Source organism: Biomphalaria glabrata, chromosome 8, assembly GCF_947242115.1.
Source record: "Biomphalaria glabrata chromosome 8, xgBioGlab47.1, whole genome shotgun sequence".
Lineage (NCBI taxonomy): Eukaryota > Metazoa > Mollusca > Gastropoda > Planorbidae > Biomphalaria > Biomphalaria glabrata.
The window spans coordinates 34,528,518-34,646,462 of record NC_074718.1 but is presented as its reverse complement, the minus strand read 5'-3'; the positions used below and the strand labels follow the sequence as shown (position 1 = coordinate 34,646,462).

Genomic DNA, 117,945 nt, shown 5'->3' with positions numbered 1-117,945 from the left:
AGTTGCCTTGATTTTTGTTCTTCTGCCAGTGATGTTCTCTTGTCCTCTGCAATTATTTTTGCCCGTTTTTAAAGCGTGATGCCATGATGCTCTATCATGTGCTTAAGTCTCCCAGGAAGCAGAGTCAGTGTATAAGGCTTTAAGGGTATCCTTGAAGCTTTTTCTTTGTCCACCTTGTGATCGATACCCTTTCTTTAATTGACCATAATGGAGTCTTTTATGGATACAGGAGTCTTCCATCCTGCAGACGTAGCCTGTCCATAGCAATAGGGACTGCATCGGGATATATGGAACTATGGTTGTTAAACTGAGGACAAACTATGAGTTGGTATGAGACGCATACGGGGTAACTTACTAGTAGACCGCCAGTCTTGAATCTTATCGGACAATTGTTACACTTATTGGCCTCTTGACCTCTGAAGCAAACCGTTGTAATGACTTTTAAAGAAAAAATAAGCTAATCAAGGAGCGTGTTTGATCTAAGTTTAGCCCTTTTTTTTTCTATCTAGATCTAGTAGACAATGTAATCTAGTGTCGATCTTGATATGCATTTATTAATCTATCCCGCAGCTTAAATATTTATATAGCCTATATTATAGGCCTAGATAATTATTTTGTTTGTGTATCACTAGACTATATAGAGTATAGAGTCAATTATAGACTAATAAATATATATAGATCAGTGAAACGTCATAGAGACAGTTTCACACAGTTGTAGCATTATGAACCAAAAAGTTGAGCTCTGAAAGTAGTGAAAGGGTACGAAGTTCACGTTATGAATCTATTATAGCTAGATCTATGACTAGGATCTATCTAGATCTAGTGTGTGAGTACCAGTGGTGGTACTAGTAGTACTTCTCTACTACCGTGTGACGTGTCTAGATCTAGATATCAAGTCATAGTCATAGACTATACTCTATAGACGTGAAACTCTTCTCTAACTCTTATCACTTTATCAGTCTAGTCTATCAAGTATCATTCTAGACCTCTATGTCATATGTCCTATGTATGAGTACTATGACGATCTATCTAGTCTTCAAAGTCTTGGTCTTGGTCTTAGACTTTAGACTAGATCAATGGCTCGGTTAATTAAAGTAAAAGTTAACATGATGTCATGATTACCCGCAATCCTGCATTGGCCATTTACTTTACCATTTTAATTATTCAAATTTTTTATTTTAACTACTAAATTAGTAAATAAGCCTACGTGTACAAGACTAAGACATTAATAAGACTAGATATCCAGAGCTAGATCTATCTATACCGTACTACTATAGATGTAATGTCAATGTAATGAACATGGGCATATCCTTTCTCCCACTTTGGAAATATTTTACACTTTAAAACCCGGACATTATATTAACACTGATCTTTTCTTCCTTTAGAGTTAAAATGATAGGGCTTCATTAATATTTTTTTATATCTACTTCTAGAAAAACTAAAGCAAACTCCAGCCACCAAAGATGACAAAGGGGTTTGAGCATATTATAACCAATGAAAAACTAAAGCAAAAAAATATAGTCACCAAATAACATATGAGTGTAGCCTGGGTGGGGTGGGGATATATAAGTTCAACTCAACTTGGTTTGAATCTCAGTGAAGACTGGGATTTTGATTTTCAGGATTTTTACACCAGAGTCCACCCAACTGTAATAGGTACCTGGCTTTAATTGAGGAAAGTAAAGGTAGTTTGTTGTTATGCTGGCTACATTACACCCTCAGTAACTGTCAGCCACAGAAACAGATGACCTTTAATTTTATACACCATGCCAGGTCTGAGAGGGAAACTTTACTTTTTACTACCAAAAGAAGTGGCTTGGCTCATTAATAAAGTTGATCTATGAGAGTTCAAACAACTGCTTGATAAAAAATTAAAGTATACTTCAGTCACGAAATTCCAGGTTTGTTTGGCATTGATGTTTGAACCTCTGTTCCAATGAAAAAAAAAAGTTAAAAATAAAGTTACCAAATTACATAAATGTTGTAATGGGGAGTGGGTGATATACAGACCAATTCCTCCTATTAAAAAAAAAGTAAAGCAATGCTACAGTTATAAAATTACAAGAGCAAGGGGGTTTAAGTTTAAACATACATTTGTTTTCCAGTAGCTGGGATTCATCAATGAAGTAAAGTAAGCTTCCCCTTTACAACAACCAACTTTGCTTTCATGATAACAATATAAATTTAGAGAAATCTAGATTTATTTAGAAATTTAAGGTTAATATAGAATCTTATATACAATGGCACTCAAACTGAATTGTTTAAACAATGTACCTTTGTTAATTAAAAATTAAAAAAAAATACATTAAAAGACAATTTCTATTTTGTTGATGTCATCTAGATAAACCTAAATCTCAAATTACTTAAAATATTACACTTCTAAGAAATTTAAAATTTTAGTGAGAAATATTAAGACACAAGACTCTCCAAAAATAAGTAAACACTGTCAGATTCTATTTTATAAATATTTGAATATTCTTATCAAGAATGTTATCATAATATTGGAAACTTTCTTCATATCCATGTTCTCCAGCTTCCTATTTTCTAAAATCCTTTCCACTCAATACTCTCATACACACCATTTGTCATTCACACCATGCTGCACTACGACCCTTACAGAAATATTAGTGGACCAAATGGCTATAATTACAGAAGTAGATTCAAGCTAATATAGATAGAACCTAGATACCGTAAATGACTTATGGAATTTGAGAACTTAACATTATCTCTAAATTTTTTTTTTCAGCTTTATATTCGGACCAACAGTAGACAACTTTTATGTTATCTAAAGATATAATATAGATCTAGAGTAAATACATATTTGCTTCAAATCTAGAGCTTTGGCCTATATTTGTTATTAAACAAACATAGACCTTGCTATTTATGCTCAAAATCATTTTTATTTGTTTTAACGTTTTCAGAGCTGAAACAAAATGTCTACTAGTGATGACTTGGTTTTGTCCCTGTGTGATGAGGTTTGGAAATGGAGGCTAAAAGAAAGCCCTGAGTTGGCTTCTTTTTGTGGGATACATGAGTATGATGATTTGTGGGATGATATCAGTGCAGAGGCATACACAAGAAGGGAGGTAATATTAAACTATTTAAGAAGACCTATTGAAACATACAAATTTAATAGTTTGGTTCATACCACAAATCTAGTCTCCTTTCCTTGAAGATTTTAAAAATTTTATGTCAAAAGATGTTCTCTGTACTGGACAAAGCTGCTGACTACCTGGTCAGAATGAATACTTTATGTTGATATGTTTCTGACCTAGAAATTATCCTTGAGCTATATTTTTAGGCAAGGCAAAGGCTAATTAAAATTAAGCTAAATATATCAATGCCATTATCCAGTTTGTAATTATTATTACTTTTTTGTACATTTCATGTTATTAAAATTTTAACTAGAGTTGAATAAAATAAATATTTTGAAATTTAATTTTTTTTTATTTTTATATGTTTTATTTTTTAATGTCCCCTCTATAGAAATGTGTTCAAGATTTCTTAGCCAAGGCTGTAACTATTGACATCAGTTCCTGTGCAGACAAAGTGGCATTAAGTTTGACTCTTCTCATTGCTGATCTTCAGTCTTATTTAAAAGGAGCAACGTTTAAAAGGCAATAATTTTATTTGAATAAATTATTATAAGAATACACAGTTTTGATTAAGTCCTTGACTGTTTCTTGAAGAAAGTTGTGTTTAAGTTCTGGTAGAGGCATTTTGATTTTGATCCTGGATATCTGAAATCAGCATGTTTCTGAGTTTATCCAGATTTGATATTGTTATCTGACCTTGCCTGGAAAAGTTCTTAATCATATTACTGACAAAATTGATGCTCTAATTAATGATTGACCACAGAAATAGGTGAGCTTAACATCAAATGATTAGGTTGCTAACTTAATAATATAGTGGGTACTGAGTCACATAGGTATGACTGGCAACACCATTGCAGACTTCTTGGCTCACTAGGGAGGGTTAACACCACCCAATGAGCAGGCTGTGAGTTTTCATCATGCTTAGGCTATAACCCAAAAATAGAAATGGAAAAGTGTTTTGATTGCTGGGACAAGTCACAAAAAGCCTGTGAAGTCTGGGAGCGCATGAGACGCCCTGACCACACTTTCCCGTGGTGGAGGCTGTCCAGGCCTGAGCAAGCTATTATAGCACAGTGCAGGACAGGCCACTGTCCTGTTGGCTCATACTTCTCACGTCTATGGACAAATTTCGATTCACGGTGTCCCCGCAGCAGTGAAGAAGAGGAAACCGTGCCTCATATTCTGTTTGACTGCCCCAGGCTTGCTGATCTTCGTCTCGACAGGTCTGGGAGACCAAAATTTCTCAGCCTGTATGGTGACATGTATGCACTACACAATTAGCAGGGTTTCTGTCCAAGGCTATTACAAGAGAGGATTTGAGCCTCTCAAGCCCTCATTCAAATAGAGTTAATAATGATGATAAACTCTTCAAGGAGAAGTATTTAAAATAACGCATGTTTTCTTATTTTTTAGCACCCAGCATCATTTAGCTTAATTTGATCTTTTCAAAAGTTGTCTGCATAGATTCCAGTTCTTGAACCCTTTTAATTAATCCATTTGATAAGAATTCTTTAAGGAGCTCAAATTTTTAAAAAGATAGTATTGGCCTAACTATCTTCATCTTGGGAATCATATGGTATTTATTTAAAAAAAAAGTACAGAATTATTATGGCTTGAAAATATTTTATTTTTTATATATGATTCATTTGGAACATTTAAAAAAATGGCTTTTCAGCAAAAAGTTTTTTTTTACTATTGACATTATTTATTTATATCCCAAGTGTTGATGAGCCTCACACTTATTATATTATAGCTTAACTATAATAGATATAAAACTACTCAAAGAGAATGTCAACACCACGTTTTCTTCATTTTATAGTTACCTAATGCCTATCAACTATCTGGAGGGTATCCACAATGACTGCAATCATATCATAGCTTCCTACATGAACTTTAAAACAAAAGAAGATTTCCAGAAATACATTAGAAGGCTTGAAAATCTACCACAGAGAGTATGTTCTATGTGTTTATGTTTACTTGTTATTATCTGTGCTTAGGGCAACTATGGGTTACATTTGATAATTCTTAAAAACAATACATTACAAAAATAAATTTTTAGAATTTTTGTAAGAGTTAAATTATCTAGATTTTAACCAAAGTGTAGTGATGTTTTATTTTTTTCATATTATGAACCTGTTTTTTTTAAAAGCTATTATTTTGGACATCTTTTTGTTGCTGTTTATGAAAAAGTTGTATGAATGTAATTGTTTGTAAAATGTTTTACATGTTTCGCCCAAACCGCACGACCAGGCAGCCATTATTAAGGCCCCCTACCTAACATTTTTTTAATTAAATAAATAGGATATATATAATCTTATAAGTTAAATTCTTTAATAAAAAAGAAGGTAATATTAGTACCATATTTTTTTATATAAAAATGTGTAGAAATCTTTTTAATATTTAAATTAACAATTTCAGTGAGTTTATTTTAAGTCTTAGTTTTATAAATCATAAACAAGTTTTAATTTTTTAGCAAATAGTTGACATATTTCTGTAATAATTTTAGATCACTCAAGCAGAGGAGGCACTTAGACAAGGTGTAAGAGAGGGAATAACTCAACATTCTGCTTCTGTGGTAAGTGTTCAGTGTCAGGTTTAGGATGTAGTTGTGTTGTTAACTAGCTGTACACCATTAAGGTCCTGGGGTTCAACCTGACAAGAATACCACTCACACACAGTCGTACATAAAGAAACCAACTAGGTGAATAGTTTAAATAACAACAAAAATAAATGAATTTAATTGTATGAAACTGATATATGTGTATGTACAAAGAGGATGATAAATAGACAATATATATATATTAGATATATATATCATATGTATATATAAAGATATTATTCCCAAAATTAATTAAAGCACCTTTGCTACTGCTATCAACTTGTCACCCTGGTTTCATAGTCCACCAGACTCTGACCGACCGGCGTCACAAAACTGCCAACCTCAGTAATAGTAAAGTTAGACCTCAGATGATAGCCAATTTGACAATTACACTGAAAACTGTAATATATATTTCTGAGACGGCAAGCGACGCCCACACTAGCATAGACTGGAGCCAGTATATACAACTCCAACACTGGCACCCCTTAACAGGGGTCCAACAATCCTACTGACAATAAGTCCAAGAACACTAGTACAGACTATAGATATAATAACCTTTTACGGACCAACACACCGTCCGTTTTTAACCAACTCAGAGAGTGAACTGCCTCATGACAAAGAATGACCAATAGATGTCACCGGACTTAGTGACGTAGCAAAACAATTCAAAACACAAATAAAAGGCACTCTCGCCCCGTACAAGTAGTACGAGTAGAGGACATAAAAAACAGAGCTAGGATAACTACGCGACATTCAGTGTCAGGAGGGTTTTGTTCCCGGGCTCATCTAGGGTATGATGTACTTCGCCGGGCTCCCCACCTGAACAGTGTTTTTTAACTTTTCTACCGGGGTTGTAATTTAGCCTTGGCTCATCTGCCTGGGCACCCCTAACAGTCTAGCAATCAATTTATGCAATGAATATCCAGGAACGAATAAACCAAATATTAACGTATACTAATGAATAACAATATTGCATATAACAACAAAGGTTTAATGGGTTAATGATATGATGAGGCATACATTACGAATAAATATCAATAGCATTTACAAGGCAATTACAAATTACATTCAAAGGAACTATAGCATAGCTTAATCTCAGTGCCATAGTTGATCCGGGCTCACAACGCCCCACCCCAACGCCACGGGCAATAGTAAAATATCAAGCTTACAACTCAGACTCGACTCCAGCAGTGTCCCAAGCCTGTGTCCCTAGATAAGAAAAATTCACACTCCTTTGAGACCGCCATTCGCACGATTATAAAAGAAACGATTTTAGATCTACGACATTCAGAAGGCAGTAAACTAAACTAACTTACCGAATACTGGGGCAAGAAAACCACACAGAGAACTCCATCTCAAGGCAAAACAAGAGAACATCCATCTCAAGGCAAAAACAAGAGAGCAATGACACCAATATAGCGCATCCTTAGAAACAACAACTAACAAAACCTTATGGTGCTCAAAAGAAAATACCAAGCAAGATGCGCACGACATTCAGTAGGGCCTATTTTATGTTAATCTGTCCTGGACAAAATCAGTTTCTAACTAACACTATATGACAATACTATTCACTTTAAAATATAATCCATACAAACAAAAGTATATTCTACTAGAAAACATCTTTAAATATTTTCCATTCAACTATCAGTATATATAGACTTGAAATTAGTATATTTAGACTACTTTAATTCAATAAACATCTTTTACATGCCTCTTTTAAGTTTATTTTATCATTGAACCAGGTTTCTAAGTGCCATGGTGACCTAGTAAATTAATGCCTGTTTTTAATCAATAGCATCAAATATTATTATTATTTAAAATAAAATATAAGTTAATCTAAATGGAATAAATAAACTCATGATTTTCATTAGGATGGTATTTTAAGATCAAGAAAAAAAAATACATTAATAATAGTTGTGAGATTAAAATAATAATCTACATTTTAATTAATTTATCAAAACTAGGCAAGAGTTCCCAGTCAGATAGATGAATTGATCAGCATACCTTTAGAGAGCCATGAGCTATTAAAACCATTTACACAAGCTCCACAGAGTATTCCGAAAAATGAATTGTGAGTATCTAGTAAAAAATGTAAAAAGAAAATTCAATTTCAGATTTGATTTTTTTTTTAGTAAATATAAATTAAATCTAGTCACAGTAAAGAAAACAAAATATTCTGCTATATTTGAAATTCAAGTATTGTCTGCTAAGCAGTTTCTTGAGATTAAACACATGGAATTTCAATAAAGAGATTTAACCTGAGGTTTATTTATTTTTGGTGTGCTAAAAAAACAATATGAACTTACATATTTTTGTTCACTTTTCCTACAAAGTTCTCATGAATGTCATACATTCAATTGTAAATTAAAATTTCTATTATTTTTATTAAAGTAATCTGTAACACAAAAGTTTATAAATGAATAGCAAACTATCATATATTTCTAAAAAAAAAAGTTATGAAACTTAATATATACATTTTAAGCAATGTAAATTTCTATTTAAAACTTTATGGTCTGTGGGCATGTGTTGTTCATTCAATTCTGAGATGAATATTTGCCTTGGACTAGAATAACATCATTGATAAAATCACTTAACTTAGAAACAACTCAACATGAAAAACAAAAAAATGAAAGAAGCAATAATGCATAAAACTCTGAACCATATGTTACAAATATAAACACAGTCTAATAGAATACTCAGAAAGACATAAGGATGATGAACATTTTTATTTCATATGCTAGGGCAAATTATTTCTCTTTCTATTCTTAGAGCATGCAACAGGTTGCTTGAATCAGCCAGGAAAACCAATGACTTAGCAGAGTTTAAGTTTCTAACATGCAGGGCTAAACAGATTCAAGGATAAGCATAGGGTGTAATTATATTGATCTTTGAAGGGATATCTGTGATTCATATTAAATAATAACACAAGCTTTCAGCACAACCTTACTATTCCAAACTCCCTAACTTAACTGTAGCTTATTACAGCTCATTCTGTAGGGAAAGGATCTTTATATTTTTTGCTACTTAACAATGAATGTTCTCTTTTTCTAAATCAAACAGCAAGACCATGCAGTTATCACACTATTTTATTAGGAAGTCTTCTTTTGTCAACTCTACAACAATAATTTCTATATCTCTAGCAATTCTTTTACTCACTGATTGACAATATAGGCCTCCCCTTACATAACAGAATGTAATTGAAATGTTCTTTGCATATGACATTAGTACAATATGTACATTTTGCTAATGTAGGGCATTTAGATTAAGAAAATAGAAATATATTTTAATATACAGATCAGACATAGTCATTTTACAATTTTATAATGTGAAGATGTTAATTATATTATCAATCTTTCTTTATTTTTAAGAAATATATAACAACTCTTGTGTAAAATAATTTTACACGTAAATATCTTAAGAACAAAAAAATATGATTGTTATAAATAAAGCTCTTCAATAAGCAAGTTATAGTAGTACAATGTGCTTGTTCTTCTTTTCTGTTGAACAACTTTTAATATATTCTTATTGTTTTGTTGTTTTTTTTTATTGTTTCCTGTATTGAATATATCCTTAAAAACAAGATGTAGCCTATCATTCTTGCTGTTTTTAATTTCAGAGATGAGCTCAGATCTAAAGCAGAAGAGTTGCTGACATCACAAGTATTTCCTGCATTTCAAAAATTGAAAAATTATGTTGAAAATGTAAGAAATTATTATTACATACAATTTATTTATTGTTACCTTGTATTTGGAGGTGTGTGGTAGCTGAGTGGTAAAGCACTTGACTTCCAAACCAAGGAGTCATGGATTTGAAATCAGGATTTTGAATTTTGGGAATTTCAGGATGCCCATTAATCTATCTATCTCTAATGGTTACCTGACATTAGTTTGGAAAAAGTAAAAGCAGTTGGTTATTGTGATGGCACCCTTCTTAACTGTTGTACATAGAAATATTACTTTTACTTCTTGAAACTGTCAGGTAGAGTTGAGTCTTCGGCTCTTGGAACTCCAGGCCAGCAAAAGTGAACAAGAGCTCCCTTTCACCGGCCTGAATGGGAACAATGTACACTGTTCTATCTGGCAGAGTGTCAGACTCACGGCCATAGACCGCATGCACAGGTACCCCTGCCATTTTCCTTTTCTATACCAGGCTTACCGTGCTGGACATGCCATTTAGGTAATGGCCCTTTGAGGAACAGCGCCTGTATTGTGACAAGGTTGTGGGAGCTTTTTTACAACTCTGCACAGTGCAATGAGGATGCTCTCACACCCCTTTAGGCACCCCCACAAGAGTCTTGTTTTGCTGACCTTTAGCCTAATCGTTTCCTCCTACGATCGTTTCCACCCGGGGGCCACTATGAGGCAGGGTAGCATGCCCGGGCAACTGCCCCATACATTATAAGATATGCAAAGGGTACCGTCACTGTGTTGTTTTTATGTGTGACATTGCAATTGTTGTGGGTGCATGTGTTTATATCAGAATGTAGGCCTATATCTAGACTTGAATAGAGTAAGTTCAGACAAACAGACAACTTGAAATGACTAAAAGACTTTGATGTATAGCAAACACAAATAAAAAGTTTATTACAATAAATAAATCCACTGAATGAGTCAAACACACTATGCATTCCTTGTACTACAATTCTACATTGTTAAAACTTAACTAAATATCCTACTAACTGAACCTTAGTGTAAGGGTCAGAAAAGTTTTCCTCACCTCATAGCTGATGTCAATACTAATTCACTAAATTCATAATGCTATTTGGGGTTTACTAAATATGTCATAACTATGAGTTGGTAGCAGGTACTTTACTTTTTACTTATTCACTATTGAATGCTTCGCTTCTGAGATGCATCTTTCTTTGATTTTTTTCAAACGCCTGCCTGGCAATGATTATTTCATGTATATTACACCATAATGATTCATGCTTGACAGAGAAGATATAATTTTTTTTAATGCTAGGGAATTGTTAAAAAATGCCCAAAACTTAGAAGCACTTTTGGCAGGCTTGGCTTATGATCGTATTATTTTTTTACTTAATAATTTTTATAAAATATTCAAAAGCAATATGTAGAATAAAGAGATCCCCATTAAATTAACTAATTTTATTGATGTACTGATAGAGCTTTACATGTAATTCTTTTTCTGATAAAAATTAACATTCTGCATTAATAATACATACATTTTTTAACATACATTTTAAATAAAAATTTTTGTTTTAAAACTAAGGCCTCAGAATTTATTACATATAAAATATAATAGACATTTTTTAACCAAACACATAAGATTTTATGTGTAGTATTCTTTTTTTCTGTGTAGGAATATTTCCAGCACTTGCGCCCGAATGAAGGAATTAGTTCCATTAAAGATGGTGACCTCTGGTATCAGCAATGCTTGGACTATCATCTGAGCTGTTCCATGACACCGCAGCAAATTCATGACCTTGGGCTCAAGGAAGTAGCTCGTATTGAAGCACAAATTTTGAAATTGGCAGAGGCTGAAGGTCTTGGTCAAACCTTACCAGATATTTTGTCTGGGATTAAAATGAGACAGAAAAATACTCTAACCACTAAGGTAGCTGCAAAACAATAAGAATTTTTGTATAATGTAAATATTGTTTACTTTAGGGTTACCTGATATCAAAGTTGAAGTTTTGAGGGTTTTTTATCCTCATAACTATAATTTGTTGATACAGTGTCCCAATAATCCAAACTTAGGTAATCCGAAAGTCCACTTAATCCAAAATTAGGATATTTTAAGGAAGTAAAAAACAAGAAAGAATAACAAATAGGTGTATTATGTACTAAAAATTACAGTACATTAATTATCGTTCTTATACTGTACTATACCATATTTTTAGTGTTTTGTGATACATGGTACATGGCATTCTAGTTCTGTACATCCTATAAACTGTACCTTAAGTCAGACAACTAGAATACTGTTTATACATATAAATGCTTGGAAATTCGATTTAAAATTATTCGGTGATGTGTGATAAATTGCACAGCTGCAGTTTTATATGGTACATGTATTTTAAAATCTGATACAGTAATATAGAAAACAACTTTTACTACTGTATTTCTCTGCATTTCCACTTCATACATACCATACACAGAATTGGTTAGTTTCATATAGATGAACTAAAATAAAAAAATTTTATCAGTCAGAGAGTTAAAGCTAAGATTTATACATGTCAAATGTCGTTTGTAAGCTGAAAATGATTTGAATTTACCCGTATTTTAAAACATTTTCTCCTGTATTAACATTGTTGCTCTTCAAAGGAAGCTGTGATGTCACACATCATGTTTATGAGTTTGGTCAAAATTTTTAGATCCCCTGTACATTTAGTCTTGCAATACTTCAGGTTTTTAGAAACTGATTATTTATAGCACGATGTGTTGTGATATCATGGTCAACGGGATAAAAGGTGTGGGTAGATAATTTTTTATTTAGAAAAAAGAGTGAGGGAAAGAGATAACAGAGGTAGAAAGAGCTTTTGTTTGAGAAAAGAGAGTTTTTAGTGATTTGTATGCGAAGTGTGACTTTTTTGTCCCGTTCAAGGATTTTATTGTATTAAATGTAAATAAGTTATGAGTTGATGGTGAAATACAACATATTGACTACAAGTTTGGATTGATTCTTTTTTAAGAGTGTTAGATTGTTATGAGAATAAATTACCTCAACCATAAGAAGATATCTGGTCCGCATTTGGCTGGACTGAGGTTTAATAAGATAAGATAATTTTTATTGATCCAATCAAATGGAAATTCAGTTTGACAACAGTTGACAACCTCAGCGTAACTACTGTAACAATAACATTATAGATGCACACACGAAACACATACTCACTCACAACCAGCGCTTTATGAATTAGACTTCTATGAACTTCTCGATGATGACAGATGGTCTTGTAACACTCTGACCGACAGTGGGATGAAAGAGTTTTAAAATGTTTCTGTTTTAGTTCTAATGGAAAGGAGACGACCACTTCGTTCAGATCTTATGTAATAGTGGTTTAATGGTAATAAAATACCATCAATAAATCCATCAACAGATGCATTTGTACAATCTGCTTTATAGCAACAGTTTGTGATAGTAGCCTATAGTCTTTTGTTATGGGCAGATTTTATTATTTACTTTTATTTACTTACTAATATTATCTGCTTATTACAGTTTAGTAAAACAAACAAAAATCAAACATTGATTTTAATTTATAGGATGCAGTTTTGGAGTTTGTCAGAAACTTGTGCTACAACAAAATAAGGCCTAAAATTTCATTGCTGTTTAGAGATTTACCAGATATGCCAATGAGGTGGGAATGATTAAAACTACTTTTTATTACAAAGCTTATATCAACTCATCTGTCTATCAGTTGTTTAATTATAATAGTAATAAGTATATCTTGCTATTAAAACACTAGCAGTCCATTTATGTCCCTCCAATTAAGAAAGTAACTAAAAGAAATTATCTTCTATGTATTTTTTTGTGGTTTTGTATCCTGTGCACTTTTCAGCATAAAGCCAGCTCCTGATTTTATGAAGAATTCACCTGCTGGTTTCTACTTTAACGGAACACCAGATGGCTCCAGGAGTGGTTGTTACTACATCAACAATCACAATCCAGAGGATTGGTAAGCACATGTTATTTCCCCTACTTGGCTTGTAGTGAGACATTAAAATGTGGTTTGAAAGATTTAAATAAAAAAGGAGGGACTAAAACTCTTCAGAACTGTATTTTAATTTGAGTAATGAAAGTTGTTACATATTTTTATGCACAATTAAGAAAACAAAATCTTCAAAATATTTTACAACTGTTGTCATAGAGTTAATTATTTCTTAAACATTAACAAATACCTGACTAGCATAAATGACTATATTTTTATATTACTGTAGAAGATATGACAAGCTTATGAGAAATTGTCAGTACAGATGTTCTTTCTAAAATGAATTATATTTATACGTTTGCAATAAACTTTAACATTTCCTAGTGAAAAATGAAAGAAGTCCAGATTGCAAACTAAATTAATGCTAAGACTAATTATTCACATTTTGGCATAGTCTCATAATCATTTTTTCTTATTTAAGTACAATCATTGCTTTCTCTATCCTTCAGTTATATCTGATAATGGCTCTATGAATAAAATGACATGTATTTTTTTTAAATGATAATAATTACTTAATCATTTCTGTGAATAATGCTGTAATATAGTAATTATGAAAATCAAAACAAAATTTACATTAGATTATGTCAAAGCTTAACATACTTTTAAATGTCAAAAGGAAAAAAGAAGCTGTATTAGTTTCTGTAATAGATTTTTTTTCGAAAAAGCACATTTTGAATTTCTACATGCATTTAATTCTATTACATGAGTCTGTAACATAAATAGATATGATGATAAAGTCCATACCATAATTTATTCAAAAGCTGAAGAACTAGTCTTATGTCCTATATTTCATGCAATTCTCATTACTTTTAGAAATCATATTTACAAACTTCCATATCAATCTGTGGGTCTTCATGATGATATCAAAACAATAATGTTGAGCAAATAAAAAAAATGTGGATTCATTATCCTGTAATACTTTAGTGAGATAATGTGCTAACATCTTTAATCAGTTTATAAAATAAATATTTTGCTTTTGTTTTCTTTACATTTACCTGTTATTTTTCTTTTTTTTTTTCTTTTTGGTTTTAGTCTACCTTTTGAGTTGCCTGCCTTGAGCTTACATGAAGGGGAACCTGGCCACCATTTACAGGTTGACTAAAACATTTACTGTTTCTGTTTTACATGCTTTAGATTATTACATCCTAGCTTAAACCTCCCACAGGGGGGCAGGTGATGACGACGGAGCAGTTTAAAACCCTGAACCATCAAGACGACAATTTTGAATGCACACACTACATGACCAGTCTAAATGAACTTATAAGAATTCCGTAATTTTTGTTTCCTAAAAGTGGGATTAACTGAGTAAAAGTAAATTTCAACTTTCAGACTTTGTGATCTATGAGGCAGATGATGTTAAGGTCATATGTTTCTATGGCCCACGGTTAACAATGGTGTCATGTGGCCAGCACAATGACCAACCGCCTTTACTTTTCCCTAACTAATGTCAGGTACCCATTAGAGCTGGGTGGACTCAGAGGTGCCCTGAAGATCTCGAAAGTAAAAATCCCAGTCTTCACCAGGATTCAAACCTAGGACTCCTGGTTTAGAAGTCAAGCGCTTTACCACTCAGCCACCATGCTTCGTGGATTAACTGAAGTAACAATTTTTAATCTAGAATAATCAAATTATTCAGTCATCTGCCATGTTGCTAATCATCTGCTAATCAGCTAATTAGTTTCTAAAGCTATGTTTTGTTTAAAAGGCATTTTCGGTGAAAGAGTTTATTGGATAACATGTATGAACAAATAGTTTTAATGAGTTATTGTTTAATAATATTTAATATTTGACTTTTAGGGGATCTATGCACTAGCTGCTACTGACCTCCCAGACTTCCGCAGATATTCTGAGGATAGTAAATACTACTTGCCACCTGGAAAATTTGCATTCCACACTGCTTATACAGAGGTATATCAAGAAATATTCTAGATCATTTTCACTAAGGAATTAAACACAAGCTTTGTGATCCAGATTCATTTTAATAACACTGGACAAAAGGGCTTAAAAATAAACATTTCTGTTTGTGAATGTAGGTGCAGAAAGGGTAGGGTGGAGGTCTAAGAAACAAAATAGTGAAAAGGGTAGAGAAACCTTGGACATTGTTTTATATAACTGTTTTCAAAACCCTGATCTCCCTTCCAAGTGGCCGCCTATATGTGGCATATATCAGCATAAGTAATGTCCTATTATTTTTTATTGTCTTTTAATTTACAAAATTTAGATGTTTAACCACCCAAAACTTCTGGCAGACAGACTTAACACCCTGTCCATAGTCTGTACACAGCTAGCTGAATAAAACAGCACAAGTCTACAACAATAGCAAGGGATCTAAATTATCTTTCCTTTACAAAGTTTCTCCTAATGATACTTCACTAACATAAAACACATTTTATTTCTTCAATAGTATGATCTTGCTGTTGAAAGTTATAAAATGACTATGGCTCATTCTATTGAAGAACATTTTCTTAGGTTAGAATTGAAATGAGAACCTGAGCTAGTCTATGGTTTAAAAATTCGTGTTCATACAACAGTTTTCTCCCTTTCCAAGCAACCTAGATATTCAAAGGAATAATATCACATGATCTGTCAGAATTTAGTTAATGTTTGATCCCTATTTACCAAAGTGTCTCCAGCTTATCTTGCAGACCCCCAAACCCTTTTCCATATTAAAGTTTAGCCAGAAGGTTTATCAGCAACAGTTTAAACTATAAAGTTGTCTTTCTACTAGGTTGGCAGGAGGGCCTATATTTTTTTTTAATAAAAAAATAACCATCAGTTGTGATAATTTTTTTTTTAAATCTGCATTTATTTTTTTTTATCTCTTCATTCATTAATTTTCTTTTTTTATTTCTTTTCTTCTTGAATTCCCTCACAGGGTTGGGGTTTATACTCTGAATTTCTTGGTGAGGAACTAAACATTTATGAAAGCAAACTTGATCAGTAAGTCTGTTGATGTTAACATTTAAATTTAATTAAACTTTTTGGGGCAGAAATTTTGCTTGTACTTGCATTACTCTACAGACACGTTTTTATGTATGTTTGCTCAACAGGATTGGTCGTTATAGTTTTGAGATATTTAGAGCTGCCCGCTTGGTTGTTGATACAGGGATTCATGCCTTTGGGTAAATATGTCAACCTTATCATTGATTTTTTTTTTTAAGTAAGTGAGCTTGAAGTGAAATAAATTTATTACTATGTATTTAATCTGTTATGGTATTTGTAGTTGGTATAATGGGAAAAACCATGTAAGTGCTACAAGTTTCTTTACATTTGTTTATACAAAACTAAAGAAAGTGACAAACACATGTAAAGATAGTTAGGATATTCCAATGTTTACTTAAATTTTGCAAGTTTTCTTTCATGTATTGATTTTGTATGCATCTTGCTTTGTAACACAAAGTATCAATTTTGAAATCACAGTTAGCTAAAGCATTGTAAAATATATATAATTTTAGTATTCTTTCAACATAGAAATGTTAATCTCAATAGATTTTATTATGTATTTTTACTAAGCTTATATTAGCTCACTCTGTTTGTCTGTCTGGCCAAAAGTTTGTACATGTTATTTTTCCAACACCCAATCTCAGATCAAGCTGAAATTTTACACAATTATTTCTTTTACCTTACAACACAAGAATCAATCAAAAAAATTAGCCAATAAGTTAATTAACTATTGGTATTAAATTATTCTGTTTGGTATCTCAAACAAGGGAAAGAAATTTACTTGACTGAAGTGGTGGTATAAGCTGAATTAGTCCCCTTTATAGATTGTCATCCTAGGCTTAGTGAACACAAACATGAAATAAAAACAATCTTCCGTGTTCATAGACTAGAAGAGTGGTTACTGCGTTAGCTTGAGAAGCCAAAGAAGGCTTTAGCTCACAATTTCAAATTCTGGTCATTCGCTTTTGTTTTTAATGCATTTTAAAAGTGATCACCCAGATACGCCGTTCTTTCCCTCCCCCACCCCACCCCCCTTTCCAACTGGTCCAGACTAGTGATAGGATCATAGCGAATTGAGAAAGCTAAAAGCATGAAATTGCACTAAACAAAACAATCGGTAAAAATATTTCTAATCTCACAAATTTTTTATTGTTAGTCTAGATCTATTACAAATTAAATTACATGACTGATCCGAACTTATAGATACACTTATTAATATAATCTTTGTTTTTCAAAAAAAAAAATTTTTTTATTTTGCTTGTTTTTTTATTTCATTCCCGAAGAAAATGAATATGGCCGATCTTCATTTTGAACCAGCCAATTATTTAGATTATAGATAATAGACCACAGATTTTACTTGTACAATTTTACAAAGGTATACTTTGTGTCGAGAAACCATAGCCTCTTTGATTGCTCCTTCCTAATCCACCTTAGGCAGACCCCTCTACTTCTACAGCCCAATATAACCAATATTCTGTACGGCTGTGCTGAACAACTAAAGAGAACAGCACACTGTTTTTCCTTGGCACAGTCTACAAAAGAGCTAACATATCAGCATCAAAAAGCTGGCTAGAAGAAGAAGAAATTCCTGTTCTCTTTGATTTCTTTAGTTTTATTGCTGTATCTCATATACTTTTAAGAATAATATTTATATTTATTGTTAATCTAGTATTGCATTGTAAGTATTAAATACATTAAGGTGATAGTATCACCAAGTAATTTGGGTATATATGTCCTAGATTAATTTCTTAATGTGCTTGGTCCAATCTCTTTGTGGACCAGGAGGGCAAGGAATATCTAGGAGAACATTTCAGTGCTGCCCTTAAGCGCATAACAAACACAACTCAGCTCAAGTTGGGTTTCGAACTCAAGCCCCCGCTAAGCAGTTTATACCTTTCAGCTCACACTGAGCCAATGGAGGACCCTGGCCTGCTCTATCACATTTTTCCATTCTGATCTTTCCTGGGCTTTCCATTCTGATTTATCCTGGGCTTTACGTCTCCATGCCCAGACTCTTAGCTGTTGTAGATCTGCCTCTACATCATCAGGCCACCAAGCTTGTCATCTGTTATTGGGATGCCATGTTTGGTTTTTAGCTGGTGAACAATCTTTACTCCTCTGTTCTCTGACATTCTTTGGAGGAGTCTTCATATAGCATGATACTTACATACTTAAACTAAATTCTCTTCTAGGTGGAGCAAAGAGAAAGCTGTACAGTATATGGAGGCCCACACTTTGATGTCTAAAAATGAAGTGACCAATGAAATTGACAGATATATCACTTGGCCAGGACAGGTATATTACTCCTTGTCTTTTGGAATAATTGTTTGTAACTATTAAGTTAATTTTTTTTTTGGGTGTCAGTGCAAGAAATGTTCTTTGTTTTACAGCACATGGTGCACTGTTAGCTATGAATAATAGTTTTTTGAAATGATGTGTAGATTTAATTGATTTTTTTTTTTATGAATGTGATCATTGTGATCATCTAATATAGATATGTCATATTCATTTTAAGGTATACATTAATTAGTGCAGTGGCTAGGGCAGAAGTAGGGGAGGGGAGATTGACTGAGGCAGTCAAATTTAAAGATAGCACTATGAGGTATAACTTCTAGCTAAAAGCTAGTACTGTTTTAAACATGATTGTGTAGATCAATGGGTTTTCATATATTCTCTATTTTGCAGGTTTTCTGCATTAAATTTTTTTTCTTCAGTCTCGCATGTTTTTTTTTGTTGTTTTTTTTTATGGACAAATAAAAACAAGATAGGAAAGAAAAAGATCAATAGATATAATTATAATTGCTAATGTCAGATGGCTGATACAATTTTTAATAAGGCCAGTAATCCTGGCACATTGTTCTCTAGAAGAAGTGAGGAAACTGTATAAAGTGCGATGCCATAAATGCATCACTTTCTGGCTCCAATTTTTTATTTCTGGAATGTGCTGCTTCATTCATTCAACTGGATATATACGACTGGTTCTAATGGGGCAGCATTTATGTAGTTTAATTTTTGTGGTAGGAATGATTGGTCAGTCCTTCTTTGTTTAATTTTTCATGTCTTTATTGACTTAATAACTTTTTTTAAAAACAATAATTAAATTTGAAACCAACCGTCTGTAGACATCATCAGCATTAATCTGTAAGCCTCTTATTCTGAAATGAGAAAATATTTTCAATCAACCAATTTTAATGATCAGGATTCTTTCCCTTTCAAATATCAATTCAGATTTACAGTTATTTTGTGTAACATTATCTTTAGCAACTTAAAAAAAAAAAGAAACATCATTTCATATTATGGCATACAATCTTACCCCATTGGTTTCAAAAATTTCAAATACTTGTTTGTTGGGCTTTCTATCTTTCAGTCTCTTGCTGGCATAAATCTCTTTAAACTAGATGTACATTTTTTTTTCCAGGCCTGTGCTTATAAAATTGGAGAATTGAAATTCAAGGAACTGAGGCAAAAGGCTCAAGCTGCCTTAGGTTAGTTTAGTAACTGGAATTGCTATTTGTAAAGTTAATATAGTCTCTATACAGCTGTATTTTAAAATATATGTTTCAATTTAAAACTTCATTTTCAATGGTTGCTCAATTGGAATACTGTGACTATCTCTCTATTCAATCTTGATACCACTGAATAAGTGGCAAAAACTTTTATAAATAAATAATTAAATTAAAAAATGTAATTATAGCTTTTATATAGTGCTACTTTAATGCTTATAGCATGCTCAGAGTGCTATGGTTCAATCTCATTTGTGGACCAGTGGGGGGAAGGAGTATCTGGGAGAAGGTTTCAGTGCTGCCTTTAGTCGCTCAATAAACACAACTCTGTTCGAGTCTGGTGTCGAACCTCGAGCTCCCTTCACAGGTAGCCAAGCCAAGTTCAAGCGCACTTAGCCTCTTGAACACGCTTCCCACAATAATGTAATCTGTCTATTCTATCCTTATACCACAGAATAAGAGACAATAACTTTTTCTTTTTCATTCTCACTAAGAATTTTTTTATATTACATTGAAAAGAAAAACAGATTGGAAAGAAGTTAAAATAAAAGGACTAATAGATACAATTATAATTGCTAATGGTCAGATGTTTAATCACCATTTAATATATTTTAATAGCAAGATGGTGGCTCACTACATAAATTGATGCCCATTCCCTCTCTACAAAGTAGAATAATTGTTTTGTAATAAAAATTGGTAGTCATAAAAAAAAATACATTAGAACATTTCAGACTGGTATATATATTATTTTTATATAGACCTAGTAATGATTACAATATTAGCTTATTCAAAGTAGGTTTCAGTAAGTAAAAAGTAACATCCAAACTTAATGTACTATTCTGTATTTATATTGAATTAACTTCATGTTTCATTTTTTTTACACAGGCACCCAATTTGACGTGAAAGAATTCCATCATTGTGTATTGTCCTGTGGAAGTGTTCCTCTTCATGTGTTGGAGTCCATAGTGGACCAGTTTATCAATGACACACAGAAACATTAATGTCAGCCTGTTTCTTAGCAGACAAATAAAAAAATTTAAATATTTTGAGTAAATCATTTTTTTTAATATTCTTATTTCTGTTAATCTGATTGTTGTTTGTTTTACATGTTTCGGATGTTCCTTCAGAGTTGAAGATAATTACTTCCTAGTCCAAACCTACCGCAGGACGACAGGGGATGGGACCGGGCAGGGTTAGAACCCTGGACCATCAATAAATCTGAATGACAGTCCAGCGCGCAAACCGCACGACCAAATGTATTTAGATGTTTCATAGAGTATCACTTTGGATTACTGTTCTGCCAACCAACTTGCTAGTTACAACTTATACAACATTTCTAAAAAAAAAAAATTTATTTTTTCTTATACATTATCTAGATCTTATGATATGCACATTGCATTTCAACATTCTACTGGAATACAGTTTTAAACATCTATATTAAATAAAAGTTTCTATTGAAGTTTGTCCTAATGATTAGATTTTTCTTTTTTTCCTTTTTATTGTATGTATTTTGTTTAAAACATATTTCATATTGTAGATAATTTCGCCATGTTTTTTGTTGGTTATGTTTACATAATCATCTTCTTTTTTGAAGTAACGTCTGTATCATATAAGATAAGATAACATCTTGTCCAGAATTTTTTTATTGTTGAGGTTTTTTTTATTTTTACTTCTTCACTGCAATATAATTATTTTACAAATAAAAATGTGTTTTAATTTATAAAAATTAATTGTGGAGCTTTTATTTAAAGAGTTTATTATATTTTAAATTTAATCAAATACATTTTTTTTAGTTTTTTTAAAAAGGTTACATTTGATATTGCTTAAACGGATGTGGCCATTATCTTCTTCTTATCTTATATAATACATTGGGTTAATTAGTTACTAAACTAACCAAAGTCTGTCTCCATGCTGTCCGGTCTTGGGTTATCTCCTCCCACATACTTTGGTCGATGCCCGTTGCTCTCATGTCTCGCTTGTAGACATCTCTGTAGGTTAGTCTTGGGCGGCCCTTGGGACTGACTCCCTCTACTAGCTCAGCGTATAGGATGTCTTTAGGGATTCTTCCATCTGGCATGCGAGTGACATGACCGAGCCAGCGTAGTCTTCTCTGTTGAAGGAGAGCATATATGCTGTGTATATTGGCCCGTTTCAAAACTTTTTGGTTGGTGACATTATGTTCGCAGGCAGCGTAGGTGGAAACTATATATTTAATCTGTGTTCTTGACGCATGTAAGTTGCCCAGCTCTCACTGCCATAAAGAAATGTAGCCTACTCAGAACGCAGGCATCGTAGACTAGGATTTTTGTTGCCGTAGTCAATTTGGTATTTTCCCACACGCGCTCTATAACGATGTAGGAAAAAAAAAAAATTTTCTTTATTAATGTCATTTGGATTAAGTGTAGTCATTTCCTGAGTCTATGTAGCGCCTTCTTCCATTTCCCATAAAATATTTAGCAAAACATTGTTTTCCAGCCTGTTAGTTGCATTTAGACTTGATTTAGACGATATTTGTTGTGATCTTGGAAAGATTGCCCCAAGTATCTTGACATGGTGAAAACTAATTCAACTTTCCCATGAGGTTCACGTTGGCTTGTTTGCACAAACTGCCGTAACATAGATCTAGATCTGTATAGCAATGTATAGTTTACTATCTCTAGAACTACTATTCATACTCCATCGAGCTTTTCAAATTGTCACTTATAGATATGCTGAACACGCAATAGAAAATTAAATAAATGAAAGGCATACATTTCAATTTCAATTATTTGAAATTTAGTTATCAGTAGATAGATCTATATCTCCTAGACCAAATATAATTTCAAATTGTTTCCTAATTAAACATAAAGCTTTGGCAATGCCTTTTAGATATTTGAATTATGATTACGATCATGTAACATTGGCAAAGACACAGTTACTCAAGCTTATGAAAAACAGTTATATTGTTGGGGTCGCCGCATAGCGGGGACGTAAAAAGGGGTCCCCGAGCTAAAAAGGCTGAGAACCGCTGATGTATCAGGTTACGAGGCAAAAATTATTAATATCGTTAAAGTTTTGTTTTTTTTAAAGCAAAAAAAAAAATCAGAACTTATGCAGACAAAGCAGCAATAGACCAAACCAACCAGTGCCCCTAGTGTGATTGACTAGCAATGCAGGAATTCACTCTACAGCAATTTTCAAAATCATTGTAAACAGGCCTGAGAGGAGATTTTTTTTTCTGCATTTTGATCTTCAGAAGTGCATTTATGATTTTTTTTTAAATGTGTCTACTGCGCAATATCTCTGTAGATCAAATATCAAATCTGCTATTCACTGCACGCACTTTTATTAATGGAGCCCAGAGACTGGTAGGAAAACTGATCAATAGGAAATGTTTTATTGAGTGTGTGTGTAGAAGGGAGGGTTGAACCACAAATCCACCTCGTTTTTTTTTGTTTTTTTTTGGGTGGGGGGGGGGTGACTTTAGTTGTCGTTTTTTGGCTGTTGCCTAAATTTTCGTAGATTTTGATGGAGCCCAGCGATTTATTTATTTTTTTTTGGGGGGGGGGGGGGGAGATCAGGATTTTAAAATTCAACCTTAATTACCCATCCCCCTCTGATGCGCTCATTGACTTATAGTGACTGCAGTTTGACCCCCCCTCCGCTTTTTACGAGCTGAGAGGGGACTTGAGAGGTTCTTGAACCAACTACTCTAATTTTATCTTAAGATATAGATATAGACTAAATGCTAGAGCTTTGGCTTATATTTTTAATCAGGCCGACATAGATCTCGTTATTTAGGCACATCCTCATGTAGCCAAATGTGTTCAGAGCTGAAAGAAAATGTCTACTAGCGATGACTTAGTTTTGTCCCTGTGTGATGAGGTTTGGAAATGGAGGCTTAAAGAAAGCCCTGAGATGGCCTCTTATTGTGGAATTCATGAGTATGATGATTTGTGGGATGACATCAGTGCAGAGGCATACACAAGAAGGGAGGTATTAAAGAGCAGTACATATTTAATGTTATTAATAAAAACAGAGAAATAGATCTATATTCAATAATACATTGACCAATTTTGATTAAGAATTTTTAGATTTAAAGTGTCCCGCCTTCCCCCTTGTGACACTATTGCATGCAGTAAACAAGAAACACAAAAGAGCTATCGAATGGTTTAAAAGGCGAATGTTTCGTTTAGCTTAGCCTTACCCGTATTAGAATCTCAATCTCGAGCTGACTCTGCATGACTATTGATGTCTATTGTCTATTTCAGTGATGCCCAACCTAATTCAATCTGCGGGCCATTTTAATTTCCAACTTTACTATCGCGGGCCACATGATCGAAAAGATACAAAAACTTAATGAAATTGACCTGGAACTATTTTGTATCTTGTACTTACATTAATTATGGGGGCATTTGAATTTTCTTTTTAATTTTTAAGCGTCAGAAAATTAAGTTCTGGTAATGTTTTTTTTTTTTAACCAGCCACACCTTTTATAAAACAAACATTTTGGCTAGCATGTTATTCTGTTCCATAAAAAAAAGTAAAGATCCGTTCACCTTTCCTGGTAGATTCTATATTCTGCCTAGGTAGCAATACAAAATCGAGGGCCATATCTTAGGTAAAGATAGGCCTACATTTTCAACATTTGTAAGGGGGGGGTGGGGTTCTATATTTTGTGCTTACGTTTCGATGGGCCGGATGGAAGCACGTCGCGGGCCGGATCTGGCCCGCGGGCCGTACTTTGGGCATCACTGGTCTATTTAGATCTATCCACTTCCATTATAGTGAATTTTTATAGAAGTTTCAGAATGTTCTCAAGACTTGTTAACACCTTTATCACTTTATGTTGGTAGGCATATGAGAGTATGACATTGGTTTATCATTCATCTTAGTAGATCTGGAAAAATAAAGGCTTATTTAATTAAATTAAAATAATGTAGCTATTCCAAAACACATTTGTTATTATTTTTGATTGCTTTTTATTTATTGCTGTGCATTTTTTAAAATTCATTTTTACTGTCCATTTTTTAGAAATGTGTTCAAGATTTCTTAGCCAAGGCTGTAGCTATTGACATCAGTTCTTGTTCAGACAAAGTTGCATTAAGTTTGACTCTTCTCATTTATGACCTTCAGTCATATTTAAAAGGGTCAAAGTTTAAAAGGTGATAATTTCATTTTAATTCCTAGTGTGAATGCCATTTTGGAAAGAGCGTGTTAGTGTCATTGTGAATGAGCTCACCATTACGCCCTTGTGAACCTGTCCAATATCTAGATCTACATGGGCCAGCATTAATGTGTGTGTGGGTGAAATTGGGATACCAGAGGAAGAGAATGGAGAAGAGAGCCTTGTGGTTAAGAGATTTTTTGAGATTTTGTTTTGAGTTTCATAAAAGGTGATTGATTTTAAACAAAGACTATACAAGTTTGTTATATTATATGCAGTAGATAATGTGGTTAATACAATACAAAAAAAGGATCATAACAAGGTCTTGTGATCAAGTCTTTGATTGCCTCTTGAAAACCATTGGATTTGAAGCTTGCTAGAGAAACATTAATTTTGAGCCTGGATTGCTTAACCACCTTTAAAATAGACTCTAGATACCTTACTTAGTCTGGAAAAACAAAGGTGCTTGGTCATAGTTCTGGCAACATGACACCCTTGTTATCACATATGGTATTCTGAAGGGGAAGTAGAGTTTTAATTTCAAAGAGTTATCAGCTCTACTTGAACTTTCTCATTCTGCACTTGAACCTTTTAATGAATGCATTTGTAAAACAGTCTTGAAGTTCAAATTTGATGAAAATTGTAGTTTTGAGCTTAACTGTTTTCATCTTAGGTAGCATAGGGTATATAACAAAAAAAAGCACAGTATTATGGTTGCAAGAAAGTATGGTATACGTTTTATTTTTCAATCTTTATTATTAACTTGGAAATTTCTCATAGGTGGAAAAAACATGGGTGGAAAGAAAAAAAAATAGATGGATAGAACTACACATTTATGATAACTATAATATATAATAAACAAACAAGCAACTATTATATGTATAAAAATCATTTTTCTGACTATTTACAAAATGTCACCACCATGTTATTATTTCCTCATTTCACAGTTATCTCATGCCCATCAACTACCTGGAGGGTATCCACAATGACTGCAATCATATCATATCCTACATGAACTTTAAAACAAAAGAAGATTTCCAGAAATACATTAGAAGGCTTGAAAATCTACCACAGAGAGTATGCTCTATGTGTTTATGTTTATATATTTTATCTCATTAATGTGCTGGGAAAGCTGTGGATTATACATAAAAAATTACATAGTTCTTTTTCAAATATTAAATTTTTAAAAATATATTTCAGTATAAGTTTTTATTACAAAGGTTTATTCTACACTTTTTTAAATATGCATATTTTTTATTTTTTTTTAATAAGAACCTTTTATTTTTATTTTTTTAAATTTATTTATAAGGTTCTAAAATAATTGCTAAAGGTAAGCTTCTATAATACTTATTTTTTTATTTAAAGTTATAAGTATATATATTAATATATTATATGAAATAAAAAAAGGAAAGTTCCTCTTTCAGACCTTGTGATCTATTGGGCAGATGATGTAAAGGCCATCTGTTTCTGTGGTCCACAATTTAAGAGGGTGTTATGTGGCCAGTACAATGACCAACCGTCTTTACCTTTCCCCTACTAATGTTGGGTACTCAAAGGTCAAAGATCATGAAATAAAAAATCCCAGTCTTTACCAGGATTTGAGCTCTGGACAAACTTTACTTTTCCCCTACTTATGTCAGGTACTTATTAGAGATGGGTGAACTCAGAAGCACCCTAAAGATCCCAAATTTAAAATTCCCACTTTTCACCAGGATTCAAACTCGGACACCTCGGGTTGGAAGCCAAGCACTTTAATCATTATGCAGGTCTATTTTTATGATTACTAAGCAAATATTTTATATATATATATATATATATATTTCTTTGTAACAATTTTAGATTGCTCAAGTAGAGGAGGCTCTGAGACAAGGTGTAAGAGAGGAAATAGTCCAACATTCTGCTTCTGTCGTAGGTCTCCACTTTATCAGTCTGGTCTTAATGTATGTGCTTCAGATTGTCGCCACAATCATCTTGTGGTAAAACCCTACTCACTCACATTCTTCACTATCCTGCAGGCTTTTTGGCCTATGACTTTGTCACAATAATTATGTTTTGATTTGTTTGAGAGTACTTCTACGCACACAATCAATGATACTTTTTGTCTCTCAAAGTATCATAACAACTAAGGGTTTGGAGTCTCTCTATTTGAACACTCTGAAAAAACACAGTGTAGAATATAATATATATAAGTTTAATATCTTCAAACTCAATGCAATAAAACAATTAATCCTGCTATGAACATAGTCATATAAAACAAAAATCATTTGTACAAATTAGGCCTACCAGTAAATAGATAGTAGAATATAGCTTGACTGACAAACAATATTATTGCAAAATAAATCACACTGAATAAAATTCTTATGATTAAAGGCTAATAATTAACGATTGATTACCCCATAAGCTAGGTTTGTTTTCATTTTTCTTTTTTTTTTAAATTAACTGTCCAAACAAATGAAAATTCAGCATAACCACTTTAACAATAATTAGTTAGTTGCAATACAAAATAACCTAATACAATAGAAAGACGCACACTAAACAAATGCTTTATAAATTGGGAACCTAAATAGCATTTCTGGATTGTTACATAATTGGGCATAATTATTTTTTTTTATTTACTTTCCAAACAAATGAAAATTCAGCATAACCACTATAACAAGAACTAGTTAGATGCAATGCAAAATAACATATACATATAACATGTATATAGAAAAAAAACACACACAAAACAAGTGCTTTATAAATTGGGAAGATAAATAGCATTTCTGGATTGTGACATAATTTTTTTTACACTTTCTTGGAACTTAATAACCCAAAAATATATACATTCAAACCAGTTTGAGTCAAACCTTACATGTGAAATGTTCATATCAGAAAGTTGGATTGTATTTGATGATTTGACTGCAGGTGGAACAAAGAAGTTCTTGTTTTTTTCCACTTTTAAATATTATTATTGACATTAAAAGAGATGAATATGTTTAGCATGATTAAAATAAAAATCTATATTTTACTTTATTTACTTAAATCAGGCAAGAGTTCCTGGTCAATTAGATGAATTGATCCACATACCACTAGAGAGTCATGAGCTATTAAAACCATTTACACAAGCCCCAGAGAGTATTTCAAAAAATGATTTGTGAGTATCTATTTATAACCCCTGTGTGCAGCTGAACATTTCGGCATTTAGGTATCACTAGCCACATGAGGAGGCACAAAACCCTCCTCAGCCCCCTGAATGACAAAGTGGTCACCGTCGAACCACAATGGACAAACTATATATAACTTTAATCTAGTCATTGTAAAGGACAAAAAAACACACTTTTTTGGCTTCATAATATTTGAAATCAAAAAATTATCTATAGGCATTGCTGTATGTACTTTTCCTAACATTATTGTTTTCAGTATTCTTCTCGAGATGTAAGCTAAAAACTTCTTGGAACAAAGATTGGTTTAATTTTAGTTGTATTTTTAAAAAACAATGTAAATTCTACTCAAAAATATTTTTTAACAGAATTATTTCAAAGTTGTCAGTGATTTTATACTTTCAAATGTAAAACGTGTTGTTTTTTTCTAGTATTTTGGTTACAAGTCTGCTGTAACTGAATAATAATGTAATATCATTTATTTCAAGAAAGCTTTGTGACTAAATATGAGCCAATTTAAGTTTCTGTTCGAAACGTTATTTTTAGGTGTGCACAAAGCCTGATCTTTCAGAGCAGCCATTGTGGTGCGGAACAGTTTGTCAAAAACATTTTAGCAACATTATATATTGTTGTTGTATATATTTTTATCATGTCTTTAAAAAGAATGATACATATCTTTTTTTTTATGTGTTTGTGTTAAAATGTATTTTTTTATGTAAAGAACAATTGGTCCAATAGATTTGGGATTTAAATTTGTTGAATAATTATTGGTATTATAATATCTGTGTAGGTTTTAGCATTTTCCAAAAACAAAATGAAACCATTTTAGAAAAAAATGGATATAATTTCTAGTGCACACAAAAAGGATTTATAAATTTATAGTACCGTCCACTAAAAAAAAAGACTGAAGAATGTCATTCTGTGCATTTTGCACACCTCACCTATAATTTATGTGGGTGGGGGAAAATATGTCAATATCATGGTCTCAGGTGGGAATCCGACCATTCATAGTTTGTTGTTTAGGATGTTCCCTCAAAATTGAAAATTATTACATCCTAGCCCAAACTTGGGGTGGGTAGGTTTCTATCCCGAGACCATTGAGGGAACATGTCCTAATCACATGACCAGGCAGACATCCATATTTTCTTTAAATTTTAATAACTTTGAATTTTTTATTTTTAATAAACTGTTTCCTTATTAAAGAAATCCTTTAAAAAATGAGTTGAAGCCTTTCTTACTAACATTGTGTTAAATTTCAGAGATAAGTTCAGATCTAAAGCAGAAGAGTTGCTGACATCACAAGTATTTCCTGCATTTCAAAAATTGAAAAATTATGTTGAAAATGTAAGAAATTATTATTACAGACAAATTGCTTCTGAGAGAGATCTTTCTGTAATTTTTTTTTTTAAATGCCTGTCTGGTTAAGAAACTAAAGATATGTGCATGACAGAGATAAATATATTTTTTAAAATTCTCTTGATTAAAAAAAAAATTCCAAAACTTAAGGGCACATTTGTTAAGATCTGCTTTTGGTAGATTTATTTTTTTGGCTGAATATTCATAGAAACTATTCATAAACAATTCATGAACAATTTGTAGAATAATAGAAAGGCATGGTGGCTGACATGGTAAAGCACTTAGCTTCTAAACCAGGGGTCCTGGGTTCAAATCCTAGTGAAGACTGGGATTTTTAATTTTGGGATCTTTAGGGTGCCTCTAAGTTTACCAAGCTCTAATGGGTACCTGACATTAGTTGGTCATTGTGCTGGCCACAGTACACACTTGTCAACCTTGGCCCACAAAAGCAGATGACCTTTACATCTTCTGCTCTATAGATGACAAGGTTTGAAAATAGATCTTATTAGTAAGATCCCCAATTAACAAATACAATTTTATGAAGTTGATGTACTAACAAAAGTTGTGTATATTTCTTACTTTTTAACATACAGCTTAACTTTGTACATAAATAATAAGTCATTTTTTTCAAATCCCATTGAAATGTCTTTTTGGTTTCCTAATTCAAGCTTGAAATACTTTTCTTGCCAACATATTTCATTCTCTAAATTAGTTTATGTACAAAACTCTTTTTTTTTAATTACAAATAAGCAATAACTTAATATGCTTTATGCATTGGACTTTCCTCACAAAAATCTAAAAGGTTGAAACCTAATTGCAGTCATATTACATAAATCACTTAATTTTAAAAGCAAATCATATTTTCTGTTCCATATGCTAGGACAAATGTTCCTTCTTCCCTATTGCTATTAGAGCATGGAATGGGTTGTCTGACCTACCCAGAAAAACCAATGACTTGGCAGAATTTAAGTCATTGGTTAACATACATGACTAGATTGACCTAGGAACATGCGTAGGATGTAATCATCTCCTTTTTTGAAAGAACGTCTGTATTTTATAAGATCTTTTATGTTTGAATTGAAGAATAATCTCTATTCCTTTAAACTTAAAGATAGAAGATTAATTCAACCTTCATCTTGTAAAGTTGTGAGTAAAATGGAGCTCTTTATAGAATAGTCCTTGGCTATTATATTAAGCTTACCAACTATGTGTACTATTAAAAAAAACATGAATAGGCCTCAGTAGATTTAATGTTTTTGTAAACTTTATATATATTCTTTCTCTGTAGGAATATTTCCTGCACTTGCGCCCAAATGAAGGTATTAGTTCCATTAAAGATGGTGACCAGTGGTATCAGCAATGCTTGGACTATCACCTGAGCTGTTCCATGACACCGCAACAAATTCATGATGTTGGTCTTAAGGAGGTAGCTCGTATTGAAGAGCTAATTTTGAAATTGGCAGAGGCTGAAGGCCTTGGTCAAACTTTGCAAGATATTTTGGCGGGTATTAAAATAAGACAGAAAAATATTCTAACCACTAAGGTAACTGCTAAATATTAAAATGTAAATATTGCTCACTTTGTTCAGATTCATTGGTTTTATTTTATTATTATAGCACATCCATCATGCTAAAACATGCTCAATGCACTATGGTCCATGTTACGTGCCCAGCATAGTGTGAATGTGCAATGTTTTTGTTTTGTTTTGGTTTGATTATAATTATCCTTTTAAAATTACACTTGTAAGAAAAATATCAAAATGTTGTGGTAGAAATACCTAAAAGAAAAGTTATTATGAGTGTGGTGAGTTAGTCCTATGCAGGGTCAGGTTGTTGCAGTAAGAAACAATGAAACTAAGACAAAGGTATGTAGAAAAATGATATGTATAGAGCAAGACTTGTTTTGTTAACTATTTGATAGCAGCTGGAATGAAGGTGCTTTGTACAGGCATAAGAAAAGAATGTAGATGTTGTTGGTATAATTAATATGTACTTTGTTAGGCTTCTTGTGTTTCTTAGTAAATGTTATTGAGAAGTTAGAATTTTAAATTGTTAACTATCATGGCTGAAAAATGGGCTTATATACATTCGATATACACCAAACTTGTCCAACAAGGGAGGTGTTACGTGCGCAGCATAGTGTGAATGTGGAATGGTGTGAATGCGTGTTGAAAGGAAAAGATAGAGGGAATTTAAAAATGGAATAATGTAAACGAAGATGTAATTGACATATTATTTGTTGTATCAAGATCAAAGTCCTCAGTATATACTATATATACAAGTCTGGTGTATGATTAAGAGTCTCATCTGCTCGTAACAGTCAAGTCTCTTTTGTAGATCTGTGGGCAGAAGGTTTCTATGCGCCTTAAGACCATTACAAATACAGCTTTGCTCAAGTAGGAATTAGGATTATAAATAGCCAAGCAGTTTCCACGCTGTCTTTATGCACTTAGCAAACACAGCTCTGCTTGAGTAGGATTTCAAACTCCAGCCACTTGAGAGGTAGCCAGAAGTTGATACCACTCTGCATTTACACTTTATTTTTCACTAACTTGACTTCAAAGCTACAAAGTAATTGTATGGTGGAGAGATTCAAATCTTAGATTAGTATGTACATTATGTCATCAGTAAACTGAAAATAATTTTTATTTACTTTGAGACATTTTATCTCTTACTGACATTCTTCATGTTTAAGAAAAGTTGTGTATCATGTAGGCCTATTGGAACCCATTAAAAAAAAACACTTTCTCTGTAAAGCTTTTGCTTCAGGGCAACAGGGTTAGAAATTTGTTAATAATTAATAAATTAAAAGGACACTGCCTTTCATATTCCATTTTTGGTAATTTAAAAATACATTATCTGCATATAACAAACTAGTGATTAAATAAACATGGAATTTAATTTATAGGATGAAGTTTTGGAGTTTGTCAGAAACTTGTGCTACAACAAAATAAGGCCCAAAATTTCATTGCTATTTAAAGATTTACCAGACATTCCAGTAAGGTGGGTCTCTTTACTATGACTACTATTTTAGTGATAATTTTAGTTTCTTAGAAATAAACTATTTACATTAAAAGTAGTTAACTTTATACTTGAAATTGTACTATACTTTCTTTTTTTTCATTTGTAGCCTCTATATTTAGTACAAAAATATAATTCAATTTTTTGTACCCTGACTTAAAAAAGTAGAAATTGTTCTTTATGCTGGTTCTTGTAGTTTTCTGCATCTTGCAGTATAAAACCAGCTCCAGACTTTATGAAGAATGCACCTGCTGGTTTCTACTATAACGGAACACCAGATGGCTCTAGGAGTGGTTGTTACTACATCAACAATCACAATCCAGAGGATTGGTAAGCATATTATTACTTTGTGTATGAGAGCTATTTCCCCTACTCCCTAACAAATTAAAATGTGATTGAAAAGATTTAAATGAAAAATCAGGGGGTAAAAATATTTGCTAATTTCTCTTATGATGTTATTGTACTTAGTAAACAATAACTATTTCCAGTTTCTAAATTAAATTCATGTCTAATACTTAGGCAAATATAGATAACACTTTTTAAAAATAAATACAATTTAAAAAAATGAGTTAATATATTTAAACCTAAAGACACAAAAACAGAACACTATGCTGAGTTTCAAAAAAATATATACTTGAATGCTTTTCAAACCAAACAAAAAGCTACATAATTAATTTTCCCAGTTGAAATTATTCACAGTGCAACTTTTTGCTTAAAGTCTTTTTTTTTTCTAAAAAAAAAAGGGCTATAAAATACCAGTTTTCACAGTCACTTAGCAGAATTTAGTTCATTGGTTAATATGCATGACGAAATGCATAATGCGTAGAAAGTAATTATCTTCTTTTTTTTAATTTAATGTCTGTATTATATAAGATAAGATAAGATAAAAAAAGAGAGTTTGCTAATTTTACCTTCAGTTTTTATGTGCAATGAAGGGCTTTTGTTAAAAGAAGGTGAAAAAACTGCTGGTAACTTCCTATCATATCCTATCAGATTAGTAGTCTACAAGCACAGCATTCTATCGTAATAGTAATGGTTAAATAAAATGTTTATACTTTCTTACTTAGTTTTGTAGCTTGAATAGCTGCATGGAGATATTAAACATGATATTTTTTTCCAAAGCACAAAAGCTAGAAGTGTATGCCCCTATTTCATATAACTCTGCTTAAGTTAAGAGATCAGATATTTGCCAATTTCAATGCCATGGTGTTAACCATGATCAAGTTTGTCATGTTATCAAAATTATGTTGTCAGCAAATAGAAATACATGTATCCATTAGTTTAATATTAATTTACTGAGATGTTGTTAAGTATTTAAAATAAAGAATATTATATTATTTTTCTTTTATTTGTTGTTGTGTTAATTACAAGGTACTTTTCAATTTTATTTTGTTGTAGTTTACCTTTTGTGTTACCTGCTTTAAGCTTACATGAAGGGGAGCCAGGCCACCATTTACAGGTTGACAAAAATCTTTTTCTACTTCTGATTGACCAAATGAAAATTCAGTGCCTCAACATTTTTGTTAATGTAGACATATTAAACTATTTATAGCCAATGTGTAAGACTAATCAACTAATTGGTTTTTACAATTTAGCTTTAATTTATGCTTTGTGATAAAATGTTTGTAGTAGAAGTATGGAATCCATGCAGTACATAGGCAAAATAGTTTCTGTTCATGATTTTCACTTTTTAGGGAGTTTACACACTGGCTGCCAGTGACCTCCCAGACTTCCAGAGATATTCTGAGGATTGTAAATTCTATTTACCACCTGGAAAATTTGCATTTCACACTGCTTTTTCAGAGGTATATAAATTAACAATTTTTCTAGATCAATGTTTCTTACTGTGGAAATATACACAATCCTTTACCCGGTAGGTAACTGACTTTTCTGTAGATAGTTAGTGAGTAAAAATTTCAAACTCTAGTCTTTAAGAAGAAAATTAAAATATACTTTTCTATTTGTGTATACTATTGAAAAGAAAGAATCTTTTGGGAAAAAAAAGTCTGCTTATAGAGAAAAGTTGTGACAAATATTTACATATCTAACGTAAAAGAGCTAGTGTGGTGTCATGAAGCTTATCATATCTTTGTGGGTAGATTAAGTGCTTTTACTCTTTATTACTAAAGACATAAATGAAACTAACCTTCAGCCACCTACTTATTACTTATAGACCTTTTTTGAGCATTGTAATTAACAACAACAAACAATTGCTTTTATATTCACCTACAAAATGAGAGCTTTGGGTTGTCCTAAAATTCAATATAAAAACCCAGCCTTTAATCAAGATTTCAACATGTGACATCCATTTAAGAAAAATGGCTTTTCACCTCACAAGGATGAAAAAGTTACCTTTGTTATTATTTGAGCTTTATTCTTAGTAGTCAAGTCCCTTGAATGATTTTGAAAATCCTGATCCCACCATCACATGCCTGCCTTATTTTTAGCATATCAATATTAGCAATATTATTCATTATCTTATAAATTTAGGAAATTTTATCACTATCATGTAGAGCATTTAAGTTAAAGTTCCCCTTTCAGACCTTGTGGTCTATAGGGCAGATGATGTAAAGGTCATCTGATCCCTACGGTTAACCAGAGTGTCATGTGGCCAGCACAATGATCGACTGCCTTTACTTTTCCTCAACTTATGTCAGGTACCCATTAGAGCTGGGTGGACTTAGAGGTGTACAAGGATCCCGGAATAAAAATCCCAATCTTCACCAGGATTCAAACCCGGGACCCTGGCATTTAAGTTGTTTCTTAATATTTTTTTACTTTTTGAATTTTTGTTACAGGGTTGGGGTTTATACTCTGAATTTCTTGGTGAGGAACTAAAAATCTATGACAACAAATTTGATCAGTAAGTTTGTTGATTTTAACATTGAAATTTTAATTTATACTTTAAAGCCCTTGAATTCTACAGTAATTCTCATCATTGTGTAGAAATTTTTTGTGTGTTTGCCTAACAGGATTGGTCGTTATAGTTTTGAGATCTTCAGAGCTGTGCGCTTAGTTGTTGATACAGGGATTCATGCCTTTGGGTAAGTCAATTAACCATATTGACATTTTTTGTGTCATTTACACAAGTGAATGTTGAATATATTTTTAAATTTAAATTATTTTTTTACAATTATCAGACAATTCAATATTTGAAATTGAAAGAAAGTTCTCTAGTGGTATTTTTATTTGGCATCAAAGGATAAAAAATTAATTGTGGTTGATGCAAGTTTTTTCATAATAATTCATATTCAACTAAAGAAAATGATTTGCACAACTGAAGGTAGACAAAATGTTTTAATGTCCATGTTGACTCGAGATATTTTTAAATTTTCATTAATGAAATGAATATGTTCATATACTATCAATTATCAATATCTTAAGCATATTTGCAGGGGCATGGTGGCCCATTGATAAAGGCTTGACTATCAAACTGAGGCATTTGTAGTTTGAATCCTGATGAAGACTGGGATTTTTAGGAGTCCACACAACTCTTATTATCTGACCTGCATTGTGCTGGCCACATGACACCCTTCTTATCCATCAGCCACAGAAACAGATGTGCTTTACATCATCTGCCCCCATAGATTGAAAGGTCTGAAAAGGATATCTTTACTTTTTTACCTTAAACTTAATTCTCTACTAGGTGGAGCAAAGAGAAAGCTGTACAGTATATGGAGACCCACACATTGAAGTCTAAAAACGAAGTCACCAATGAAATTGACAGATACATTACTTGGCCAGGACAGGTATGTTACTCAAGTCTTTTCTGGTAACATTTTTAAACTATGGGGGGTTTGTTTTTTTTGGTCAGTAAAATAAGTTGCTTTTTTTTCCAGCACACTATTTTGTAATGTTAGCTATAAACAGATGTGGACATTTATTATATAGGATTTCTTTTCAATGAGTGTGTTCAATGGGACATGACTAAGTAAGCTCATGTCTATAGTTTAAAAGAATTTTATATAGATATAAAAAAAAAGTAGCAAGAGCCTGTGGAGAGTGGCGTGTTTTTACAAAGTCCTATGTTCCATGAGGAACTCAGAGGAAAGATGATGATGTAGATATATTGTGTACATTTTAAGGTGCACATTTATTAGTGACGAGCAGAAGTAAAAGAGGGGAGAGAGATTGAGGCAGTCATATTCAGTGATAGCAATATGAGGTATTTCCTCTAGGTAAAACAAGATTGTTTATCTCACTGGGCTTGGGGCTCATGTCTCTCCTTGTGTCTTCTCTATCTTGCAGGTTTAGGTTTCTATTTGATGGGGCCAATAAAATTATCTTATCTTATTTATTTTATTTTATGGAGAATAAAAAAGGAGAAATTAGAGATAAAAAAAAGACCAATAGATACAATTATAATGAACAACTTATCAAGTTTTTGTAACATAATACATCATAATAGTTCCCTTTGGCCTGTAACAAGATGTCAGGTGATGCTTGTACAAGGCACATTTGTTGTACCACTTGCTAGAACAAATTTGTACAAATGCTCCTTCTTCCCTAGTGCTATTAGACCCTGGAATGGGTTGCCTGAGTGAGCCAGCAAAACCAATGACTTAGCAGAATTTAAGTCATTGATTAACATGCATGACTAGATTGGCCTAAGGACACACATACACCTGAATCATCTTCTTTTATTGAAGTATCCTATGTATTTTATAAGATAAAAATTCTTTAGGGCAAGAGAGGAAACTAACTTTTTAAAGTGCATGTTTGAGGGACATCATCTTGTTTATGTTCACTGGAGTCAGGCCATAGATGCATGTGTCTCTGGTTACAATTTTTAGTTACTGAAATGTGTTATTTCACTCAACTGTGGCCTGTCCTTAGTAAAAATAGATTAATTAGAATTTATGTAGCTTGGGAAGATTATCCATTTTTTCTTTGGTTCTTTTTTCATAACTTTTTCAAGTCATTAAAATTTGAAACATCTGTGAACATTGACAGTATACATACTCTGATATTAGAATAAGTGTTTCAATCAACTAATTTATTGTGCCAACATTTTTCCCTTTCAAATAACTGATGAAATTTAAATTAGGCACATTAATTTTTTTTCACATGATTAATATTTTTTTTTACCAATTTTTAACAGGATCTGAAGCATCACTTTGTTTTTAATCATTTCCACATTTTGACACAATAGATGATGCAATCTTCCTTTCCATTTTTATCAACAAGTTTAAGTATTTGTTTGTAGGCTTTATTTTTATCTCTCAGTCTCTTATTTAGATGATTCTCCAATTCTCTCTATAATAGATGTACATTTTTGTTCCCCAGGCCTGTGCTTATAAAATTGGAGAACTGAAAATCAAGGAGCTGAGGGAAAAGGCTCAGGTTGCTTTAGGTTAGTTTACTGACTGGAATATAGTGATGGAGTCTCAACTAAACTGTATTTTCAAATATCCATTTCAATTTAAACCTTCATCTCATCTCAACTCGTTGCACCATCGAAATGATGAGATTATCTGTCTATTCAATCTCAATGCCACTGAATTATATATATATATATATATATATATATATATATATATATATATATATATATATATATAGTTGATTTATTGATTTCAATTTGTACATGTGGGTTTTGCTTTTGAAATTATTTTTATTATTAAATGAAGATTATTACTTCCTAGTGCAAACCTCCTACAAAATGGTAGCAAGCAAAGGGAGCGTTTGAATTGAGAACCATTATGGTGACAGTCTGAAGCCCATACCTCATGGCAAGGCAACCATTATTTCAATAGCTAGATAGATAGTTTATTACTTCAAAGAGAATTTACAAAAAGAGATATTTCTTAGAAAAAAAATTGTTAAGTCTTTCAAAAAGTTCACTTATATTTTATTTCTAATATATATTAGATAGCTAGAGAGAGAGAGAGACTTAGTAATAAATACAAGATTAACTTACTCAAATTTTAATTGAAGTCAAATGTAAATTTGAAGTAGAATGTACCTTTAATATAGATCTATTTAATGTTGAATAATTTGTGGACTACACATATTTACATTTATTTCAACACAGGCACCAAATTTGACATGAAAGAATTCCATCAATGTGTATTGTCCTGTGGAAGTGTTCCTCTTCAAGTCCTTGAGTCCCTAGTGGACAAGTTTATTGATGACATACAGAAACATTAATTTCAACCCGTTTAGCAGTAGATAAGAAAAGAGTTTAAATACTTTGTGAAATCATTTTCTTTATAAAGGCTAATTTTTAATACTGATTAATGTAATTAGATTTTTTATAAAGTATCCCTTTCTATTTCTTTTCAGCTAACTTTATGATAGTTGAGCCTTATTATTTAAATTACAATAAAATAACGTTTTATTTACACATTGTTGATGCCTATATGATTGGTTCATTGTAGTTTAACATTTTAAAGATTTTATCATTTATTTTAATAAAAGTTATACAAATTCCTGTTGAAATGGTTTGTATTTGATCTTGTTAATGTTGAGATTTTTATTCTTCCTGTGTCATATGTATTTTGTTGTTGTTTATTTAAGCATAATAATTTTTATATTGTACATAATATCTGTATTATTTTCCTGTTGTGTACAAAACATTTCAACCAGTATATTCTGAGCATTTTTACTTTGTTGTAGTTGTTATTTATTCTTGGAAAGATACTTAACTTATAAAATAAAAACATGTTTATATTAAAATGTATATTTTTGTTTTCTTAATGTATTTATCAACCATATACGGACATGATCCTATTATTCCTTATAATTAGTACTGAAATGTCTTATCCATTGGACACAAATTTATGACAAACGTACTAACATCATTTGTGTTCATTTCAATTTAATTTTTTTTTTAATTAATTTTAAAAAAGTAAAATTCTTTAAATCTCTTTACACAATAATTAGAAGAGTACAGTCAATTTTGTTTAAAAAAAATAATTCTTAGCCAACTTCAATGTTTAATGACCTTAGTTATACTAAATTTCTCTTTTACATGCAGTGAAAAAAACAACATTCTAATGCTGCAATCAGAATGAAATATGTTTCCTGATAGTGGCACAGAGTTTTAATACATTTGATATTCAACTCATTCATGGTATGCCAATCTTTCTGTTGAGGAAGTTTCTTAAATTTCTAATTAAACTGTAATTGTGGATGTGTATAATCATTAAATGGAATAGATATCTACATTTTTTTGGTAAAATGATGGGGGTAGGGTTACAAATGGTAAATGTGTGCTTCATGAAGACAAAATAAGAAAATAAGTTTTCAAATCATGTTGTTTTTATTTTATTAATTTTGAATACAAGCATTTAAAAATTGCATAAAAAGTAAAAATAGAATATCTAAATAAATAGTTTTTATATATCTAATGAATCTGCAGAAATAACAGTATATAGAAAATAAAATATATTATAGTACAGGATACATTTGAAGTATCTAAATATTGAAAAATTCTCATCCACCAATCAATATAATTATTTTAAATAGTTGCTGTTTTATTTTATTTACAAACTGTTTCCAAATACAATCTATATTATAAGCGCAAAACACCACTGACTTACTGGCTGATTTATGTATATATCAAGAAATTTCATCAACTGCATGCTCTCAAATACACGGTTTCACAGATTCACAGCCTGAACACAGCGATTTGTGAAAAGTAAAAGTGATACTTTAACACACAGCTGACAAGTATAAGTGCATGTCTGTCTCAGAGGGGAGGGGGCATTATAAATTTCCAACCAAGTAAAAAATCTGTATTAGAGAATATAACAATATGTAGAATGAAAAAATAAAAAAAGGAGGTTCCAGAGAGAGAGGGAGAAAAGGAAGGAGAAAGAAAGCGGCATCTCTAATTCTATGTAACAGATACTAGATATCTTGGGCAAAAAAAGTATGTTAGGGGATCATTAAGGTACAGCCCATTTGATGGAATTTCAAAAAAAAAGGAAAGTATGTTCCATCCTAAGAAAATAAAATAAAGCCTGGGAACGAATCAGAAGGCAGAGCTGGTGTGTGATGTTGTATATCATATGGAAATTGATCACAGATCAAATTATTTGATTAAAGAAATTATTTTTATCCTTTTGAACAACAGAAGCATTGTTTAAAATACATTATCTGCACTTTAACTGCTGCCAACATTGTAAGCTTTTTTTTTTTGACTGTCTAAAATTAGATAGCAACATAAGTTTTTACTATCATACTATTAAGATAAAAATATTTTTCTTTTTAAAAAAGTGTTAAAATAAATGAATTTTCAAACAATTTAATTATCCTTGAAAAGTCTATGAAAAGGTTTGCATAGATTGTTGCCTGAAACTAAAGCAAGTTCAATATTTTTACAAACAGAAACCAATACAACTTTCATCCAATATTTTGTAAATGCACTTATAACATTTTTGTTTCACAATATTACCTCATATGTTTACATTTTTAAAAGTTCACTGTGTCCTCTTGCATAAATATATTAAGTGGTTAGTGATACACGCTTCCATGCTATGTCTTATGTAGATAACTATTAATGGAGATAACCTCAAATAAACAAAACAAATAACACAGATGAAAGGTCAACAATACAAAGGTACTAGACGCTGATGTCCATTAACAAGTTTAATAATAATGAAGGAACAGTCCATAAACCTGCTTTTCTCTTAAGCCACAAAAAGAAGTCTGTTTACTTTTCGCTATCCGTCCTAAAATCCTAGTCTTGTTTTTAATGTTCATGTCACAGTCTCTAAGTCAAAACTTTTCCATTTTAGGAAACAAATAACTTTTCACACCAATTTACTAATTGTGCCATAACATTAGAAATTGGAACAAAGACAATGCAGAGATAATATTATTTAAAAGAAAAATGCTTTTTAAAAATATTATGAATTAAAAAACAAAAAGTTTTGATCAAAATAAAAATATTTTTCAAAGTCCAAAAATCATAAATCACAATGGAAAATAAAACGTTTGGGCAAATATTTCTTTTCTTCATAAAAGTCAACAGAAACAAATTGAATGAACTGAAATACTGTTAAAATATCACATTTAATTTTTTTTAAAAAAGCTTTTTTTTTTTTTTTTTTTTTTTTTTTTAAATAGCTACATAACTGACTAAGCTGCAGCACATTTTATATAATGTATGCATAAAACATTGCTAAATTAGCACTTTGAATATAGGTTTAAATATAATGACTTCACCTTGTTTTTTTTTTAGTTCGAACAATGACTAAACAACTGTTAGTTGATACTTTCCTCATACTACTATAAATAAATTTCTTAACTTGTGTACTTTATAAGGTCCTACCTATAGTGCTTTATACTCACAACTGTGTGAAGAAATTTTGAATGAGAAAATAAAGTTTAAAACAACTATTTCCAATGAGCAAATAATGTTTGAAATCACCAATTGATTAACAATAATTAAATAACATTTTTAAAATAGAAAAAAAGGATGCAAATCTATAAGCATTAAAAACTAAAAAAAAAATATACATTACAAGATAAAAAAGCAGTTTTGTTTTGGCTTCATAGAAGTCTAAATGATTTTTAGTAAGTCAACTGAACAATGCTGAACAGAGGTCAGCTTCCTATAAATGCATTATTTTTTAAAAGTTTAATGGGAGTTCAAATATAAAATATATATTATAAAAAAGTGAGCTTATAAACAAAATAATCTGACAAATTAGTTAGATATTTGGACAAAAATTCAAAATGAAAAGCTATAGAAAAAAAAAGTGAAAATTATTCATAAAATTTTAGCTTAGCGGTAATGTACTATTGGAAGATACATAGCCAACAACAAAGCTATGAAAAAAAAGAAGCAAGGTATTGAAGTAAGACTAGAAAACTAGACAGCTGCCTGATCATTGGGCATGAGCTCTAAAATGTCTTGATGGACCGGGTTTGAACCCTGCCTACTGCCCTTCCCTGATACATGTGGGAGGTTCGGGTTAGGATGTAATAATCTCAAGAAACATCCAAAACAAGTAAAACAATCTTAGCATTGATATCTGAGGGTTTCTATACAACAACTATAACAATAGCTTCCGATTGTTGCATATTTAAGAAAATACATATGCAAGAAAGAATAAAGAGAGAGAGAGAGAGAGAGGTGTAATTCAGCAAGCTACAAATAGTTGACAACATGTGAATCCTGAACTTTAAAGGATAAAGTACAATAGCCCTTTCAGAACTTACTATCTATAAGTCAGGTGATGTTAAGTCATCTCTTTCAGTGTCCCATGGTTAAAAAAGGTGTCTTCTATGCCCTCTAATCCTAAGGTTTGACCAAGCGTATGTTGTATATTTTAAGATGAATGACAAGTTTCAACAGTCTCATCAAAGTTAAAAAAGAGCCTGATTCAGAGTCAATAAAAAAAAATTCTTTTCGACATAGATCTATGGTCTCAAGTTATAAAAGTTCACAGTTAATATAACAAACAGTTTACCATTGTTGTTGTAACCTAGTCTTACTAAAATTACATCTTTAACACTGACCCAGAGGTAATGATTATTGTACATCTATAACATATACACTATAATCATTGCAATATTTATGTGTATATAACAATCAGCAACTATGATAAAATTCTTTACATTGCATAAAAAAATATTTTTTTCAAAAAGAAAAAATGAATTTTTTTTTTTTATAAATAGAGGTTTACAGAAAATACTGGTCCATATTACAATGTTGAAACATGACATCAATAAAATGAAAGTTCTATATAAAAAAATCTTTAGTTCAACAAATTTAGGGAAGCATGTATATGTTTTGTCTTTCATAATGTTCCTATAATTAGAAAGTAAACCAAAGTGGAGCAAATGCTTTGGTTTAAGGTAGACAGCCTTTCATTTGAAAGATTTTTTTCTCTACTACTAAAGGCAAAGCATTGACTTGGAGTTGTGTATTGTTCACTTTCACACTAAACTGGGCACGAAATGCAAACAGAATGCTAGAAGGGATTGAGATGTAATGGCTGGTCATTAAATGATCAATAAACTAAGAAGCAAAATAAATTTTATAAGTTTTATAAACAAATCCCAATAGGGACAACTTTTTAAAATAATTAACTTCTCTGACAAGTGGTCAACTTCCAAGTATCTCTGTAATTACAAGAATATTAAAGATTTTTACAAACGTAAATCAAGCTGGATTGCATCATATTACAAGAATATAATATGATAATAAGGTCAATTTAAACATAATCAACTGAGTATTTATCTACTATTTTGCAATTCTCTGATTGTATTAAAAAAAAAGCTACACAAATATAAATTAAGTGGTATATCAAATATATAAATACTAAAACAATATTATACAAGAGATAATCAACAACTATTTTTTCCTTGTATTAAGACTCTTGAAATTCTGCTATATACTTGTCAATTATAGACTCCAATACATGCAATGGTAAACTTCCATTAGCTAAAACTCTGTGATGAAATTCCTTTAGATTGAACTTTGCTCCTGAAAAATAAACAATAGAACACAAACTTGAGTCAATTAAAAAAAAGAAAACAAAACAAACATAAAAAAGAGAACTTCAGTCCCAAACAGAACTAGCAGTAGAGTTAATCTAAAGAAATTTTGGTGCAAATAAAGAGAGACTTAAGGGCCAAGTGGAGGCGGGGTAGCTGAGCGGTAAAGTGCTTGGCTTCTGAACTGGAAGTCCCAGGGTTTGAATCCAGGTCAAGACTGGGAGTTTTAATTTCGGGATCTTTGGGAGCCTCAGAGTCCACCCAGCTCTAATGGGTACCTGACAATAGTAGGGGAAAAGTAAAGGCGGTTGGTCGTTGTGCTGGCAAAATGATACCACGTTTACCATAGGCCACAGAAACAGATGACCTTTACATCATCTGCTCTATAGACCACAAGGTCTGAAAGGGGAACTTTACTTTTTTTTTTTATTTTTTTTTTTTTAGAGCCACGTGATACTTTTTGCTTTTTTACTGCTGAGATGTAAGTTTCTTTGCTCTGTGTGCCATGGAAAAGTGGCATATGCTTAACTTCTCAGCCAATCAGTCTTATGTATACTAAGTTGCTGATGTAATAGGAGGGGAATTAAAATTGGGGCATTCTAAGAGGGTATGATTGACAGTTTTGTAAAGGTGGGGGTGGTGTCTGCAGGGGGGAAGGTGAAAATGTAAAGATGTGGGCTAAGTGATAAAAACCAAAGCTTGTAACAAATATTATGATTCTTTAACCCTTTGTCCACTCAAGACCATTCATTATAGAAGACCTAAACATTGACTTGCAATGTCACAACCTGTGGGAAGTTTAGACGAATAGCTTATTGCCACATCAAAGGTCTGTTCAACATGGCAATGAGCTATTGGTCTAAACTGCCAGAAGTTTGTGACAATGCAGGTCAGTGTTGAGGCCTTCTATAACAAATGGTCTTGGGCCACTGAGCTAGAGCATAAGAAAATATTTTTAAACTTACAGAAAAACTTCTAATGAGAGTTACATGTATGTTGTAGGTTCAGGAAAAACGAAGAAGAAAAGCAATTGTCTGGTGGGTAACAACATTGTTTTTACCTAATTTAGCTTCAGCTTTTCGTCGTAATTCCCATATTTTCAGCTCACCAATCTTGTAAGCACAGGCCTTTAAAGGAAAGAAATGAAAAGCATTTATCCATTACCAATCTAAAAAATAATCAAGTGTAATGAAATAAATGCCATGTGAAATCCTGCACAGCTCTATAATGTTAAAACTTTAAGGTAACTATGATCATTATAGAGCAAAATAGTCATGCATTTGGCTTAAGACCTAACAGTGATGACATCACAAAGTTAAAATATTTAAAGAGATAAACTTGAATGTTAATATTTTTATGATAAGCATGAAAGTTTATATTTTTATTCTAAATGTCATTCATTATTTTTCAAGTATGCACATGAAACTTGACTTACTTGACCAGGCCAGGTAATATATCTTTCAACTTCCTTTTCGGCACCTGCCTCAGAAGCCAAAGTGTTTTGAACCAAATAATTGACAGCTTGTTCCTTACTCCAGCTTAAAAAGATACATCAGAAACATTTTATTTTTACACATTATTTTCCAAGCACTAGACAACAACTTCTCAACTGAAAGAAATGTCTTGTTACTTCAAAAAAGAAGATGACTACATCCTAGGTGTCATGCATTTAGTCATGATTAACCAATGACCTAAATTCTGCCAAGCCACTGGTTTTCTGGCAACCCATTCCATGCTCAAATAGTGCTAGGGAAGAAGGAGTATTTGTACAAATTTGTCCTAGCATATGGAATGAGGAATGTGCTTTATCTTTGTGTCTTTCTAAGTATTTGATTAGATTTTCTTATTGTATTTGAAGATTATGGTTCAGTATTTTATGTATAATTGCTACTTTACTTTTAAGTCTTCTCTCCTGAAGGCTTTCTAAATTTAGTGATTTTACTAAAGGTGTTACTCTAGTCAAATGTGAATATTCGTTTGTTATGAATCTCACTGCTTTATTTTGTGTCTGTTCCAGTTTCTTAATGTTTTCTTGAGTTGAGGGATCCCAGACAGAGGATGCATATTCTATTATTGGCCTAACCAAGGTTAAATAACATTTTAGTTTTATGTTCTTATTTGATTTATAGAAATTTCTTTTAATAAACCCTAATGCTTTGTTTGATTTTTTTATAGTTTCATCAATATGGGGATTCCATGACAGTTTTTCATTTTTCATTAACACCTAGGTATTTTGCGTTTTACTGGTTACTGGTGTTACTGGTTTACCATGAATAAGATAAGTGGAATTAATTTGTTTTTTTTTTTTGTTACTCTTAATAGCTGGCATTTTTCTGGGCGGAAAGACATGCTCCTATTTGATTCCCATTTCTGTAATTTATCTAATTCTCTTTGTAAAATTTCTGTATCTTGTGTTGTTTTTATTGTTCTATATTTATGCGATCATCTGCAAATAATCTGACTTTCGTTCCTGAACTAATGCAATTTGGTAAATCATTTATGTAAATCAAAAATAGTAGTGGACCTTAGACTGTTCCTTGAGGTACACCTGAGTTTACTGTTATTGGTGTTGATTTAGAGCCATTTATTTTAACAGTTTGTTCTCTCCCAATCAGAGAATCTTTAATCCACTGATGTAATGAATTAATAGTATTCTGATATCAAGCATGCTAATAACTTGCATCCTTTGCTATTTATATTATCGGTATAACATTAAATATGACATCAGACTTGGAATCCTTTCACTCCAATTAGTTAGATATACCTACAGTAAACTTTGAGAAGGTCGAAGGTTAATTTTCTTTTTAATTATAACTCTACAAATAGAATCATAATTTCTCTCACTCTTTTTCAGTAAATGGCAATATGTTCATAACAAATTAAATATATCAAAGAGTGTGAAATTGTCTATTCATACACTCACTAAATTGGATACAGACCCCAATGCATGAATTCCAGTATCAACTACCAGCCGAGCAGCTCTGAAAACTTCATAACTGTAACGACCAATCCTGAATTTAAAAAAAAAACACAACGTATAAAACAGCACACACAAAAAAAATCTAAGGATTCGATTGCATTGACAAAAAAAAATTATTATACAGAACTACGTCATTTATCAGAAGGTTATTTACCTGGAACATCAAATATCCAGGCTGCCTTTTTTTTTATCTTTAGAGTACAGTAATTAAGTGGTCTTGCTGATATGCAGCAAAAGATCAGCAATTATTCTCTCAATGATAATAGGCTATTATACTACATATAACACTTAGTTCCTCTGTATATTTTACATAAATTTAATGTTCATGTATGGCACAATACCCCCATATAAATGGACCCTTTATAATATTCAAATTAATAATAATAGATTATTACTAAAATAAAATTAAAAATTTTTAAAGCACAAATAAATTTATTTAAATGAGTATCTATAAAATAAATGTTAAATTAATTCAATAACCAAAAAAAATAGCGACAGAAGCAACTCACAAATCTAGTTTGTTCTTGTACATATTCATTTCATCCCCAAGACCTTCAGCATACAAACCCCAGCCCTAAAACAAAAGGAAGTATATTTCAAATGTGAGCGCTAGGAATTAACCAGATGTTGTCTTGGTAACATAAAAATATCAGTAAAGATGTTAAGTCAAAAACATTTATTACCTCCACATATGCTGTCTTTAATGCAAATTTCCCAGGAGCAAGATAATATTTACTTTCTTCAGCAAATTTCCTCAGTTCTGGCAAAGTAGAGGATCCAAGAATATAAATGCTCTGTTCAAAAATGACAATTTGCTTTTTTTTTAATTCATCTCAAAGATTTAAAACAAAAATACTTTAAAACAGCCTAATAACAACTTCAGTTTTTATCGACCATGCACACAGAGATGAAGTTCTTTTTGTTCAAAAATGAAGGATTAGTCAGGTCAAAAGATTTGTATATTATCCAAACCTTATATAACATTTAAAAAAATGATTTTCAAATGTTCAGAGATAACAATTCAACATTTTATGGGTCTAGTCATCTGAACCCTCCAACATAATAATGAGAATGAAGATGAAGAAGAAGAAAAAGCTTCAATGTGTTAACTGGTAAGTGGGTTTCCTGAGATGATCTTATCACATCCCCCAGCATTCTTCAGTCTGCTCAAAAAGTTGACCAGGAGCAGATGAATGACAGTCACAATTAAGTAGTCAAGAGCAATAATTAATATTTATTTGGGAGATGAACATATTGGGTTTATTTTATAGGACATACAAGCTGTTCTAAAAGATTAATGTATTTGAATAGTAATGTATTGAAACATTTAAATACTCTATAATTAAAGCATATTAAGAATGTTATACATTCTAATGTATAATGTCTACGAATATAACAAATTTTATTTTTGACTGTGAATAAATTCAGTTATTTCAATAAGTATTAAAATTTTAGCAATATAATTCCATGAATATAAAAAAAAATGCACATGGCATCTCTACAAAAGTGAAGCACTGCAATCTATTGTCACTTTAAACACTGGTTGGTGAATAAAAGCAGGGAGCAGTGCTGGTCAAAAATATTTAAACTAGACAATAACAACATTTACTGATATAAAATCCCTTTTTTAGTTACTGGCTCCCTTTAAGTGAAGAGCCCTTAGATAATTCTTTTAAAAGTATCAGATCAATCTACTTGTTAAATCATAGAGGATTTGTTTATTCTGGGTGAATTGATAGGGGAGTCTTAATCTCAAACTGATTCAATATAATCAGAGCCCTTAGATAATTCTTTTAAAAGTATCAGATCAATCTACTTGTTAAATCATAGAGGATTTGTTTATTCTGGGTGAATTGATAGGGGAGTCTTAATCTCAAACTGATTCAATATAATCAGAGCCCTTAGATAATTCTTTTAAAAGTATCAGATCAATCTACTTGTTAAATCATAGAGGATTTGTTTATTCTGGGTGAATTGATAGGGGAGTCTTAATCTCAAACTGATTCAATATAATCAGAGCCCTTAGATAATTCTTTTAAAATTATCAGATCAATCTACTTGTTAAATCATAGAGGATTTGTTTATTCTGGGTGAATTGATAGGGGAGTCTTAATCTCAAACTGATTCAATATAATCGATGGTTCAATTTGTATTTACTGTTTTAGAAAATTTACCTGAAGATGATGTCCTGGCTCTGCCTCATGAAGACTAAGGGCAGGTAACTGGAACGGGAAGCTGTGGAGAGAAATCCATCAATTACTGCATATAAATCATTGATCTAAGAATGTGTGCACATATGGTCTGTTTTAAAAGCATAGCCATTTACAATTAATTAGACAATATTAAATACAATAATACACAAAAAAATATACAAATTTATTTTAAAAAATGTTTTGTAACCATACATGTGGCCAAAGGCAAAACTATGAACAAATCTCCTCAATTTATATATTTATGTGATATAAGTACTAAGAAGTATGAAATACCCCCTAATGTTACACTCTTCGGCTGTTTATCATGCACTCTTTGTTGGGTTTTTTTCCTCATTAATTTTTTGGCCTATACCCAGAGTTGAAGTTAAAAATCAAACAATATTATAAATTAATATTGAGTGAGTTAAGAAAATATGGAATAAGTTTCTTTTATTTATTTTTCTAATACTGAGGAGTATATGCATGTAATTTTAACAATCTTAATAGTTTAAGATGTTCTCTTTGGATGACTAAATTGAAGCAAGTTTTTCACAATCCATTCCAAAAAATTTTTGTTTTAAAGGTAAAATCCTAGTCTGCTTGCAAAACAAAATACTACACCAGAATAGAGAGTTAAATAATAATACTAAAATACTACAAGCAGCATACAACCAAAGTTGAAATGTAAAGAATATTAGTAATTTGATAAAAGACTCATTATTGTAATTGGAAGAACAAAGATAAGCATTCTATCTTTGTCAATGCCATTCAGATAAGTATTGTGTTACTTGAACTAGCCAAGACAGTTTATAAGCAAATCATGATATAGATTTGACATAACTTTTTTTCATGTGTCTGTTAATTTATTATTATTTAATAGCACAAGTGTTCTTTCTTGTATTCTCTTTAAATGTATTATGCAGTAAACTATTTGACAGAGAATTTGTTTTTATGTAGAATTTTGAAAATATTAGAAGACAACAAACTAACAAAATAAAACACTCAGACTTTTGGCTTTATCTTATCTTATATAATACAGACGATTACATCCTAAGCGTCATGTATAATACATGAAGGCTTTACAGAAAGAAAGTAGTCTCCAAACTAAGTGAAATAAATTTATTAAATGGGTCATCTTCTTGAAAAAAAAACAATATTAAAAAGAGTGTTAATCCTATTGAAATCATTCTACTAGCTTAGTAAAAGCTACTAAAAAATATGTTAGTCATTAAATTCATTTCATTAAATTAAAGCAAATCTTATCCTATATATTCTGGAAATTTCCATAAAAAAGTAAGATTATTTGTATGCATTTAAATTGTAGAAAATACGATTTATACAAAATGTATGTTTATATTTTTGGAAAACATGCAAATTAACTGTGAATAAAACAATTCATGCTACAGAACAGCATGCATATATTTACTTTCCCAAAAGAAAAAAAAGTTTCTCTTTGTCTCCAAAACAATGCTAGCAACATCAATATGTCAGTTTTTACTGTTAGAAACATGTTCCCAATGTTGAAGTTTTAAAACCCATTTATTTCATTAATCATTTTCTTTTAGTAAAAAGTATATACATCTTTCAGACCATCTGCTCTATAGGACAGATGATATACGGCCAACACTTAAAAAGGAAGCCATGAGTCCAGCACAACAAACCACTGTCTTAACTCTCCCCAACTAATGTCTAGTACCCTATGAAATCCCAAAATTGAAAATCCCAAGCTTCATTGAGGTTCAAGCCAAGTGTTTTATGACTCAGCCACTTGAAGTTGCTTTAAATTTAATCTACAGCTGTTTTCCTTTGTCACTTTGTGACACATTCATATTTATTTTTTTAATGTGTTTTTACAGGAACTGTGTAGTTTGAGGATTCTAGCCATGGAATTGAGATGCTACAGAAGGATCCTAGGTACCACCTACAAAGACCGCATACAAATAAGGAAATTCAAAACAGGATTACAATGGCAATTGGGCCCAATAATGACCTGCTGACCACAGCCAGAAAAAAAAACTTGAACTGTATGGCCATATCACAAGGACTTCAAAAACCTTCCTGCAGGGAACAGCACCAGGGAAAAGAAGAAAAGGCAGAAAGAGTAATTGAAAGAAAACATCAAAGAATGGATTGGCCTATCACAGAATAAGATTCTAGTCAAGACAAAAAGACAAAGAGGAATGGAAAAATACAGATCATGTGTTCAATGGTCCAACAGGGTATGTGATAAGTAATTTTTTTCCTATGGTCATAAGGTAGTAACAAAGGATACAATGAGCTTCAGTTTTCCATTTTTATGTTTCTTAAAGTGTGATATATTATCTTTTAAACAAATATTAATTGTGATATATTATATAGATTCCATTTGGACAATTGAAAAATTTTTAGATTTGCATCTATATGGCTTGTGTTAGACACTTAGTATTTTTAGTTTATGTAGAGATGCACCATAATGGAGGAATTTTGAACATGACTAGTGATGCTATGACTTAATTGGGTTAGAGGCTTCTTAGTGACAGAAAATCAGTTGGTGATAGGATTTCATAAGGGTAGGACATATTTAATGACAGAGACATCGACTGTGGCCTTTTGTGGATTAAACCTTTATTTAAACTGTTCAATGGTGTTTGGACTAGTCTTTTAACTTGTTAAAACGGATGTGCTTGTTTGCTTGTGAGTTAATCGCATTGAAACACACCCGCACAAGAAACCCAGACATCTGCAGAGTAATCTGTCATAATCAGACAGGCAACAATTAACTACAAGACAGATAGGCAACATTACACTTGCAATAAACATTTTGATTTTTTGATTTTCATAATCCAAGTTTATTTATATATTTATATATATGTATTTACCTTTTAATTCTAAATCAAACTAACACTGTCTGATAACAAAAATTTTATATGTTTAACAATGTATTGCTAATGGTCAAAATTAATAATATTGTCAGTATGTGGAAAAGAATTCTGGAGAGAAATAAATAAAGAAAAAAAAAATGAAAATTGTTATTTAAAAAAATTGCATGCTAAAAATATTTATTTAAAATTTGTACAAGAGGTTTAAAGAATAATTTAAAATATCTAATAGAAACAAAATATCTTACAGTGGAGGACCCATCACATTCTTTCATTAAAAGATGTTGGTAACTGAAGATGTAATGCTATAAGCATAAATATTAGTCTCTACATGTTAGCTTAGTTAAAACCACTCTTAGCCAAATATTTTAGTAGCTTGATTGAAGAAAAATAAAATTCAAGGCATAAGCAACAAAATAAAAATGCATAAAGCATTGAATTTTACAGGCTTACAGAGCTATTACCTTACAAACACTTAGCATGACACTAAATGTTACTAGATTCTAAATCAGATATAAGGCACATGACACATGTCCACCCCTAAGAAATGTGCATAAAGAAAAGAAAATTTGCTCCCCAAATGTGCTAGAAGCTCTAAAGAGATGTGTGCAGATTATAATAAAAAATGTGATCTTCTGCAACAGCACTGCAAGATGATTTGCAAGATAAATCTAGCTAAATAACAAAAAAAGATGCTTAAGAAAAGTATCATAAAAAGAAATGCCCACAAAATTAAAACAATGTTTTTAAGATGTGCACTTTTTTTTAGAATAACATCAATAGTACTAACAGTAGGTTACCAATCGTTATTTCATTTCCACATTTCCAAGTGAGAATTTTTATTAGAGAAATTATGACATTTATAAATTTTGTTGTTTTTTAAAAACAGAAGAAAAAAAATTCAAAAATACAGAAAGTTTAACCTAATACCCAGTAAAAAAAAATCAAATTTCTTATGCTATATGTTTTAAGAGGTGGTATAAAAAAAAATAAGAACTACTAACACATGGTATTCATAATCTTAACTGGCAAGGGGAACTAATAGCTACTTACAATTTAAATCTCTGACACAAAAAGGGTGGACTAAAATTAGATTTCCAAAGTGCGTTGGATGTAATAAAAGTTCTAAGATTAAAAGATAAGATAATAACAATCAACCTGAACTAACCAGGAAGCTGGATTATGAGTGTTGATACAGTAGCTCCCTTCCCTTGAGCCATCTGGCGTACCATTCAGGTAAAACCCAGCAGGTACATTCTTCAAAAATTCTGGAACTGGTTTGATGCTGAGGATAAAAGTAATTGGAAGTCAGGACAAACAGCACACATGAAGAGCTTCAATTTTAATTTTTTTTTTGTTTTTTTTTAGTGTATCTTATATGAAACTGTACTTAGTGTAGCTGTAAATCTATCTGCTTGTTAATTAACTTGAAGTTTTATACCTATATCATACTGGAGTCAGGGCATTTTATACAAAGCTATTTGGTGTTTAAAGAATATCTAGAGGATTGCCTTACAAATAAACACTAATTTGACACCTCTACTAGCACTGTGTCTATTTTAGATCACATAAACTAATTCTCCAGACTACTCCTCTATCAAGCTGGATTATTAAAGTTATTAAGTAAGGGTGTACGGCTTTCAGACCCTTTTGATCTATAGAGGTAGGTGATATAAATTTGATATGTTTCATTGGCTGATGGTTGTATTATGTAGCCAGCACAATGATAATAATATAATAATAATATGTATGTCAGGTACCAATTACAGTTGGGTGGACTCAGGGGCATCCTAAAAAACCTGAAGTTCAAAATCCCAGTCATCACTGAAACTTGAATTTTTTTTAAACTTGACATTAAAAAACAAAGTCCTTCACTATTTTTATAGTCAAAGTACCAGTCATGTCAAAATTGTGACCAAAAAAAATGTGTTTAAACAATGTTGTTTGTTAAATGTTTTACATGTTTCAGATGTTCCTTCAGAGTTGAAGATAGTTTACTTCCTAGTCCAAACCTCCTGCAGGACAACGGGGATGGGAGCAGGCAGGGTTTGAACCCGGGATCATCAATAAATCCAAACGACAGTCCAGCACGCAAACTGCATGACTACGCAACCAATAAAGTACTTTACAATATAATATTACCAATTCTTTCATATGAACAAATAGAAAACATGTCTTTAAATCAATAATTGAGAAAATGTTACTGCTTAAGTTTGTTATAAATTAAAAGCTTTACAAAACTGACTTCTTTATAGAAGATATAAGGGTGCCTTGAAAAAGATTTCATTATGGATACTGCTCATGAAAATAAGTTTAGGAAACACTTCAGGTCTACTTAGAGTGAGATATTTTATACAAGAATGTTCATATAAGCAATTCTGTGACCCATTTTTTAATGACTTCTATTAACATGACTACTTCTAGTGAGTATATTTTTTTATTATTTCTTTTAGTGCGGGGTTACTTTCAGGGAGTAACTTCAAAAGCACTCATAAATGTGGAATTACTCTCAGTGAGTAACTAGGAACATAATATTTATTTCACAATCTTTTTTTTTATTGACGTGAGAGTGATTGTTCAATGTTTTGGCAGTAAATTGGATGAGGGAACAACAGGCTTAAAAAAAATGTATTATTGTTTCCATCTAAAATAAATACAAAAGTTTCTTTAAAAGTTTTCCATTAAACTGTAAAAAAAAAATAATAATAAAACCACAGTTACTTAAAAAGGTAATTAAAATCACTTACATGAGAGGTATATTCGGAAGATCATAAAACATGTCAACTAATTTGGGTTTAATCTGACAAAAACATAGATCCTTTACAAACTCTAAAACCTCATCCTATAAAAAAACAACAAAAAATATTAATGAAGTGTACTTAAGAAATATGATTTATCTTTGAATTACATGCCCTAATTCTTCAACTGTGAGCTCTTTTGCAGACTGTGCCAAGGAAAAATAGTGTGCAGTTTTCTTCAGTTGTTCAGCACTGCCGTACAGGGTGTTAGTTATGTTGGGCTGTAGTGGAAGTAGGGTCTGCCTAAGGTGGATTAGGAAGGGGCATTCAAAGAGGATATGGTTTACGGTTTCATAGAGTCTACAAATGAGGAGTTGTGTGGAATTTATTGCCCTAATTCAAACAATTATTGTAAAGAACCAGTAGAGAAGCAGCATGTGGTTGGCTGATAGATCATTTTCTTTGAAAAGGAAAACATAATTGTAGAATCAAAAGTTAAGGATCAGACCAGGGACCAGAGATTAGTAATGAAATGTAAAAAGCTGATAAAGACCACTTTGACAAACTGAAGAAGTGAAGAGAGACAAGTGCATTATTCTAAATGAAGCTAAAACTGGAGCAATACAAGAACAAATAAGTTTCATGGAACATTTCATAAAGCACAAGGCATGAGGCCTGATATGAAGAAGATAAAGTGCAGAAACTACTTTGTGTTTCTCATACAGTGTTACATATAAATATAAAATATCGTACATATCCGCATCAAATTTAGTACACAGGCTCATTTGAACTCCTGGGTGCTCAATAAAAACGCTTTTTACAGATTCACAGCCTGACCAACACCATTTAAGAACAACTGCAAGCTCTATCAAGCCTTTGTATTTTACTTTTGGTATATATCAGAGAAAAAGAGAGAGAGAGAGAGAGACAGAGAGAGATAGAGAGAGAGATAAGCATTTCAATTATCTAGAAATTCTAGGGTGTATAGCATTAATGTGAGCACTATATAACCACATAAATATTTACACTGGTCTTGAAGTATCCTCCTTGTTTTGTGTGTATGGTATCTCTAATGTCTGCCAATGTTTCACCTAAATTCTCTTCTTTGCCGACTTTCAACACTTTCTCCTGGACACGTGCAATCTCTTTCAGACCAACATCATGCACTTCCTGAGGGGTCATTGAAAGGCTCAGATGAAAGTCCAGACACTGCTGATACCACTTTTCACCATTTTCAAGGCAACATATACCTTCTTTAGGTCGCACATGTTTAAAATACTCCTTTATAAAAGACACAAGAATACCAATTAATACTAATGGGATATATTTGAAACATTTTAAATTTTATATATATAAATTAAATTACTAGATATTGTGTCTTCATTTAGAGATTACCAGGAAACTGGCCTAGAAAAAAGGTGTAGTTGAAAAAGTAACTATGTGAGATTAGTGGGGGGGGGAAAAAAAGTTATGGTATCAATACATGTAAACATTACCTCTGTCAAGTAGGTTTTTAATGCCCTTAGTGCCTCAAACACTTTAGTTGTGACTATATGTTTTGCTTGAACTTGAAAGGCATCTCTGCAAAATAAAACAAATGGATAAAACAAATGGATAAAAAAAATATATGTTATCAAGTATTCAAACGATTGCCTTTTGAGTAGCTTCCCTTATTAAATGTAAAATGAGATTCAAGAATAGTTCAAATACAGACTAATCCTTTTTTAAAAATCCATGTGTGTGTAGAGTCTATTTGTGTATCTTTAAAAAAAGTAAGTAAGTAAAAATGCCCTTTCAGACCTTGCAATTTATGGGTGATGATGTAAAGGTCAACTGTTTATGTGGCCAAGGATTAACAAGCGTGTCATGTGGCCAGCACAATGACCAACAGCTTTTTACTTTTCCACAGATAATGTTAGGTACCCATTAGAGCTGGGTGGACTCAGAGGCACTCTAAAGATCCCAAAATTCACCAAGATTGGAACCCGCCTCAGTCCCCCCCCCCCCCTCCCTGTTTAGAAGCCAAGCACTTTACCACTTAGCCACCACGCCTCTGTGTTAGCTTTTAATTGTACTTTATTTTTTTATCTATTTATAGGTTTTTCTTCAGAAACGGAGATTATTACATCCTACAAACATCAGCAGGATAGTAAGGAATGACAGCAGGCAAGGTTTGAGCTCAGGACCACCGTGAGGTCATTCCAAAGCGCAGACCAGATGACCAGGCTACCATCCTATACAATTATTGCTAGTGTAATTTTAAAAGATTACAAATGAAAAATGTATATAAAATATACCTAAGAATATTCTCAATAAAAATTGTCAACTACAAAACTGTTATATTGAAATTACAATTCTTTTTCAAGCCATGAAAACAAAAGACATTTTAAATGTAACCTACTGCATGGGCAAGGAAGTTTTTGCTCTTCATTCTAAAAATTGCACATTTTTAATATTAATTACATATTATCAACCAAATATTTCAGTAAAGATATTCTTTATCTTATTCTTAATTAAGTTATGATGTTATTTTCTTATCTTACAAATTACAGACATTTCTACAAACAAAAAAACAAGTGTCATTGAAAAAAATAATTTGCAATGAAAACATTTCTACTTATAATAGTGCAAATAAAAATTATTACTTACAACCTTGATGGTGCTATTAATGGGTGCTCAGTGGAAAATGGCTTTAACAGTCCAAGTTTATCAGGTTGGCTATTTAGAATGTCATCTATCAGACTGGGCACTCTGTACTAAGTACAATATAAACATTTGTTATTTTTAGATTTTTTAGACATCAGTAATGTGGATTGCTATAAACTTGATAATACTTTATCACTAATGGCAAACAAAAAAAAAAATTTAACTGATAAATTTTGTGACAAATATGTTTGAGGTGTGTGGATAAGTGGTAAAATCTACTTTTTTAATTAACCAAGAAGGTGAGTTTTTAATCGTCATATGGATTAGGAAATTTATGTTTGAGATTTAACTCAAGCTAAGTTGTGTTTGCTAAGAGCTTAAGGATAGTACAGAAACCTTTTCCCAGATACATGTTCTACGTGTCCATAAAAGAGAATAGAACAGAGCCCAATGATTGGAGCGTGGAAGACGCTCTATGCAAAAGCAATAATAAAAATGTTAAAACTTTAATTAAATTAAACTAAAACAAAATCTTATTACCTTTTTAGTTTCTTAAACCATGTAAGATATATTCTTAATTTTTTCATTGAAAAGCTTTTTATAGCAAAAAAAAAAAAAAAAACTTGTAATAAAATTATAGTTTAATAAATCTATGAGCACAATCTTCTGATAATAAAATTAATTGTAGTTTTTTCTGCATGTACTAAAAAAGCATTTTAATAAAATTTAACAAAAGCCTAAAATTTAATACTATAAACAAAATATGTTACAGGAATAAATTATTTTATTATTTAAATTTTGTGTTCTTTTGTTAACTTTTATAAGTCAAGATGTTGATAGGCAATGTTCAATTTTGATTAAAACAATTGAAAAGACCAGGTGATGTAAACTTATTTTTTTTTGTGACATTTCTTACCACAGAATAATGAGACATCACTACTCCACATTGAACACCACGTTTAAGGGCCTGTGTGACTTGCTCAATCTGAAGTATACAAAATTAGATGCCCACAAAGAAACAAAAAAGCTACTCATTTGTTTTAAATAAATATAATTCTATTAAAATAGTATCTGTTGCACACGTGTAAGCTTTTCTCTAAAAGTAGATTCATGTTATTATGCAATGCTCTATGTCACTGTACAAAGAACACTGTGAATAAAGATATGGCTACAAATAACACAAGACATAAACTAAATAACACATAACCAACCATAAAAATGTTTTGCAAGTAAGAAAAAAAATTTGAAAAAAATCAAGCTGCATGATGTGCTAAGCCTAGAATGACAGTGTTACACAATGTATTGGATAGGGCAGGCAATCAATATGACCTTAACATTAACAACACAAGTGAAAAGTAATTATGTAAGCACACACACACAATTCTTAGGAACACACCAATCATGAAAACACATCAGTAAGCAACAATATTACATTATATGCAATTATAAAGTTAATAAAGACTTTCTTTTAGTTTAGAAATTACAAGTATTATGTTGAGTGCTGAGTTGACTAACAGGCTTATTTATAGAGAATATTCTAGAAATTAAAAAAAAAATATATAGTGCCTCTACAATTATAAAAGCTGCTCATAGTAGTTAACATTTTAATAGGCAATCTACTGCTCTGGCAGCATTGTATAATAATTTATACCTAGTTTAATTACTATGAAGGCATTTTCAAGTTTAAATAAGAGTGTAATAAAATCCATATTTCGTATATATATTAGTAATATTATAGAATTGGTAGATCTAGGTCTAATTTTTGCCTTATAGATTAGTTTTTAGAAATTTAGATCTAGTACTTTTTTTACTAGTAGATCTAAATCAGACTGCTTTTAAGTCTAAGTTAAGGTTTAAGTTAAAGCTATTTGCCTAGTGTTGTACGGGGTTGTGACTCTAGATTCAAACTAAATATAATCGTATACTACAATAACTACATTAAATGAGCTCAACATTCACATTGTAATAATTGTTTTTTTCCCATATTGGGCCTATTTAGGGACGACTATAGGTTAATAATCACTATTAAGTGTATAGATAGAGTATATAATTTTAAACTTTGTTTTTCTAGATCTAGGCCCAGCACCTCGATCGGATCAGTCTAAAATCTAATAGATAGGTCTTATCTCTAAATATCCAATACTACTACTACTAGATCTAGACTTCATCTAATTGGATTTAGATCTAAATTTAGGTCTACTTCGTACATCATTAATGATCTGAGAAAAGAACTCTGCTCTTGATCAAAAGCAGTAGATCTAGAACTAGAATAAGCCTGAAGCAGTAACATAAGCCATAAATTGCGTAACTTGACTAAAACGAAACATGTGAACTGAGGCTCGCGGTACTGCATGGGCTGAAACGCTGTTCGCTTGACTAGATCAAGAATAAGCCGACAAACAGTAGATCTAACATGCAAAGCCATAAATTGCGTGATTTGACCTAATTTCCCCAACTCTAACATCCACTTTTTATAAATTGGCGTGTTTTAGTCGCCTTTGTTTTTAGAAACTAGCATTCCTGTAAAAAGGAATAGGGAAATACGCTAAGCCATAAACTGAAAAATTTGACCTAATTTCCCTTAAACTACGTCATCGACCTTGGTTGTCTGGGAAATACTGATCTCGAATGGCTTCGAGATTGTGAAATTTAATAGTCCCTAAAACTCACATTAAATTGCTTATATCTAAATAATTACAAAGAATATATGTCTAAAATTTCGTATGTATGTTTTTTTAAGCATTATGAATCTAAAAAAAAGTATAACACCGGTTTCCGCGTCTGACCCCAAAACCTCTTCAGTTGGTCTTTAAGGAGTATGCCCACGCATTAATAGCTTTTGGAGCTAAATATGATTATTAAGAATTCACCTCATGAAATGAAATTCCTATTCACTTCGTCTTAGAAAAGAGGAGCACTGGAGCTTCATACAAATAATTTAAAGTTATATTTTGCGTATAGAAAAAGGTAGAAACTTTTGATCTCTAATTAAATGTAGCATATTTTTATGTTACTTCCTGAAGCTTTTATGCATTGTACATTTATTTATTTTTAAGCCATATAGTTAGGATCAAAATATCAAAAAATATCAAAATCAAAGACCACGAATTTGAAAACGTCCAAACTTTCAAATATCTAGGAAGTACTATTAATTTCAAAAATGACCTAGTAACAGAAATAAAGGAAAGAATAGCAGCAGGCAACAGGGCATTTTATAGCACCCACCATCTACTTAAGAGCAAAATGATTTCAAGTAAAACCAAGAAAATAATATACAAAACTATAATAAGACCAGCAGCAATGTATGGAAGTGAGACCTGGACACTGACAAAGACATCTGAAAATTTACTTAACACTTGGGAAAGAAAAATCCTTAGGAAAATCTATGGTGCCATACAGGATGAAACAGGGTGGAGGACACGCACTAACCATGAGTTATATCAATTATATGAAGACCCACCAATAGTGAACGAAATAAAAAAGAACAGACTACGTTGGGCAGGTCACCTTGAAAGAATGTCAGACAACAGAGGGGCGAAAATCGTATACAGGCAAAAACCAAAAGGCAGGCGACTCAAAGGCAGACCCCGAATGCGATGGATAGATGACGTGGAAGCAGATCTGAAGCAGCTTGGGGTTAGGGCGTGGAGACGAAAGGCCCAGGAGAGATCTGAATGGAAGGATGTGTTAATGCAGGCCAGAGCCCTCCATGGGCTGTAGCGCCACTGGGATGGATGGATGGATAGTTAGGATCTTACTCTCTGAGGTAGCTTCTCCAGTCTAGAGATATAAGTGTTAAAATTCTCTTCCGTATTAAACTTCATGTATGAAATAGTCAGGTTACAGTCATTGTGAATGCCTTCTATAAAGTTGATGGGCATTAAGTAACTGAAATAAAAAATGTATGTTTAGATTTCTCAAATTAAATTTTTAAAATCTTATATTATAAATAACATATGTTCCTTTAAAACAGAAAATATGCACATATCCATGAGTTAATCTAAATTAAGAACTCAAACTCTCCCTAGTCCTTTTTTTCTGGCTTTTTCAATGCTATAATGACACTAGGGAAGAAGGAGCAAGATACTCTACTATTTAATTTTAATAAGGAGATTATCTAAAAATCCAAAACATTTTAATACCCCACCAACTGATTATACAACAGTTTTAGAAAGAGATGAGGCTCAGTCGCTAAGTGGTAAAGTGTTTGGCTTGTGAAGTGGAAATCTTGGGTTTGAATCCTGGTGAAGTCTGCCATTTTCCATTTTAGCATTTTTAGAGCACCTCTTAATCCACCCAGCTGACATTAGTTGTGGCATTTAATGTAGGCTGGGTAGCTGACATTAGTTGTGGAAAAGTAAAGGCAGTTGGTCGTTGTGCTAGCCACATTTACATCATCTGCCCCATAGATTGCAAGGTCTGAAAGGGGGGAACTAGGGGGAACTAAGAAAGGGAATAAGTTTTTGGTAATAAAAATTTTTTACCTTTTAGAGAAAAAAAACCTAGAGAATTTGATTTTATCCGATCAATTCTAGCAGTCAGTCGTGTTGGTGTGAGCTCACCAGATAGCCTTCTACAGTAATAACAGCTGAGGTCACCACTATTTACATATGTAAGACTATAGTAGAATAACCCATATAGTGATGTCTATTTAAAATCTTTCTTTGTTCTACTTAATATCATGGTAATAGTTCAATGTTCACATTAATGAAATGAAGCTTTTCACTATTTAGGAAATTCTCATGTAGCAATTTCTGTGTGAACCCTAAGTTCAACTAAAGACCCAAACTTTGCCAGGGCTCAAACCCATGATCTTCAGCTCTGTACTCAAGCACTTAACAACAAAGCCATTACAGAATACATAATATTTGTGTATTTTACATGTATTTTAAATGTTACTAAATTATCTTAAGAATCAACTACCACCCTTGTATTGCTGGAGTCACTGACCTCTTAAATTGTGTTCCCTTTAGATACAATCGCAGATCATCGATCAACAATTCATAATTAAGGGCTACATCTTTACTGCAAGAACTAACATCAATTCCTTCAGCTTTCTTTAAAAAATTTCTGATACATTGCTTGAAATTAAAAAGAAAGATAATGAAAATTCATCTAAACCTATTAAACTTCTGAAATTAAAAAAAAAAAAGGGGGAGGGGGGTATCATACATAAGCATTTTCCCAAATTTGGGGATATGAACCCAAACTATAAATAAGCCTTCTATTTTCTAGAGCTAAGAGCTTAAAGCTCTCATTCTCTGTGCCTCACTTTCTAAGCAAAGATGTTGTGTGACTAGCCCAATGACTAACATCAAACAATATGCTTCACTACATTCAAGAAGTACATTAAGACCTATCTGTTAAAAACTTTTTAAAATTAGTTATTTTAACTCTTGTGTCTATGTTAGTATAGCACCTTGAGCCTACATTATGTCTGTTAACAGCGTTACATAAATAAAATTATTATTATTATTATTATCTGTTTAAAACAGCAGATCTTATCTTATCTTATCTTATATAATACAGACGTTACTTCAAAAAAGAAGATGATTACACCCTTTGCGTCATGCATTTAGTCATGCATATTAACCAATGATTTAATTCTGCCAAGTCACTGGTTTTCCTGGTTAGCTCAGGCAACCCATTCCATGCTCTAATAGCATTAGGGAAGAAGGAGTATTTGTACAAATTTGTCCTAGCATATGGGATGAGGAATGTGCCTTTATCTTTGTGTCTTTCAGAGTATTTTATTAAATTTTGTTTTTGTATTTGAAGATTATGGTTCAGTGTTTTATGTATAATTGCTACTTTACTTTTGAGTCTTCTGTCCTGAAGGCTTTCTAAATTTAGTGATTTTACTAAAGGTGTTACTCTGGTTGAGTGTGAATATTCGTTTGTTATGAATCTCAAGGCTCTATTTTGTCTGTTCCAGTTTCTTCATGTTATCTTGAGTTGAGAGGTCCCAAACGGAGGATGCATATTCTATTATTGGCCTAATCAAGGTTAAATAACATTTTAGTTTTATGTTCTTATTTGATTTATAGAAATTTCTTTTAATAAATCCTAATGCTTTGTTTGATTTTTTTATAGTTTCATCAATATGTGGATCATCATGACTAAGTAGATCAGACATCATTTAAAACCCCTGGAAAAAATGTTTACCATTTAGAAAAGTCAAACCTTGATATAATTAAGCACTAGCTTAGTTTACTGTATTTCAAACAAAATTTAATGAAGTTATTTGAATGCCTTATGAAAACAAAAATAGAATTTGATTATTTGTTTTTATCTTATATATGTACTACAATTAGTTATACATATTAGTTCATCAAATTATTGTACCTCTCTCCTTAAATAAGCTTCTTCACTAATGTCATCCCATCTATCATCATATGCATGAAAACCACAAAATGATGCAAGCTCAGGACTTTCTACAAGCTTCCACTGCCAAACTTCTTTGTATAAAGATAACACTGCTTCATCTGCATCTGACATTATTCCTAGATTTAAAAAAAAGATAAAATATTTCACACTTCACATTTTTTGTCAATATATATACAATTTATTTATTATCTATGTAACTCCTAATAGACAGCCTTGGATGAGATTAGAAAAAAAACAACTCAGCTAATATTTAACAGATATTAAGCTTTAGAATTGTCCTTTTGTAAGCAATATTTTTTTAGTGATTGCCAAAAATAAATGCCAATTTAAGTAATTTTGAGTGATGCATGGGGTAGGCCTACCTAACCAAAAAGAAAAAGAAGGATATTTTTTATTAATTATAATGTTTCGCTTGCCTTAGTCTGAGTGAAGGACATAACATAAAAGTATGTAAAATGTGGACTAAAACAAAACAATTTTAGTACCTTAAATTCCCTCTGCTTAATCAGCACACTTCGCTGTCAAAGAGATTGTCTTTTTATTTATACTCTATTTCTGTAAGAAAATCTTTGAAGTTTCTGAAGTCCAAAGCCTGGAATGAGTTGATGAGTTGGATGGTAAATAGGTGGTTGAGTGGTAACACTTGTTTTGAAAGAACTTCTGTAAATTAAATATAACTAAATTTCTAAATATCTAGATCTAGTTTTCTTGTTTAGTTCTCTAGATAAGAAGATCTATTTCAAGCAAGATGATTGGAAGATCAAATTTCAATCAATCAATGTCAATAGTGAATAGTGTGAATAATCTTTTGAACATGACAGCGATCTATTTTCTATATTCCTATAGATTGATTTCTATAATATACTCAATATAGACATACTCATGATACTGATGTCATAGGATAGGGCTAGGATCATACATAGATCTAGAAATTATTATTCAATATAACTCAATATTACTTATTACTATTATTATATGGCTCCTTTTGTCTTGAAAGGTAATGGATGCGCCCAGATGAGTCACTGGTTTTTGGTTTAATCTTGAGACAGAATCTGGTGTGGCTAATCAAGCCAATTCTAGAGCGGCAGACTTTGCCACAATTCATACATGTGTATGCCTCTGATTCAGGGCTAGCGGACATTAAAGCTTTCTTTTTTTCCCTCTTGATTAAGGCCGCTTCAATTCTTTTGTTCTAAGTGAGGGTTGTCCCAGCATACACAGTCTGTCTCCATGCACTTCGGTCTTTGGCTATGTTTTCCCACATACTTTGGCTGATGCCTGTGGCTCTCATGTCTCGCTTGCAGACATCTCTATATGTGAGTCTTGGGCGGCCCTTGGGTCTGACTCCTTCCACAAGCTCAGCATATAAGATATCTTTCGGGATTCTACCATCTGGCATGCGGGTAACATGTCAGAGCAAGCATAATCTTCTTTGTGTCCAAAGAGCATACATGCTGTTCATATTGGCCAATCTCAAAACTTCCTGATTGGAGACATGGTCCCTCCAAGAGATGCCCATTATGCGTCTCAGGCAGTGCAAGTGGAAACTATTCAATCTGTGCTCTTGGTACATGTATGTTGATTAGCTTTCACTGCCATAAAGGAGAGTGCTCACAACACAGGCGTTGTAGACTAGGATTTTGGTTGATGTGGTCAATTTACCATTTTCCCAAACACGCTTGGAGAGTTTTGCCAATGCTGTGGTAGCTTTTCCTATTCTTCTTGTCAGCTCGATGTCTAAATCTAGGCTACTGACAATTGTTGAAACCAAGTAGGTAAATTCCTGCACCACTGAAAGGGTGTGGTTCCCAATATGTATTACAGGTATTTCTGTGACGTCTTGTGCCAGGATTTCGGTCTTGGAGAGACTTATAATTATAGTAAGGCTAAACTCTTGACAAGCAGCTGCTAAGGCATTCACTAGCTTCTGTAGACCTCCTTGTGAGTGAGATATGAGTGCCGCATCATTGGCAAACAGCAGCTCCCTTATCAAGATACAACGTCTTTTCGTTTTGGCTTTAAGACGTGCCAGGTTAAAGAGCCTTCCATAGGATCTGCTATGGATATATATTCCGTCTTCCATGGATTTAAAAGCACTGATTAGTATGACTGAGAAGAAGATGCCAAATAGTGTTGGAGCCAGTACACATCCTTGTTTTACACCGCTCTTGATGGAGAATGACCTGGAGGAAGAACTTTCAAACTGAACAGTGCCCTGCATATTTTCGTGAAAAGCTGACACTAGTTTTCTTAACTTATTTGGGCAGCCAAGTCTCTCTAGCACAGCAAACAGACCACATCTACTAACAAGGTCAAATCAATTAATGCTATGAAGAGGGGCTGCTTTTGTTCTCTGCTCTTCTCCTGTAGCTGCTGCAGAGAGAAAATCATATCTGTTGTAGATCTACCTGCCCTAAAGCTACACTGCGACTCTGGATAAACTCAATATTACTTATTACTATTACTTATTACTATTACTTATTATTATTAAGAATGTGATATTATTAAGAATGAGAATGTGAGATATGTCAAGAGTCAAGAATCTAGATTTAATTAAAATTAATGATCTAGATTCTATATCTATCTTAATCTAGAGTATCTAGAGAGTCTAGTAGTATCTAAGAGTAAGACCTAAGATTTGATCGGGCTTAAAATTTAGACTTAGATTTAATCATCATTTAATGAGCATTCTAATTAATTCCTACCTGATCGAATACTGCAGTCGGTAGTGTTCATAAACCTTGTTTTAATTAAATTGATCTAAATAATGCATGACCCCATGACCTAGTTTACAAGTTACGCGTGTAGTAGGGTAGTTGTTTGTTATGAAAAAAAGTAGGTTGAAAGTCCAACTTGTGTAACTTGTTTTCACATTGTCACTGGCCTGTATAGATCTAGAATCTAGATTAAGTCTTTGACAAGAAAGACATTAGAAGTACTTTTTAAAAAAATAACAATAACAATTCCTCTTTTATTCATAGATCTAGATATTATATCTGCTACACTTCATAATATTTTAGATCTAGACTTAGATAGTGGATGCGCAAAATTTTCATGAACATTATTAGACCATGGAACTTTACTAGATCTATACTTATACTCTTAAGTCAATAATGCCTTACATTTGCCATCATTTGGAAATTCCCGAACGCATCAGGGGGTCGTTCGTAAATGACATCACGCTCTAGGGGGGGGGGGGGGGAGCGGGTTGAGAAAATGTTACACTTTGTGACAAGGTGGAATGGGGGGGGGGTAGCGATTTTGTGACGTCACAAATTTAAATTTCAGGAAAAAAAACACAAATAAAATATTTTTTTTAATCTTCAAAAATCTTCGAAAAATAATAAAAATTTTTAGGTACTCATTTCAACATGAACTTCTCAGGTAGTTTTATTCTCAAATAAAAAGCATTGAAAATATAGAGATGTTTCAGTCTTGTTTGAGGAGTTCAACTGAAAACATCATGTTTCACTTTGTTCTTCTCAAAAATACTAATCTTAAATTTCCGGGAAAATAACGACGTCAACGTAATTTTTTAAAATTCAAATCTCTAGCCTGAAAACAATATCAAATGGAGAAAAAAGTTAAATTCAATGTATTTATCTAAAGATCAGCTGTGACATCGCATATAGGACTTTAATTCATCAACGAACATTCATCAACACACAGATGTTAACGAGTGAAACATCCGCATGAACTTTAAATTTTTTCTTGCTATATTTTCTGCAAGGAATTTTTCCGATTTGAATTATTCTGCTCATTTCGCTCAAAAAGACTGCAACACTTGGTGGAATTCCAACAAAGCAGCTTCTAACATTCGAGAAGTTATCACACAGAAGATTGAAGAGTTGAAGAAAATTGCATCCAAAAGAGAAATCTCAAGTTTTTTTCAAATCCAGCAACGCTTCCATATCATCCAGCGCTGCTACTTCACCATCCAGCGCTGCTACTTCACCATCCAGCGCTGCTACTTCACCATCCAGCGCTGCAACTTCACCATCCAGCGCTGCAACTTCACCATCCAGCGCTGCTACTTCACCATCCAGCGCTGCTACTTCACCATCCAGCGCTGCAACTTCACCATCCAGCGCTGCTACTTCACCATCCAGCGCTGCAACTTCACCATCCAGCGCTGCTACTTCACCATCCAGCGCTGCTACTTCACCATCCAGCGCTGCTAGACAATTTAATTTTCGAGTCAGCTCCTCAAGCAGAAGAAAATCTTCCCGTGTATAGGCCTACTATCGATGAGCACATATGAAACCTCTTTGGGAAAAAAAAGATTAGAAATAAATAATTTGAAATAAATATATATATTTTTTATTTTGTGACGTGACGCAGAGGGGGGAGGGGGGGGGTCTGAGAATTTGTGATACTTTGTGACAAGGGGGGGGAGGGGGGGTCAAAAAAGGTCATTTTTTTGCGTGACGTCATTTACGAACGACCCCTTAGTGAATATTCAGAATAGATCTAGTTCTTTCAAGAACGCGGTCTAGTGATCGGATAGTCCTTCGACCTTTCAAAACCGATGTTGGATCTATACTATAGAGCTAGTTATAGCCAAATTTAAATTTATTTGTATGTAATTTGAAAAACTATAACCGCCAAAACAGCTTTTCCCATTTGGCCAACGGACTAGTAATTCTTTTCTTTATAGCGATATACATCAACTTTTAAATTTCTAGGAGAAATATCTATGTCCAGGTTCCACCATCAATAGAGGTGTACAAAAAAACAACAACAACAACAAAAAACTTGTGACTTTCAGTTCTCTTTCTAGATCTATGCATTCATTTAGAGTCAGTTTAGACTTTAGACCTAAATTTTCCATATCATAAAATAATAATCTAAGTATTCTAAGTAGATCTAGATCTAGATTTAATCGCTACTTTCGGTTATTTTATTAATAGATAATTAGATTGCGGATAGATCTACATTTAAATCACTTTTCTTTAAATGATTTTCCCTACAAGAGCTTGTGCCACGATGCAAATCTTGTTTTAGATCATCTTATAGATTACGAACGTACGTTAGGCCTACTTCAAAAGATAAGATAATTACGATAATTAGGGTGGCTGCCTGGTCGTGCGGTTTGCTCGCTGGACTGTCGTTCGGATTTATCGACGGTCGAGGGTTCAAACCCTGCCTGCTCCCATCCCCTGTCGTCCTGCGGGAGGTTTGGACTAGGAAGTAAACTATCTTCAACTCTGAAGGAACATCCGAATTATGTAAAACATTTTACAAAACAAACAAACGTCCTCCGCATTTCGTTGTCTTTCTAGTCATGCATGTTAGTCCGTGACTTAAAACACTGCTAAGCCGTTGGTTTTCCTGGACGATTCCATTATTTAATCTTATAACACTAAGGAAGAAGAAGAAGCACTTGTAGGAATTTGTTCTAGCTTGTGGAATAAGAAATGTGCTTTTATCTTTGTGTCAGAGTATTTAAATGTTTTTAGTGTACTTTTTATTCTTTTGAAGTGTCTGTAAATTTAGTGATTTTACTAATGATTTACTTCTAGACTATATAGTGCTGATGCCAGACTTAGTTAAAAAAAAAAGGAATCCCCCACCCACCAAAAAAAAATCACACCAAGGGAAAAAGAAATCTTATTACAAAGCTTAGGCTATATCAACTCTGTATGGTAAAATGTTTGAACATGTTTTTCCCCCATTGCCCATTCTTGGATCAAGTTAAAAATTTGCACAATTATTCATTGAACCTGACAAGACAAAAAAAAAAAAAAATTGAAATAAGGAGAATAAATGCTACTAAATGAAAGATGTGTATATGTAAAAATATATATGGATTTAGTCCCCTTATCTTTTGACATTTTTTTCTCCCACTTCCCATTGTTCAATCAAGTTGAAATTTTGCATAATTATTCAGACTTAACAATACACGAATCAACTGAAAAATTAACCAGTTAGTTAATCATTTAGTACTAATTAATTTATTTTGTTTTATATAGCAGAAAAAGATTTAAACCCTGTAATTTTCAGATAAATGGCAGTAATTAGCAGTTATTTCCCCTTAGATATTCTGTTTCTTTTTTTCTAATCTGTTGTCTCCAGATTTATTTTAAAATGAAAAAAAAAAAAATAAATAAATGCATATTATTTTATTTTTCATTTAGTGACTATTTTAACATTTTATTTGCATGTTTCCCACATATGAGTAACTAATTTTAATCAATATTATTTGCATCTGATAATTGCAATGTTCTTAGAATAGTACATTCCATCTTTTCATTTATGTCTCCACTAAGCTTTAGTTAACTTAAGTTCTAATCTTATAGAAATGGCTAAATAAAACAAATTTGATGAAAACTAAAAAGAAAAATGCAAAAAGCAATTCATTCATTTACTGTTATAATGACAATATATTTGACCAACATAACATCCAAATAATAAATACAATGTCAACTATTAAAGGATTGAAATTAGTGGACTATATACAATACAGCCACAATATATTAGATATTTTAAAAATATCAATAGCACTCATGTGTCAACTTATATAACTATCAAGGCAATATTCACAGTCAACCTGGTGGTCAACCAATAAGTCTAATAGCCTTCCTGCTATAAACATAACGTTTTAAAAATCTAAGAGCTACAAAACTCTTCCTTTTTAAGTTGTAAGTTATTATTCGTCATTTTATTAATATTTATTTCTAAGTCTTAGTGTGTTATAAACGGATGTCTTACTGTGGAATCTATATTGATATATATGTTTTCAACAACTTTAATTGAATATTTGCCATCTTGAGCCCAAATTTTCCAGAATGAACATCAAAAGTTTTTTATTCTCTCAATGTATTTTCGAAGAATAAATTATAATTATATTTTCATTTCAAACAGACTGAGCTTAATCTGATGTGTAGTCAAAGTCTAGTCAGTTCAAAATGACAATTTTTAAGAATACAATGTTACATAATTTTACTAAAAAAAAATAAATATTAAAGGTTTTTGTTTTCAAAATATCAGAATTTAAATGAGTAGTGTTCACCCCCTTAACATTTGGCATATTAAGTTGCTTCTAATTCAAAATAAGATATGGTAATAGTAATGAAATTTTAGAATGCAAATTTTTAACCATGGAAATAATAATTATAAAAAATTATCTGATATAATGACACAAAAATAGACTCATTTTGTTCCCAATTTTGCCCTGACATCATCAATTCTTTCAGAGATAGAAGAAAAAAAAAAAAGATTTGGCTAACACAATGTGAATTTGTTTCTACTTTCCTTATACAATGTTAGGAACTCTCAGGAGCCAGGTGATTAAAGACAAATAAGAAACTATTAAGTCATAGATACTACAGAAATGCCAACATAGGCCTAAGCAAATAATGAAGGAAACTAAAATTTCAAGTTATCTAAAAAATATAATCTTTGTTGACAATAAATGCAATTTCTTTTACATTTCCATTTTGTAATAGAGTACTGGTATTGAATATAATAATGAATTTATATGCTTTGCAATTTTTTTTAATGCATACTATTTCAACTATTTGACCTAAGCATTCTTTATTATGAACCTGTACATGCACATGGGCTCAGGAGCAGGAGATTTTGTTGTCTTGTTGAATTGATACTCTATTCTGTTCTATACTCATTTTGATAGAATTTCAATACATAGAAATGTTTAAATAAAAAAGTTTTCCCCTCGTTATCAGTAATTAAAGAAAAATATAACTTGGACAATAGGACAATATCCTTCCACAAATAAAAAACATTTACGAAACATTTCTTTCATCAAGTAATTGTTCACATAATGAAATAAAAGCATTTTCGAATTCCTCCTCAGAAAATCGTGATAAAGAGTTTCTAGCATTTTGTCTTAGAGCCAGCCTCTCTGATGGTGTCATGTTAAAAATAGTTTTGATAGCTTCTGAGTAACTGCTGGCATCAGAAGCTAGAAATCCTGTTGGTTCTCCATTATGATTTATTACTATGTCCATTTTGGGTCCTCCAGAGTTGTGGGCTAACATTACTGTGCCAGCTGCCATAGCCTCAACTACACCTTTGAATAAAGAATATATAATTTTTAAATTAATAAAATGTGGAAAATCTGAAACAAAACAACAAAAAAAAACAATCACTTGAGCTTCTTTTTTTTCATTTTCTTTAAGCTTATTTTTTTATAACTCAATCTGATGAATTTCAAACATATTTTGGGTACTTATTGCTTTCTGCTTATAAATATTATTAAAATAAATTGTTTGAATTTAGATAAAATATTGTTTGACTTGAATAATCAGTCTGTTGTGAAAAGAGTGCAGATACTGAAGCAGCCCAGACTATGAAGGTTATATAAAGAAATGGTTCCCGCCCAAAAAAAAGATTAAAAAAAAACAACTGATGAGGCAATGAACAGCAAAAAAAAAAGAATGTTTAGGATCCTAGATCCAATGACACCTCTTTCTGAGGGAAACAAAAGAAACACTTAGTAGCATGAACAAAGAAAAACATAAAAACAAGGTTGGACAAATGGAATAGGTCAATAATTATTAAAATATTGTTTCTTTAAGTGACAAGTGTTGAGCTTTTTATCATGTAACATATGTCATTTGAAACACTAAGTCCCCTTTTATGAGAGTGCCCATATGTATCATACTTGTGAAAAACACTGCAAACTATAACATTCTGACAATATCTTTAAAAATCTGGTTTGTAGCCCAAACCCATGAAAGAGTGACTGATAGTAATAGTTTTGATGGCTCTTGTAGTGAATACAAGTATAGGTTTATTTTCATTATAGAGAAAGATGGAGTATCAAAATTTCATAGTAATAAACATGATACATTAGTTCGTTTTTATAGCCTAAATTAATGTACTTACAGATGCCAAAATGCTCATTCCACATGGTATGTATAGAAATTAATGAGCTTTCCAATAGCTGTTTTAGTTCAGAGAATGGTATGTTCAGTCGAAACTCTACCATTTGCTCTATTTCCAACTCCTTTGCAAGGGATTTCAAATTGTTCACCCTTGTCACATCTTCTTCATTTCTGCAGCTTCCAGCTAAAACCAGCTTGTACACTGAACGTTCTTTCTCACTTACACCCATACAAAATTTGTGAAAGGCTTTTATCTGCATAGGGTGATCTTTCTCTGGACGGAACTGCCCGAGGGATAAAATCTGCTTTGGTTTGCTCTCATCACTCACCAATGGTATTTTCATAAACTCTGAAATATCACAAGGTGGATATACAATATGTGTTCTCGATGGCACTTTCCACAAACTTGCAATATGGTCGTAAGTCCAGGTGGAATTGACCATAACAACCTTTGACCTTTTCCCAGCTACTCCATACATATAAGCAAAAAGTCTGTAGTACATAATTTTGAGCCAACTCAGTAAAACACTTCTAGAAATAAATTCTGCATTATTATGGGCCTGAACTCTTGCTGAGACTCTGGTCAACATGTCAGTTGATATTGTAGGGTAGTGGACATAACATGCCACTGGGCATCCACCTAGAAATTTAAATAGGGGTAAGGTGAAGGCATAGCCCATGGTGTCTATGTAAACATCAGGCACAAATGCAAACAGTGCCTCCAATCCAAGGAAAACAGACCCAATGCTCTGTCCAAGAAGTGTAAAATATGGATACTTGACTGCCTCCACCCAGCCACGACATTTCAGATAAATGAACTCCACATTTCCAGGCAAAACAATGTTGAACCTTTGTCTGGCTTTATCTAAAATTTCAGCTGGTGTAGCATCTGTGTCACCAGTATACACAACACATTGTACATTTGGAAATCTGTAAAAAAAAAAGAAAAAAAAAAAAGCAATTATTACACAGTGTAAAACCCATTATTTTATTATTTAATAAATGAGAATAAAGCAAAATACAAAGAATATATATAATCATTATTGTAGTGGACCATAGTTCAAATATGTTAAAATACAAATGCATTATATATTATATAATATCTATCTAAATACCAGTAGATTAAACGCAACTATTTCTGTACATAAGTTAGAAATCAGTTTTTTGTAAGTACTAGCTATTAATGTACATTTACTAGAGGTGGGTTTTGAGTTTGAAGCCATATGTAGACAAAGATGTTTTAATTTTAGGATTTAAAGGAAGTCATCTTTACCCTTAGAAAAGATAAAACCAACAACAAAGCTAGACAGGCGTTAGAGTGGAACCCCCCAGGGCACGAGATGCAGAGACCAAAAGAACATGGTGATGCAGTGTACTAGATGAAGCAGAAAAGACAGGAACGAGCTGGGAAGCCATTAAACAACTAGCATGAGGAACATAAAGGAAAGTTGATGATGAAGGAACTCATTAGTTCATAAACGGCAGCTTAAACAAGCAAATTTTATATGTACTGCAGCACTAAACACTAAGTCTCCAACTGAAAATTTAATGCACATTTACTGTTAGATGTTGAGAAAGAATTTATTGGTGAATATATGACAGTGCCTCATCTCAACCAAGTCTGTATAAAATATCATTAGTAACTGACATAAATCTACAGCACTTTAAAATACTGCAGCAAACTGAAGATGCTGAATTTAATTTTAAAAGCATGATCTTTTTGTATTAGCTAGGATTTGTTTTAATTCATGATCTTGACTATGAGGTTCTTAAATTTAGCCTTTAATTACCTTCTTTGAATTGCACGAACAGCTACCCAAAGAACACGCTCGCCACCTCCTCCAGCATTGCAGTAAGGATGAAAGAATGCCAAGGAGCGTTTTTTCTTTCCTTCATTGTCATAAAACACTTTTGATTTTTTTTTCAACCAAGTTCTCAGCATAAAGAAAAGAAAAGTGAACAGAATGATAAACAGTATTCCAGATAGGACCATCATGCTGGCTATAACTGACAGCTTGCTGTTGAGAGACAAACAAATATATTTATTCAATGTGAGAGATGCAAAATAAAATATAACTGCCTGGTGTTTTCATTGCTACATATTTATGTTCCAGAAAAACTCTTTCTTCACATCTCCTTTAGTAGTAAGGTAGTATATTGATAATTATAACATTAATATACGTAAATAATCAGCAGTGTGCAAAATAATTCTAGAAAATGTACTGTATTCATTGGGTGTATCATTTTATTCAAAGAATTATGTGTTAAATATAATTCTTTCACAAGAAAAATAAATAAAATCTTGTTCAATGATTATCTCATGATCTAAAATATTACTATATACATCAATTAGCTAGAGCAGGGGTTCTCAACCTGTGGGTCGTGACCCCCTTGGGGGTTGATTGACGATTTGCCAGGGGTCGTCTAAGACCATCGAAACTATGGATTGTTATTGTCTACTCTTCAAGTGCTGTATCGGTGGGGGTGGGGCGCCGCAGAGTGGGGGATTGTAAAAAGGGGTCGACGAGCATAAAAGGTTGAGAACCGCTGAGCTAGAGTCTTAGATTCTATATATAATATCTAGACCTAAAAAGAAACTCTGATGGTTTATCAAATTTAATTTATTGGCATATTTAAATTCTGTGTAAAAATTTGTAATAATAAACATTTATTATTTAGATGTTTATAAACATTTATATTTAATAAATTAGACAGTAAATTCTTCATATTTAAAAAAAAATCAGGATTATATGAGATTTTGTTTTATAAGGATGTCTACATCATTCCTCAACATTAATGAAAGCGGATCTAGATCTACCAATCACATCTCTTCATTCTTACAGTGATTGCTAGGCCTAGTCCATTGGCTATAATAGTTATTGGTACAGTTACACATTTATATATTATATACTTAAGACAAAGGCATTAGGATAACCAACCCTAGAAAAATTTTCAGCCACACCCCTCGCCGCACAAAAAAGTAAATAGACTGTGTGTCAGGCTGACTTTAACAAGTGTAGGTCAAGTCTACTGTAATACATTTACTCTACGATGAAGTGGACCACCAAATGCTCTTTCCTTGTGCATTACCGGTAAGCAATAGTAATTGCTGTATGTTGACTGGTCAGGCAAGAAAATAATATATTTACATGATTAGTCCAACTTGTAGATCTACCCTTACACTAGTTACACAGGTCAAATGTTTCTATATATTTGTTTCTCTTTGTTTTCTACATCTAGATTTCAAACTCATTAAAATTTAAGAATAACCAACCCTAAGAAAAAAAAACATTTTTATCCACACCCACCTCCAGCCCAAAAAGTAAAAAAGTCTGCATGTCTGGCTGATTTTAACAACATGGTCAGATATACATGGGTAACATGCACATGTAGGCCTAGCCTATTGTAGACTGTAATAGTGTAATCTACAACACTTAAGTGACATAGAAATCTTGTGAAAATCTAACTGTTTTGGATGCACAGTAAAATTATGTCAGAAAAACATCAATATTATTATTGAAAATAACAAGAATAATTCATTATTTGTAAATCAAAACTTATATTTAATTAAAATTGTCAGAGTTTTCCTTTAAGAATACGGAGTACTTTTAACCTGAGTCATTATACCACCACAAGAGTCTAAGGCTTGTCTTCGAGTCTGAAGATTAGTGAGGAATACAGTATTTCCTGAGGCTGCGCAGCCCCAGCTGTGACCTACATATTTTACCACATCCAGGGCAAGCATAACCATTGTCCGCAGGTGGTCGATTTAGATTTTCTTTTTGTCGTCTGCGTTTGTCCTTGGCAGCAGATTTTCTTTTGGTCTCAAATGTGTATCCCACGGCCTTCGTGAGTGACCTCCAGCTGTCTCGTTCTGACGCCGCATGCAGCCAGGTGCTCTCTTCTATCTCAGCCAAGGAAAGTTGACGCCTAAGCTGGTCTTTGAAGCGTTTCCGTGGGGCATCTCTGTTACGTCGACCACCTTTTAGCTCACCAAAAATGACTACCTTTGGCATACGTTCGTCTCCCATACGGGATACGTGCCCTGCCCAGCATAGCTGTCGGATCATAAGAAGTCCCTCTATACTGTCCATACCGGCGTTCGCAAGGACATCGCTGTTTGTAGTGAGGTCCTGCCACCATATGTCCATGATGGAGCGCAAGCATCTTTGGTGAAAGCGCTCAAGAAGTCTTCTTAAATTGTTTTTTATATAGTGTCCATGTCTCAGAGCCATATAGAAGGGTTGGAGAGAACCACCGCCTGGTAGACATTGATTTTTGTAGATCTAATTCTCAGTCTAAGTCCAAAAGTCTAAATCTGGATGACAGTATCTGCCTGGTCATATGGTATGTGCTCTGGACTCTGTGGTCATGATGATGACAGATGGTCCCGTATGCTGTATGTATTTAAATATGTATTTATCAACTAGATCTATAGCCTACTATAAAATCTAATCTAATCTAGAATGGTCTAGATTATCTAGACCTAGAGTAAAGTGTAAAACTCGAACAGCCCTGATTTGTACAGAGGTTTGATCGGTTTAAAAAACTTTTTATTGCTAAAACTTTTTTTTTTCTTCACTTCCGACACATACTATTTCCTTTTCCTTGTAAAGGCTAAGTTCATGATGAGGTCAAACTCAAGAGGTGTGGAATTATTTTTTTTTTACTACCTGGGAGTGAAGGAAATGGGTCATGGGCTTGTGGCTATTTTTAAATCTGATGGCTCATCAGCTCAAAGAGACTATTTGAAGTTGTGGAGTGTGGGAAAGGTGGCAATGGATGGTGTTCTTGCGCAGGAGTAAAAAGAAAATGACTTCATAGTGAAAATTAAAGATTAAAACGTTTTAGATAATTTTCTTTGATCTGCTCGAGCCTTCCATCAGCCCAATCGAGATTACTAACTGTAAGGAGAGAAATCCGATCGAGGAAAAGTACATGTGGTGATACCCATCCTATACCTCTTTGACCTTATATATATTTAATTTTAACTAATCCTAGTGTTACATTAAATCTGATCTATTTTTATAGACAAAAGAACAAGGAATTCAGAGATACCATCAGTTTTTTCATAGGTCAGACCGTTACGGTGCTATAAAATTCCAAACATAAAAATTGCTGCCAGTGGGCTTAATGATAGTTTAAAGTTTTAAAGTTAATGTGATCGAACTTCGCACTTTCTAGTGTGGCTAGATCTCTAGAGTCTAGTCTACTAGACAGTCTAGACTCTAGATTAGTCTAGGCTAGAGTCACTAGAGACTCTAAGACGAAGAGACGTAGAGTTCTTAGAGACAAAGAGATGTTTCTTTTTCGACATTTTGTAAACATCATTCATAGACATGTTGTCATGTCATAAGAATATTAATTATGAACAATGACAATGTTAATGTTAAATGTAACAAGTGTAATACAATGAATGAATGATTCAATGATAAACAATCAATGTGAATGATGATAATGATATGATTATGATTATGATATAATCATTATGTCTTAGATATATAGTCTAATCATGATGAACGTGCCTTGAAAATAGTTTGAAGAACTCTGCAGACATTTTAAATCAAGTGTATCTAGTCTATATTCTAAACTGTATTGCCGATTATCTAGTTAATCTAGTACTTAGTAAGAGAGGTCAGAAGATCTTTAAAAACGTGTCGTTTAGTTTGTGATGATGAAAAATGACAACAAGAGCTCTTTATTTCAAGAAATAAAAATCTAAATAAAATAAAACTACAGACCTATATAAGTGATTGAGTCTATATATAGGGTCTGTATTTTCGCATCTCGTGATACAAAAGTACCTTAGCAAAGCTGTTGCGTCCTTTGGAAAAAGGGGGGGGGGGGTCTTTTCGTCTTCTGCGTATCTCTTCAACAAGGGCTTTTTTTTTCTCTCAAATGTGTGTTCAGCGACTTTTGTGAGAGCTTTGTCTCTTTCAGAGGCCATCTGTCGCCAGCCACCTTCGTCTATGCTAGTGATGGCGAAATAAATATGGCCTGAGATGATCTTTATAGCGCTTTTATACAGTGCCACCTTTAAACTCGTCAAAGAAGATACATTCGACGCATGCTGTCGTCCCTGATGCAGTCTATATATATATATAGGCCTACATATGTTTGTAAAATGTTTTACATGTTTCAGATGTTCCTTCAGAGTTGAAGATAGTTTACTTCCTAGTCCAAACCTCCCGCAGGACGACGGGGGATGGGAACGGGCAATATTTGAACCCTCGACCATCTCTAAATCCGAACGACAGTCCTGCGCACAAACCGCACGACCAGGCAGCCATCCTGAACATATGTTCAGTTCAGTATCGTGTTTTCTGCTACGCTGACAAGTGCCTTCACAATTAGTGATAACATCGAGATAAATATAACGTATACATTTGATACATGGCCTATTCAACCACAGGCGACTCAAAGCAATGAAAGATACCTTTCTTTTCTTAAAGACAACCTGCACCCATTAAACCACTGTTACATTATCAGATCTGAACGAAGTGATTGTCTCCTTTCAATTAGGAGTAAAAAAAAAGGTTTAAAAAATCCTTTATCCCACTTTCGGCCAGAGTGTTAAAATTACTAGGTCATTTGTCGTGAACGAGAACTACATATATAGAAGTTCAATTCATAAGCGCTTTATACATCTAGATTCTAGATCTTGAATTCGATTCAGAACCATACTATATACAAGATCTCATAATATTTAAATGTATTTAGGAATGAAATTTTAAGTAAACTCTTGCACAACCTTTCATCATGCTAAGCAAAGTTGCCAAATTAGCTTTCAATTTTTAAAGCTAAGCGTTTGTTTTTTCGTGGAATAAATGTTAATGAACTATCGTGGGTAGAAGACAGAATTTCAGTATTTGGGATAGAATTTACATTTTTTCAATAAATAACATCCGAAACACGTAAAACATAGATAGAGTGTAGTCCTTAATTTCTCTTCGAAATGTAACAGATTTTTAGCGGCCCTTGAAAGGGGAAAAGACGCTATTAGTTTTGTGTGGCCTGTCTGTCCGTCCCGTTTAGATCTCGTAAACTAGAAAAGACATCACAATATTTTAGACCATTCAAGGTTCTGATGCAACGGCTACTTTTTTCTTTTCTGAAAGCGAAAAATCAAATTTTTTAAATCACTTATATGCAAGCAGTTTTTTCATAAAAATACACCACTTTCACTATTAATAGTAACAAACACGTGGGGCTCTTTATTAGGGGAGACAACTATTTACCATATATATTTACACATTTATGCAAACGGTTAAAGATATTTGTCAAAAATCTTTTTTTTTTGTTGTTGTTGTTAAGTTATGTAAGTTCTGTTATACTATATTTACACTTAAGAAATGTTTATTATTTTTTAAAGAGAAAAAATCTATGTAGTATGCAAATAAGTCAGACATAATTTAAAACAACAATTAATAAGTAGTTTTCCATATTATCGCGTGAACTACATCAGCGCAAGGTAACCTTAGCCAAAAAAAAAAAAATGGGGGCGGGGGTTTACGGAAATGTTTTATTCTTGAGGAATAAGAGATTGGCCCTATACAAAACAATTAGATCAATTAGATATTCATTATAAGACCAGTGGCGTAGCGCGAAGGGGTTCAATGAAACCGGGACCACAAGCAATAGGGGCCCACATCTGTGGCGTAGCAACCATGGCGCGAAAGAGCTCATTACACTGTGACCCATGCCTCAAGGCCAGTTGGAGCCCACATTAGAACTTAGGAAGAACATTTGTTTGTTCATTTTAAACACTTTTAAGTCGTTTAACTCTGTTAAGAAGTTGTAAAAACATTGACTTTTAAGACACTATTACTTATATGCAGTCCTAACTGAATCAAACGTTACGACATAATTACTTTTTTTAAGAAAAAGGTACGATCTTTACATTGGAATGTCTTTACGTTTAGTTTACTCATTTTTTGTCACACACTAAATTTGTCTTATTGGCTGGAGAGGAGCCCATCAAGATGTTCTTGAACCCGCAGTACTAGTATGATATTTACTTGTGTAGCAGGCAGTGGTTACGTCCTATTGTCCTCGCAGTACTGGTGTGATATTTACTTGTGTAACAGGCAGTGGTTACGTCCTATTGTCCTCGCAGTACTGGAGTGATATTTACTTGTGTAGCAGGCAGTGGTTACGTCCTATTGTCCTCGCAGTACAGGAATGATATTTACTTGTGTAGCAGGCAGTGGTTACGTCCTATTGTCCTCGCAGTACTGGAATGATATTTACTTGTGTAGCAGGCAGTGGTTACGTCCTATTGTCCTCGCAGTACTGGAATGATATTTACTTGTGTAGCAGGCAGTGGTTACGTCCTATTGTCCTCGCAGTACTGGAATGATATTTACTTGTGTAGCAGGCAGTGGTTACGTCCTATTGTCCTCGCAGTACTGGTGTGATATTTACTTGTGTAACAGGCAGTGGTTACGTCCTATTGTCCTCGCAGTACTGGAGTGATATTTACTTGTGTAGCAGGCAGTGGTTACGTCCTATTGTCCTCGCAGTACAGGAATGATATTTACTTGTGTAGCAGGCAGTGGTTACGTCCTATTGTCCTCGCAGTACTGGAATGATATTTACTTGTGTAGCAGGCAGTGGTTACGTCCTATTGTCCTCGCAGTACTGGAATGATATTTACTTGTGTAGCAGGCAGTGGTTACGTCCTATTGTCCTCGCAGTACTGGAATGATATTTACTTGTGTAGCAGGCAGTGGTTACGTCCTATTGTCCTCGCAGTACTGGTGTGATATTTACTTGTGTAACAGGCAGTGGTTACGTCCTATTGTCCTCGCAGTACTGGAGTGATATTTACTTGTGTAGCAGGCAGTGGTTACGTCCTATTGTCCTCGCAGTACAGGAATGATATTTACTTGTGTAGCAGGCAGTGGTTACGTCCTATTGTCCTCGCATTACTGGAATGATATTTACTTGTGTAGCAGGCAGTGGTTACGTCCTATTGTCCTCGCAGTACTGGAATGATATTTACTTGTGTAGCAGGCAGTGGTTACGTCCTATAGTTCTAGTAGGCCTAGAACTGGTGTGATATTTACTTGTGTAGCAGATAGTGGTTACGTCCTATAGTCATCGCAGTAATGGTGTGATATTTACTTGTGTAGCAGGCAGTGGTTACGTCGTATACATCTACAGTCTCTGCGGCCATCACCTAAATTAAAATTGAACTTAACACTAATAGTCCAATATTTAAACTACATGCTTACATATTACTTCCTAATGTGTCTTAAAACGAATAGATAGTAATTCATAATATCGTTTTATTCCGTGCTTTTAAGAATGTGCGCTTATAATACTAGGCTGTCTCTAATTCAGTCACAAGAAGCACTGGCACTTGATTTCCAACATCAATTCGGTCCAACACCAAGCCGTGGTTATACCATCTCCCATTTAGCTCGAGCCTGTCACACAAGTCCTGGTTTGGATCCCCATACTAAATGAAATATAGATGTTAAATGTTTTCTTGGAGGTTTAGCGAGTACCTATGTAAATTATTCCGATAGCGGATTCCGGCGGTGGTTGATTTTGAAACCAATACGATGCCAATGCCCATACATTCTCATCCTATGACCTCAAAACCATCCATTCGAAGTTTGTTTCTTTGTTTTCTTGCTGTGGTTGATTTTTAAACCAATACGATGCTAATGCCCATACATTCTCATCGTATGATATCCAAACTATCCATTCGAAGTTTGTTTGTTTCTTTGTTTTCTTGCGTTGGTTGATTTTGAAACCAATACGATTATATGCCAATGCCCAAACATTCTCATCGTATGACCTCAAAACCATCCATTCGAAATTTGTTTGTTTTCTTTTCTAGCGGTGGTTGATTTTGAAACCAATACGATGAAACCAATACGATGCAATGCCCTCTCATTCACATCGTATGACCTTAAACCCATCCATTCGAATAACTTATTTTTTTTTTTAAAAAAGGTACGTTCATTACATTGGAATGTCTTTGCATTTTTGTCTCACACTAAATTTGTCTTATTGGCTGGAGGGGGGCCCACCAAGATGTTCTTGAACCCGGGCCCACGGATAGGCGCCTACCTTGCTACGCCACTGTATATGACATCAGTTAGGTAAGGTTCACATATATATCTAACTTCACATTCACTTTCACCTATCCTTTGGTCTGCTGGACCGCTGGGGCACCACACGAGATCTGTTAACCTTTTCTTCCCCGTTATTTTCTGTCATTTGTCTTTGATAGAATTTCATTCTGATAATATTGAAACCTGTCTTTTTACCTGCCTGGGTGGACTACTTCGAGGGCCGATTTTCAGTTTGTACACACAAACTGTCTTTGTAACCTTGTTATTCTAAGTTTAGGAAACTTAGCTCACTTAAATAGAACAGATATATTTGTTGTAATAAAAAATCATATCGAACTTTTTTTTTCTCACCAATATAATAGATCTATAATATGAGAGTCTACTTTATTAATATAACCAGGTAGACGTAGAGTCTATTTGAAAAGATAGTTGACACAATGGATTATAGGGTTAAGCCTAAGGCTAGGCAACCACAAGCAACGTTACTAAAAATAAATGTTTGTAATTACTTAGATCTATAAATAGAATGTCTGCTAGCATTATTTCAACGATGTTGCATGCGTTACATCATCGCTGTCGTCTCGACTATATAAAACATTATTTGCCGCAAGAAACTAGATCTATCATCTGCATTAACTTTAGATATATAAAAAATGTAAAGAAAAACTCTATAGTCTATAATAATATTCTAGCCTATTTTCTTAAAAAATAGTCTATATTTGTATTAGAAGGCGTTTAACGGTTTATCTACAATAATTAATCTAGATTCAATAGAATAGATTCATCCAAATGAACTAGCGTTATAAGGGTTGTCAATTCCAGTTGTCAACTGTAATTTACATTGTTATTGTTTAGATCTAAATCTGAATCGATATATAGATCTATAAAGTGCTATAGAGTTTCGAAAATGTGGAATGCTGTTAAAGAACTATCTAAATTGACAACAAATGTTTACAAACTCACAATTGGCCAGGTTGTTATTGAAGAGATAGGAGATTCCACTAATCTTGGTGATTTTCATTTTTATATTGCAGTCACCCCTAAGGAAGGATGCTATCAGGGTGCATCTTACAGGTTTAAGGTAAATAAATCTAGATCTAAGTAATTTCACATTAAGTGACATTATCATGTTACTGCATTATTTTTTAAAATTTGCAAACAATTAGCCATATTGTGAAAATTTCAAAATTATTAATTTATTTACAGGTTGAAGTTCCTTCACATTATCCATTCAAGGCACCTTACGTCAACTGTCTGAATAAAATATACCACCCCAATATTGATATAGATGATGGTGGAGTTTGTGTAAGTTTACTGGACCGAGACTGGCAGCCAGAAGTTGGCCTGGATGGCTGTATCATGGCAGTGCTGTTTCTCTTTTACCACCCAAACGTGCAGGATGCCCTCAGCACTGCATTTGATGGTGGGCCAATGGATGAAACAGAGTTCCATAACAATGTGAGAGCATCGCTGAGAGGTGAAGCCATTGATGGTGTTCTGTTTGATAAACTATTAGACGAAGACTGTAACTTTACGACGGAAGACAGCAAGCCTGAATATAATACTGGAAGTGAAAATACAAAGACAGGTGCAGATAGGATGAAAGGTATTACAGAATATAGGCATATGAGCAACAATGGAAGCTTTCGAACAAACTCTGCATTTATGAAAAATATTCAAAACACTGAAAACCTCAAGTCAAACATAAACAATGTAGTTATGCTAAAGCATGATACAAATGTAAACATTGAATCTCTTCAAAATTCCCACAATATTGATGTGATGGAATATTTAAACCATGCAAAAGGTGTTGCTGCAGTAGATGAAAATGATACTGGGAGAAAGCATATTAGGGACATAAACAAGAATGGATCTGTTACAACATGACTTTCATTCAACATAGACGTATGTTTTAAGTAATCTAGCTTACGGCTAAGTCAACATTGTATTTATTATCTTAAGAATGTAGTCCCATGCATTTTAGATATCCAAACTAAATATATTTATTTTTATAAATGAATATATATGTATTTGATTGTTGAAATGACTAGTTTACAGTGAAGGGGGTGTGCTGGCTGAGTGGTAAAGTAAAAGTAAAGTAAAGTTCCCCTTTCAGACTTTGTGGTCTATAGGGCAGATGATGTAAAGGGTGAGGGTGTCATGTGGCCAGCACAACGGCCAACCGCCTTTACTTTTCCCCTATGTCAGGTACCCATTAGAGCTGGGTGGACTCAGAAGCGCCCAAAGATCCCGAAATTAAAAATCCTAGTCTTTTCCAGGATTCAAACCCAGGACCCCCGGTTCAGAAGCTAAGTGCTTTACCACTCAGCCACCACGCCTCCTGTGTGGTAAAGTGCTTGCCTTTTAAACCAAGGAGTCTTGGGTTCAGATTTTGATGAAGACTGGGATTTTGAATTTTAGAGTCCACCCAACTCTAATGTGTACCTGGCATTAGTTGGGGAAAGGCAGTGGGTGACATCCTAATTGACCATCAGCCATAAAAACAGATGGGCTTAACATCATCTGAGCTTTATATCATCTGCAAGGTTTGAAAAAAAGGGGGGGGGGGAGTACTAAGTGAACTACAGTAAGACTTATTTCACATGTATAAAAGCACAGAAGATGTATGTTAACTTAAATCAGGGTCCCGTGTACCAGAAAAAGTTTGGAAACCACTGAGATAAAGGCATTATTAACCTGCTAACAGAATTACACTACATCTAGATCAAAGAAACATTTTTAAGTTTTTTTATAAGAATACAAAAAATAAAAATGTATTTTGTTTAAATAAAAAAACTTTACTACCATTGATTTACATAACTATACATCTGGCATAAGTCTGTAATGTAGAAGGCGCCTAATTATCTGTATTTGTCTTCTTTTATATATGTAAATATATATAGATTTTTAAAAACTTTTATTAACATTAAAAAAATAATAATTTTTTGTAGTCATAATGTCTTGTTATATAATATTTCAAAGTTCTTTTTTTTTTTCAAAATTAAAATATTTTTAGTTGCTATGAGGTCAACTATTTTTCAGACCAATTAGCAAAAGTTAATGTGAATTTATAAATTTACAAAGACCTCTACATTTGGAAAAAGAACAAAAGTACCAATTAAGTTTTTTTAATATAGGTCTTATTATTATTTTTATAAGCTTTAAAAAAAGTTGTTTGAACAACAATGTGCTAGCAGGCTTTATCAGTATTGGTATCTATTAAACACAATTTTTTTTTTTACACTAGATATTTATAAATAATTTAAGTAATAGTATATACCATTTACTTGATGCCCCTTATACGTGTAATTGGAAGTGCATTTGAGAAGGGAATGCAAAATATTAGTTTCATGTATACAATTTTAAAATGCTCATTTCAGAATTGACTAAATTGTCACATCTTTTGTGTGTGTGTGTGTGTGTGTTTTTTGCCCTGTTTTGGGGGGGGGGGGGAAGAATAAACATTTGTACACTAGAAGAAAAGAAAGGGAAAACAATCTTCAAGTGAAATCAAAATGAATAATTAACAATCAAGCTCACAATCATAAAAAAAAAAAGGAATACAGATATGTATGCTTATACATTATTTATTATTTACAAAATAAACATTATATTAAGTAGTATCACAGATGCTTTTAAATACAATAAATTGCACTTTATTAAATCAAAATGCCATGTCAAGTTATAATATTTCATTAGACACTTGCTGTTAATTGAAACGGAGGCAAATGTTACTAGTTATCTTAGCATTTTTTTACTTTGCTAATAACAGATAGATGGCTATATCTGTTTTAGTAAGGTTCTAGTCGGAAGAAAGAAATCTAAACCTAAAAGGGAAACATAAGTTATATCAAGATCAATTAATCCATTTTAAAATGTTCCCTTTGTTTAGCCATGAACTAGACTAGTGCCAGCCAACTGTTAAAAATGACAAAGCACCTGACTTCAAAACCTGGGTTTAGTGCTCTACTCCTTTATCCTTTTGATTAAAATATTAATTCATAAGGCCTAAATTTAAGGTCTTGGGTTTTCAATCAATGCACTCAAAATGTTACTTAAATTCTTCATTTTAATAAAACAAGTCATAAGTTGTAGGCCTAATAGCATACCACAAAATAAAAAAAATATTTTTTTTTAGGTTTATCTATATAAGTTACAAGAAAAAACCATTTCATATTTTTGTCAGAACTTTCATTACAATGTAAGCATTAGTTTTAATTCTCAGACAATTTAAAGCAATAGCCACAATGATTAACTCTGACTACACAGTAATTGAAAATGAAAATGTAGAATGAGAAATAACCAATCAAACGAGAAGCAACTATCTCATAGATCTCTGAGAGAGTTTACAAGTGATTGTGCCAGGACATGCCAAACTGTGAAATCTGTGGAAGTGACTTTGTCAACAACTGCATCAAGGGCTTTACACTTTCTCTCCTCATATGAAGGTGATAGGGCAAGGAATAACATTCTGAAGTGTTCTGTAAGAGAATCAGTTGTATGTCCTGATGAAGATCTGTAGAGCCAAAAACATATATTAGAGAAAATACTGGACACACAATAAGAATAGTCATACTTCAGTTGTAGGAAGCTTTCTTTAAACAGATACTGAGATACTTTTTTATTGAGATTTATAATAATTTAATAATAATACAGTTAATAATTTAATATGCCCATAAACATAGTAGTAAATTCAATGAAAGGAAAACTAAATAGTATAATATGAGCTAGGGGAAAGGTGCATTTAATTGGGGCCTTTGGAAAATGCATTTTTTCCCCTCTAGGCCTGAAAATGATGGTCTAATCTCTAAAGAAATGTTTGCAGTGTCTTGCTTTATGATTAAATTTAAAAAAAAAAAAAAAAAAAAAATAACCAAAGGAGCTATATCTAGAATTCAAAACACCCTGCAAACATGATGGTAATTATGCCTTCACAACATAAATAATACATTAACCACTATTAATAATAAAAATAATCTTATAAATATATATATATATATTTATGCCTTTTCTTTCAAAAAACAAAGAAACCTATAAATACTCAGCTTTCACATAAATTGCTAATACTTATATAAATGTAAATTTCATATATATTTTATATGCATCCTATATTCTGCTCAATACTTGGGAAAGAAAAATCCTATTTGTAATGACTCAATAGTAAAACACGACGTGACAGTAAATTTAAAAGCTAGAACGGAAATAGGTTAGAGTAGAGAAGATTAACGGGAAAAAGACAAAGAGATTACATGCAGCAAATAGTGACAATGTAGAGTGTGCCCTTATTTTCTAGAATAAATTGTTTTATTATTTAAAAGACTGGATTATTTCAATATATACTGTTTGTTCTGTGGTGAGTTGTAGGCTACTTATGACCTCGCAGATAACTTTACAAGTCAAATGATTTACCAACATTATCAACACTATACTAAACTATCTCTAGATCTAACAACCACCAACACCATACATAAGGAAAGAAAAAAACACTTTCACTACTTAGCATAATTTATAATGAAACAAAAGTATTATTGATTCAGTAATCAGCATAAAATTACCTCCAGGTGAAATTAGATCCTTTGTCAATAACAGGCGTAAAAGTGTCTGCCCACAGAAGCAATATTTGTAGGTACATTAGAAAGAAATCAGCGTTGTCACAGGAAGCTTGTACAAGCAACTTTACATCCAGCAACCACAGCTTGCTAATAGACATAGAATATAATCATAAAGCACTACAGATGTAGAAGTTTCTAAGTGCAAATCTAAATTAACAAATATATTAATTTTTGGATTAAAAAAAACAAAAAACTTTTTAGTTGACAAAATAATTTATATATCTTTCTAATTAAGAAACAAATTTGTTGTAACAACCCTTCATAATGAGTATTTACTAGTGTGAAGTAAGTGTAGATCTGTTGTTAGCTTCATGAAGCAAAAATTAAACAAGAGAATTCTTGCTTACCTGCTGCTTATATCCTGCATTTTGAACCAATTTAAAATAATTCTTTGTACATCAGTTAGCCTAGCACTTGTTTCTTCATCTAAGTCTTGTATTGTGCAGAACAAACAAACAATAATAGCCTGTAAAATAGGGGGAAAAAAGCCCAGTAAACGTCAAAAACAATTTCCAAAAAGGAAAAAAAAAAAAGGAATGATTTTTTTTTTAATGTTTAAATTTTAAAATATTTTTTAGCTTGATATATCAAGTTCTATCAACATAATTTTAAATTTTATCTTCCAATGAAAAGTCTTACCCATCCTTCATTGCTCTCACTCAGTTTGTCACACAATGATTTGCAGTACTTAGTAAAGCTGAAACAAAAAAAAAAGAATAAAGAATTATTTAAAATATTAAAGACAGGAACACTTCTACAGTAAATCTAGCTGTCCTGAGTACCGTATCATCAAATTTTAATTCCTAATGTTTTTAGAAATACAAAAACAAACTCAAATTATTTCGTTGTAAGAGTAAACTCTGGAATTAGATTCATATATGTGTGTCTTAAAAATACTGAAAAATAAAAATTGCCCCCCAACCAAAAAAAACAAAAAAAAAATGCTGGTTACCCCTATGAGGTGGGAACCCCAAACCTCCTCTCCTCTTTTCCGACTACACTAATTACATGTGATAAAATTTAAAAAATAATAAATTATGCTCTCATTAAATCATGGAAATCATAAATGAGAAATAAAACATTACCGCTCCAGCTTTTCTGAGCTGTTCATTGATACCACCAAATGCTGCATCAAAGTTTTGGCTTCACACTTAGCTTTATATCCAAACAACAGATTTGCATCTCTTTCAACAGTTTCTGTTTCATTCAATACTTCTTGACAAACTTGAGAATAAGTTTTCAACTGGGTCCATCTGTCATCAAACTAGAAGTTTAAGAAGTATGAATTAATTTAAGTATCACCTTAGGGAAAAAAAAAGCAGCTTCCAAAAGCCAACTTGATGGAAGACAAAAAAATATAATTCTGTAAAGATGACAACGTCAACGAATGTATGGGCCTCATATTGAGACCTTCAGAAGGCAAACAAAAAAACATATTTTTAAGAACACCTGTGATGCCCCTAGGGTCCAACAGACTTCATGACAAGAAGTAGTTGGAAAATTTAGACTAACATAAAAGTTTGCAAAACTTTAAAATTTATTAAATTTTGTATAAATACAAAATGCCATAACTATTAAGAAATTATTCCTTTTGTCCTATACTTTACAACTGATATTAGTAAATATATCTATCTACTATTATTAATCTTTAAAAAAGACTGTGATCAATGAAGTTTCCTTATTCAGACTTCAATGCCCATTTTCACCCCTCTTCTGTCCATCAGGAAGGTAGAACTAAGACATAACAGTATTAATTTTGAACAAACATCTTAGAAACTTATTAAACAAATAATGTCAGGTGAACCAAAAATATCAGAGTGAAAATACCGATTTCCAGTAGGATTCATTTACAGGATATTAAGCTCTGCAGATGAAAACTTAAGCATTAAGGAACAATTTCACTTAACAGAAAGTATCACAATTATTACCTTACGAAGGATCCAAGCACATTCTGACTTCTCTTGAATAATATCTCGTAGAATAAATTTGGAAGACAATGGGAATTTGGGATTTGACAAAAGTGTCTGAAATTGTAATGAAGTAAATTCTAATACAATTTGATCAAAATTGTCTTAAAAAGTACATATGTGGTGTAACTAGTTAAAGCCCATTATTTAAACATTCTAAGACTTATAAATACCTCCACAAGTAAATACTTGGCTTTGCCAAGACTTTCAGTAGACAGTCTGATACAAGAGACAGGCTCAAGAAATAAGGTCAACTGATTTACCTTCTGGTTGACATCATCTTCGAAATCTTGGCCAATAACATGTTTATAAATCTGTTAAAAACAAATATCATTCAAATTTTTAAAATACATAACCAAAAAATTGTAAGTTAAATCTGTTTGAGTACCTTTAAAAAAAAAGAATAAATATTAAGGTATATCTTTGTTTAAAAAACTGGTATCATAGTAAGCTAGTTATACAGAAAGTAAGTTGATACAACTTCTAATTACCTCTTCACAGTATTCAGACCAATTAAGAGCATTTTGTATTGATGCTTTATTCCACTTTTCTACATCATCTCTCGATGCGCTACTCAGTATCTTGGCAAATTCAAAAATATTTTTAATAATGATAACAGCAGACATGGCCTACAGCCTGGAAAGTTGGCTTCAAATTGGAAAATTGGTTGATTGTCAAGCCTGGAAAGATGGTTTCAAATTGGAAAATTGGTCAATTGCCAATGCAGTGAAACATGATCAATATTTCTTTAAAGATCTAGACTACCTTTATCTATCTTTAACATCACGCTTTCATTTTCAATATTAGACCCTTAGTATTTGACAGCATTTAGTAATATTTTAATATCTAAAATAGACATTGTCAGGTCTTTGATGAGTTATCACCATGAATTAATGTGTTCATGTATTATATTGCGAAAATGTGTCTAGGTATTGCAGTTAATTTAGGCCCGAGCTCAGCCCGACAGTCACACCATACACATTCAGTTATGCATAAAGTAATAAACCATGTGTATGATGATTTAAATAAAATTAGGAATTTAATGCAATGAATTATATACACTGAGTGGATAGGAATGATAATAATGAGGTGAGTTACAATAAGATATATAAATACGTGATATAAAATAATAGGCTCTAATTCATCCCAAGTAATGGGCTATTTCCATACCAATAATACAATAACTTAACTTCAATATCGCACTAAGTGTGCCTAGGTAGTTATCCAAATAACAACTAACAATACACATAGAGCAGTCTTCATTAGTAGTCCACAGCGCAGGTCACCATACCATCACAAGCTGGAACGTCATAAACCAACAACCGGTCTGAATACAGTCACCCGAAGTCTGGAACGGTACTCTCCGCCGTACCACCACACATCAGACAGAGAACTCTAAGATGAGAACTTAATTCCATAGTCCAAGGCTAGAACCAATCTGAAGCCTGAACTAAAACCTAAAATAAGACCCTGTAGAAAGATAAGAGAACGGAGTCTTCTAATTTTTCTAGTCTACCAATAGAATAACAATTACGATCGAATCAAAAATAATTATTCAATGGGAAAATTAACTCACCCTAAACAGGGGTCAAGATAATCCACTTCAAGAATAATCCGAATATCAACCAAGACACAACAATAAGGCTATCCAGTATTGAAGTACAAGGCGAAAATCAGAGCTCCCTCAAGAAAACGTCTTGTCTCTAGACTACAAGATGGGAAAGAGGTCGACAGACCGTCCGCTACGTCACTAGTAACGAGTGAGTATTAGTCAAAACAAAAACTGATGACCAGAAACCAAGGGACACAACCTGCTAAACAAAATACTGGGAGGAAAATAAACACAATGACGTCATCAAACGTGTTGACTCGGCATTATTTACATTTGACTACCGTATGCAGTTACTTTAGTAACTGCGACAGACATAACTACTTAATATTAAGGATCAATTTCGGACACCAGTTTGTTTACAATGTTCTTTTTCTAATAATCTTGTTTTTTAGAATGGTTATACTGGTTAATAAGCTCTGGTATAGAAGATCAAAGCATAAAGTAGCAAAAATTAAAGTAAAATATTATTTTCAAGGAAAATTAAAAGTGCATTGTCATATGTGTCTAAGCATCTGTGATCTACATATTTTGTCAAATCTTAGTCATATAAATCTGACAAAGCTGGTAATAGTGACAATAAAATGACAATACCAAAACTCTTAAACTTCAACTTTGCTAAACAGAAAGATAAACATTTTTCATGTTGCAAATGTGGGTCAACCATAAAGAAACAATAGATTTCTTTCTTTTCAATTTGAGAAACAAACAGGTTGTCATCATCTCTATGAAAATCAATGAATTAGATTAGGTACAGTTGAAATGTCAAATAAACTTGACAAGAAAAACTAGATTAAGACTTGTACTTAAAATGTAAGGCATTAATTACAGCTTATAATATTATTGTGCAAATAAGCACAGAAAAAAAAACGTATAAATCAGTTGTCATCATTAAAAAGCCGGCCCCGTTTCCATGTCTATAACTCTGTGATTCTAATCGATTTACAATAACTAGTTGGGTATCAGATAGATCTACCAGGAAAAGAAGAAAAAGGAGTTTTTTTACTTTTACAAATCAACACTCTGGCTGGAGAAAAGAAAGAACTCCTCCGTACTGTGAAGAGACATAGTAAGCAGATAGACAGCTCTCTGTCAAATAATTGACCTGAAATCTGAAAAACCAAGGCCCCTTCAGATGGAAAGTTTAAAGGACATAACTCACTATCAAAAGGTCATTCTTTAATTTTTAAGGCGTTTAAGGGTACAGTGAACGGAACACAAAGAAAGGGTTGTCGAAAAAAAAATGCAGGCTGGATAAAATAGATCTAAAAGAATGAACCGGCCTCTCTCTTGATAATTTTCTTCTCCGTTCTCATTTGTCGGAGGGTTCAGATCAACAATACTAATCCAATATCTCAAATATCTGGAATCTAGAGTCTGAGATGAACAGCACTCTTGATAATGATGTACTGCTAAGAATAGCTGGTGAAGGGATTTGGTTACGAGTTAACGCTTATTAATGTCAATTCATTATTCAGCAACACTCTGTCACACTCAGACTCACTTTTTACTCGTCACAGCACCCTTACTAGCCCTAAAGACAAGTCTAAAGTGACTAAAGCCAAAGCTGCTGAAGCAGGCTAGCCTACGACTACGGCTACGAGTACGACGTTGACGCAAGTGAAGGGCTAAAGCCAAAGGCAAGGCTAGTAAAGGCGGGACATATGGTAGATTCTTATAACTGAACACCGACTTTCGGGAACTTGGTCAATTTTTTATTTTATTTTTTTATTTGGTGAAGGTTTAACTTACAAAAAAAACTGAAAGCAGATTCTTATTCTGCAACTAAATGACTATAAAAGTAGCTGTGTTCCTTTGTATTACCACCCATAGTCAAGATTTTATTTTAAAATAAATTAGGTCACTTCATGCTCCTATTTTGAATGCAGTTTTTGGGCTTTCTCCTTTAGTTGAACAGTGAGCACCGGTGTTGAACACCACTATGTAATTGCTAATAAATTATATTGGTGTTACTTAAAAATTATTTAGATTGTAGTAAAAGAAGTAGATTCAATTTTGCAATATGTATTTATAGTCTATTTCCTCATATACTCTCTCTCTCTCTCTCTCTCTCTCTCTCTCTCTCTCTCTATATATATATATATATATATATATATATATATATATATATATATATATATATCGTGTATAGTTTATTTATTTAAATACCTAACTATATAATCTATGTGTAGAAACAGACAGAAATAAATTTATATAGATTATAGAGCTATAAATTAATTATTTTAATTTAATAAACATGCAATATTTTCTACTAGGCTACTTGTATTTTCTCTCTTTCTTTTAACTCCCATCCAAGGACCCTCTTCTTGTTTTCATAATTTGGATGTTCGTTTTGTGACACCTTAACATCCCCTCCCTCCCATAGATGCTTATAATTCTTTTCATGACTCTCTCCCCCTTCCCTCCACTGCCTGTTGAATAGTTTGTGACACTACTCGCTGAGTGTATACCTCTCCTTACCGCCAGCTTATCTTGCGTGATCACATGCAGTGGGCATGGTCTCTGGCTTCAAATTAGCTGCCCACACTTTTTCTTTCATTCATAAGTTATATATTCTAGATATCTCTATCTAGGTCATGTTTATTCATTGAAAAAATCATAGATTTATTAATCCCAATAATATTTCTTAATACAATTTTGCTGTGTTCAAAAAGGAGAATGAGCTGAATTCATTATTATTTGTTTGGACACCCCCTTTTTTAATTTTATTTAACAGCTAATGGTATAAATGTGATTGGAATGTCTTTCTAAAGATGTTTGGAAGTTTATTTTGATATGCCCATCAGCCTACGATCAAACAGGCTCATAAAATAGCCTTCATCCCTTATATGGGTATGAATTGCCGGGGGAGGTTAAAACAACAGCTTAACATACATGGTTACCGAGAATCTAAATAACTGCCATCTGCTTTGGAAAAACGGAACAAAATTACCAGAACTTAATCTAAAATTGGACATGCGCAGTCCCGAATCGTCGATTTTAGCTCCAAACATAAAAACAAATGAATTACAAACAAAAAAAAGCGACCCGTTTAGAAAGGAGAATTCGATGGGGTGTTCAAACTATAAGAGCCTCCTCTAGATCTATTCTAGTGACAGTCACATACCACTGACAGATCGTATCACCATATTCAATTGTCCATATGATGCCACATAATAATAATCAGAATCAGACATATATCATATATGGCATATGACTTGACTATGTCTATGCCTATGGTATGATTAGTATCATTACACTGATTAGTTATTTTTTAGTTATTTAATTTTAATTTAGATCTAAATCATGATCATGAATGTGAGTCATGTGACATGTCTAAACTAAAACTCATTAAAGACTAAAGATTTAAACTGGATGCAAATTTAGAAATTAGTTTAATTACTGAATAATAAAATTGAAGTTTACAAACAGTCAAGAGTATAGCCTACTATAGACTATATAGAAATATAGATAGATCTAGATCTACTAGAGCATTAGAGTCTAAAGTAGGTCTAGATCTAGATCTAGATTCTAGATATCTAGATTCTAGTCTAATGTAAGATTGAGCTATTCTATTATTATTTACTTTGTACTTGCCGGCATTCAGTACTGCCGGATTGCCCTGCCACTCAAAGTCGTAACTATCTACTTTCATTTTCCACTATATCTTTGTTAACGATAATGTTAAAATGAAATGAGCTTCTCTTATCAGATCAATCTGGCATACCTAACAAAATGCAAAGGGCATACGCATTTGTTCGCTTACCTCAACTATCAAATAAAAGCTTGAAAAATAGCTATGCATATCTATCAAAAGCACGTATGTATTCTTAAATATTTAAATGAAATTTTGTATTTATATTTAATAATAAAATTCAATACCTTAAATATAGATGATTGCTTTTCGCTTACATTTTCGAGTTAAGTTTCGTGACCCTTGTCTTGTGTATGGCCGGCTTGGCTTTTTTTTTTTCTCATAGTCATACTGATACTCCTAGTCCTAGATTCTAGATCTGGACTAGAAATCTATATGTAACATACTATATATGATTATTATGATAGATCCTAGCTAGATCTATACTCTACTTCTGATAGAGCTAATAGATCTAGATCTATGTAAAATATTGACTACCGAGATGTAGTTGATCTCCTACTAGTCACTAGATTCTAGATAGTTGGGTTATTTTTGTAGAGATTCATTCAAAATGTGGATCTTTATAATTGTGCCCCCCCCCCCCCCCCTAGTCTCTAGTCAGTAACTATTGTCTACACAATGACATGATGATAAATCTAATTAGTCTAATAGGTATACTGCCATACATATAATTTCTACATAACTAGGGTAGGACCAAATTATTATTGAGAGAAAATGGTGAATAAAAAATAGATCAGGGCATGAACCATGGAACATCTGATTTGACAACTCCACCTTGCAGCAACACAGTAGTACTAAGCGAATTAACCAGTCTGCAAGACCTATTGACTATTGAAACTTTTACTGTAATCATAAAAGACCCTATGGGCTGGCCTATCAAGCAGTTAAAGTAAAATCTCCTTTCTGATGATCAGTTTATTTAGATTTTAGATGTCATAATAATCTGTCATAATCAAAGGTGATCTCTGGATGAAAATTGCAATTTAAAAAAAGGTACTGATAACAAATAACCTTCTAATGGGTATAAATCTCTAACAATTCACAGTGTCACATGTTTTTTATGTTTGTTTGACTTGAAGATCTTGATGATATAAACTTGTGACATATGCAGATTCGGAGGTGCAAACACTTTAATAATCAATGAAGTAACAAAGTGTTGATATGTTTTTCTACAGTTTTAATTAATTTAAATTTGAACTTGAAACAATAAATGTATGTACAAAGATATATAAAGCAGATACAGGATTCAGTAACAATGATCAATAAAATGAGTAACTATTTACTTTAAAACTAGCGACTTCTAAGTCTAACTTTCTAGCTCTCTCTCTCTCTCTCGTCTCAAGCTACTACTCCTCCTTTTATATCTTTCCTTAGAATAAAGAACCATGACATCTCAATGCCCATACTTGACTCCTTGACCCGTTTATATTTAGTTTTCTTTTAATTGTTTTTTTAAATTTAACTTACGTTAATTATGTTTCCCTGCTGTAGCCTTGAACTAAGTTTTAATCGGTGTCTTTCTGGCATCTAAGTGTGGTAACGCTTGACCTGATTTGAGATAGGTATGCTGTCCTCATGTTGTTAACAATGAGGTGTCACTTGTCATATGACACACAGCTTTGATGATTTCTTAAAGAAGAAGAAAAATGTTATCATGTTGCTCCTTTCAAACATTGTTTTGTTTTCTTTCTAGTTACTAATTTTTATAAAAAGAATGTACACATTTTTTTTTTCTTATTAGGACTAATAGGTTTTCATTTTGTTACTAATAATAATGTTTTATTGAATTTCTAAGTTGTAACATTGGTGGTTTTTTATTCTCATGCTATCACTAGACATTGGATCCCCGTTGGCGTCACAGCCAAGATGTCTTTCAAGTCATGGCACACCAGCTCACTGGAAAACAAAGAAGGAAATCAGTATAGAGCATAAAAGCCATATGGATTTTATGCCTGTGCCGCAAGGTAGTTGGCAGGAGTCCTATAACAAAAAGCAGCAGAGCAGAAATATCTTATTGGCAGTCAGCGCCTTGGCATTTGGTGTCACTTATTTTATTGTGAGTTTTTTTCTGTAGTAGATTAGGTTTCCTGAATCAGCCAGGAAAACCAATGACTTAGCAGAGTTTAAGTTTCTAATTGACATCCAAGACTAGTCAACACATGGATAATTAGACATAAATATCTTTTTGTGTTTTTAAGGAATGTTTGTAATTTATAAGATAAAAATATTTTAATGTCTAACTTTAAAAAAAAAAATTAATCTACTAAGTCATATTTATCCTTTCTTTAATATCATTTTTTAGGCTTATAAAGTAGGAGGTATTTATTTACATGGTATGAATTACAAAACATTCAGTGCTCAGAAAACATCAGAAATAACAGATGCAATAGTTTCAGGTTGGTGGAATATTTTGGATTTTAGGAACATATAATATATATATAAGTCATATATATATATATATTTTTTTTTTATATATATACATGTTTGTTTTTAATAAAATGTTGTTTTTAATTTTGCTTAAATAAATTAAAAGAAAAAATAGCATTAGTTTTAACAACAATTTAAATATTAAGTACTTTAATTACTTGACAATTGATGAATTTATTTTTTCAGCATTCTCTTTTAGTAGTCTAAGTATGTGACAGGTTATGCATTTTTGTTTATTGTTTAATGTTGCATATTTTTGACCAGCAGTAATATAAATAAATATTGAAGGGGGAAAAAAAGCAATACAAAGATAAATATTAAATTTTTTATGTATTAATCTAAGTACTAAAGGAACAGCTAGAAATGAAAAGACAGCCTTTATAATTTTGATAATTTGGTAGAACATTGTTTAAAAAAAAAAGAAATGATGATGACAAAGTTTTGGTATTGAATGATATGCTTGTACTGTTAGTTCTGCTGACCAAAATTTGATTATTGAATGAAGCATGAAACAAGTGTTAATAATGTGAAGTATGTAGAGAACCCAGTACATAAGCGTGATATTGTTAATGTTGTATAAAATAATAATAGAAAAGATTGATTCATTATTTAATTCTAGATTTATTCCAAGCTAAGAATGACAAAACAAAAACAAAAAATAGAATGTTTTTTTTTTATATTATTTTTTTACAGTTGACATCTGATATTGTTGTTGCTTTTTTTTTTGTTTGTTTGTTTTGTAAGTTGTTTTTTTTTAATTTTTTGTTCAACCCCTTTAAAATGTATTTTGCAAAAGTTTTTGTTTAAAGTCATTGCAATATTTTTAGTTGTAATCATTTAAAAAATTTTAGATTTACAGATAAGATACTAAATTTTAGTGTTCAGATTGTAATCTAATGTTAAAAATAAAGTTATAAAAAAAGACATGATTTAAAAACACAAAGAAATTAGTTTGATTTACCAAATTTAAATTGCTAAGAAAAAGAAAAGCCAATTTTAATATCAATATTTTAAAAATATTTATATAGAGGCAGCCAGCCCAGAAGAAGGCACGGGAAAGGCTACACCACCTGAGCAAGGAGATGGAACCGGTGCAGATGCAACTACAGTAAAGCCAGGAGAGACTGATTGGAGTTTACTTCCAGAGGTTCCTGAAGAAACTCAGTATTTAATTGTAGGGGCTGGAACGGCAGCTTTTGGAGCATTCCGGGCTATAAAATCCAGAGATCCCAAAGCTAAGGTACTGTCATAAATCCCCATTTTAATAACATTTTAAATTATATTTTTTATATTTACATAGTCTAGGGAACCACATCTAGTTTTATAGCGATTTATCCTTTGAAAGAAAAACAATTAATATATAAATAAAAATGGCTTTATAATACCAAATAATAATATTTGTAAAATAGAAAACAATTACTTTATTATTTAAGTACAGATCCATGTTGCTTTATAATACAAATCTTAAGTACATTGTAATACTTCATTAAGAATGTTGAAATAATTGCAGTTAAAAATAATGTTTCAGATTCTAGTAGTGGGTGAAGAAGCATCAGTTCCATACATGAGACCACCACTATCAAAAGAACTGTGGTTTAATGAAGACAGATTAGAGGTAGAACAACTCAATTTCAGACAGTGGAATGGTAAAAAGAGAAGGTAATTAAAATGTTGTTATTTCTATGAGTAACGCTAGTCAAAATGATAATGACCTTGCATAAAAAAAACAACGCTGAAATTATTGACTTATTTTGCGATGGTTACCACTAAAATGTCTTAGATAAATTTGGCACACGAAAAACATAAATGTCAGACCTGCTGACACATGCTAGTCACACCCACCATTACTTCTTCTAGCATAACCCTTAAGATCAATGGCAAGTTTAATTGTAGCAGTAGAGTAGTGATACATGCACTAACTACTCAACACCTTTATTAATTGTTGGCTATAAAAGCAGGTCAGCATATTATTTGGTCTAGGCCTTGAAGGGAAATTCAACTATTTTTATATCAAGTTGTGGGTTAATATTTCATGAATATTATTGTAATAATTCCAAAAGTAGAACTACAGTCAATAAGACAATGAGCTGGAAGGATTGTTTGTGGGAAATGAAATCTAAAAGTTAGCTTATGGACATTTTGTGAAGAATCTTTTCACCCCGAGTGCTGTCCTCTTAATGATGCAAAAGGGAGTACAGACTTCTTTTCATGAAAATGCTTTTTTGTTTTAAATACTAAATTAATCCGTTTGAAGAATCAGATTCAAGACAGTTTGAAGAATTTGACAAGGTTTAATGTAGTCATTGTATTCAGTTATGTGTAGTCTAAAAAAAAAAACAATCAAAATGTGTATGGCACATTTAACATACTGTTATAACCCTGCCTTGCACACTGCCTTCCAAGTTAGTGAAGAAAGTGTGCTCTAGCTGCTCTGTTTAAGGCTAGTCTTTGAAGGAATATTGACAGAGAAACCAAGCAATTCTAGGAGCTTATGAAGAAGCTGTGCCTAAGACACCCCTTGTTATGTTTTGTGACTGTCCTGTCAATAAACATAAACACCTTTCCTCTTTGTGTTGCCTTCCTTAGATCTATTAGAATACTGTTAGTCTTTCTATAGAATTTGTTCCTATGTTTATATTGCAGTGTTTTCTATGAGCCAAAGGAGTTTTATGCTGAACCCAAGATGTTAAGCAGTCAAGAAAATGGTGGAATAGCTTTATTAATGGGCAAAAAGGTTTGTATTTTTATTCTTTTCATGATGATGATATTTTTTTAAAGATTATTTTATAGAACAAATATGTAAAAAAAAAAAAAAAATTTTTTTATTGAAGGTTGTTAAATTAGATGCAAGGAAGAAAATTGCTTGGTTATCCACTGGAGAAAAAATTAAATATGACAAATGTCTCATTGCTACAGGTAATTAAAACTCTTACTAGTCTGTAGGTCTTTGAACATGTATGACGATTTGTTTTTGTAATTTTTTTAAATGCATTTTTGGTAGATATATTAGATAATTGTTTTTTAAAAGTTTACATTATTAAATTTTCTTTTATTGAAATGTATTTTCCTTTATTTTGTTCAGGTGGTAAACCCAGAAATCTTCCTGTCTTAGAACAAGCTGAGCCAGAAGTGCGAAGCAGAACTGTATTATATAGAAATGTAATTAACAAATTTGCATTCTAACATTTTATCTATTCATCATTATTCTTCCATATGTTTGGGTCTGTTCGTGTTAATTGCATTTAATGTAGTAAAGAAAAGTAAGGTAAAGACAAAATTGATGGACAGGTTTTCATGCGAATTAGAATGCTGCAAGTTTTTTTTTTCAAAAGGTTAGAATATAAATGCTTCTGTCTTTAGAAGTGGTTATAACTTAATATCTGATATATAGTTTAAACTGAATTAAGAACTACAACCATGACAAAAGTAAATAGGCAATAGTTAGAAAACTAAAAACTTTTCTTGATGGTATTCCCCATTAACAATACCATTCAGTATTCTAGCTATTTTTACATCAGAGTCAGTAGTTGGTCAAAGTATTAGGATTAGGTCAAGGTATTTTTTATTAATTCTATAGATTACTTTGATATTGATTTAATGGCAAGCCTTTTTGTTTTGTAATGCTTTTTTGTCTCTCATTGACTTTTAAAGATTTAACAGCTCATTGAACTTAGGGTGGTTGAACATTTGGGCCCAGTATCATGTGTAGCTGTCACAATTTGAGTACTGAAGTGAACAAACTTAAAGAATTTTTTTTCAGTCTCATATGATTATATATGAATGGTATTAATAAATGGACTAAGTGGTTAACCTATGAAAATATATTTAAACAAATGATAGCTTGATAAATTACCTTTTCATTTGATATAAAATAACTTCTGTTTTGTTTTTTTTAAACCTGTTTTAAATGCAGATTGAAGATTTTAAAAGACTAGACAGTATAACACAATCTGCTCAGTCAATAGCTATTGTTGGAGGTGGATTTTTAGGCAGTGAACTTGCTTGTGCACTTGGCAAGAGGGGTGAGTAAACCAACATGTTATTTATTTTTTCCTTGACCTTTTTTTATGAATACAGAACCCAGAATGTCAGGTATATTGTAAATTGGCTTACGTATAACCTTTAAGTTGGGAATTATTATTTTTTATTAATCTTAATATCTTTTGTCTCAAAACATTCAATGTAAAATCTACTTCAAAATGATTAGTAGAAAAAAGAAAAATTGGTACCGGTAACCAAATTAAATTATTTTTTTTAAGGATTTGTTCATTCTACCTAAAAGTTGCTCAATTTCTAAATATTTCTGGTTGCTTATTTTCTCTTCAGGTCAGAAAGCTGGTTTGAAAGTGTATCAGATATTTCCAGAGAAAGGTAAGGTATAGTGAGAACAAAAAATTTGGCACTAATAGCTATTTTAAATTACTTGCTAAAGCTATGGTGTAATTATTTTTCCTAATAAATTGATTAAAAACTGATTACCTGAATAAGAAAATAATTTAATAAATTATTGCTTAGGTAACATGGGCAAAGTTCTACCAGAATACCTCAGCAAATGGACAACTAGGAAAGTGGAAAAGGGTAAGAAAGCATTTCTCCAATATATAATCTATTTATAAAAAGCCACTTTTTGTCTTCAAGTTTACCATTCATCTAATAAGTGTCCTTGACAAAGCTGAATTAAAAAAGTATATAACTTTCTAAGTACGCTGGCCTGTAAAATTCCTCTTTCAGACCTTGCATAACAGTGGTCTGGTTGTTTGTTTCAAAATTCAACTATTTTTTTTTATCCTTTTTTTTTTCTATAACAGAGGGTGTTATTGTCATGACAAATCAATCTGTCACTAATGCCACATTCAAAGATGGTAAAGTTCAACTCAGTACCAGTGAAGGATTAACAGTAAGCTTATTTACACGATTCCAAACTATAATACAATTTAACCTCCTATGATTGTACCACTACAAATCTTCACTAACTTTACAAGTCCATGTTTGTTTAAATTAGATATATCTATCTTTTTCTTAGCATTGTAATGAATGTTAAAATTGCTTGGTTGCCTTTTCGTTTTAACCCCATGGACATCTTGTTTTTTAAAAAAACATGAAAATTGGAATAATTCCCCTTAGGATATCTTTTAGTCAATAGATGATAATATACTAACCACATTATTGTAGTGCTAACCTATATTTCCAATAATGTCTAGAAAATTATGTTTTTTTTTTTTTTTTCAGGTTGATGTTGACTGTGTAGTTGCAGCTATCGGTTTAGAACCTAACGTTGAATTGGCCAGGGCCTCGAATTTGGAGTTAGATCCTGTCAATGGTGGCTTCTTGGTGAATGCAGAGCTTGAAGCAAGACGGGATATTTGGGTGGTAAGTAAGAGATTTATTGTTTCCTTTCTTTTTATGGTCCATTACAATTTTGCATAGTAGCATATTTTTTATTACCATACATCATTAACTTTTTATAAAAAAAATATGTTCATAACTCAAGTGAGTTTTTTTGTTGTTTTTTAACTCATAGGCTGGTGATGCTGCTTGCTTTTATGATATCAAGTTAGGTCGTCGAAGGGTTGAACACCATGATCATGCTGTTGTGAGTGGAAGATTAGCTGGTGAAAACATGACTGGTGCTGCTAAGCCTTACTGGCATCAAAGCATGTTCTGGTGAGACCAGTTGTTTGGTGGTACCTAATTCAGTAATTATAGCCTTAGTTTGTAAATCAAGTAGTATAGTATTCTTTCAGTCATTCATGTTCTGCTAAAATTTCCATTACAAAATCAATGTGTCATGTGGCTTATTCATTAATACCTGGTAATTCAAAAATATATTAACTGATTTACAAAGAAACACAAATGTTTGGCCTAATTTTGAGTTGCAATGAACCAATATTTTATCCACTAATTTGTAAAAAAAAATTTAAAAGGTCTGACTTGGGTCCAGATGTTGGCTATGAAGCTATTGGTATTGTTGACTCTTCCCTACCAACTGTTGCTGTGTTCACAAAGGCCACAGAAAAAGATACTCCTAAAGCTGTTGTAGAGGAAAGTGGAGAGAACCTTCGGTCTGAGAGTGAAATGGTAATTATTGAATCAGTGGATGAAAATCAGTTTCAAATTTACTTTCCAGAACAATATCGTATGTTTGACACACTATTATTTTCTCAGAAAGCTATAGCAAAAGCATTTTTATTTTTACAAAGCTTATATCAACTTACTCTGTCTGGTAAAAAGTGTGTATACATTATTTCTCCCACACCCATTCTAGTATCAAGCTGAAATTTTACCGATTATTCATTGGCATAGACAAGACATGAATCAATGAAAAATTAAAAAAAAAAGGAACCAATTAGACAATTAACCCTTTTGAGATGGTGACTTTTAGCATATTTGGTGCCAAGTAGACGAAGCACTTTTTACAAACTGAACACTTCTATTACGGAAAAAATTCATAACAAATAAACTAATTACTTTACATACACAAAACTATATATATATATATATTCTTTCTTCAAAAAGTCCCAAGTGTATTTCTTTCACCACATGTTATCTGTTTCTTGAATTTCACAAATATATCATACTGTTTGTGCCAGCACCTTAGACATTTTTATTTTGCAATTAGAATAGTTGTTTTGTTTTTTTTAAATTGTATTAAAATAGCATTTATTTTTGTAGTTTAAATAAGCATACCATTTTTCATCATGTTTTGTGTAAAAAAAAAATAATTTTTTGTTCAGAATTATGTTCAGTCCGCTCAAGACAATGTTCCAGTGGCTCCTATGGACACAGAAGACTATGGGAAAGGTGTGGTTTTCTACCTCAATAATAAGAAAACAGTTGTAGGCATTCTTCTTTGGAACACGTTCAACAAAATGTCTATTGCTAGACAGGTAGGTGCATTTTAATTTTGTGGGAAGCAAGAGAACTTAATACCCTACTTATAGGAGAAAGAAAGGCCTTATATATAAATGTGTTTTATTTAATAAGGCTTTATAAAATTGTTTAAACATCCTATAATCTGTGTATTGCTAATAAACATTGTTTAAATAGTTAATAGTATTACATAATCCTTTGAAATTATTGTAAATGTTCACTTTTGTTCATTTGAACAAAAAGAGTATCAAGTTACATATTTTAAAGGTATTCAATTGGGTCATTTTCTTTTTCTGTCACCGGACCATTAACTTGTTTTGAAGGTTACTGTGACATTTTCAAGTTATCACAGATGTCCCCCAACAGTAATTGCATTGACATGCAGACCAATCTGGTCCTCACATTTATAGCTTTCTTTTTTTTTTTTTTGCTTACTTGGTGCCCTGCGTGAAAAGCTCTCACGAAGTCTTGGTAAAAGACCTAAGATTAATCCATATTATTATTATTAGTCTTTGTTGCTTATGGTGTGTTTATATTTTATCTTTTATTATGAAAATTAAATCTTTTTGATCTTCTGTATTGGTTGGGACAGGAACTTTTTTTTTCTTACTTATGTCTTTTTTGCCTTCATTGGCTGCAAATGAAAGAGAAAGCTTAAGAACTGACTAAGGTCATGGTGCAATCATCCATTAAAGAAAAGCTTTTCCTGCTGACATCTAAAAAGATGTGGCATCAGATGTTGCAAAATATGCAGGTTTCAACTGGGTCTACACACATGTGAAATGGAGCGATCCTCCTTAATCTCAAGTTTATTCCCCTTCCTAGATATTTAATATTGTGTATACCAGGAGATGGTTAAAGTATTATAACCTTTTTTTGTCCCCCAATCGTTACAGGTTTTACGTGATGGTGCTAGAAATGAAGATCTCTATGAAGTTGCCAAATTGTTTGATATTTATGACACTTTAGCCGATACAGCTCAGGAAGAAACATCCTCTCCAGCTACCACCCCTACTCAAGCTGCTGCCTCAGCTGCTAGTTAAAATGGATATATTCTGTTAACACTTGTAATGCTTTGAAAACTCAATATAATAAAAGCTGACCAAAAGTGTTTAAAACTGTTTATAAACAACATTGTACCTGAAAGTATTCACAGTAACAGTAACTAATTTGATGAACAAAAGTCTTTGATGCATAATTGGTTCCATAAAGAAATATTATTCAGTAATAACGTATCATTATGGATATTTTAAAGTAAGTTATAATTATTCCTTTTGCAATAAAATTAGATTAATGAAAAATATTTGTGCATAGGACTGCACTTGTATTGTGGAATGATTTTTTTTTTTTTTTGGCATTCCTCTTGAATGTATTTGTTGCATTATGTGATATTATGATAATAAAACCATTCTATGTTAATACATTATTTTTTTGTTTTGTATTTTCTCCTACTATTTAACAACATAATGGTTAAGATCAATATTGCTAAATTAATATAATTAAATTAATAAAAGCTTGTTAAAGTTTCTTGAGTTTATGGTGTGGGTTGGGGAAAAGTAAAGGGGGCTATGCTGGTCCTCATTAACAGAAACAGATGAACTTTATTACAGCATCTGCCATGTAGATTAATGTCTACTTTTACCTTAACCTAATCTGCCCTTTAGTTTGTAAGGCCTGAAAGGGGAACTTTACTTGATAAAGTTTAGCTATTCTTCTCTTCGCTAATTTTTTACTGATGCAGTCTTTGCCATAGAAAAGTAGCTTGCTGTTTTTCTCTGTGTTGGTTATGCTGAGTTGTGGTAAGAGGGTTAGTCTAGTGATTTTCATTTTGCACTATAAGAGGATACATGATCAACAGCTTTGAGGGTGATAGATGTGGGAAGTTTATTCATTCTAGGAAAGTTAAAGATAAAAATTAGGACACCTAGGCTAACATAAGCATTTATGATACACTCACTAATAGTTCTGTTCAAGAAGGTCAAATGATGCAAAAATTAAAATTGTAACTCAAAAACAAAACAAAAAAACTCAAACTTTGTATTAACTTTTTTAATGTGTAAAATCAATATCCTGTTTTATTTAGCAAATGTTTGGAGAACCAACTAGGTCTTGATTTGTCCATATTTACAACAAATGTGTTTTTGTTTTCAGCTTTTTCACCTTCGTACACAAATTCAACTTCCTGTCTAGGAGCATTAAATTGCAAATCTTCTCCCATTTTGGCCTGCATTTCTTTGGTTTCTAATCGAACCTTTTCATAACAGTGCTCTGTGAATATAGAAAAAACAATTTCAAGGAGCATTAACAATCAGCAGTTTTAGATTCAGAACTCATTTTGTTTTCAGTACTGGTACTTAAGTCATTGCATGTTTAATGGATTAAGTGTAAAAAGAGAGATTAATTAAATTGTATATTTAATCCAGAATACTCACAATCAAATATCAACTTTATCAGTGCCAAAACTTGCGGTTTGTTAATGTTATTAACAGACTAAAATTTTGACTTACTAATTTTCTTATGGCCAATATCAAGAAAGTGAGCACCACACCGATTTTTTGGCCTGATTTATAGCAAAGATAATGCTAATCCAAACCTTTAATCTGGATAATACATTTGGCCACCAGAATAGAAATAAATAGGATGGACTGTAAATAGTAGACACTTCTATGCATATATGTTCTTTTGCCTTAGTTTCCTCAAACTCTCATTTAGTAACTAACACTAAATTGTAATACTTACTACACAGATGCCCTTTCTCCTTGAACTGACCACATTCCAGGCATGGAATTATAGTGTTTTTGGGAGTACCATATTCCATAAAGCTGGTATACCTGTGTTTTCTAAAGAGTCTTTTTTCTATTGATCTTCTATGTTTGGGTACAGCTAACAAAATACCATCAAAAATAGAATCTAATATTGACTTTGAAGATGTATCATTTTCAGTTGGGGCCACCTGTGAATTTTGTGGAATTCCTAAAACTGCTAGAGAAGGTGGTGGATCTGTCAAACAAAGAAAAGGATTTTTTTTTTAAATCATATCAATTTAGTTTAATTAATGACAAAATATTTGAAAATAAGACGATTAGCCTTGGCATAGACAGTGTAATACTAAATAAATAATGACTAAATATTATATTATGAAGGCATGGTGGCTGAGTGGTACAGCAATTTTGAACCAAGAGGTCCTGGGTTTGTATCTTGGTGAAGATTCTGGGACACTCCTGAGTCCACCCAACTTTAATGGGTACCTGACTTAAGTTAGGGAAACAAAAGACGGTTGGGTGTTGTGCTAGCCACATGACAACCTACTCACTAAACAATGACCAAAGAAACAGATGACCTTTAAATCTTCTGCCCCATAGGCCATAGATCCCAAGGTCTAAAAGGGGAACTTTGTTACATTATTAATTATTTATATATTATATTGTATTATTGTCTAAGACTATTAGATCTATAGTATATAGATATAGTTTTTTATAGGATAGGTCCTAGAATCTATACCTATAATTTATCCTCTACTATACTGAGACTATAATCCTATGGCTAACTAAAGCAGCCTATACCTAGGCTATACGAATTTGTGTATTATCATTGCCATTGGGCTCATTGGCTATAGACCTATAATTATGTCTAATTACTAATACTCTAATTATTATTATTTATTAGATCTAATATTATTATACTTATACTAGATCTAATAGTAATAGTAATACTAGTAATAGTCTAAAAAACTCTAATTTAATATATTAAATATATAGACATAGAGAGTATCACAGATTATAGATCTAGCATGTACGATAATCATAACTTTTAATAAATGATAATTAAATTAATTATAGTAATAATAATATAATTTTATTATATTTATATTATTATTACTTTTATTATTAGTAAATTTAATTTAAATACCGGTCGCGCGGTACGGTTAGTTACCACGGGCACGGTCCACGGTCGTACGCATTTCATGAGTCACTCAATCGTCATGCATGTTATTCAGACTAGACTATTCTGACTAAATCTATAAGGTTAAGACAGTTTTCTCACTTACTATTCTTTGACAATATTTGCACAATTTGATAATAATGGTTATAAGTGGCATGAAATTTGCTAACTAAGGACGCAATGTACGTCCTCAACATCGAAGCCATTTTATAAACAATTTTGTTTTTACATCCAAAGAGTGCTGTATGCTCACAGACCTATATATATTTTTTTTCTACAAAAACACTGACCTGCAAATTGAATTGGATAGACATGGAAATATATAGGTCCGAGATTGAACCATAGAAGATTAAAGATAATTTAAACTTTTAAGCCTATTTTCTGTACATATTTACAAGTATTTACTTATTAATAAGTTTATAAAGCAGTGGTTCTCACTACGCTGTGGCTCTGAGTCTGAGATATGTTTGCTCTATCGAAGGCATTTAAGGCTCATCGAAAGCTTCTATCAAAGGTGCCTTCATGATGGGAATATGCCGGCAATAATAATAATAATAATAATAAGGCTTGTCTTCGAGTCCGAAGATTAATGAGGAATGCAATATTTTCCGTGGCTTTGCAGCCCCAGCTGTGACCTACATATTTTGCCACAACTAACGCAGGCATAACCATTGTCCGCTGGTGATTGATTTATATTTTATTTTTGCCGTCTACGTCTGTCCTCGGCAGTGGATTTTCTTTCCTCAAATGTGTATCCCACGGCCTTTGTAACTTTGTAAGTGACCTCCAGCTGTCTTGTTCTGGAGTGGCATGCAACAAGCTGCTCTCTTCTATGTCAGTGAAAGCAAGTTGGCGCCTAAGCTGTTTTTTAAAAGCGTTTCCCCACCTCTGTTACGTCGAACACCTTTCAGCGGTGGCAAGACCGCACTACAAACAGCGATGTCATTGCGAACGCCGGTATAAACAGTATAGATGGACTTATGGTTCGACAGTTACGCTGGGCAAGACACATATCCCTATGGGGGATGAACGTATGCCAAAGGCAGTCTTTTTTTTTTTTTTGTGAGCTGGCAAGAATACATTACAAAAGAACTGTTCTGCTGGAGGCCCTTGTGGACAGCTGCGCAGTGTCGGACAATTGTCCTGTATGTTTGACTTTCGCATGCCAAAGGTGATCTTCTTTTGCGAGCTTAAAGGAATGACAGCGTAACAAAAGTGCATACCGTACGCGATATAAAGATCTATTCGGGTGCTATTTCGCCCTCACTGGCATAGAAGAAAGTAGCTGGCAGCAGATGGCTTCAGAAAGAGACAGTTGGAGAGCTCTCACAAAGGCTGCGGGAGAAGCATTTGAGACTCAAAGGAAAGTCTATATTGAAGACAGGCGCAGAAGACGTAAAGAAAACTTGCCAGCGGACAACAGCTTGGTCTGCAAGAAATGCGGGAAAATAAGCAGGTGGCAACTGGGTTTGCGTATTCACGTGAGCCACTGCACTCCTCCTTAATGTTCGGACTCGAAGACAATGACATTCATATAATTTTTAGATCTAAAACAGTTAACACATAGGTCAGGCTCAGTGTAGGACGTAACATAGGAAACAAAAACAAAACATTGATCACCCTCTTTGAACAAAGCAAACATACTTCAATGTTCTGTAGTGGACACTTCTTTGGGTCATTTGATACAAATGAGATAAAAACCTGAGCTTTAGCTATGGTTGGAACTTGGAACGATGATGTCCGAACAGCGATTCACAGTTGATGTGGACAAAGGTAACACAGGCACTGAAACAGTTTGGAATCAGCGGATTCAGCCAGGTTGTGGCTAGTTACCTAAATGTCTCCGATTCATGATTTTTGTTTTCGGGAAAAAAAAAACCCTGAATCCAAACATCTGCTGCCTATAGAGGCTATACAAAAACATATTACAGACATACTACTGCCACCACCCTTACCACCTAACCATCATTCCACTAGTGACTAGTTAGTCTTCTGTTTTGTACATTATAGGTTGATGTTCTTAAAATGAGCCTTGTACTATCCTCAACCTTTTAGAAAACAAATATGGTCAGTTCGCAGTGAATGTCTAAAATAACATTTAAACATAATAAAATTGTTACTTTATCGACTTTTACTTTTAACATCTGTAAAAGTAATTTGGGAACACTAGAATCTTTTGTTTCTGTAGCTTCAAATGTACAACACTTTATTTGTTTACAATAAGCTTTGAAGAAAATGGGTTTTAGTGTCTATAACCAAGGCAAGTAACCACTTACCTTTTTAAGTTAGTGTTCTTGAGTAGTTTTACATGAGTTGTCCGCCTTTAATTGAGCTAAAAATGATTTAGGGACTTTAGAGTAGTTAAAATGCATATATTAAAATGTTAAAGCAGAAAAGACCTAATTGTAAGAACTCTATAGAGATCTAGATTTCGCCAGCAAATATTTGTTACAGAGGAAATAAGACTTCAAAGTTTCAGAAATCAAGATTATTTGTTTGTCCAAACCTTGTGCACGACGGTAAGGTATGAACGCGGGTAAGATTTTAACCCAGGACCATCGTGTTGTGAAGGCATATCACACGACTAGGTGAATAGATAGATAGATAGATAGATAGATAGATAGATAGATAGATAGATAGATAGATAGATAGATAGATAGATAAGATAGATAAGATAGGTAGATAGATTGATAGATAGATAGATAGATAGATAGATAGATAGATAGATAGATAGATAGATAGATAGATAGATAGATAGATAGATAGATAGATAGATAGATAGATAGATAGATAGATAGATAGATAGATAGATAGATAGATAGATAGATAGATAGATAGATATTGTGTTTGTGTGTGAGTAATTATTGTAGACCTTTAAATAAATGCCACATTTTCGCTGTAGCCAGAATTTCTAGGCATTTTATTTATAAAAGTGAAATGAACACAAATAAATAGTCAGAGCTGAAGCTGAAAATTGGGGCCATTAAAAAATTGTGGAGTCTCACCAGAGAATGCCGACTCCGTTCTTCAAAACTGCATTCTTCATCACGAGGCCTGAACTAGACACTAGCCCCAAAACACCTCTATGGAAGAAAAACTCTACGGAGAGCTGCCTGATCTGGAAACCACTGCGCAGTTCATCTCAGATCTTGATCTAGTCATCTGAAACTTCCGGCTCCAAACATAATAATGAGAACGAAGAGGCAATCTAGAGCAGCCTTTTCCAACCCATCACAATGTCTCTTTATTAGGAATATTAATCATGTTGGTCAGCACCTTTAATTTTTTTTTTTTATCTTTCTTCATGAAGGCATCAGCAACATTATAGACAGATTGTTATTACGACATTGATTCTTAACTTAATCTCGACTCAGTGAGAAAGACATTTTTACCATCAATGTTTTTTTTTTGAAACTCAATATTTATATGATGAGGCGTCTTTTCCTCTTCCAAGTTCGAAGTACGGACCTTTTCTTTTAAACATTTTCGCCAATGACGTCTGTGACTTAATCGAATTCTTTTAGGGAAACTTCTAAATACGTTGCAGGTCAATAAAACGTAAACGACTCCTTTCAGACCTTGCGATCTAAAGGACATCTGTTTCTATGGTCAACGGTTAAAATTCTCCAAAGTTTCGTTCTGTTGACATGTCTGATTCAAGACGTGTTGCTTTAGACAAAGACGACCTTGCGATGATCAAGTACATTCAAGAATTACGTGTGCTGAAATGCCACTAGCATCTCTCACTATCTCAGTATCGGTCTTTCCAGCTGTCCTTCTTTATTTGACCGGCGCTCTTTTAACTATGACGTCATTTGCACTAAAGTCGCCAGAATAATGCATTTTGTTGAGAACTTATAGCGCACCTCCCTACCCCTTTAGCTGGCTATAGGCAAGACTGATGGAGATTAAACAAATTGAGGCTTCATTGGTGAGGTCTATTAAAATAAATAAAAGTATAAATATTATTAAATGTAAAAAAAAACAAAGAAATGATAATCGATTTTCGTAGGGACAAGAAGGAAATTGATATTGTTTCTGTAGCTGGAGAGACTATTGAAATGTGCAAACCTTTAAATACCTTGGTACTATCCTAAAACTAAATTTTACTGCAAATACTGATTATATCAGCAAAAAAGGGCAGCAAAGATTACGATTACTAAGAAAACTGTCCTCGTTTAATGTTAGCGAAAAGGGCTTGGCTATGTTTTATCACGCTCACATCTGCAATATTTTAAGTTTCAATATCACTGCCTGGTATGGCAATCTGAGCATTAAAAATAAAAATAAACTTAATAGAATCCTAAATGCTGCTGGCAAAATCATTGGCAAAAAACAAACCCCATTTGGGCAGTTGTTTGAGACAAACATCTATAAAAAAGCTAACAAGATCCTCGAAATAAGGAATCACCCTTTGTGTCAGGATTTTGTGATTTTACCATCACAAAAGAGATACAAGACACCGATAGCAAAGACAAACAGACACAAACACTCTTTTGTTCCACTGGCAATCAAATCATTATATTGGAACAATCTGGTATAAACTTTGTCACATGTAAATTATGAGTGAGTCTGGTGTGAATGTACACTATGGTTTCTTATAGTTATAATGTTTTTTGTTTGGTGTAATGCACAAATTGTAAGACAAATTTCCTTACGGATAATAAAGATTATTATTATTATTATTATTATATATATATATATATATATATATGTATATATATAGATAGATAGATATAGATATAGATATAGATATATATGTATAGAGTGGAAGAGAAGCACCCATACATGTGTTGCTATTTTTTTTTTCAAAATCAATTCTAGGGTACTTTTCAATTAAAGAAAAATCTTTAGTTGCACATTAAATTACGAATCAATTCCAATTCGATTCCGATTAAATGTTTCAAATATTACCGAACTCAGGCAGACTTTGTTAGAAAAAAAAAGAGATTCCTATGAAAAGGTTAGACGTGACGGCGAAACCTAATGAAGTCAGGCCCAATATCCTTTAGTTGAGTTTGAAGAGTCAAGAGTTAATGAACCTTGAATCCTGAAATATCATTGGTTGCTTCCCCTGGTAATCAGGACCGGCAACCCGAAACTGAAACAACATCGGAACCAGCCAGTGTGAAATAGGACGATCGCTGCGAGAATCGCGTGTCAGTTCTCCTTTATCATGGCGCTAGGAAAGGTCTCAGAATATTTTGCATAATTTTTTTTTCTTTGTTGATAACTTTGACCCTACTTGATACCCTGCTGTGTCCGGCAACATTATCAAGTGTCGGTATGACAGAAGTCACTGGGGTTGAGGTCCTCGACAGCAAGTCTGGCCTTTAGAGACAACTTATCCTACACCTAGTAAAGTCGACCTCTGCCCGTGGCAAAGTGAGACTTAACTGACTTTGACCAAAAACTGACATCTTTTTTTCTTAAAAAAGAATGTCTCTGAATTAAACTTAGGACCGTGACCATATCTTGTCTAGCCAATAATTTGTCATGGAAGATTCTAAAGATGTGCGGAACAACGCATACTTGAATTAATGTTTATTTTTTTTTACTAAAAGATAGTATGACCATGATTCTTCCTTCTCCTTCCACATTAAACCAACGATAATGTGCGACACCTAGCGGCAAGTATTATGCATTGAGGGTCGAGTAAAGTAAGTCATTAAACCTTAATTATTTCTTGCCACTGACCTTATAGTGAAACAAGCAAAATATTTTTTAATGCCCTTAAAAAAAGGCTGTCTACGGGGAAGAAATTCGCACTTACAACTATATATCTCAATAATGTAGAAATGTAGAAACTATTTCATAAATTCGAAATCAAACAAAATAATTAATTGCCAATAATTGCCGCTGGCTTAAAATAATAAAATAATACCAATCTTTTATAACGACACTCTTCAAAGTCCAGTGAAAAAAAAAGCTGATGTGGTTTTTGGACTGAAACTTGCGCACTTCATCATCCAGCAGTGCTAGGCAAGTACTGAAGTGAAACCCACGACGGATGAGAAAGAGTTGTCGTTCCTACTATGATTTGTATAAGATAATTTAAAAAAAAAACGTAGATATATTTATGCTATTATTGTTGTTATGAAATTGTGTAACGGAAAATGCAGGGTAGTTGAAATAAACTAGCCCTAAAAAAGTATACAGATCTTGGATAAAATACTTATCAAATAAGTTACTGTAAATGTGTAGTTTCACACGCTTGTTTCATGTCTTTTATTTTAAAAGCCTCTATCGGGTTTGATCCCAACTCCCCGTAGTTTCGTACAGAAACATGATGTCAGTTTAATTTAAAAAGAGAAATTAAAAAATGTAAAAGATTTATAAGAAAAAAGGCACTTCCGCCCAATTTAATAATTCTAGTTTTAATCCAAGAAACGAAACGCGTCGGCGCAATATCGACCATTTATATATTCGTTTAAGTTTATCACTGACTTACATCCCAAATACAGCAAATATATATATATATATATATATATATATATATATATATATATATATATATATATATATATTACTGGTATAACATTATTCTTCCGCCTGTACGTTCGTCGCGAGATTGTTTGCTCTCCCATTGATATTAATTAATTTTATACTATAATAATCATTGGTTTTCCTTTTTTATTGCAAATGTTGAAACATAAAGTTTCTTTTCGCAGTGTCCAATGAGGTGGTACAAATATTTCGGCTCCATTCATTGTTCCACTACTTTACAAATACTTTTGAACCCTTTGCTATTATTGGTTTCTATAGTAGGGTCATGACTGACATATTTTGTCTTGAACTCGCCAGGGAGGTGCCTCTCCTATGAAGGAGGTGCAATCGTCGTTTGTGCACTTCAGGCCTCGTTCTTAGAGACGTTTTAAAGATGGGAGAAAAGATTTGTGTGTGTGTGTTGTGGTGTGTGTGTGTGTTGTGGTGTGTGTTGTGGTGTAGTGATATCCAGCATCCATAGAGCTGACACCCACGAGATCAAGAGGACTTCATCATTCTGGAACGTATTGGAACCCAGAATCCATAGATCGCTGTAGTGCACTCACTGGGTGAACAAAAAAAAAAGGGAGGGTTGGGTTGGGGGGGGGTACACAAGTGAGAAATGAACAAAACAAGATATGAGAAGTTCAATTTAAAAAAAAAAAAGCGCTGACCGGCGAGTGGGTGTGAACGGTCATCGCCGAGTGGACACGCACAGAGACTTAACGACTCAATCCATCAACAGACTGTTCAAACATGATTATGGCGGGAAATACAATGACCACGAGGGAAGCCTGGGATTATTGAAGCGTAGCATCGTATTCTTCCAACCTAGTATCTTTTGTCCACTGGCCCACCGCTTCAAAATCCCAAAGACAACTTCAGACGCCTCTCGCCGTTAAGCTGAACGCCACAGAAAGACAGGACTTGTTTACTCTCCTTAACAACGGTGAGAATCGGACACAATACCTGGCGTCGGTATCGTTTATTTAATATGGAAAGGTAAGTAAACAGAACGGTGTCCGACTGTATCGTAAATTGCCACCTCGGACAATGGAATCGTACAGGGGCAGACAATGGCCAGGTCCTTCCTCCTATCAATGAGATTCGCAGTATTAAAAGCCAAAAGAAATCAAGCACAAAGCTAACAGGTGCGATTAAACTCTAAAGTCAACATAAGCTAGACTTAACTGGCAAGTTTTCGAAAAAATAAATAGGGTGCAAAGCTATTAGAGCCTTTATTAACCTGTTAAGGTTTTAATATAGTTTCGGTATAAGCATTCCAAAGATGGCTAAAAGAAATGAATAACACTGGCCACCTCTGTGCTTCCTACTGTGTAAACTTATAAACATTTATAAAGAAATATTAAGTTCTGAAAGTAGCGCTTCAAAAGTGCAATCTTCAATTTACATTTATGCGCATGTGTAGTCAACGCAAAGAGAAGAAAACGAAGTTCAGTACTTGAATACTATTTCTCGACATGTATTTAGATATTTCCTACGTCATCGATACAAAAGAAAAACATTTTTTCCTTACGTTGGTCAATGCATTTCTTGTCCAAAGAAAGTAAAATAAATAACATATATTTTCATGAGAAATACTGGGCCTCAGGGCCGGCCTTAGGGCACTGCAACCTATGCGGCCGCAGTGGGCCCCGCACTTTCATAGGCCCCGCGCTAACACTAGTAGTAAATTGTTAAATTAAACCATTTTAACTTAACAGGTTTCCGCTGAAATTATTAAAATATCCTGAAAACTAATAAAAAATTACGTAAAAAATTAGAAAAAGTATCATTTTGGGGTGCCATTCAAAATGGAAAACGCCAATCCTACTGGCGATTAAAAAAACTACAATGTCAGCTTTCATTTAATAAAAATAATAAGGCGAATTTTAACCAAAACAAGAAGTTCCAATACTTATTTACTGTAAAAGTGGCATGTAAATATAGATCTAAATCTATCTCGATCTCTTAAAAAATCAAAAGCGATATTTAGCTAGTCGATAGTAAATCTAAAAGACAGATCTGAATGTTTATCGGCCTATTGTAGATGGCTCGTAATTTAATTTGATTTTGTACTTAGTAAAGTTTGAACACAATGTAAAGACGTATTTATTTTCAAACAAAAAAAAATCTTAACTTTCACTTGTTATCCTTATCTATATCCAGACTAGGCCCCGCGCAATCCGTTTTCATAGGCCCGGCAATCTGCAGGACCGGCCTTGCTGGGCCTAATGTTAAATGTAGTTATCCTTCACTCAAAATACACTAGCTTTTAAACTCTAAGATATACCGACACATTAGATGACAGAAAAACGATTCTAGTTTGATACATTTTGTTTTTGCTTCTCCGACATGCATTGAGATAACACATTATTCAGTTCTACATTAAACGACACGTAAATGTGGCCGAATGGTAGAGCGTTTTGACTTCAGAGCCAATGGATCAAATCTGACCTAACCCTACTATAATGGGTTCCTTACATTAGGCTGGTGTTGTGCTCACTAGAAGACACCTTCATTAATAGTTGGCAACAGAAACAGGTAATCTCGTATCTCATGGATCTGCAAATCAGAAAGAGGAAATTTACATTCCAGACTCCCGAAATTCTCACCATTGAGCCTATTGCCTCTTAAGCAGCAAGCATTACAGTGTGCTGCTTTTATTGTATAGGTTTACATGTAAAAGAAATTCTAACACATCTATAATCACTCAGTTA

At 32.6% G+C, this 117,945-nt stretch overlaps 8 protein-coding genes across 18 annotated transcripts; 4 read left to right on the top strand and 4 right to left on the bottom strand.

The window, feature by feature from the left end:
• The first annotated feature begins 610 nt into the window (after window positions 1-610).
• Window positions 611-20,849, top strand: LOC106078943 (uncharacterized). 2 transcript variants are annotated; one of them, XM_056038395.1, is made up of 17 exons: window positions 611-759; window positions 2,922-3,086; window positions 3,487-3,617; window positions 4,915-5,047; window positions 5,602-5,670; window positions 7,659-7,765; window positions 9,311-9,395; window positions 11,014-11,268; window positions 12,912-13,006; window positions 13,208-13,324; window positions 14,390-14,450; window positions 15,155-15,265; window positions 16,233-16,297; window positions 16,408-16,479; window positions 18,493-18,595; window positions 19,719-19,785; window positions 20,689-20,849. In XM_056038395.1, exons 2-17 carry the CDS (start codon window positions 2,934-2,936, stop codon window positions 20,802-20,804), a joined length of 1,740 nt encoding a protein of 579 aa, XP_055894370.1. In that variant the 5' UTR covers window positions 611-759; window positions 2,922-2,933; the 3' UTR covers window positions 20,805-20,849. The 2 variants fall into 2 exon arrangements, with proteins under 2 accessions (XP_055894370.1, XP_055894371.1); XM_056038396.1 differs by having other exon boundaries at window positions 707-826.
• A 2,714-nt stretch (window positions 20,850-23,563) lies between these two features.
• Window positions 23,564-39,091, top strand: LOC106078950 (uncharacterized). Its single transcript, XM_013240047.2, has 16 exons — window positions 23,564-23,778; window positions 24,817-24,947; window positions 25,897-26,026; window positions 26,789-26,857; window positions 27,976-28,082; window positions 29,349-29,433; window positions 30,734-30,988; window positions 32,353-32,447; window positions 32,679-32,795; window positions 33,864-33,924; window positions 34,160-34,270; window positions 35,264-35,328; window positions 35,438-35,509; window positions 36,112-36,214; window positions 37,752-37,818; window positions 38,500-39,091. Exons 1-16 carry the CDS (start codon window positions 23,626-23,628, stop codon window positions 38,613-38,615), a joined length of 1,737 nt encoding a protein of 578 aa, XP_013095501.2. The 5' UTR covers window positions 23,564-23,625; the 3' UTR covers window positions 38,616-39,091.
• Window positions 39,092-42,801: 3,710 nt separating this feature from the next.
• On the bottom strand, window positions 42,802-66,728 carry LOC106060627 (uncharacterized). 2 transcript variants are annotated; one of them, XM_056039028.1, is made up of 18 exons: window positions 66,426-66,728; window positions 64,206-64,312; window positions 63,679-63,836; window positions 62,284-62,414; window positions 61,092-61,221; window positions 58,250-58,318; window positions 57,340-57,443; window positions 56,184-56,268; window positions 55,714-55,968; window positions 54,697-54,791; window positions 53,118-53,234; window positions 49,074-49,134; window positions 47,583-47,693; window positions 47,409-47,473; window positions 46,859-46,930; window positions 45,355-45,457; window positions 44,980-45,046; window positions 42,802-43,908 (listed from the first exon to the last, which is right to left on the bottom strand). In XM_056039028.1, exons 3-18 carry the CDS (start codon window positions 63,829-63,831, stop codon window positions 43,793-43,795), a joined length of 1,734 nt encoding a protein of 577 aa, XP_055895003.1. In that variant the 5' UTR covers window positions 63,832-63,836; window positions 64,206-64,312; window positions 66,426-66,728; the 3' UTR covers window positions 42,802-43,792. The 2 variants fall into 2 exon arrangements, with proteins under 2 accessions (XP_055895003.1, XP_055895002.1); XM_056039027.1 differs by having other exon boundaries at window positions 57,337-57,443; window positions 66,426-66,725.
• Window positions 66,729-70,083: 3,355 nt separating this feature from the next.
• LOC106078949 (GDP-Man:Man(3)GlcNAc(2)-PP-Dol alpha-1,2-mannosyltransferase-like) lies at window positions 70,084-74,950 on the bottom strand. The gene is made up of 3 exons (XM_013240046.2): window positions 74,360-74,950; window positions 72,571-73,499; window positions 70,084-71,752 (listed from the first exon to the last, which is right to left on the bottom strand). The coding sequence occupies exons 1-3, from the start codon at window positions 74,563-74,565 to the stop codon at window positions 71,466-71,468; spliced, it is 1,422 nt and encodes a 473-aa protein (XP_013095500.2). The 5' UTR covers window positions 74,566-74,950; the 3' UTR covers window positions 70,084-71,465.
• An 8,256-nt stretch (window positions 74,951-83,206) lies between these two features.
• LOC106062838 (nedd8-conjugating enzyme UbcE2M-like) lies at window positions 83,207-86,061 on the top strand. The gene is made up of 2 exons (XM_013221145.2): window positions 83,207-83,738; window positions 83,864-86,061. Exons 1-2 carry the CDS (start codon window positions 83,565-83,567, stop codon window positions 84,542-84,544), a joined length of 855 nt encoding a protein of 284 aa, XP_013076599.2. The 5' UTR covers window positions 83,207-83,564; the 3' UTR covers window positions 84,545-86,061.
• Window positions 86,062-86,156: 95 nt separating this feature from the next.
• Window positions 86,157-95,792, bottom strand: LOC106062839 (uncharacterized). 8 transcript variants are annotated; one of them, XM_056038061.1, is made up of 9 exons: window positions 91,813-92,626; window positions 90,728-91,706; window positions 90,500-90,550; window positions 90,198-90,293; window positions 89,355-89,533; window positions 88,909-88,966; window positions 88,617-88,735; window positions 88,213-88,356; window positions 86,157-87,173 (listed from the first exon to the last, which is right to left on the bottom strand). In XM_056038061.1, the coding sequence occupies exons 2-9, from the start codon at window positions 90,860-90,862 to the stop codon at window positions 86,984-86,986; spliced, it is 972 nt and encodes a 323-aa protein (XP_055894036.1). In that variant the 5' UTR covers window positions 90,863-91,706; window positions 91,813-92,626; the 3' UTR covers window positions 86,157-86,983. The 8 variants fall into 8 exon arrangements, with proteins under 8 accessions (XP_055894036.1, XP_055894035.1, XP_055894033.1 ...); XM_056038060.1 differs by lacking the exon at window positions 91,813-92,626 and adding an exon at window positions 95,432-95,488 and having other exon boundaries at window positions 86,206-87,173; window positions 90,410-90,550; window positions 90,728-90,872; XM_056038058.1 differs by lacking the exon at window positions 91,813-92,626 and adding an exon at window positions 95,728-95,792 and having other exon boundaries at window positions 86,207-87,173; window positions 90,410-90,550; window positions 90,728-90,916.
• On the top strand, window positions 95,510-106,220 carry LOC106078948 (apoptosis-inducing factor 1, mitochondrial-like). Of its 2 annotated transcripts, XM_056038050.1 has the most exons (18): window positions 95,510-95,665; window positions 97,336-97,556; window positions 97,803-97,896; window positions 98,114-98,134; window positions 98,956-99,167; window positions 99,456-99,586; window positions 100,571-100,661; window positions 100,759-100,843; window positions 101,010-101,086; window positions 101,841-101,949; window positions 102,254-102,298; window positions 102,443-102,505; window positions 102,736-102,824; window positions 103,157-103,297; window positions 103,449-103,591; window positions 103,852-104,005; window positions 104,662-104,814; window positions 105,694-106,220. In XM_056038050.1, the coding sequence occupies exons 1-18, from the start codon at window positions 95,581-95,583 to the stop codon at window positions 105,838-105,840; spliced, it is 2,061 nt and encodes a 686-aa protein (XP_055894025.1). In that variant the 5' UTR covers window positions 95,510-95,580; the 3' UTR covers window positions 105,841-106,220. The 2 variants fall into 2 exon arrangements, with proteins under 2 accessions (XP_055894025.1, XP_055894026.1); XM_056038051.1 differs by lacking the exon at window positions 98,114-98,134 and having other exon boundaries at window positions 95,511-95,665.
• Window positions 106,221-106,831: 611 nt separating this feature from the next.
• LOC106078946 (39S ribosomal protein L32, mitochondrial-like) lies at window positions 106,832-108,976 on the bottom strand. The gene is made up of 3 exons (XM_013240042.2): window positions 108,846-108,976; window positions 107,537-107,797; window positions 106,832-107,065 (listed from the first exon to the last, which is right to left on the bottom strand). Exons 1-3 carry the CDS (start codon window positions 108,943-108,945, stop codon window positions 106,860-106,862), a joined length of 567 nt encoding a protein of 188 aa, XP_013095496.2. The 5' UTR covers window positions 108,946-108,976; the 3' UTR covers window positions 106,832-106,859.
• Between the last annotated feature and the right edge of the window lie 8,969 nt (window positions 108,977-117,945).

Bases quoted from the DNA above. Each gene is read 5' to 3' on its own strand.
- LOC106078943 (XM_056038395.1), top strand. From the start codon at position 2,934: ATGTCTACTAGTGATGACTTGGTTTTGTCCCTGTGTGATGAGGTTTGG. The intron at 5,048-5,601 runs GTATGTTCTATG...TAATAATTTTAG, and splicing joins TTGAAAATCTACCACAGAGA to ATCACTCAAGCAGAGGAGGC. The intron at 7,766-9,310 runs GTGAGTATCTAG...TTTTAATTTCAG, and splicing joins AGTATTCCGAAAAATGAATT to AGATGAGCTCAGATCTAAAG.
- LOC106078950 (XM_013240047.2), top strand. From the start codon at position 23,626: ATGTCTACTAGCGATGACTTAGTTTTGTCCCTGTGTGATGAGGTTTGG. The intron at 29,434-30,733 runs GTAAGAAATTAT...CTTTCTCTGTAG, and splicing joins TGAAAAATTATGTTGAAAAT to GAATATTTCCTGCACTTGCG. The intron at 32,448-32,678 runs GTGGGTCTCTTT...TGCATCTTGCAG, and splicing joins TTACCAGACATTCCAGTAAG to TATAAAACCAGCTCCAGACT.
- LOC106060627 (XM_056039027.1), bottom strand. From the start codon at position 63,831: ATGTCAGATGCAGATGAAGCAGTGTTATCTTTATACAAAGAAGTTTGG. The intron at 56,269-57,336 runs GTAAGTAATAAT...TTTATTTTGCAG, and splicing joins TTAATAGCACCATCAAGGTT to AGATGCCTTTCAAGTTCAAG. The intron at 55,969-56,183 runs GTAATGTTTACA...TCTTTTATAAAG, and splicing joins TAAAAACCTACTTGACAGAG to GAGTATTTTAAACATGTGCG.
- LOC106078949 (XM_013240046.2), bottom strand. From the start codon at position 74,565: ATGATGGTCCTATCTGGAATACTGTTTATCATTCTGTTCACTTTTCTT. The intron at 73,500-74,359 runs GTAATTAAAGGC...TTTTTTTTACAG, and splicing joins GTTCGTGCAATTCAAAGAAG to ATTTCCAAATGTACAATGTG. The intron at 71,753-72,570 runs GTAAGTACATTA...CTTTATTCAAAG, and splicing joins GAATGAGCATTTTGGCATCT to GTGTAGTTGAGGCTATGGCA.
- LOC106062838 (XM_013221145.2), top strand. From the start codon at position 83,565: ATGTGGAATGCTGTTAAAGAACTATCTAAATTGACAACAAATGTTTAC. The intron at 83,739-83,863 runs GTAAATAAATCT...ATTTATTTACAG, and splicing joins GTGCATCTTACAGGTTTAAG to GTTGAAGTTCCTTCACATTA.
- LOC106062839 (XM_056038058.1), bottom strand. From the start codon at position 90,862: ATGTCTGCTGTTATCATTATTAAAAATATTTTTGAATTTGCCAAGATA. The intron at 90,294-90,409 runs GTATTTATAAGT...TTACAATTTCAG, and splicing joins CCAAGTATTTACTTGTGGAG to ACACTTTTGTCAAATCCCAA. The intron at 88,736-88,908 runs GTAAGACTTTTC...CCTATTTTACAG, and splicing joins GTGAGAGCAATGAAGGATGG to GCTATTATTGTTTGTTTGTT.
- LOC106078948 (XM_056038050.1), top strand. From the start codon at position 95,581: ATGCAAAGGGCATACGCATTTGTTCGCTTACCTCAACTATCAAATAAA. The intron at 97,557-97,802 runs GTGAGTTTTTTT...ATCATTTTTTAG, and splicing joins TTGGTGTCACTTATTTTATT to GCTTATAAAGTAGGAGGTAT. The intron at 102,506-102,735 runs GTAAGAAAGCAT...TTTCTATAACAG, and splicing joins AACTAGGAAAGTGGAAAAGG to AGGGTGTTATTGTCATGACA.
- LOC106078946 (XM_013240042.2), bottom strand. From the start codon at position 108,945: ATGGCTTCGATGTTGAGGACGTACATTGCGTCCTTAGTTAGCAAATTT. The intron at 107,798-108,845 runs GTAAGTGAGAAA...TTTGTTTGACAG, and splicing joins GCAAATATTGTCAAAGAATA to ATCCACCACCTTCTCTAGCA. The intron at 107,066-107,536 runs GTAAGTATTACA...CTATATTCACAG, and splicing joins GGAGAAAGGGCATCTGTGTA to AGCACTGTTATGAAAAGGTT.